Below are 144179 nucleotides of genomic sequence, written 5' to 3' on the forward strand. Positions count from 1 at the left end.
GTTTTTCAGCCTTCCTTACCTTGGCCATGTCCCTGAGTATCGCACACCTTGTGCTTTTTGATACTCCAGTAACGTTGCAGCTCTGAAATATGGCAAAACTCGTGGCGAATGGCATCTTGTCAGCTTCACGCTTGATTTTCCTCAATTCATGGGCAGTTATTTTGCGCCTTTTTTGGCCAACACGCTTCTTGCGACCCTGTTGGCTATTTGCCATGAAACGCTTGATCGTTCGGTGATCACGCTTCAAAAGTTTGGACATTTCAAAACTGCTGCATCCCTCTGCAAGACATCTCAAAATTTTGGACTTTTCAGAGCCCGTCAAATCTCTCTTCTGACCCATTTTGCCAAAGGATAGGAAGTTGCCTAATAATTAAGCACACCTTATATAGGGTGTTGATGTCATTAGTCAACACCCCTCCTCATTACAGAGATGCACATCACCAGATTTACTTAATTGGTAGTTGGCTCTCAAGCCTATGCAGCTTGGAGTAGGACAACATGTATAAAAAGTATCATGTCATCAAAATACTCATTTGCCTAATAATTCTGCACCGAGTGTATATAAATAAACCAAATACATTTTGGGATTCTGTTCTGTGGAGCAATGAAACAAAATCGGTACTCTTTTTGGGGCTATGGATCAGTGACATTTCTGTAGGAAGAAAATGAAGAATGCGGCGAAAAGAACACCCTTCCTACAGTGAAGCATGGCGGTGGGTCAGTGGTGCTCTGGGGCTGCTTTGCTTCCTCTGGCATTGGAAATCTTCCACATGTGCAGGACAAAATGGATTCAAGCATAAGGAAATTTTATGAGAAAACACCCTGCCTTCTTTGAGAAAGCCAAAGCTTGGTTGTCATTGGACCATCCAACAGGACAATGATCCTAAGTATACCTTAAAGTTCACCGAGGCTTGATTTCCAAAGAAGTCCTGGAATATTTTACAGTGCCTGTCACAGTTGGCTAACATTACCCCCACAGAAAATCTTTTGATCCAGTTGGATGAACACATAAGTGTGCAGCGCTGCTGGAGTAATTAAATTCTTCAGAGATGATGATGAGGAAAAGGCTTTGCAATTACAACGCGTTTCAACGCCGTACTGGCGTCTTTTTCAAGTAAAAAAAAAAAAACAGAAAATCTTTGAAGGGATTTGAAGGAGATAGTTGCAACATACAAACTCAAGAGTATTAATGACCTGAAGGCCACTTGCCATGAAGAATGGACTAAGATTCCTCAGTAACTCTGCCAAAAGTTGGTGTTAGCTTATGCATCATGTTTTCAGCAGATCATAACAGCCATTGGGTGCTCTACTTAATTCTGAGACTGCAGTAGTCAGTAAAAGTGGAATTTTATTTTGATTCTGGAGAAACTATTTGTTATATTAGTTGTGTTGAGGTATTTAAATTTCTCTTGTTTGATTTTTTGTCTTGCAAACAGTAGTTAGTTTGTAAATTTTGCCTATGAATCTAATTTGTAATGGGGGATTGAATATTTTTTAGTGCAGCCGTATTTCTTTTTCAGCCCACAGTAGTCATTAGAACATCCCACTTTAAGTTCTCATATTATTAGTGATACACACCTGTCCCCGGTCTGGACACTGCTCCATCTGCCCCAGTCCGTTGAACTTTCTGGGGCTCCACGTCGGGCTTTGCAGGTGGCCTGGCATGCTTCCATTTGATGAACAGTCTGGGCCTATTTAAGGGCTTCTTAGACACACACCTGAGCCATGGAATTGAATCTGAGACTATCCTGTGCTTGCCTGCGGTTTCCTGACATCCTCTGCTTGCCTGCGGTTTCTTGACGTCCTATGCCTGGCTGTGATTTCCTGCACTCCACCTGCATGTCTGCGGTTTCCTGACGTCCACCTGTCTACCTTTACAGTTTCCAGTCCCTCTTCTCCCCAACCTGCTGCACTGATGTCCGTGGCCCATGTGCCCACCTGGATCTTGGGCTTAGAGAAACCACCTCACCTGGTAAATCTAACAATTAGTATGCCCTCACTCTCTAAAATGAATTAGCAAAGTAATGCTATTATGATGGCTTCATTATTTATCCAATCAAATAATATATGCTGATACATTTATTAACTTTAAATTCTAGGTTAATCTGTAAACCTAAAGGTATTTGAGGTTGCATTATATCTACATAAAGTCAGATTCTATGAATAATTATAATTTTAATTTAGCGATTGTCCATGACCTAAAAAAAATTCTAACTCCAGGCAATATGCTAAAATAAACCAATAACCACTTCTTTATCTCCCCGCGGCTCCACTAAAGTGCTTCCCACCAGTCTGTGTGTTTTGACTGCAGTGGTCACATGCTATACAGTACATCCAAATGACCACTGCTTCCAATCAACAGCCTCAACATCTCCCTCCCAAGTGCAACATCATTGATTAAGTTCCAACACCAAATTCAGAGACCCCAGAAGGTACATCATCATTTCCAGGAGAAATTTCAGCCGTTGAGCACCACATGACCAAGTCCAAGAAAAGGTAAAAGCAGCAAAATTTAATAAGCAAAATATTTAGATAGTATATAATTAGATGTTTTGTAGCAAGGAGTAAAAAGGAACCACACGACCTCTCTAAAATCTGTTAAAATTTCCTATTTCTGTCCTAAAGTTAGACAGGGAAACTAGACAAGACAGGCAGAAACTGTGCCAAATCTTTCGCACTGGCATACGCTGCATGATAAATTTGTTGTATTTTGCTTGACACGTTACAGGTTTCTCTTTCTTACGCTACATTATGCTGACTTATTTACACCAACAATTTGTGCTAAAATAATAACAGACTAATAATAAACCTAGGATTCGTGTGTACAGGGAGTTGGTAATGATTAGAGATTAGCGGTGTTCGACTCGAACTGTTCGCCAATCTCAAATTCGAGCTGTTTTGGGCGGTGTTTGAGCCGTTCGGCGAACACGAAAGATTTGAAAAAAATTCGGCTGTTCGAGGTTATGTTCGATAACTGTTCGTGCACCAAAATCATAACTGGATTTTTTCTCAGTAATGATGAAAATTAATGTTAATACGCAGTTTGAGTGTACAGCGGGGCGGGGGGAGGGGCAGGGGATGGATCTCTGCAGGAATAATGAAGATCTCCATTTTTTTTTCTCTTTCCCGCATTTACAGTGGGGAGGTGCAATCTGTCAGCCTATCAGCAGCGCACACACGGAGCGAACTGCTTTTTTTCACACAAGCAAGGGCATATGTCATTGGCAGTGTATGTCACATGTCCTTGCCCTATAAGTCCCAGCCATTTTCCCCGTCGCCACCATTTTCTCACTGCTGCAGCTGCATGTTAGACGGCACCGCTGTTGCTGTGTGCGCTATACCTTGCTAATTTCAAGCCAATTTTCGCACAAATCTACAGATAGCTTGGGAGTAGGGAAGAGTTGTGATTGCAGTCCTTTTAAGGACTAGGTTACAGCATTTCCTACGACTTTTATCAGGCAGGTCTGTGCTCTTAAATAGATAGGTTGGGAGTAAAGACTAATTGTAATTGCAGTCCTTTTCAGGACTAAGTTACATCAGTTCCTATCAGTTTTTGCCAGGCAGGTCTGTGCCAGTGCTGTGCAAGTTTTTTTTCACAGCATTTGGCTAAATCTAGCAAAGCAAATCCTTTTTGGCCTATTGCAGAGTGTGTTAGTCAGTGGAGTAGCCTATCTGTGTTGCAAGCTACACCACCTGTGTATAGAATACCAATTTTTTTACTGCACCTAGTAAAGTAAAACCTTTTGGGCATAGCATCATTCTATTAGTCCATCTATACTGACCTCCATCAGGTTGCAAATTGAATATAATTTTTTTCTGCATCTAGCTCTGAAAAAATATTTGGGCTTCTAGCAGTGTGTGGGACTTGGTCTATTAGTCCATCTATACTGACCTCCATCAGGTTGCAAATTAAAAATAATTTTTATCTGCATCTAGCTCTGAAAAAATATTTGGGCTTCTAGCAGTGTGTGGGACTTGTTCTATTAGTCCATCTATACTGACCTCCATCAGGTTGCAAATTCAATATAATTTTTTTGTGCATCTAGCTCTGAAAAATATTTGGGCTTCTAGCAGTGTGTGGGACTTGGTCTATTAGTCCATCTATACTGACCTCCATCAGGTTGCAAATTAAAAATAATTTTTATCTGCATCTAGCTCTGAAAAAATATTTGTGCTTCTAGCAGTGTGTGGGACTTGTTCTATTAGTCCATCTATACTGACCTCCATCAGGTTGCAAATTCAATATCATTTTTATCTGCATCTAGCTCTGAAAAAATATTTCGGCTTGTAGCAGTGTGTGGGACTTGTTCTATTAGTCCATCTATACTAACCTCCACCAGGTTGCAAATTAAAAATAATTTTTATCTGCATCTAGCTCTGAAAAAAATATTTGGGCTTGCAGCAGTAGTTTTGGCCTAATACCACAGTTTGGCCACTCAACTCTGCTCGGTTCCCATCCATTGTTTTTTTGTGCAAACAACTCTAGAGTTGTGAATTAGTTAACCACCAAAATGAGTGGAAAAAGGCCTGCTGCTGGTGGAAAGGGGAATAGGCGTGTTGGGAAGGGGAAAAAAGGTTGTGTCCGTAGGGTAGGTGTTAAAGCAACAGTAACATCTGCAGAAGAAAGACCATCTTCCAGCCAAACTAAAATGTCTACTTCTTTTAGCGGACAATGTGATAAGATCCCTTTCTTACAGCCACGCTAATCACTACAAATTCCAGATGAGGCACAAAAACAGCAGGTGCTTCAATGGATATCAAGTGCTCCTTTAAGCGGGCTCTCCTCCACCTCAACTTCAACATCACAAATACTCCAGTCCTCAGAGGTGTCACCCCAATCGCACTTGCTTCCTTACAGCTCCCAAATCTCCAGCTGCCCGTCTGAGTATGGGGTGGAACAGATGGTTGAGTCTGCAGAGCTGTTTACTCATGCTATACCCTGGGAATCAGAGGTCGGCTCCAGAGCTTCTGTGAATCCAGACGAGGAAATGATCTGCACTGATGCCCAGAATCTTTATGAGTCGGATCCAGGACCAGACACAGTAGGTTCGGACCATAATGTAGACCCTCATTCCCAAACTGTAACTCCTGTTGGTGGAGACAATGAGGAAGACGATGATGAGACTCAAATACCTGATTGGAGCGACAACTTTAGTTTTTTGTCAGGGCAGGAACAGGTTGGCTCTGAGGACGACGGGTGTGATAACACACATGGTGATGATGATGAGGTTGGAGATCCCACTTACTGTCAACCAACAGTCAGCCAAGAGATGAGGTCAGCAGAGGAGGTGGAGGAGGATGCTAGTGACGACGAGGTCAGGTTGCGCCTTCCTGGACAGAGACGTAGTACTGGAAGCACGTCAACAACTGCATCCTCAAACACAACTCTGCCTCTGACCACAAGTCGTGGTGGCTCTTCAGGTCGCATGGGTGCTAAGCCTTGCATAGCCTGGGCATTTTTTCAGATCGATAAAGATGACCCAACTCGTGTTATCTGTAACATTTGTCAGCAAAAGCTAAGTAGAGGCCAAAAAATACATAGTTTGAATACTTCATGCATGAACCGGCACATGGAGATGAAGCATAAGTTGCAGTGGGAAGCTCACTGTGCTACAATGCGGCCTAGCCGGCCGGGCCAAGCACCGTCTGCCACATCTTGTGCATCCGCGGCCTCGTCATCCTCTGTGACTGGGGGGACAGCAGTCACACCTGTTTTGGGACGCAGACCTGCCACCTCTTTACCCGCAACAGCCAGCGTGATTGGCAGGTCATCATTTTCTTTGGAGGTGGTAACACCAGCTGGTGTTGAGCGCTGTCCGACATCGATAGCACCACATTTGGATCAAGGCAACCTAACATGTCCGCCTGCATCTTCCTCACAGACCGGCAGTTTGCCGGGGACACCCTTATCAACCCCGTCTAAGCACAACAGCCAGCCTTCGGTCCCTCAGATGTGGACAAGTAAAAGACCATTTCCTCCTAGCCATGAGAAAGCTAAGAGGTTGAATTTCACCATCTGCAAGCTCTTGGCTACAGAAATGCTGCCTTTCCGCCTGGTGGACACAGAGGATTTTCGAGATCTTATGTCCGTCGCAGTGCCCCAGTACCAGATGACCAGTCGGCACTACTTCTCAAAGAAAGGTGTGCCTGCACTCCACCAGCATGTCGCACACAACATCACCGCTTCTTTGAGAAACTCTGTGTGTGACAGGGTGCATTTCACCACAGACACTTGGACGAGTAGGCATGGACAGGGGCGTTACATGTCGCTGACTGGGCACTGGGTAACTATGGTGACAGCAGGACAAGGGGCTGCTGTCCAAGTCTTGCCGTCCCCACGAGTTGTGCGTCAATCCTCTTTATCTCAAAGTTCCTCCACTGCTCCTGTCTCCTCAACCTCCTCTCGGTCCTCCACCTGCACCCAAAGCCTGTCTGGTCATGCCACAAGCTTTCTAACTGCGCAGAAGGGATCCTGCACACCTCCTTACTATGCTGGCAGTAGGGCTCAACGTCATCAGGCGGTTTTTACTTTGAAATGTCTGGGAAATGTGAGTCACACAGCTGAGGAGTTGTGGTCAGCTCTGGAGAACCAATTTCATGAATGGTTGTCTCCACTGGACCTGAAACCAGGGAAGGCCGTGTGCGACAATTCTGCAAACCTGGGTGCGGCCCTTCGCCGGGGCAATGTCACACACGTGCCTTGTATGGCTCACGTGTTGAACCTGGTTGTCCAGCAATTTTTAGCCCACTATCCCGGACTAGATGGCCTTCTGCAGAGGGCACGGTCGCTGTGTGCTCACTTCCGCCGTTCGCATCCCGCAGCTCAGCGACTTATATCTCTACAGAAGTCGTTGGGCCTGCCACTTCACCGGCTAAAATGCGATGTGCCTACCCGGTGGCATTCAACTCTGCACATGTTCCAGCGACTGTGGCAGCACCGACAAGCCCTGGTGCAATACGTTCTGACGTATAGCCAGGGCCAACGAGATCCAGAGGTGGGGCAAATCACGGTGGAGGAGTGGTCTCAGATCAGGGACCTATGCACCCTTCTGCACAGTTTTGAAATGGCGACGAAGTTGTTTAGTGCTGACGATGCCATTATCAGCATGACTATTCCGGTGATTTACATGCTGGAGCACATGTTAAACAGAATTCGGAGTCAGGTGGTGGCACAAAAGGAGGTGGAGGAAGTAGAGGAGGAGGAGTTGTATGCGGAAGGGCTAACATCTGCAAGGTCCAGACGGTCGGCAGCACCAAGGCGGCAGGCATGTGAAGGTGGGGGAGATGGTTTTACCAGGGCGCATGGTAGCAGCCAAACTGGTGAGGAAGGTGCAGGAGCCCAGAAAGAAGTGGAGGACGAACTGATGGAAGACTCATCAGATGAGGGAGACCTTGATCACATTTCTGTTGTGCGAGGTTGGGGGGAGAGGACAGAGGAAGGAAGCATGATTGTTACCTCGCCACCAACACAACAGGGACTTGGTGCTCCTGGATGCGCAACACACATGAGTGCCTTCTTGCTGCACTACCTGCAACATGATCCTCGAATTGTGAGAATTAGAAATAATCCTGACTACTGGGTTGCCACACTGTTAGATCCCCGGTACAAAAGTAAATTTGCAGAAATTATTCCTGCCATAGAAAGGGATGCACGCATGCAGGAGTATCAGCAGAGACTGTTGCAGAATCTTACATGTGCTTTTCCACAAAACACCAGTGGTGCACGTAGTGAATCTCACAGTTCCAACTTGCCAACCGTGGGACCGTCAAGTGTTCAGCACTCAAACCGTAACAGAAACACAGTATCTGCTGATAACATCAATTTTGCGGAATCATTTCACCACTTTTTTAGCCCATCCTTTGCAAGGCCACAGGAGACAAGAAGTCTGACACATAGTCAGCACCTAGAGACGATGGTACAGGAATATCTCCAAGTAAACATTGAAGCCATGACTGTGTCACTGGACCCTTGCTCTTTTTGGGCTTCCAATCTGGATAAATGGCCGGAGCTCGCCACTTACGCCTTGGAGATCTTGTCATGCCCCGCAGCCAGCGTTCTGTCTGAACGTGTGTTCAGCGCTGCTGGTGGTGTGCTGACAGATAAGCGCACGCGGCTCTCCACTGATAATGTAGACAGACTCACGTTCATAAAGATGAACAAATCATGGATCCGAAACGACTTTTCTACCCCTGTGTCATCCTGGGGAGAGTAAAAGCTTGATGATTGGTTAAAATCACCTTACCAACAATTTTAAGCTTTCAAATTACTAATCATGTTTATCTGTATCTTGGCTGGAAAATAATTTGGGCTTTGTAGCAGTGTGCAGTACTGATTCTATTAGGCCATCTATACTAAGCTCCACCAGATTTAAAATTACTAATCATGTTTATCTGTATCTTGGCTGGAAAATAATTTGGGCTTTGTAGCAGTGTGCAGTACTGATTCTATTAGGCCATCTATACTAAGCTCCACCAGATTTAAAATTAATAATAATTTTTAGCTGCATCTAGCCCGGAAAATAATTTTGGGGCTCCTAGATGCGCAAGACACATGAGTGCCTTCTTGCTGCATTACCTGCAACATGACCCTCAGATTGTCAGAATTCGAAGTAATCCTGACTACTGGGTTGCCACACTCTTAGATCCCCCACACTCTTCGATCAACCTTTTCATTTTAATAAAGAACAAAAAATGGTCATTTTTGAAATTATAAGCATTAGCAGGTTATTAGAAACTGAAATCAAACAGTTTTCAACTCAAAACTTTATTCTAGGTGATGTTACATTTGCACATAGGACCCCTTGTTCGAAAGGAGCTTCTGAACTCTCTCGTTCATTGAATTTGTCAGGTTTTGGATGGTTTCTGCTTCAATTGTTTTGCATGAGGACAGAATACCCTCCCAGAGCTGTTGCTTAGATGTGAACTGCCTCCCGCCATCATAGACACTCCTTTTGATGATGCTCCAGAGGTTCTGAATGGGGTAGAGGTCAGGGGAGCATGGGGGTCACACCATAAGTTTGTCCCCTTTTATGCCCATATCAGCCAGAGATGCAGATGTGTTATGTGCAGCATGAGACGGTGCATTATCATGCATGAAAATGATCTTGCTGTGGAATACACGGTTCTTCTTCTTGAACCATGGCAGGAAGTGCTGTTTGAGAAACTCCACATACATTATGGAGTTCATCTTTACCCCTTCAGGGATCCTAAAGGGGCCGACAATCTCTCTCCCCATGATTCCAGCCCAAAATATTAGTCCGCCTCCACCTTGTTGGCGCTGTAGTCGTGTTTGCGTGGGGTGTCCATCAACCAGCCATCCTCCACTCCATCCATCTGGACCATCGAGCGTTGCACGGCACTCATCCGTGAACAAAACAGTTTTGAAGTCAGTCTTCATGTATTGTTTGGCCCACTGGAGCCGTTTCTGCTTGTGTGCAGTGGATAGAGGAGGTCGACAGGATGGCTTACGCACAGCTGCAAACCTCTGAAGGACCCTGCATCTTGTTTTTTGGGGGACGTTGGAGGCACCAGCAGCTTCAAAAACTTGTCTGCTGCTATGACAAGGCTTTTTTGCCGCAGCTCTTTTAACCTGACGTAATTGCCTGTAGGAAAGAGTCCTCAATTTGCCCTTATCAGCACGCACACGTGTGTACTGTGAATCAGCTACATACTTCTTGATTGCCAAGACACTTCATCCTGATCATCGCACAATGTTGATTGTAGTTATGCCTTGACCTAAACACTCCACAATTTGTTGCTTCTCAGCAGCCGACACATCCTTTTTCTTTCCCATTTTGGCAGAAAATGTAGGCTGCTTAATAATGTGGGACAGCCTTCTTAAGTAGTCTTGCCTTTCATTGGACACACCTGCCAAACTAATTAGCACAGGTGTCTGCAATTGCTTACAGTGATATAAAGAGCCCTGACACACATCACCATCAATGAGTTTAACTGACAAACAAACAAATTCTTCCCTTATCACTCCTAAACACTTTTTGCATAATAATTTGGAACACAGTGCACATGTGCTTTTCCACAAAACACCAGTGGTTCACATAGTGAATCTTACAGTTCTAACTTGCCAACCGTGGTCTGTATGGAGTTGTTCAATAAAGGGCCCAAAATTAAGATAACATAGACGGGAGAGGTCTCTATGAATAGGAATTTCTAAGTATTTGATACCCTGTGAGGGCCAGGCAAAGGGAAAGTTGGACTGGATGGAATCCTGTACGGATTTGGGGAGGGAGACATCGAGGGCCTCAGACTTCGCTGCATTGATTTTAAATTTTGACCATGTAACAAAGTGATCTATTTCAGCCATAACAGCAGGGATGGATATATGTGATTGAGTGATATATACTAGGACATCATCAGCAAATAGAGAGCACTTGTACTCGGTGCCTCCCACCTCAATCCACCTAATATTGGGGTTATGGCGAATTGATGAGAGCAGGTGCTCCGTCACTAGGATGTATAAGAGAGGGGACAGAGGACATCCCTGCCTTGTCCCATTGGTGATTATGAAAGGTGATGAAAATGTTCTGACGCGCCCCCTGGGCCTTGGGACACCCGGCGCCGGACCCTTTTTGGTGGATGCTGGGGGTTGTAGTCTCCGTGGCGGCGACCCGGTTCCGTGGCTCAGGGCGGTCAAACCAGTGGCGTAACTATTTATGTGGTTTTGATGTTTAAATGTCCGACTACGCCACCCGTGGATTGCGGTCAGAGTGAACCGCCGCTGCAGGGCAGACCGCTGAGGCTGGTGTTGTGGGTGCAGCAGAGCGTAGTATAACTCCCCACGGGAGGAGTATAGCCTCAGGGCAGTGTATGCGGAGGATGGGGGTGATGGTGCAGGGCAGCAGCAGTAACGACACAGAGTCAGTGATGCAGTCCAGGGCCTTTACTCACAGTTCTTATTATCCAGACCACTTCTGCAGGTAACGGCTGCCCATGTCGTACTGTGCTCACTAGGTGAGGGGCTCAGACAACTCCCAGATAACTTTGGAGCGCTTCACAGGACCCCCTTTGTGTGTCCTTTGTCTGGCCTTTCTTACCAACGCTTCTGTCCGGCTGTCTCGGGCCTCCTCTTGGTAAACTTGGCGCCAGTTTCCCTGACCCTATGTGGTGCCTTCCTAGCGGGTGTAGCGAGGGGCTGCGCCTCATAAAATGTCACAGCCTCCGGTTTCTAGCTGAGGGTCTTTTCCCGCCTCCACTAGTTTCGGGGACCGGTCTCCCCCTTTGGCCTGACCCCTCCACGCAGGTGGATTCGGGCGTGCGGTGTCGACTCGCCCGTCCGCACCCCTGGGATCCCTTCGTTCCTCGTTCCTGGAGCCTTCTCCGCTCCTCTTCCTTCCTTCTCCCTCTTCCAGGCCTGGGCCTCTGTTACTAGGCCCGCCTCCGGAGCAGAGCTCATGCAGAGCCCCTGCTCCCTGTCACTTCTGCTCAGACTTCTCTGCACTGAACTAAGATGGTGCCATCCTTTTATACTTCCTTCTCAATACACCCAGGAACTGCTTCCTCCCTGTTCCTGCACTACAGGGTTCCCCTTCCTCAGTGTTCCCTCCGCCCACTCCAGCCAGGGACAGGGACTGTCGTGCCCATCTCAGGGGCATATTGGTCGCCCTGCCCCACGGCAATGTGGTGTAATGCATGCAGGTGTCGGGGTCCTGATCCCCACTCCATCCTTACCTGAGAGTGAGATATCACACCTCTGGGTGAGGTGCAATACCTCTGTAGCAACCAAGCCCTCGGGGTGCTACAGTTCCATTTATCTTCAGCCTAGGTGAAGTATTGCGATACAGGGCCATGATTTTGGCTATAAAAGGGTGCCCTAGACCCCTACCCCAAGCTTTTTAAGAGAATAATATATGGCGTGCCAGGAGACTCTATGGAATGCTTTCTCAGCATCCAACGAGAGTATCTAATTACAAATTTTTAACTGCATCTAGCCCAGGAAATACTTTGTGCCTAGTAGCAGTGTCTGCTAGTCAGCGGATTATCCCAGCTGTTAAGCAAGCTACACCACCTGTAGTTTGGACACTTAATTTTTTAAAAGGAAAAGCTTCGGGACCCCGGGATACTCAGTGAAGAGCATCAGGAGGCACCCCAAGGCATAGGGGCTGGGACTGGAGGTAGGACGCCTTGCGGTGGACCGCCGAGCTCGATCCTTATAAAAGCTTTTTAACTGCAGCAGCTTTAGTGGACACTACTGGAGCCGGAATTACGCGGCTGCTGGCATGAGACTTGCCCTCCAATAGATCCTTGTAAAAGGATTTAAAGTGTATTCATTCAAATTAGAGAGACAATTTAAATTAAAAAGCTTAGACCAGCCTCCACCACAGGGGGGCTCGCTCGACCCACCAGCGGACAGGTACCAGTATTGGGAGAGGGGGGCTGGCCGTCAGGGTCCACCGCGGCTCTGGCACAAACCCGGCGACACGGAGGTGGCACGGGCAGGAACGGACTAGCCATGTCGGCTTCTCACTTTTTGGATTTTAGAAGGGCATGGCATGCCTATATCTGTGTCTCCCCCTCCTTTTACTCCTCCACCTCTTTTCTTTTCGCATGACTATATGTACTTGTCACTTTTCCATGTGTTAGTTATGTCTTCTGAGCAGTTTGTCAGCTTTTGGACACCTTTGAAGGTGTTTTCTATGTGTTTCTATGTGTTTTTGTTTGCCTGCCATTGGTTTTAACGGTGTTCGAAGGTGTTCGACGAACAGTTCAACGAAAACTTCGGCGAACACAAGGGTGTTCAACGAACCGAACCGAACTCGAACACTACGGGGGTGGCTCAACACTAGTAATGATAGCTGTGGGTCCAACAAGCTTGTTCAGTTAATACAGATCTAAGGTGAATGGGCACCATTTCAAAAGTACACCGAAGGTGGTCATACACATTAGACTAAAGTTGATGAAAATTGCCAATTTTAACCACTAGAAATGTTTGTTGGGTGACATTTAATAACAAAGCAATAGTTTTAGCCAACTGATCTTATACCACCATATTCTGAAAAGAAGCCAGTTGTGTTTAGAATTTTCATTTAGCACCTAGATAAAAGATATTTGTCCACAACTAATCTTTTCTTCAAAAGAATGGAAGAACATTTAGATAGTTTTTCCACCACCCTTGTAGTCATTCGACGTCTATGGCTAAATTGAATAACAAAAAATAACAACAACTACCACGCGGTTGTTGTTGTTCTTTACTATTACTACTTTTTGCAGGCAGACATACACACAGGGCCTGCCTACTACCAGCAGCTCTCCCATCAATATCGTGTGAAGCGCCAGTGTGGTTTCTTTTTTTTAGATTGAATAACAATTACAGCCAAAATTGAGTAATATGTGCATGGCTGTGTCTGTGAAACAAATTATTTGTCAGACCATCTATCGTTCAATGGCTGCTCAGTCATCAACTAACTTCTCTCCAAAGTCTATGGCCAGCTTTACTTAGCACATCTAAAGACCATGATGTGATACTTAAGGTTGCAATAATTTGTATTCACGTCTTAAAGAGGCACAGTGTGGTAGTATTTTTTTCTGCACAGAGCACAGTGAGGCGCAATTAATTATTCAGGAGCATAGCATATGGCTTATTTAGGGAACAGCATGCGTGGATATTTTTATTCAGGGGGCATAATAATGACACTATTATTTTTAAGGTCACCGTGTCAGGATGTGCAGCAGAAGACCGTAGAGGAGGTAAGATTGCAGAAACGAGATGTGGATGTGAATGGTCACCCCGTTGTCAGGGTCAAATTAAGAAGTAAGGGAAGGGAACAACTACAATTAGAAAAGATGTTACCTAAAAGGTACCTAGATCTAAAGGTGCATTTACACTTTATAATCGTTGCCGTTAAATGACCGCATCTAAATAAAACTGATCGGTATTGGTTTAATAGCCTGTTTACACTGTGTGCAGAATTATTAGGCAAGTTGTATTTTAGAGGATTATTTTTATTATTGATCAACAACTATGTTCTCAATCAACCCAAAAGACTCATAAATATCCAAGCTTAATATTTTTGGAAGTTGGAGTGGTTTTTTTTTAGATTTGGCTATTTTAGGAGAATATTTGTTTGTGCAGGTAACTATTACTGTGCAGAATTATTAGGCAACTTAATAAAAACCAAATATAATCCCATCTCACTTGTTTATTTTCACCAAGTAAACCAATATCAGTGCACAACATTTAGAAATAAACATTTCTGACATGCAAAAACAAAAACTAAAAAAATTAGTGATCAGTATAGCTACCTTTCTTTATGATGACACTCAACCGCCTTCCATCCATAAATTCTGTCAGTTGATTGATCGGTTTTCGAACAACATTGCATGCAGCAGCCATCCAGCCTCCCAGACACTGTTCCGAGAGGTGTACTGTTTTCCCTCCCTGTAGATCTCACATTTTATGATGGACCACAGGTTCTCTATGGGGTTCAGATCAGGTGAACAAGGGGGCCATGTCATTATTTTTTCTTCTTTTAGACCTTTACTGGCCAACCACGCTGTGGAGTAGTTGGATGCATGTGATGGAGCATTGTCCTGCATGAAAATCATGTTTTTCTTGAACGATACTGACTTCTTCCTGTACCACTGCTTGAAGAAGTTGTCTTCCAGAAACTGGCAGTAGGTCTGGGAGTTGAGCTTCACTCCATCCTCAACCCGAAAATGTCCCACAAGTTCATCTTTGATGATACCAGCCCATACCAGTACCCCACCTCCACCTTGCTGGCGTCTGAGTCGGAGTGGAGCTCTCTGCCCTTTATTCATCCAGCCTCTGGCCCATCCATCTGGCCCATCAAGAGTCACCCTCATTTCATCAGTCCATAAAACCTTTGAAAAATCAGTCTTAAGATATTTCTTGGCCCATTCTTGACGTTTTATCTTATGTTTCTTGTTCAAAGGTGGTCGTTTTTCAGCCTTCCTTACCTTGGCCATGTTCCTGAGTATCGCACACCTTGTGCTTTATGATACTCCAGTAACGTTGCAGCTCTGATATATGGCAAAACTGGTGGCGAATGGCATCTTGGCAGCTTCACGCTTGATTTTCCTCAATTCATGGGCAGTTATTTTGCGCCTTTTTTGGCCAACACGCTTCTTGCGACCCTGTTGGCTATTTGCCATGAAACGCTTGATTGTTCGGTGATCACGCTTCAAAAGTTTGGAAATTTCAAGACTGCTGCATCCCTCTGCAAGACATCTCACAATTTTGGACTTTTTAGAGCTCGTCAAATCTCTCTTCTGACCCATTTTGCCAAAGGAAAGGAAGTTGCCTAATAATTAAGCACACCTTATATAGGGTGTTGATGTCATTAGACAACACCCCTCCTCATTACAGAGATGCACATCACCAGATTTACTTAATTGGTAGTTGGCTCTCAAGCCTATGCAGCTTGGAGTAGGACAACATGTATAAAAAGTATCGAAGTGATCAAAATAGGCATTTGCCTAATAATTCTGCACGCGGTGTAGACAGGCCATCCGAACTTTCATGTATACAGAATGATTGTTAGCATGATAGTTTTGTGCAGATAGAATAGCATTGCTCTCGGCAGCACATGACCTCTTTTCACGAGGCAATCTGTTGCTAAGAATGATTGTATTTAAGCAAATTTGAATATAATTTTACCTGATAAACAAATGTTTTGCTCGTGCATCTGCTGATTGACAGCCTGTTTAGATATATTTCTGATTAAATTTTGAGTAGATCACTCAGGGCCCAGATCCTGAATCTCCCATGGATTGTTCAAAAGACCTCTTAGTAGTCCACAGCTCAGGAGACAGGAGCACAAACAGTAGTGTACGGATGTAGTTGAAAGTCAAAATCTTTCTCTGCATTCCTGTTTCCTGAGTTGGGCACTTCGAAGCATCTCTTAAAAGTTAACATACTCTTTAAATCTTTAATGTTGCTACTTCCTGCATCTAAGCAGTACTGTGCTTCCTGTGTGGTTCACAATCAGATGATAGCTGATAACAACAACAACATACTGTGAGTTGCAGGTTCATACCATAACATCGTATATGTTGGGGGCTGACCTGAAATTGATTGCTGTACTAAGCATGGTGTTGTATTTTTGTACTGATAGTGGTTCTGATGCAGCATTCCTGTACTGATGCTGGTTTTGGTGCTGTATTCATGTACTGATTATGGTTTTAATGCTATATTTATAAACTAAAGATGCTTCTTGTGCTGTATTCATATTCTGATGATGGTTCTGATTATGTATTTGTTACATAACGTGGGTCCACTGGGTGAGGTGGATCCTCTAAGCCCAAGGTCCTGGTGGGCACATGGGCGTTGATGCATCAATTGGGTGAGGCACGCAGGACACAGATAGCAGACAGAAGACGGGGTAAAAGAAGTATAGAAGGCTGCAGACATATAAATCAGGGACTGGAAGCTGCAGACAGACAGGTGATGTCCTGAAGACTGTAGACATTTAGCAGAGTTACTGAATACCTCAGACAGATGTCAGAGTTACTAGAAACCGCAAGCAGATTGTACAGTTAGTGAAGACCTCAAACAGATTGCAGAGTTACTGAAGACTGCAGGCAGATTGCAGAGTTACTAAAGACTGCAAGCAGATTGGAGAGTTACTAGAAACTGCAGATAGATTTCAGAGTTACTGAAGACCTCTGCAAAACGCCAACAGCAAACAGCTCACCTCTGAAAAGGCATTTATGAGAGTAATGAACAACTCAGAGCACCTCTGGATAGGCTACAAGCTCAGATGCCTTGTGATTAGTGATGAGCCAGCACTTAAATGCTAGAGTACTCGTTCGAGTCGAGCAAATTGGAATGCTCGAGTGCTCGATCCAAGCAACGAACCCAATGTAAGTCTATGGGAAACTCGAACATTTTTCCGGCGCCCCCCAACCCCCAGAGGTCTGCAGAGGGCCTAAAAATTGCCCAAATCGATGGGAACAGTGATCAAATTACATGGGAATAGCATGGGGAAGACCTCTGCAAGCATCTCTAACTCCCAGGTCACAGCTGTCAACAATGTTGTCAGAGTATTACGCCACTTTTACGGACACACAGTAAAACATACAAAAACGAAACCAAAATGGATTTTCCTAGAAAAAAGTTACGGAACATCCTTTCCAGGGTAATGACTTGTGTATAAGGCAAAATAAATAATCAAAAACAAAAATGCTCCTCCACACCTTGGGATATGTTCACACGTAGCGTTTTTGATGCGTTTTTGCAATTTTGCATTGCTTTCAATGGTGAAAAATACATTCACTAATAAATGTCATTTTAACATTTTACTACCTTATCTGGCCATGTTGTGTGTGAGACATGATCAGACACATCCTGTTTCATTTATGAAGGAGGGACTCTGAAAGTCACAAAGCCTATTTTTATAGGGCCATCATGTGGCCCTTACTATTCTTAAAGGGCCAACAGTCTGCCCTCGCTATTGTTAGAGAGCCATCAGCCGGCTATGCTTTGTTGTTCCCATTATTAACGAGTGGGTCTCCTATACTGTTATTGCGTATGCAGTGACTGCAAGGGCTGCCAAAAATTTGGACGCACCCCAATACCCCTTTGAAGAGACATAGAGGAAGGCCTCAGTAAAAAAAAAATTCCATTACAAAGGAGTGGGTCTCCTGTAGTGGTAATGCCCATGCAGTGAGTACAACGGCTGCCTTAATTTTGTGAAAAACCCCAATGCCAATTTAAAGACACATAGAGGTGGGCCTCAGTAACGACATGTTCCCATTAGAAAGGAGCAGTTCTGCTATACAGTTATAGCGTATGCAGTGAGTACAACGGCTGCCTAAATTTGTTAAAAACCCCAATACCAATTTAAAGACACATAGAGGTGGGCCTCAGTAACGACATGTTCCCATTAGAAAGGAGCGGTTCTACTATACAGTTATAGCGTATGCAGTGAGTACAACGGCTGCCTAAATTTGGGAAAAACCCCAATACCAATTTAAAGACACATAGAGGTGGGCCTCAGTAAAAATGTTTTCCATTAAAAAGGAGTGGTTCTGCTATACAGTTATAGCGTATGCAGTGAGTACAACGGCTGCCTAAATTTGGAAAAAACCCCAATACCAATTTAAAGAATAAGACACAGAGGTGGGCCTCAGTAACGACATGTTCCCATTAGAGAGGAGCGGGTTTCCCATACTGTTATTGCCTATGCAGTGAATGCAAGGGCTGCCAAAAATTTGGACGCACTCCAATGTCCCTTGGAAGAGACGTAGAGGAGAGCTTTATGAAAAAATTGTTCCCATTATTAGGAAGTGGGTTTCACATACTGTTATTGCCTATTCAGTGAATGCAAGGGCTGCCAAAAATTTGGACGCACTCCAATGCCCCTTGGAAAAGACGTAGATATGGTGATATGGTGGCTATGGTGGTGATATGGTGGTGGAGGATGAGGAGAAGGAGGAGGACGAGAGCAATAGACAAAATCAGGAAGCGTATACCCATGTCTGGGTGTGAAGAGGTACATGGGAATAGACCTCCCAAAAAAAAGACACTGGAATTGAGTTTATGTTATGCTATTATCATTCGGTGGTGTTGAGAAGTCTGGCCCAATCCAGCCCTTGTTCATTTTTATAAGAGTCAGCCTGTCAGCATTTTCAGTTGACAGGATGCGCCTATCAATTCCCCCTGCGGCACTAAAAACCCGCTCTGACAAAACGCTAGCAGCAGGGCAGGCCAGGACCTCCAAGGCGTAGAGAGCCAGTTCATGCCACGTGTCCAGCTTGGATACCCAATAATTATAAGGCAACTCTTTGGTTGTCCAACGAATTGTGACCTCTGCCGCAAGCATTTTCAGATGGTAATCTTTTTAATAATTCCGCAACACGGGCCTTCTGGTACTGCCCCATTTTAGCAGACCTGTCCGCCAGAGGAATAAGAGATAGAAAGTTCTTCTTGTAGCGTGGAAAGGAAAACCTGACACATTTGGGCAATATTAACATGGCGACCTTTTTATGCATATTGGATTACATCTTAGAAAGGCTGCCCATAAGGACTATTACATAGGATCATCATATAAATTATACAAGGGGGAAAAAGAGCAAAGCTCAGAATAGATGATACCGTCACAAGTCGTAGTAAATAGCATAAATTTTATTAGAACAATTGTATTAAAAGATACAAAAATGGGGGTGAGAATACATACGTGAAAGACTCACAATGAATTAAAATGGCACGCACAGTGGAAAAGAAGGCTCCATATAAAACATAATAACCATGGTATATATAACCTCCTGGGGTAAATTGGAATGGCAAATATCTAGTATATATATCATGTATGGAGACAGCAAGGGGAGTGTAGATCAATTATGATCAATCATAAGGGGAAGCTATTGCTTCCATAGTAATTACCTGAGATAGCTGAAATAGCTGTCCACGTGCGTGCCAGCCCCGACGCGCGTTTCGGCAATGCGCCTTTGTCAAGGGGTGTGAGGATGGACTGGAGGGGTGCGAGCGTGTTAGCAGGTAGGCCACAGAGGAGGATGTTGCAGTAGTCGAGGCGGGAGATGATGAGAGCATGCAAAAGCAGTTTAGTAGATGGAGGGTTGAAGAAAGGACGGATTCTGGAAATATTTTTGAGCTAGAGGGGACAGAAGGTGGCGAGAGCTTTGATGTTTGAAGGAGAGGGCAGAGTCAAGGGTTACTTCGAGGCAGCGGATTGCCGGTACAGGGGAAAGTGTGATGTCATTTATTGTGATAGAAAGATCAGGTGGGGATAATATGTGAGATGTTCAGTTTTGTCCACATTGAACTTGAGGAAGTGGGAGGAGAAGAAGGAGGATATGGCTGCTAGACATGTTGGGATTCTGGACAGCAGAGAGGTGACGTCTGGGCCAGGCCAGGCCCATGACAAAGGCGCATTGCCGAAACGCGCGTCGGGGCTGGCACGCACGTGGACAGCTATTTCAGCTATCTCAGGTAATTACTATGGAAGCAATAGCTTCCCCTTATGATTGATTATAATTGATCTACACTCCCCTTGCGGTCTCCATACATGATATATATATACTAGATATTTGCCATTCCAATTTACCCCAGGAGGTTATATATACCATGGTTATTATGTTTTATATGGAGCCTTCTTTTCCACTGTGCGTGCCATTTTAATTCATTGTGAGTCTTTCACGTATGTATTGTTACCCCCATTTTTGTATCCTTTCATACAATTGTTCTAATAAAATTTATGCTATTTACTACGACTTGTGACGGTATCATCTATTCTGAGCTTTGCTTTTTTTCCCCCTTCTTGTAGCGTGGGTCTAGAAATGTCACCAACCAGTAATGACTGTCACCCAAAATTTGGAGAACGCGAGAGTCACGGGAAAGGCAGCGTAACATAAACTCAGCCATGTGTGCCAGACAAGCAAGACTTCCGTGTCCTCCCCAAGAGGATGACTGACCATGCTCTCCTCCTCATCCTCCTCTTTCTTCTCAGCCCATACACGCTGAACAGACGGTATGACAGTTGTGTGGGTAGTACCATCTATAGCGCAGGAAACTAGCTACTGTTCTTTCTCCTCCTCTTCTTCCTCATTTTCACCAAATCCATGTTGGGATGAGATGAGGCTGTGCTGTATGGAATCACCCTGTATGGTTCCTTGCTCCATCTCATCATGCTTCGCCTGCAGTGCCTCCTCTTTAATTGTGAGCAGCGAGCATTTCAGAAGACAGAGAAGATGGTGATGCTAATTATGGTGTCACCGCCACTCACCTTCTTGGTGGAGTCCTCAAAGTTTTGGAGGATGGCACAGATGGCTAACATCAATGCCCACTCCAGGTCATATGTGTGGAGGCTGACCTGAATATCGACGGCCGTGTTGATGCTGGTAGTCAATAACGGCCCTCTGCTGCTCACAAATGCTTCCCAACATCTGCAACTTTGAGTTCCAATGAGTGGGGATATCGCACACCAGTCGGTGAGCTGGAAGCCGCAAACGCTGCTGAAGAACGACAAGGGCGGCGGAAGCTGTAGCTGACTGTCTAAAATGGGCACACACATGGCGTACTTTGACAAGCAGATTCGGCAGATCCAGGTAGGTTTTGAGAAACCGCTGAATCCACGAGGTTAAGCACATGGGCCAGGCATCTGTGAGCTCTCCTCGCTTCAGAGCCGCCACCAGGTTCCGGCCCTTGTCACACACGACCATGCCTGGGTGCAGATTCAGCGGTGTCAGACACAGATTTCACAACTATTCAGAGGTGTGCGGTTTGTCATTTAAGCATATTAGCTTCAGCACAGCCTGTTACCGCTTTGCCGAGGCAGTGCTGCAGTGCTTCCAGCTTGTGACTGATGTGGTCATTTCAGACATGGAGGCTGAAGAGGAAGAGGAGGTGCAGGAGCTGTAGAATGTGGGGGTAACTCTGATTGACCCAGGGCCTGCAATCCTCGGAGTCTGGAGGACGTGTTGCATCCCAAGGTCCGACTGGGTCCCGGCTTCCACTATATTAACCCAGTGTGCCGTCAGTAAGATGTACCGTCCCTGCCCACAATCACTTGTCCACGTGTCCGTGGTTAGGTGGACCTTCCCAGTAACTGTGTTGTTGATGGCACGTTTAATGTTCTGGGACACGTGCTTGTGTAATGCAGGGACGGCACACCGGGAGAAATAGTGGTGGCTGGGGACCGAGTACCGAGGGACGGCAGCCACCATCAGGTTGTGGAAAGCTTCCGTCTCCACGAGCCTAAAAGGCAACATTTCAAGCGCAAGCATTCGCGAAATGTGTGAGTTTAGTAGTGTGGCCTGTGGGGCGTTGGCTGCGTATTTGCACTTGCGCTCCAAGAACTGGGGTAGGGACAACTGAATGCTATGCTGGGACAAGGACGTGGTTGCTGATGGTGCTAGTTGAGAGTGTACAACAACAGGTGCAGGACGGGAGACATCTTCGCATGCGCCATGGACAGGGAATTGGCGTGCACGCACAACAGCGGAACAAGCAGTGGTGTCACCTGCAGACAGTGTTTCTGGACCGTGGCATTCGGCCCACTTAGTCGGGTGCTTTGCTTTTATGTGCCTGATCATGCTGGTGGTGGTCAGACTGCTAGTTTTGTTACCCCTGTTGATGCTGGCCTGGTAGAAGGTGCAAATGGCCTTTTTGGGGTTATCTGCAGAGTCTTTAAAAAATAACCAGACTTAGGAAGACCTAACAATTGTACTGGCAACTTCCGTCGTGTCTGTGTTCCGGGGAGCGTTTGCCCACCTTGTGTCTGTGGCCACCACACTCCTTGCTCCTGCCTGTTGTGGTGCTATGCTTCCCTCCCCCTATGTGCTGCTGTCCTTGCTCTGCATGTCACCTTGCGAGGTTGGGTCAGTGACTTCATCGTCTTCCACTTTCGCACCCTGGTCCTTCTCCTGATTTTTAGGCAATTGTGTCTCATCATCATCATCCACCTCTTGCGACAGTAATTGCACTTTCCCACCATCGCCTTCGTGTGACCGTGGCTGCTCAAATATTTGGGCATCGCTACACGCATTGGGCATCGCTACACGCAAGAGGCCCGAATTTATAAATGGAAAAGTGAACAGCTCTTCGGAGTGTCCAAGTTTGGAATCAGTTGTCTCCGGGCATTTTGCATGGTGGGAGGAAGGAGGATCAGGGTGAGGAATGTGCAGTCAAGACTCACGGCTACTGAGACTTGACTGTGTGGAAGACAGGGTGGTGGTGGTAGTGGCAAAGTGACTGGAAGCATTATCTGCTATCCAACCAACAACCTTTTGACACTGTCACTGACACTTATCGCTGTGATGATGGAAAAGATCTGAATGTATTCTGCAGTGATAAAAAGCAAATGGAGCACTAAAATTGTGTACTCTAGATTGCTTTTTAAGCAAATAATCAGGATTAAGATAAAAAAAAAATAGCCCTAGCCACTAATATCTGGGACTATGTCTACGGATATCTGTAACAGCAGCAGCAGACAGAACGTGCAATGGACCCTCTTGTGCTGTATACACTGCCACAAACCCTGCCTGCCTGCCTAGCTCCTGCTATCACCACTGAATATATGCAGCTGGATTAGTCCTTAGAAGGACTGTTAGTTCAGATGGATATAGATATATGTTGTGGAATACCTATACTAACTAATAAACAAGCAAATCTCTCCCTCACTCAGCAGCAGCTCTCCCTACACTGCCTGATTACGGGGTAGACTGTGACAAGCATAGGGGCACCAGATCTTATATAGACCCATTGATGCTGTGCAGCCAGCCAATCACTGTAAGGCCACAACCAACATGGCTACAGCATTACATTGTGTGGCAAGCTATCTCTGCATGTTCATTGGCTCTCTAAAGAGCTCCAAACATGCAGAGAGGGGACCCGAGCTCCCACCCAAGCAACCGGGAAATACTCGCCGAGTGCCGAGCACCGTGATGCTCGGGCGAGTACCGAGCAGTGGCAGCACGCTCGCTCATCACTACTTGTGACACTTCTATGGGTAAATATAACACCGATGCAAAAACTGATCACAATGCACAGGGGAGAAAGACTGTGAAACCGAATAGCAAACAGACATTCAAAATCAAACCGTAGAGCTAGAAAAAATATATATAAACTCGCTCCATACAGAGCCCTCTTTTACTGGACGGCCTGAAAGGACATTAATGTTGTGGAGCAGTTAACCCTTCCAACAGTGAAATGCTGTGAAGGGAGAATGGAAACCCACCTGACTGACATGGACATGTCCAACAGAACATGCAACATAAGAAAAGAAAAATTAGGTGAAAAAAGAAAGAAGAGACTCTCCTGCCAAGTGAGTGCAGAAGAAAAAAATGTGGTTGTGTGTTAATAGTTTAGTTTCCATTTTGTACTTGTTTTCTTGCTCTGTTACTTTGGCTCTTCTGCCATTTGCAAGGTTGTAGGATATTCCTGCAGACAATAAGGACCAGTGGCCATTATGTGACAGCAGGCTGACTGAAGCGTTACTGTACAGCTGCTCCTGCCACATATCAGCTCCCCTCCTGAGTAGTGACAGGGGCCGGCATTGTGGGGACACACCTCTGCTGGCAGGCACGCCTTCTCCAGAGGTTTACCCTTAAAAAACATGGGACCTGGAGCCAGTGAACAGGCAGTAGCTGTGTCCGAGCTGACAGAAGCCAGGACTTGCCAGAGAGCAGGGGAGCTGCCGCTAAGGAAGCCCATGATCCCATGCACAGCCACGGCTGGGACTGCCAGTGTCTGCGCCCAGGAGCCGGCAGTCATATAGCCCATCAGAGCAAGTTCTCAGAAGACGGAGTCCAAGTCCTGTCCGGCTGCAGAAGGCGGACTGCTCTCAGGAAGAGAAGCTAAATAAGAACCGGCTAGCACAGTACCAAAACCTTGATATCCTTTGCACTATAAGAAGTGACAGTGGCCAAAGTCCTTCCTGGAGATAGCACAGAAAGCCTCTTCCTGTTGTGGCAGCTGTCTGTGCCCAGGCTATTGCCGAGATGACAGACGACAGATCCCATGGCGAGGAAGAGCTGGGGACAGAGGAGCTGCCTAGTCATGTCACCGCTGAAGAACCGAGCTCAGCAATGGACGAGAGCTCACCTCTCAATGTGGAAGAGAAGAAAGAGAATGGAGAGTGGAGCTCCGGGCCAGGGGATGAAGCCAAGAAGCTGGAAGCCACTGAGGCCACCACCATCAGCACAGCAGAGAAGACAGAGCTCACTCCCCCGGAGGGAGGCTGGGGCTGGATTGTCATGCTGTCTGCCATGTGGTGCAATGGCTCAGTGTTTGGCATCCAGAACGCATGTGGCATCATCTTCGTGGTTCTGGTAGAAGAGTTTGGCAGCGTGGATGATAAACAGCTCATGTTCAAGACAGGTGACTAGTGTGGCCACTAGGGGCAGAGCACGTGGGGGGTTGTGGATGGAGGGCAGAAGTTAGTTTTCTCTTTGTTCTTACTCTGAAATCACATCTGCTCTTCTTTCTCTTAAAGTCACAAGTTTTAGACCCTAGTTTTACCTCAGACATAGAGCTGTGTGCTGCAGAAATAACTGCTATAGACTGGCAGATTAATAGGAGAACTGCTCTTTATCAATATCATGTATTTATAAGAAAACATTAGAAAAAATGATAGAAGCCATAATACACTCTGCTCACTGACATCCTTATCACAAATATACTAGCCCTGGCATGTTTAGCATAGAAAAGCACAACTCGTGTGTATTGGCATGTCATGGGCTATGTGTATCAGTGTCCCATATCTGTGCTATAGAAATGAGTTATCTGTCAGTGTTACTGCATATTATTTATATCTAATAACTATATGGGTCTCATCTACTTATCTATCACATCTACCTGTTTAACTACTTGATATCTATCTCATATCTATATTTCTCTATATCATATTTATTAATCTAATAGCTATCATCTATCGATATAGCTATTTATCTATCTATCCAATTAAGGATGAACATAGACTGAAGGGGGACCCTGTGCAAGAACTGTATATGGGCCCGTTGGAGTCCACTAGTTAATTATAATTAACCCATGTATGTGTCTGTGACAGAAGCTGCTTGCCGCTATTGGGGTGGAAATGGACCCTTTTACTATCGGGGCCCCTGCGCTACTGCACAGGTTGTAGCAATGCCCATTCCTGTATCTCATTCATCCTAGCCTATCTATATAATCTATCCATCCCATATCTATCTATCTATCTATCTATCTATCTATCTATCTATCTATCTATCTATCTATCTATCTCTCTATCTATCTGTCTATCTTATTTATTCTGTGATTGTATTGCCTGCTTTTAAACCCTCTTATTGTTTCCCAGAGTGAGGCCACTATGATTTTGGCTGCTTTTATTTCAGGTCTTCTTTACATACTGGCAGTGTTAGGATTTACCATATGCCTAGGCTCTGTCAGCATTAGTATTGAGTGCACAGGAGGGAGATGCATTGACCCCCATCAGGGGATAAGAGCAGATAGCTCTCTTACATGGCTCTTTTGTTTTGTGGAATGCCAGTAGTGTCTTCCTATTCCTCTGCTGTATTGATCTGCTTCCTTTGCTCCAGGCCTCTGAGGCATGTGTTCAGCTCTTCAGCCATAAATACTTCTAGCACAAATGGTCTGAGAGCCAAAATAGAACAGCACAGATTGCTCCTAGTTGTAAAGCAGTGACTAGTGATGCTATAAGCTGTCTTATACATGAATATAAGAAAAAAAGCCCGCATATGGCTTTGTCAATGGAAAAATAAAAAAGTTATAGCTCTTGGAAGAAGGGGAGAAAAAAAACGAAAAATCACTTGAAAATGAGTTCTTCAGGGTTTGAACTACGTTGATATCAATGACTTATCCTTAGGATCAAAATCAGATTGTGGATGTCAGCGCCGGAACCCAGATCACCATTTTTAGCTCTGGCAATGGCTGGATGTAAATAGTGGGCAGAGCTGGAGTAGCACAGTACACTATGTGATGTCCATTCCTGTGAACTCCAACCCTGCTCCTATTTCAATAGGAGCTGAGCAGCGGTACCCATGATCGGACATTAAACAGTGTGCAGAGCCTTGGTGTTCCAACTCTGTTCACCATTTACATCGGGCCACCACTGGAGCTGGTAACATCTGATCAATGGGCGTGCTGTGTGTCAATGCACACCAATCTGATATTGATGACCTATCCTAAGGATTGGTCATCTGTGTCATAGTAGTGGATCTCCCCTTTAATTGTATTCTTCACATTTCTGGAGCAGTTTTGACATTTCTGACTAAAGTTCTATATCTGATACACAATATGGAAAGCAGTGAAAACCTCTGTATGATGCATAAATTTTAGGAAAAGAATTACAGAATATGTACAGCTCGTACATTGGTAACTGATTTCATGAGTGACACATATAAACATAAAATGTTAAATAATTTTGTGTACACTACAGTTCAGCAAAAAAGATTTGCCAAACCCTGGTACAGTGACCACATTGCTGACCCGTGTCTGCTGAGCCACAGCCATGTGAACCTCCTACTTGCTGATTAGTAGGCCGTCATAGTTACGAAGTCATGCCCTCATGGCATAGTGTTGGGCTTAATAATCAGTAGAGGTTCCTTGGATGCTGGAAAGTAGGAGGAGGTTCGCATGGCTCTGGTCCAGCGGTCATGGACTACCAACAAGGCCACTGGACCAAGGTCCTGCCAATCTTTTTGCTTAACTCTAGTGTACACTTTTCTAGTCAATCATTTTTAGTGCAGTAAATTTCACTCCCTACGTTCAAGTCATACCTTCAGAGACATTGGTTTTTGCATGAAGGGGCTAACCTTAGAAAACCCTGTGAAGCCATTCATTTGAAAGATAGTCTGTGTTGATTTTTTGGACTCACATTATTTTTTTTGTTATTAGCTGCCCGTCCCCCAATTTTGACTTAAACACATATTAATGTATTTCTTATTTCACTTGCTGAGATTCTTAGCGGAAATCTGTCAGCCAAATCATATCGCCCGAACTACCAGCATATATATAAGGTGAAAGGTTTTATTTAAGCACAAGGATCAAATGTCCAATACTAGATTTATAAAAGTAGCTTCAGCATTGCAGACTGCAAGCAATGGCGTTTTTAGAGAAAGCAGATGAAAGCTGTCCCATACATTCATTGTTTAGAAAGAATGTTCCATATGAATATTACATCATCCACAAAATAAAGGAAACCACATGCAACAATGTGTGGCATGGTTAGTCATTTAGTTAAGTACACATTTATGGAAGTTTATTTAAATTGACCGTGTTATTATTTGTAAACTGATTTACTGTACTTTGTTGTGGATGTAAGTCTTGTGGGGGCTGCGTTAGTTCATGTAAGGTCAATGCTGCACTGATCAAATACACATTTAAAAAAAAAAAAAGTATTATAAATTCAGAAGTGCTTATAAAAAAATGAACATTGCACTCTAGGATCTGCTTACACCTACGTTTCCTATTCTGTTATTTTGTTCAGAACAGCAAAATGAGTGGAAGTGACAAACACCATACATGCCTGACTGACACCTTTGACAATATTGGGGTCTGTCTGGTTTTCCTTAAGGTGCTAAGAATTTTACTGAAAAACAATTTGCTGTATTTGGAAAGGAGGCATCAAACTGATCCTCCAATACATTTGTAAACGGAGCTTAACGGGATCGTCTTAAGCTCATAAATGCATAAATTGCAAAGTACTTGTAAAAACAGGCAACTTTACAATTTACCCCTTATTAAAAATCTTCGTTCTCAAGAATGGAGGGCATTTTAATTTTATAGTGTACAACTCTTTGCCTAGTTTACTGGACACTCTGCAGTCTCAGCCTAGACACAGGAACAGACCCGAGGCTGGCAGCCCAACACATGAGACACGGGACCATACCCAAGGCGGGCGATCCAACAGACGAGACAAAGGGCCAGACCAGAGACGGGCAGCCCAACACACCAGACACAGGGCCAGAGCCGAGGAGGGCTGCCCAATAAACCAAACATGTGGTCAGATCCGAGGCAGCTGGCCCTACACATGAGACACGGGGCAAGATCTGAGGCGGGCGGCCCAACACACGAGTCACAGGGCCAGACCCGAGGTGGGTGGCCCAGCAGACAAGACAAGGGGCTAGACTTGAGACGGAAAGCCCAACACTCCAGATACGGGGCCAGACCCGAGGCAGCGGCCCAACACACCAGACACGAGGCCAGACTGAGGCAGGCGGCCAAACTCACCAGACACAGGGCCAGACCCAATTCAGGCAGCCCAACAGATGAGACACGGGGTCAGACCTGAGGTGGGGGGCTCAATAGACGAAACACCGGGCCAGACCCGAGGCGAGCGACCCAACACATGAGACAAGGGGCCAGACCCGAGTCAGGAGGCCTAACACACGAGACATGGGGCTAGACCCGAGGAGGGCGTCCTAACATATGAGACACTGGGTCAGTCGTTGAGGCGGGCAGCCCAACAGACGAGACATGGGGCCAGTCCGAGGTGAGCGGACCAACACACCAGACATGGTCCAGACCTGAGGCGGATGGTGCAACACATGAGACACAGGGTCAGATCGTAAGGCAGGCGGCTCAGCAGACGAGACACAGACCAGACCCGATTCGGGCGACTCAACACATGAGACACGGGGTCAGATCTCAAGGCGGGCGGCTCAGCAGACTAGACACAGACCAGACCTGAGGCGGGCGACCCAACACATGAGACATGGGGTCAGATCTCAAGGCGGGCGGCTCAGCAGACGAGACACGAGCCAGTCCCGAGGCGGGCAGCCCAAGACACCAGACATGGGCCAGACGCGAGTCGGATGGCGCGACACACAAGACACAGGATCAGGCCCTAGGTAACGAGTGCGCTGCGCAACCAGGCTCTGTGCATTACAAACTGCTTGCGATGCTCTGAAGCAGGCTGGATCACTGGATCCAACTAGTTTCCATTTCCCTACGCTACTCCAATGCTTCAGAGGCATCACTGCCACTGCTAGGTGCCTGGGAGATAGTAAAGCATGATCATGCCGCTGGCCCAACCTTCAGGAGTGCTCTGCCCCTGGCAAAGTAGGAAGCAGGGGCCATTGGCAGTGCAACTTAAGAAAACCCCTCTATCAGCAACAGAATATGTATGTATATTGTACTATCTGGAATATTAGTAAACTACTAGACTAAATGCATGTTCATAATGTCAAAGCATGGAGCCCCAAAACTGGCTTAAGGGGGTCCTCAAAATTGTCCCTGTTTCATTATGTGATTGTAGTGCCTACTTTTCGATCCTTTCTTCTAGAGTAGAAACCAATCTTAATTTAGGCTGCTTTTTTGAGTTTATGACACCATGAGATATTGACATTCTTTGAATTTTTTTCTTAAAAGGGACATTGCAAAAGTGGAGTATTGCTTATTAGTCTGTTGTCTGATATAGTCGTCAAATTAAAACGACAAAAAAGGGTATTATAAAAGTATATAAATGTGTTATTGACTTGGCACAAAACTTTACACTTTTTTTTATTTTTAGAATTGTCCACTACCTGGACAACCCCTTCTTGAATACGATATTCCCCATTGTAAAATAAAAAAAAATAAAAATACCAGATACTCACCTCCAGCACCAATGCCGCTCTAGCTATGTCGGCGGGTTTCACAAGGCTTAGAATAAGTAAAGCAATGCACTTCTGGTGGTAGGGTCTCCCAGGGTTGGCATAAAATTGTGTGAAATTGAAGTGTGAAAGAAGTGTAAGAAATGCAGCTCATTAGCCGATTGGCTGCAGTTGATACGAGGCATGACAATGATACGTGAGCCCTGTAAGATCCAGTGCACGAGTTGAGTATCTGATATTTTTATTTTACACTGATGAAAATCATATTTTAGAAAGAGTTTATCCCCTTTTAGAGTCTGTAGGGTAGAGGTGTAAGGTGATTGTTCTTCTGCTTCCTCCAGTGGTCTGCACAGGTGTAGGACTAGTGAAGTATGATATGGTGCCGAATGAATAGGTACTTGTCTATTGAAAAGTTGGCCTGAGTCTTTCAGAATGAAAGGATTTGTACTGTCTGTGTCTCTCTGCTTTGACTCTTCTCTTAATTTCTCCCTAGAAGGGCATATGGAAAAAAGCTATCACTTTTCTTAAATCATGTTGCAATCAATAGCTAAAACAAACATGGAAACAAATTGTTGGCCAAATTGACCAGATGAGAACAGGTATCCTACTACAATACACAAATGCTTTGTATGCCATTTTGCATTTTTGGAAATCAGGCAGAGAGGTGCTGTTCATGACCCCAAGCAGAATTCTGGTTGAGTATCAGTTTACTTATGACGCGCCCAGGGGATGGGGACGACTCGGCGCCCAGGCCTTGTTGTTGCCTGACCTTGGAGGATGTCGCAGTGGTTGGCTCCCGGGCTCGTACTCTGGGGTCACTCTTAAAAGAAAAAGGGGGGTAGTTATATGGGATAGGGGAATGTTCGTGACGCCACCTGTGGTGTCTGGTGAAGATCACCAGCGCTGCGACAGTCCTCTGAGGCCGGTGTTCAGGCAGCTTAGTTGGTGCGGCTCCCCACAGGTGGAGCGGGGCCTCAGGGCAGCATAAGTGTAGGAGAAGGGATGCAGGACAGAGGGGACCCAGCCGGGTCAGAGTAAGGATAGAAGAATAGGCACGCACACCGGAGTTCACTTCACTACCTTTACTGGTGGTGTTTAAGGCACGATCCAGGGCACTGTAGGGTGAAGGGTGCATATCAGGACTCTCCCCAGTGAGCGGGTGTGAGGCCTCCTGTTCCTTGCCTTTCCTTGATAAGTTTATGACCTGCTTGGAACTAGACCAAACTTGGTCTCTGTCTTGCATCGGCTGACCTGGTGGTAGGGCGTTCTGCTGGAGATCACACTCCCTGGTCTCTTGGGCCTCCGTGACTCCTGACCCTGGTATAACAGTCAGCTTTTGGTGTTCCTGGGACATATAGTTCGCCAGGGGTTCCGGTTGTTTCTGCTGGATGTAAGGAATCCCTGCAGACGCGGACCCGGTGTACGGTAAATGGTTTTGGGGTGTGCTGGTTAAGCTCCTCTGCCCCCTATGTTACTCTCTTTCCACTCGCCTTTGGCCACGCTCGGGGCCCTCACTAGGCTTCACACTGCAGCAGGCACACTGCGCTTCACCGCTCTTTTGGCGTCGGCACGCCCTAGGCTTACTAATCTGAGCTCACTGAGTCTGGACTGACCTGACAACCTCTCTGGCTGCAGCAGACTTCACACAGACTTCACTCTCTGTGGACTCCAGACTGTAGACTCCAGACTGCATACTCCAGACTGCATATTCCCGACTGAGCTGCCTAGCTCCACCTTCCCTTTTTATATCCATAACGGGCTCCCTCTGCTGGTCTGAGGTGGAAGGTGGAGGTGTGTGAATGCTATGAGGGCCTCTTGTGGAGGAATCCGTCCATGCACCCCTCTGGGATCTGTGGCACCAATGCGCAGTAGGGCGCCACACTTACTTGTCTGTTAGGTTGACTTGACTTGACTTTGCAAAACTATATTTGACCACAATGGTGAACCCATAGTGGCTTCCCATATGTGATTTGTTTTGAGACTTTCCCTTTGTACATCTATAGATTTTACTGTCTTTATCTTCACTCTTCTTTTCCAAACGAGTGGGTAGAAACATTGATCTGTGCTGTTGGAAGGTAGTTCATCCAGATGTACAGATTCAAACAGTAGGGCTTCACCTGTCTAGATTGGGGTCCAACGCTTTGTACTTTTCGATATGAATTCTACGTAACATTGTGTGCAAAGCTAAGACAGCATGTTTTAATTACTGAAACAAGGGACATTAGAAACAACGGCGGTTCTGATCTGGAATCTTGGGATTGCAGGATTGTAGACATTGGCTTTGTTCCCATCTGATGTCATTATCTGAAATAAAATGCACGGGCTTTATCACATGCACAAGGATTTTCTGCACATCTGTCTTTATGTCCTGACTCCTGAGCACAGCACAAATGCTGTAGTTAGAAATCCTATCTCTGCGGTTCATTTCTGCAGAGTTCAGAGTACATTGTGACTCATCTAGTCACTATTCCTCAGCCTAAGTATTTAGGTTTTTCCTTTTATATTGAGTATGATCAAAAGGGCACACAGAGTATTATACTTGGGAGGAGGCAGATAAGAAATGCTGATATTTATGTAAAGTAATCCCATGCAAATAATGTTGGAGGCTGATATATAAACCATAGCCAATAAAGTACACTTACCAATGTTTGACTCAACAGCTGTCTTGGCCTATATCTGTCACCAATATGTTGGTAGTTATAGCGTTTCCTTTACTTTACCCTTACACCTTGGTTAACTATTTATTATTAAGCTTTCGCTTATAAAACGCCATCATATTCTGCAGCACTTTACAGAAATTGTCATCACTGTCCCCATTGCGGCTCAATCTAAATTCCCTATCAGTATGTCTTTGGAGTGTGAGAGGAAACTGGAGAACCAGGAAGAAACTCACACAAACACCGGGAGAACATACAAACTCCTTGCAGATGTTGTCCTTGGTGGGATTTGAACCCAGGACCCCAATTCTGCAAGGCTGCAGTGCTAACCACGAACTCTCATTTGGCCAACAGCTATTTCTCTGAATTCCTCCATACACATGAATCCCCACCAAGCGACAAGTGTTCTTTATGTGGGGAGTGGAGTTTCTGCCAGAGACTGAGATACAGCGGTTTAGGCTGTGAAAGCAGTTGTCACTTGATTAGTTATTAGCTGTCCTGTCATTTCATAGGCACAACATGACAGCCAAGAAAAGGCTGCTTATAGGTGTGATATGAGCTTTTGCACCAGGCAGCATTAAGGCCCATGTGCAACATTTTCTGTGCTAAAGTTCCTTGATGTTAAACGCACTTTCCACTCTTTATTATAAGTAACCAATGGGAAGTCATCCTGATAAAAGAAGCCATACTGATCACTGTAATCCACCCACTACTTCACTACTGTAACTCCAATGGTCTTTGCTGAAATGGAAGTTGTAACTTCCCGACCCTAAGGCAATCAATGAACTCAGTGGCCCAGTTGGTGGTAATCGTGACAACATCTCTTGCAGTTTTCTGGGGTAAATATAGCTTATATTATTCTTTTATCAGTAACTTTTAAAAAAGAGCACAAAACCCCTTTATTTATTTATTTTACTCACTTATATAGCACCATTAATTCCACAGTGCTTTACATTATGGGCACTGTCCCCATTGGGGCTCATAATCTAAATTCCCTATCAGTATGTCTTTGGAATGTGGGAGGAAACCCACACAAATATAGGGAGAACATACAAACTCCTTACAGATGTTGTCCTTGGTGGGATTTGAACCCAGGACTGCAAAGCAACAGTGCTAACCACTGAGCCACTGTGCAGCCCTTTAAAGTACTTCCTTCAACAATGGTACCATATACAATATTTATTGCCATGTTCATTCTTCTCTCTAAGGCTATGATCACATGACAGTATAAAAAATCGTTCAGAGTTGCATCCAGAAAAGTGGGACTCTTTTTTTTCTCACTTGCCATCCGTGTGTTGTCCGTATGCCATCTGTGTTTTTACAGCAGCAGTTATTAATCATTTAAAAAAACATTTACAGTTTCACATGTTACAGAATTACACTGTATCCATAAAAATTGGATGCCATACTGTGTCTCTGTATGGCATCTGATTATTTTTGCGCTCCCGTAGACTTGAATGGCTGAGTCTCATCCAATTTACAGAAGAAACTAGTGTATGCTGCAAATTTTTTTCACATGCAGATTCGATCAGTGAAAAAACATTGTTCATCTGCACTGCCTCATTGAATAGCATTGGTCAGAGTGATGTCCGTTTTATTATTGGATAGCACTCGGACCGAAAATACGGTTGTGTGCACAAGCCCTAAAGGTAACATTGATTTCACACACAGCCCTATAACCCCATTGTGCATATATTTATTTTTCTTCACTGTGAATTTTCCGACAGCTGTTTTTGTCTTGTCTATAACCGAACAGCTGCAGAAGTAGAAATCTTTACACAGAAAACCCTTTTTTTAATTCAGTCAAGTGTGTTGAATTGAATTTATTACCTTATCGTATATCTTACAGTTCCTGTCTCTCGGATTACGTTGTTCAGCTGTGGATTTTAAAGAGGCAGTTTTGCAATGTATGAAAGTTACGAAACATATTTCGAGGGATGATATGTGGAGGCCACGAACAGCTTCACTTCCCTCCCTTAGGGATCACCATTTAGCGCATCAGAAATTCCTTTCCACAGGAACCTGACTCTTGTTATTATGTGTTCGTTCTATGATGATTCATTTATAATTTTTTTTACATTTGATAGACTTTTATATTTTTGTGCTGTCTTTTATCTCTGTTGTTCAGGAATAAGTATCATATCAAGGCTCAGTATAGATTTTTCTTGCCAGTGTTTAAGGAACCAACTGATGTCTGGTAGAAGAGAGGAAGAACCTGGAGACGCCCTAATATGAGCAATTATAAAGAAAACTTCCTAGTTTTATTACAGATACAGGTCTAAGGGGTAACGATTCTCCTTGTGGAGAGTGACATACCGGCTCTGGCATGTCAAGGTAAGGAGGCTTATTCACCGTGCAATGCTCCTATATGCAAATTGCCTCTTCAGAGAAAAAGAGGACTTGAACTCTATAGCGCTACCTATTGGAACTACAGATATAGAATCCCTAATTAAATGGAATTGATGGTGAATAAAAAAGCAAAAAGCCTATCAACTAGCAAGGTGCTAAAGACTAGGTGGGGAGATATAGTGAGCTTGTGGCTCAGGGCAGCACGGTGGCTCAGTGGTTAGCACTGCAGGCTTGCAGCACTAGGGTCCTTGCCTCAAATCCCACCAAGGGCAACATCTGCAAGGAGTTTGTATGTTCTCCCTGTGTTTGTGCGGGTTTCCTCCCACACTCAAAAGACATACTGATAGGGAATTTAGATTGTGAGCCTCATTGGGGACAGCTATAATAATAATAAGTATGTAAAGCTCTGCAGAATATGATAGCGCTATGTATGCAATGCATAATAAATAAAATGTGCAGAAAGTTCTGTTTTCTAACTGACCCCCTCAACAGCGATGTTGAGAGCATTTATGTACACATCTTTTTTTTTCTACATATTGCTACATGGGATTTTTCTAGATCCTCAAACAGTTGCTCAACTTTTTTACTTCTTTTTTTCTCCGTTATATAAAAACAAAAAAATAGACCATGCACATGGCAGTATGACAGATTTATCTTGAATGTACGTATGCCTAAAGTGGAGCCTGTAGTCTGCTTAAGGCCTATACTATCTCTATGTGTGCCTTCTATTGTATACAGAGACACACAGCAGTTCTTACAGATGTATTCAAATGGATTAAACAGGAAAAAATAGGGAAATTTCAACCCATGGCATACTGTGGAAATATTCTGCTGAAACAATGATTTTAGGGAAGAGTACATGAGTCAGGAATACCTATGGTATGGATGGACCCTGAAGTTGTACAGAAGACACCACAGATTTTGATCAGGGTCATTTGGATGTTTTTGGTTGTCATTAAGATTTAAAAAGAGAAAACACAGTAGTTTGACCATAAATGGCTTCACCCAACCAATAACCATGCGTGGAGAAAAAGTTTTTTGTTATCATTTATATTCTCTGAAACAAGACCAAGAAAAGAAAAATTCTGCTGGGTTATGTAAACTTTTGAGCACAACTGTATATACTGTATATCCAAGGAAAAATAGAGGCAGCACTCCAAAGGATCCAATATATTGTGCTTTCATTGACCCATCATGTCAAAGTGGCAACGTTTCGTCCCTAGTGAGGAACTTTTTCAAGCTTGATGGGTCAATAAAAGCACAATATATTGGATCCTTTGGAGTGCTGCCTCTATTTTACCTTGGATTTATCAGAAGGTTTTTAGTATTGCCTGTGAGGCTGTGCACCCCCCTTCAACCTCTTTGCTGTATTGCTAGTGCTGCACCTCTATTTTTATATACATATATACACATATACATATACAGTCCTGCTCATCCTTATTGGCACCCATGAAGTTTAAGTACATAATGTGGAATTTCTCCTGAAAAAAATGAATCAAGTGAAACAGTTTTTTTGTATAAAGCACTTGTGTTAAATACAAAAGAGCAAATGATAAACAATAATTTAAAACAAAAACCAATGGGAGGGAAAAATAGAAAAACCTAAAGCTTGCTGTGACACTGGTATTGGCACCCTTTACATTAATTTAGTATGGAAACATATTTTGACTCACTTGTGGTAAATAACAAAAGAGATTCTCCTGTGATTAATTGTCGGTGCCCATGTGACATGAATTAGCCAATGAATGATGACTTCAGTGTTTTAAAAAGCCACATGGTAGGCCCTGTTCCTTTATTACAATGGTGGAGAGAAAGGAGCTGTCTGAGGACATCAGAACTGTTATTATTAGAAAAAAACAAGACTTCCTAAGGGTATCAGGCCATCTCCAAAGACCTTGGTATCCCAGTTTCAGCAGTGCACAATGTTATTAAGAAGTTTGCCAAGCATAGAACCGTCAAGAGAAAAATTGACAAGAGATGTCTTTGAAGGTTGGTGTGAATGGTGGAAAAAACACCACGTCAAACATACAAAGACCTGAAGACCAACCTGTAACAGTCTGGGGTCATGGTTTCAACAAGTACCATACGCCACACACTAAACCAAGCAGAGCTTTATGGGCGAAGTCCAAGGAAGAAACCATTGCTGAAGAAAAGACATAAAAAGGAATGACTGATCTTTGCCAAAGAGTACCTTGACAAACCACAATCCTTCTGGGACTATGCTCTGTGGACAGATGAAACAAAAATAGAGCTTTTTGGCAATGCAAAGCAACAGTTTGTTTACAGACGGCGCAATGAAGCTTTTAAGGAAAAGAACACCTTACCAACAATTAATCATGGTGGAGGATCCATAATGCTGTTTCTTTGCTGCGTCTGGTACTGGAGGCCTTGACTGTATCACAGGAATCATGAAATCACAGAATTATCAAGAGATTTTTAAAGCGAAATGTCCTACCCAGTTTGAGAAAACTTGATTTGAGTCGAAGATCATGGGTCCTTCATCAAGACAATGACCCAAAGCACACATCCAAAAGTACACAGGAATGGTTGAAAAAGAAAAAATGGACTGTTTTAAAATGGCCAGCAATGAGTCCTGGCCTCAATCCCATTGAAAATCTTTGGGATGAGCTGAAATCTGCCATTGGGAAAAAGAACCCTGCTAACATTGAAGAGCTTGAACAAGCTGCAAAGGAAGAGTGGGAGAAAATTCCAGCTGAGAAGTGCACGAAGCTTATAAATGGCTACAAGAAACCTTTGGAGGCTGTCAGCAATGCCAAAGGGTTTGCAACCAAGTATTAATTAGGGGGCCTTTTTTACTGCACATGCTGTGTATTCTGTTTCTTCTTTGAAACTGCAACATGGAAGTTGAAAAACAATGTTTTATTGTTGTATTACTTTGCCCACTAATTAAAAAATCCTGAGGATATAACTTTGGTACATTTCCATTTATTTCTGAAGATATTGTATAGTCTATGATAAAATGAAGGGGTGCCAATAATTGTTCCAGAAAATGAAGTATTTCTCCCAGAAAATTATTGCAATTGCACATGTTTTGTTATGCACATGTTTATTCATTTTGTGTGTATTGGAACAACACAAAACAAAACAAATTGTACATAATTTCATACAAAACCCTTAAAATGACAAGACAAAATGGTTGGCACCTATCCAAAATTGTGGGTAAACAATTTTGTTTCAAGCATGTGATGCTCATTCAAGCTCACCTGTGACAAGAAACTGGTGTGGACAATATGAAAATCGCACCAGAAAACAGATAAAAAGGGGAGACGTTGACTCAATCTTTGCATTGTGTGTCTGTGTGTGTCACACTAAGCATGGAGAACAGAAAGAGGAGAAGAGAACTGTCTGAGGACTAGAGAACCAAAATTGTTGAACAATATCAATAATCTCAAGGATACAAGTCCATCTCCAGAGATCTTGATGTTACTTTGTCTTTGGTGCACAACATAATCAAGAAGTTTACAACCCATAGCAGGATAGTCCAGATGGTGGATAAGCAGCCCCAATCAGGTTCCAAAGAAATTCAAGCTGTTCTGCAGGCCAGGGTGCATCAGTGTCAGTGTGGACTATCCTTGGACATTTGAATGAAATTAAATGCTATGGCAGGAGACCCAGGAGGACCCCACTTCTGACACAGAGACATAAAAAAGCTAGACTGCAGCTTGGCAAAATGTACATGAGTAAGCCAAAATCCTTCTGGGAAAGTGTCTTGTGGACAGAGGCGACCAAGGTAGAACTTTTTGGTGAAACACATCATTTTACTGCATACCAAAAACAGAATCAGGCCTACAAAAAAAGAACACAGTACCTACAGTCAAATATAGTGGAAGTTTAAAGATATTTGGGGTTGTTTTGCTGCCTCTGCGACTGGGTACCTTGACTGTGTGCAAGGCATCATGAAATCTGAAGATCACCAAAGGATTTTGGGTCGCAATGTAGTGCCCAGTATCAGAAAGCTGGGTTTTCCAGCAGGAAAATGACCCCAAACATAATTCAAGAAGCACCCAGAAATGGATGGAAAGAAAGCGCTGGTGAGTTCTGAAGTGGCCAGCAATGAGTCTGAATCTAAATCCCATTGAACACCTGTGGAGAGATCTTAAAATAGCTGGTTGGGAGAAGGCACCCTTCAAATATGAGAGACCTGGAACAGTTTGCAAAAGAACAGTAGTCAAATATTCCAGTTGAGAGGTGTTAGAAGCTTGTTGATGGTTATAGGAAGCGATTAATTGCAGTTATTTATTCCAAAGGGTGTGCAACCGAATTTTAAGTTGAGGATACCAACAATTTAGTCCGGCCAATATTGGTGGTTTTGTGTGAAATTATGTCCAATTTGCCTTTTTTTCAGTTTTTTTGTGTTGTTCCAATACACACAAAGGAAATAAACATGTATATAACAAAACATGTGTAATTGCAATAATTTTCTGATAGAAATACGGTACTTCGTTTTCTTGAACAATTTCAAAGGTGCCAACACTTTCGGCCATGACTGTGTATATATAAGCTTTTATTTAAGAAAGTGTCAGTAGTAGGTACTAGGGCAGGCCACAATTCAGTCTTTTAAAACAGGACATAAGCATGGTGTTTTTTATAGTTTTCATTTCTCTGGCAAAATTTTTTTGAGACCTGTTGGTCAGTGATGCATTACAACCAATAGCTTTTATAGCAACACAATGTACTCCCCATTCAGTGTAATTTTCTGGCAAACTGACTAAAGACATTGGATATTGCAGCTACAACATTACATGTGCTCCATATGGATGAATTCAGTACTAAAGGGAACTGGTAGGGAAACATGCGGGACAATCCAGGGGCAACATGCATCAGGCACTGGCTGTATGATTTCAGCCAGGTATGTTTGACTCTGAAGTACTGTTGGGTTTCAAAGAAAAACATATTTTATTAGGCGCTGGGGACAGAGCCGCACGGGAGACTAGTAGGACTGGTGGGTTCCCGGTGGCTTCTGCCCGCCCACTGCCAGTGACTGACAGGTCTCTCCCTATACATACACGTTGAGACCTATCCAGAGCAACGGGCGGGGAGAAGCTGCCGGGGACCTGCCTGCCCGACTAGTCTCCTGTGTGGCTCGGTTGCCAGAGACTAATAAACTATGTTTTTCTCTGAAACGCCGTAGCATTTCTGAATTAAACATAAATGGCTGGGGTCATACAGCAAGTGTCTGATACATGCTGCCCATGAATCGGGCAGCATGCATCACCTGTTAAGTTCCTTTTAATATTAGACCAGGTCCGGACTAATACACTGTGTTCTCAAATTGTATTATTGCCTATTTACTTTTTGTAGTCATTTCAAGTTATACCATTGTGATAGAATTTTAAAGATGCTGTCCACCCGGCTGTAGTTTGACATTTTATGTTTTTTTCAAGCTAGAGATATTCTATATAACTACAGATATTTGAGGAGAAGCATATTCTAAATGGAGGTTTTCATACTTCCACCAAAGGATTAATAAACTTCATAAAGGGCAGGAAGGAAACAGCAATGAGCATTAATGTTTTAATCTATGTATTCTCTGTGTCTTAATACTTCAATTAACCTTCATTCTCCAAAGCTTGCTTTCTATTACAGTTCTAATTTAATTTTCTTTAATAATCCCATCAGGCACATATAATTCATTCTGGGGTTATGTACAACCCTTGACATGAACCTTTCTTTGCTCTTTTGCTTTTAAGCTGCACAGCTGATTGCAGCATAGAAAAGTCATATTAATTGAAAGCTCGGCTGAAGTGAACATAGATCACCTTAGAACCTGAAGACAGCTTAAAGAGTATTGGCCTTTCACAAAACCTTTGACATGTCATAAAGACATCTGAGTCATTTTTATCAGTGGGACCCAGGTGCTGAAACCCCACCAATTGCTAAACCAAAGAAGCTGCTACATTCTTTTCCACAACTGAACGAGGACTCGTACTTTTTAATTACTTTATTTTCATTTTCCAAGGAAAGACCAGAACATTTCGGACTTTCCATTTTAGCAATTGGTGGGGATTCAGCACCTGGACTGATAAAAGCTTTCGACTTGTTGACATAGTATATCAAGTTTTCAAAAGAGCAGTATCCCTTTAAGTTTGGTTCTGTTGATGTCTGTGTATTACAAAATCTGAATTTGGCATAAGTGCAAGTACCATCAGTAAAAGAGACAGCTTGTAGCTGTCCTTTGTCAGTGTAGTAGGAAACTACATCCAATCAGGTTACTTACTTTTTGTAACCTGCATCGGATAAAAAAAAAAATGTTGATGAAATCAGCTCTTATATTTTTTAGACGTGTCCTTCCCTATTTAAATGATCACTGTTGTTTCATTAAACATTATATAAATCAGTAGAACAGATGAATATAACAAACTTTGTAATATATCATATCAGAGAAATCTGCTTTGTTCTCCATGTATGAACTACTTCATCCCATCCCTGGCCTACTGAACACATCATCCACTCTTTAAAAAAAAACATATTGGTCAAAGTAAGACAGGCTGCCAACTCAGTTAAATATCAGGTTACAAAGTATATAGAAGACTATGGATTAGGAGAGGGGAGCACTCAACACAGTGAGACACCAAGCAGACACAGGCAGATCAAGCTGCAGGTTCTAGCAAATATATTTCACTTTAGTGCTATATTCACAGCCACACAGCTCAGTACCAGTGTATTCCAGTTTGTTACAGAAAAAGAAGAGCAGGAATCCCTTATTTGTGTGTGTTTTGTATGTTAGACATCATAGCTGCTAGTTTCTACCCACTAGGACACGCTTGGTGCTGGATTTACAGCTACACAGCTCAGTACTTCTGTATACTGTCTTCCATGCTGCTACTGCTCTGTATACTGTTTTCCATTCTGCTACTGCTTCTGTCTCTTTGCTATACACAAAGAAGGGAAGTGATCCCTCATCTTTCCGTGTGTGTGTTGTGAATGGGAGACATTATAGCTTCAGGCCTCCATCCACTAGCTAAGAGAGGACTGAAAATTAAAGACATAGCCTGCGGATTAGGGAACTGTTGAGAAATACAGTAATCAAGTCATATGATGACCAGAAGTGTTATTCCAAATGTATATACACATGACCATTTTCTTCTGAAAAGTTACCTGAAACAATCAGAGCAGTGATACTTTGCATTGTGCATATTATACTGCACTTTACTGTACTGTAGTTTTATTCCTGGGTTGTCTGGCATCTGCCATTCTTTGAGATGACTTCACAGTCTGTGAGCTGCTACAGAAAATATTCTCATCCGTATACTTCTTATTATATCATTTAAGTTAACATGTCAGGACACAGTGAGCCGGTTACTGTTTTGGTCTGTTTCTGTAAAGCAATGCAAATAATTGTATTTCCCAATAGCCTTATGCACTTTAAGAAGATGGCTCTGCAGTGACTGAAGCATTTGTGACTTTTATTGCACAAATTCTTTGTATCCAGTGCAGTGACAAGTGTGTTAAGTTGAATGAAAAACTGCAAAATATAAGGCATCCTGGGATCTAATGACAGCCATATTTGCTGGCACTCAGAAGCGTATATAACCAAGAAACAGATGGCTACAATTTGAAACGATATGGCCCAAAAGTTTATTTTATTTGCAAACATGTTTTTTGGGGGCTTTTTTGTTAGCAAGACATCAAGATAATTTCAGAAACCAGTGTACTATATTTTTTGCAATGCTATCATCTAAAGCATGAGTATTACCCTATGGCCAATCTAATGGAAATATGCAGAATAGTTTAGTTTAGCCCCAAATGGTTCTTCAAAATGCCCAATCTTCTCATCTATGTCTAATGGGAACCTGTCACGTCTAAAACCGGTATTTCTGTGCAGATATAGGGGTAATCTGCAGGTAAATAGCATTTAAATTCCATCTAGCCAACATAATGGAGCAGTGACTACAGGGAGATAGTAAAGTTATATTCCCCCTGTAGCCCCTTCTTTCCAGCCATGGAGACAGTTACAGTCACCTCTCATTATACAGTAAGAGCGGCTGTAATCGCTCCCCAGCACTTTGATTGACAGCTTGTGATGCAGCTTATGCGTGCAGTGTGTGTGTGCAGAGAAGGCTGTAAATCAAAGTGCCGGGGAGTGATTACAACACGCTCACTGTGTAGTGAGTATTACAGCTCCCTGCACCAACCAAATAGTGGGAATATAAATAAATGCTGTTTTTGTAAATTGACCTTTTTCTTATCAAGTATATTAGTAATAAACATAATACGCTTTAAGTTTCCATTTTCTTAAAAAATATGAGTGATTAAGGAGGCACAGGCGTAGTGTTAAAAAGAGCACAAGGTAGATATTCTTAGACGGAAAATTTGAAAACAAAATAGCAGTGTGATTACTAGCAGGGCAGAGCACATGTCCCGAACTTTTGTTTTTGGCCGGCTGCCCTGGATCTCCAAGTGCCACTTTGAACTGTATCAATATCAACATGACATAGATCACCACTCATTGTGGTAGAGCAGTGAGCCATAAGCTCCCTGCCCCACCAGTCTCCATCTTTGTGACAGCTGGATGCTGTAGGTCTACAGCCTACAAAATGTCAGTGTCCCATCGAAGTTGGCACAATGGTGTCACTGCATTGAACCGCCTGTGCCAGCCTGTGTCTTCTCCCTCTGTGTGCAGAGGACAACAGGGCTTAGTCGCTTGGATTTGGTCAGTATAAACTTTATATTTTTGTGGGCCATGGAACAAAAGTAGAATTATTACTTTTGTAGGAACACTCAGGAGGCATCATTACTTTTAAAGAGGGGCATAAATACTTTCTAAAGGGGCACTTAGGGGACATATTTTTTTTAAGCGGGTACTCATTGGGAATTATGACTAGGTTAGGGGGCACAATATGTGATTTGTGCCAGGATTTGCCAAATTACGCTATGCCACTGTAAGGAGATGTAATGTTGTGACATTTTTCACCCAGTATGTATAGTCTATAAAATTGAGTTTCCAAATTGCAGTGACTTTTTATGAACAGTATATATATTTCTTTACACAATTCACTCGTAGATTTTGAAGAATTTTAAATGATGATTTTAATGATGACATTGAACTTGACATGTAATCCGGCTTTGTGACTGCTACAGGAATGGTGTGTGTCGGACATGAAGTGTGAACACAGAAATAAAATGGCTGTAGCTAATCTCTATTATGTTAGCTCAGTGGTGAGGATAAAGGAATCATTGTGGACTAATCTATAGGTAATTGCTTGAATTTGCCATGGAAGATTAGTTTGCCCAGTGGATAGTTCCCTGAGACTTGTCAAGTTGTCAGAAGCAGTGCTTATTGTGAAGAAGTTAATTGTGTATGAGCTAATACAATAAGCCCCCATCTTTGCCGCATGTCATTGCACCCAAAAGCACACAAATCCAAAAGTAAACCAGGCTGAATGAAGACCTCTGAAAAGTTTTCAACCGTCTGTTTCATTCACTAAACAAAGACCCTCATCAGTATTATGTGATACTATAGTAGTGACTGCTCCTCTCCAGCCATTCGCATTACCGCCAAGAGGTTCACATCTCATTTTACTATAGACAAAAAAAAGTATCTGGACTCTAGTCACGTACTGTACCAATAAAATTGTATGGGTCACACAATGGCAAAAAATGTCTCTTTGTATACTATAGCAGGTTTACATTGGGGTCGATTGAATATCATCAACTACAAAAAACGTCTGACTGCTATGCTTGCCAACAAGAGTTTTGCCACCAAGTATTAAATCTTGTTTGCCAGAGGGATCAAATACTTATTTCTCATTGCAAAAAAAAGTATCTAATTTATACAATTTGATTTTCTTGATTTTTTGGGGATATTCTATCTCTCAATGTTAAAATTAACCTACCCTTAAAATTATAGACTGTTCATGTCTTTGTCAGTGGGCAAACTTACAAAAACAGCAAGGGATCTCAGGCTACCAATATGCAATAGCCTCTTTAGAGAGGAAGATGACTTAATTCTGGTACCACCTATTGGATATAGCAATCATAAAAGTCAATGGGGCCTACTCATCAAAGCTTTTACGCCACTTTGTGGCGTAAAAACTTTAAGAAGTCGCAACGTTACTGGGCAATGCGAAGTTGAGTAAAAATTTGCGACTTTTCATGCCACTTTGGATCAGCTACGTCCCCCATCAAATTCATAAAATCTGTTTTCTATGTCATTCCGTGACCGGAGTAGCATTTCTGGCGCAACGCTAGGAGGCACACGCCACTTACTAGAGTCACCAATTTATTTAAGTGGAATACACCTCTTAATAAATTCGGTACTGTGTACTCTGTCACGACTGGCACAGCATGAGCTTGCGTTATGCCAGTCTTGATGAATCAACCCAGATGTCAACCGTTTAGCGAGCCTTGTCACATGACTTAGGATAAGAAGCCAAACCAGGCACTCCAAAGTAAAATGTATGCAAAGTCTAGCCTGAGACTTTCCCCCTTGCTCTAGGTTCAGTCTGTTGAGAGCTGGTCTCAGAACACATTTACTTGAAGGAGTTAAAATATTACAGACGACTATTGTGCATTCACACATCTACCAAAATGCTTAACATTTTATGGATTAAAAAAATATATGGAAAGGAATCCCAGAAATGAATGACTTCTTTATGTAAGTCTAAGTCTAGGAGATTACAATAATTGACATTTTCAATATTCCAAAATGATTTAATTGCCCTATGTATAAATGTAAATGCAGTAACGTTATATTCCACTCATGTCGTAAAACCAATGCAGACGTCTGTGTATATTGTCTATTTATACACTATAAGGGATGTTTTTATATTCCACCTCCGGACGTGTTATGTAAACCTGTGACAGAGTAAGCGGGAAAATGCAGAATTCCACCCTTATCTGGATCTCAGAGAACATTGACCTTTAGTTTGTACTATAGTACTATAGTGGATTACGAGGCATTGTTGCATTACCCTCTTCTGAAATTCCTACACCGTATTCTTATCGGACGCTGTCAGATTACTGTCCTATTGAAGTATTTTGCCTTCTAAAGTTTGGGTATTCACTTAGTTACATATTGGATTTATAATCTGCTTTTCTGTGTTCTTTACTGTACTCTGTATCACATGTAGAATATACTATATCTTGTGAGCAAAGTGTCACATTTATAAACCAATTATGCAATAAAAGATGTTGTCAAAGGTAGACGCATAGTTAAAGAGCAATCAAGATGCAGCTATGGAGCTGCCGCTGCAGGACAGTCCGCTGAGGCCGGTGGATGGATGGTGCAGCGTAGATGGTATAACCCCCAACGGGAGGGGTATGGCCTCAGGGCAGCAGATGTGGATGATGGGGGTAGCAGGAACCACTCAGAGACGGTGCGGTGTAATTCAGGGTCTTTACTGGTAACAACGATAGACCCTCCCGGAGTACTTGCTAGTGAACGGGGCTTGGTCAGTCCTTGAGCAGATGGGATCTCCCCTGGCCAGGCGGAGTTGTAGGCCTCCCAAACTGACTGTACTCTTCTGGCTACCTTGCTAGAAGCGGATATAAGTAGCCCACGTCCCTGAGTGTACCGTGTGGTGCTCACCCGTAAGTCCGGTGACTCGGGGCCTTCTAATGGCTTCCGCTCCACGATGGCGGTGCTGGTCCCACGCGTTTGACCGTGCCTTCGGGTTTCTGGGCCTGAGGACCTGAAATCCCCTGCCGGTCGGCTTCTGCTGCTGGGTAAGAGTTAGTCCCCACAGCCTCGGACGCCGGGTCCGGTAAGAAAGCTTCTCAGTCAGGGCGAGCTCTGCAGCTGCCAGCCCCTGACTCGTAGTAGTATTGCTTCTGCTGTTTCTTGTCTCTACTCTCCTTGACTGCTAACCCTGCTTCAGCCCCGGGTTTATATAGGGGAAGTTCTTCCCCTCCCAAGACTGGGCAGGAGGTGTGGCATGCACAGGATCCCTGACCAAAGGACCTCCCACCTGCTCTCAGACATAACATCTCTATCACTGTGGCAACCAGACCCCTGGGGTGTCACATTCCCCCCTAGTGAAATTTAGTACTCCGGGACTAAACATATTTTAGAAAAACATAACAAGATAAAAACAATAATAATACAATAAGAAAAACATATAAAGTTGGTTACGGCATGTCCGTAACCGGGTGCAGTCTTTGAAGAAAAGCAAGGTGTCCATTTCACCAAAACAGGGAGACGTAACCAGGTAGGGGTTTGTCCTACCCCGAGTCCTTAACAGTCTTTAGTCCGTCCTGGGTTACGCTCCAACTATGTACAAGGATTCCCGGTAAATCCACCAAGGATTCCTAAAAATAACTGGAAACACAAAATTATACACAAGCAACAATACACAGATAAACATAAATAAAACCATTTATACACTTCAAATCCTCCAGCGTGCGGGTAACTGGCCTCTAGTGGCCCTAGTGGACCTACGGAGCTGACTGTCTGGCCCTGAACTACAGGGTGTAGGAGCTGTCAAGGGTAAACTGGGCAGCTGTCTACCGGCTCTTTGTCTCACTAGGGGTACGGCAGGCTCACTATAAGCAGAGGGTTGATCCTCCTGTTCTGCTTGTGTGGAGTCTTCTGCCTCCTAGACCGGCTGTTCTTCCAGCTCTACCTGTTGCTCCGTAGGTGCTTGGGATGCTGGTTGGAGGAAGGTGAGTACGGGTACCACAACTGCACCATTGACTTGAGTCCAAGACCGAGGGAAGTCCCCGAGCACAGTACTAACCATATCTTCCCTTTCCTCTACGGGTCGATGGTCTTCTTGTTCCTCTTCAGGGTTCCTCAGTTGTTCGGGACACTTCTTCAGGTGGTCCCGGGATACAATGGCTGTGGTTTCCCCTCCGTCTTTACTGATGGTACAAACCTTCGGGTTCTCGTGGCTTGAGGGCAGTACGGTGTACGGGTCCTTCTCCCACTGGTCATCCAACTTGTGGAGCCGTCTCTTCCTCTTCAAGACCTGCTCTCCGGGTACCAGGGGAACAGCGGGAGCATACTGGTTGTAAGTTTTCTCTTGTCTTTCCCTAGCCTGACAGAGACTTCGCCCCACGCTCTCCTGTACTCTCCGGTACTGCTGCTGCCTCTCTGTGTCCCAGTCTGTTTCTGGTGAAGTGTCCTCGGGTGTCAGGACTCCCATTTCCAGGTCAACAGGTAACTTACCAGGTCTTGCCCTCATTAGGTAAGCCGGGGTACAGTTGGTGGAACCTACCGGGATGTGGTTGTATAGGTCCACCAGATCGGGCAACTTCTCAGGCCACAGACTGCGTTCTTCCAGGGGCAACGTTTTTAGAAGATCCATTACCACCTGGTTCATTTCCTCACAAAGTCCATTAGTTTGCGGATGGTAGGGTGTCGTCCTTATTTTCCGGCAGCCATACAGATTGCAGAATTCCTGGAAGACCTCCGCTTCAAAGGCAGGTCCCTGGTCCGTCAGCACTTGGTCCGGGTACCCGTGTGGACGGCAAAAGTGCTGCTGGAAGGCTCTAGCTGCTGTTTGAGCCGTTAAGTCCTTGACGGGGACGACAACCAGAAACCGGGAGTAATGATCCACGATGGTTAACGCGTAGACGTAGCCACTTCTGCTTGGGGTCAGTTTTACATGATCCAAGGCTACCAGTTCCAACGGTTGCCGGGTGACGATGGACTGCAGGGGAGTCTTCTGGCTGGCACGGTCCTTCCTTCTCAGGTTGCACGGGCCACAGTCTCTGCACCACTTCTCGATGGTTCCCCTCATGCCTACCCAGTGGAACCGCTCGCGCAGCAGGAACTCCAGCTTCTTCCACCCGAAGTGTCCAGCTCCGTCGTGGTATGCCTCCATCACCATGGCTGCGTCTCTTCGTGGCACCACTACTTGCCAGAGTAATTCATGCGTCCGGGAGTTAACCATTCTGCGGCACAACTTCCCTTTGTAAAGGAACAGTCGACTCTTCTCTGCCCATAGTTGTTTGGCTTCCTCCGGAGCGTCTGGTTCAAGGCGAGCCTCCGGCCGAGTCAGCATCTCCTTCACCAGTCGGACGGCAGGGTCGCTGTCTTGCGTTTCCGCCCAGTTGTAGTGGGGTAAGGGGTTCAACGTAGCAGCCTGCTTACTCCTTACCCGGTGGGAATACTGGATAGTCCCATGACAGTGGAACGCAGGGAGTTCAACTTCTTCCAGTCCCTCCGGATCTTCTCCTCCGTCCGGCAGGTTGGGCATCCTGGACAGGGCGTCCGCGTTGGTATTGGAGCGTCCTGCCCGGTATTTGATTGTGAACTCGTAGTTGGACAGACGGGCCATCCACCTCTGCTCCAGGGCACCGAGTCTTGCCGTGTCCAGGTGTGTCAACGGGTTGTTATCCGTGTACACGGTGAACCGGGAAGAAGCGAGGTAATGCTTAAAGCGCTCGGTGACTGCCCATACTACGGCCAGGAACTCTAACTTAAATGAGCTGTAATTCTCGGGGTTCCTTTCGGTGTGTCGCAGTTTTCGGCTGGCGTAGGCAATTACTCGTTCCTTCCCCTGCTGGATCTGGGACAGTACGGCTCCTAGCCCGATGTTACTGGCGTCGTTGTAGAGGATAAAGGGCTGGCTATAATCCGGGTACGCCAGGATTTCGTCCCCCGTGAGGGCCATCTTCAGCTGGCGGAAGGACTCTTCTTCCAGCTCCTCCCATTTGAAGGGCGGCTTCTGGTTCTTGGCCTTCCGGGACTGGCCTATCAGGAGGTCCTGCATAGGTGCTGCCTTTTTGGTGAAACCGGGAATAAACCTTCGGTAGTAGCCTACCAACCCGAGGAACTGCCGCACTTCTTTTACGCTGGAGGGGCTTGGCCATTCCTTAATTGCGGTGATCTTATCAGGGTCGGGAGCCACTCCGTCAGCGCTCACCACGTGTCCCAGGTACTGCACCTTTGGTTTCAGGAGGTGACACTTGGAGGGTTTCACCTTTAGGCCGTAACTTGCCAGAGCTTCGAACACTTCCGCCAGGTGTTTCAGGTGGTCCTCATACGTCTTGGAATATACGATGACATCGTCCAGGTACAACAGGACCGTCTCGAAGTTTCTGTGGCCCAGACAACACTCCATTAGTCGTTGGAAGGTTCCCGGTGCGTTGCAGAGTCCGAACGGCATGCAGGTGAACTCGCTAAGTCCCATCGGGGTGGTGAATGCGGTCTTCTCCCGGTCCGCCTCTGCTACAGGAACCTGCCAGTACCCGCTAGTGAGATCCAAGGTAGAGAAGAAGTTAGCAGATCTTAAAGCAGCCAATGACTCCTCTATCCTTGGTAAGGGGTACGCATCCTTGTGTGTGATACGATTGATTTTCCGGTAATCTACACACATCCTCATGGTGTTGTCTTTCTTTCGGACTAAGACTAGTGGAGCTGCCCAGGGGCTACAGCTATCCCTGATCACCCCAGCCTCCTTCATGTCTCTAAGCATCCCCTTGGCGTGTTGGTAGTGGGCAGGGGGTACGGGTCGATACCTCTCTTTTATAGGAGGATGGTCTCCCGTGGGGATGTGGTGTTCTACCCCCTTGACTCGCCCGAAGTCTAACGGGTGTTTACTGAACACTCTCTCGTACTCCTGAACCACCCGATAGACTCCTTGTTTTTGGTGTGCGGGAGTGGAGTCAGTACCCAGATGTAGTTGCTGACACCAGTCCTCCATGTTTTTCTTAGATCCGTTACCTTCCTCCGGGTGAGATGGAGGCAAGGGTTCCACAGATTGTATAGAATTTTGGTTAATGGTATATAATTTGGCTAGCGTGGCATACCGGGACAGGTACACTTCCCTCTCCCCGATATTTATTATGCGAACGGGCACCCTCCCATGGCGTACATCAACCACCCCCCGTGCTGTCAAAATGGTGGGCCTACTGTCCGAGTAAACTGGTTCTACCATTGCCTGGTAATCTCTACCTCTCAGACCAATAGCTGCCCGGCACCAAATCATCATTTCACTTTTTGGGGGCATGGCAATAGGAAAAGGGTCACACATTCTTACGCTACCAATCTCACCGCCGGAGAGTTCCACCTGTTGCCGTCGCATCAGTGCCCGGATCTCTTTCTGGAGCACCCGCTGCTCGCCGGAGCTGGCGTTCTTGGCAACCTGCTGTAAAAGGAAAATCACCTCTGCAAGACAATTTTCAATTACATTAGTTCCTAGAGTTATTTTTGGGTGACTCTCATGTTTGTCAATATCTACAATGATCAGTCCCTGTGCTGCCAGTTCGACTCTACCGATTTTGATGGTCACCTCTTTAAATCCGATCTGTGGCACGGGCTGGCCATTGCTGGCGATGATACTCAAGTCGTCGTCAGGGTAGCGGGTAATATCCGAGTCATTCCAGTACTGCTTAAAGAGCACGTACGGGATGGTGGTGACCTGTGACCCGGTGTCCAGTAGGGCACTCATGGGAATGCCATCCAGTACCACAGGCAAGACTGGACGTCCTCCCACATATCTGTCGCGCCAGTTCGATGGGCCTGGTGATCTTTTTCCTGGGGGTTGGCCCTCTACCCCAGGTTGTGCCCGTTTAAAGAACAGTACCTTGCCATATGTCCAGGTTGATTGCAGCGGCGGCAGATGGGTCGTCCGTCCTCGCTGTATCGGTCACTGGGTCTTCGTCTGGCCGGTGGGGTCCTCCTTGGTCGACGCCACGGGATGTCCTCCGGTCCGGATGCCAGCTGGATCTTCCCTGGGGTGGAAGCCTGTAAAGACTGCACAGTTCGGGTTAGCGCAGCAACGCTCTTAGCTAGCTCTTGGACCTGATGGTGTAGGTCTGGAGCCGGGTCATTGTCCAAAGCCTGCGCATCAGCTCCCACAGGCCCTGCCGACAAGGGCGCCGCCTCCTGGTGGTAAGTGATAGCAGGGCGCTTGTGGGTCACAACGCCACCCGGTGCCGGTTCTCGGAGCACCCGGATGGCTCTGTCCTTGAACTGTGCAAAGCCCAGATGGGGATCCTGTAAGGCCATTGCCCGCAACTGGGTTCGGTGGGTATTACAATACAGTCCCTCTATAAACTGTTCGGTCAACAGCCTGTCCTCGTTTCCCACTCCATCAGGGTCGGTCTGCTTAATGGCCCTCAGGGCCTCTTGTAGGTTTAGTGCATAGTCCCTTATACTCTCATGCGCTCGCTGCTTGCACCCGTAGAATCTAAGCTTAATCTCGGCTGAGGTGCGGGTATCAAAGGTGTCCTTCAGCCGGGTTAGTATCCCTGCGACAGTCTTCCTCCCAGGTGGCCAGGATTTTACTTCCCTTTTGGCTGCCCCGGTTAGTTGGGCCACCAGGATGCTCACTTTTTGCTCTTCTGTGAGGGGGTACACCTGGAAGAGGCTATCCAGCTTTTCTCTAAAGTCATGCAGGGTATGTGACTCCCCTGAGTACTGGGGTAGCCAAGCTGCTCCCGGGATATAGGGCATGGTGAAGGGCATAACTGCAGCAGCGGTAGCGCTGGCGGGGGTTGAGGCAGTGAAGCTCTCCTCCGTATCCGACATCTTCCTCCCCCCTAGTGGACCGTGGCCTACCTTGCGATGATCCTGTTCCGTAGGCCGCGGCTCCGCAGTGGATCGTCAGGGTTGAGGACCTTCCGTCGCGCTCCTGTGACGTCGGCGTCTGCTGGGCTCCTTCCAGGATCTTACGCAACGTCCGGACGTGAGGCGGGGCTTCAGTTCTCGCGCGCTTTCGGAGTCCACGCCCCTCTTCTTCCCGCGCGGCGTCCTCAAGATGGCGTCCAATGGCGGGAAAACTCCACGGATGGCGGGAAGAAGGCAGAAGATGGCGCCGGATGGCGGGAAACTTCACCGATGGCGGGACGAAGGCTGAAGATGGCGCCGGATGGCGGGAATCTTCACCACAGGTAAGTTTGAAAAGTCTCTTTTTCAGGCACGCAGTACCCGGTGGTTGCGGGCACGAAATCCTGCCGACTACGCCAAAGTTGACGCGCCCCTGGGCCTGTGTCGCGCTGCGTTGCGTACGCGGGAGCTTACCCGGAGCCGGATCTCTTGAGGGTTGTAGTCTCGTGGCGGTGACCCGGTCCGTGCCCAGGGAGTCAAACTGAGCGGCGATGTAACAGCGGTAGATCCTGCCGACTACGCCAAAGTTGACGCGCCCCTGGGCCTGTGTCGCGCTGCGTTGCGCACGCGGGAGCTTACCCGGAGCCGGATCTCTTGAGGGTTGTAGTCTCGTGGCGGTGACCCGGTCCGTGCCCAGGGAGTCAAACTGAGCGGCGATGTAACAGCGGTAGATGCAGGACGACTACGCCACCCGTTGAATGCAGCTATGGAGCTGCCGCTGCAGGACAGTCCGCTGAGGCCGGTGGATGGATGGTGCAGCGTAGATGGTATAACCCCCAACGGGAGGGGTATGGCCTCAGGGCAGCAGATGTGGATGATGGGGGTAGCAGGAACCACTCAGAGACGGTGCGGTGTAATTCAGGGTCTTTACTGGTAACAACGATAGACCCTCCCGGTGTACTTGCTAGTGAACGGGGCCTGGTCAGTCCTTGAGCAGATGGGATCTCCCCTGGCCAGGCGGAGTTGTAGGCCTCCCAAACTGACTGTACTCTTCTGGCTACCTTGCTAGAAGCGGATATAAGTAGCCCACGTCCCTGAGTGTACCGTGTGGTGCTCACCCGTATGGCCGGTGACTCGGGGCCTTCTAATGGCTTCCGCTCCACGATGGCGGTGCTGGTCCCATGCGTGTGACCGTGCCTTCGGGTTTCTGGGCCTGAGGACCTGAAATCCCCTGCCGGTCGGCTTCTGCTGCTGGGTAAGAGTTAGTCCCCACAGCCTCGGACGCCGGGTCCGGTAAGAAAGCTTCTCAGTCAGGGCGAGCTCTGCAGCTGCCAGCCCCTGACTCGTAGTAGTATTGCTTCTGCTGTTTCTTGTCTCTACTCTCCTTGACTGCTAACCCTGCTTCAGCCCCGGGTTTATATAGGGGAAGTTGTTCCCCTCCCAAGACTGGGCAGGAGGTGTGGCATGCACAGGATCCCTGACCAAAGGACCTCCCACCTGCTCTCAGACATAACATCTCTATCACTGTGGCAACCAGACCCCTGGGGTGTCACATTAACACATGTTAAAAGCGTGACAATAACATGTACCAAACCTTCCAACTTTTAAAATTATATTATGAGACAACGGGAAAAAAGTCGTCAGTATTGTTGTAGTATTTTTTTTATAAAAAATGCTACAACAAAATGTAGGAACCATGTAGCTCACCATTGCAATGTGTAAACATATCTTACCACTTTTGGGAGTGTCATACTGTATACCTGAAAATAAAAAAAACACAGAAAAGTATCCAAATATATACAGAGCGCTGCCTATATGTCTCTATTAGGCACAAGTATGCTAGAAAGGTGTCATTTTGACATATGTTTGATACGTTTTTGCACAGTAGTGTGAAGTGTTGACTTCTATGCTTTTAGGCTTCATTCACACCTTCATATTTGTTGTACATATGCTATTGAGGTTTTTAAACAGCATCTGTGTGCTGCCCTTTTAAATCATAGACATGAGTGCAAGGCTTAAGAACCAAAATAAAAGGTTTAAGGGAAAATATTTATACATTTTTTAACCCCTTCACACCCGGGCCATTTTTTTTATTTTTTTTTTTTCGTTTTTGCACTTTTGTTTTTTTGCTCCCCTTGTTCCCAGAGCCATAATTTTTTTTATTTTTCTGTCAATATGGCCATGTGAGGGCTTATTTTTTGCAGGACAAGTTGTACTTTTGAACAACACCATTGGTTTTACCATATCATATACTGGAAAACGGGAAAAAAAATTACAAGTTTTTTTTACCACGTTTACAATAGAGTAAAACGGATCTGACATTAAGACTGATTCTTCAGGTCATTACGAGTTTATAAATACCAAACATGTATAGGTTCTTTTTTATTTAAGTGGTGGAAAAAAAATCCAAAATTTGTTAAAAAAAAAAGTTCCCATTTTCTGAGACTCGTAGCATCCCTATTTTTCGGGATCTGGAGCCGGGTCATCACTTATTTTTTGTGTGCCGAGCTTACGTTTTTATTGATACCATTTTGGGGTAGATACGATGCCTTGATCGCCAGTTATTGCATTTTATTTAAATGTTGTAGCGACAAAAAAAAGCTTAGTTCTGGCGTTTTTATTTTTTTTCTCGTTACACCGCTTACTAATCCGATTAATTCTTTTTTATATATTGATCGGGCGAAAGGGGGGTGATTTAAACATTTATATTTTTTTAATTTTTAAAATATTTTAAAAAATATTATTTTTTTAATTTTCAAATGCTTCAATAGTCGCCTGTGCTACACACAGGTGTTCATTAGATCGCCTGTTTGTAGCAGAAATGCTCACTTGCTATGAGCGCTGACTACTGGCGGCAGTCATAGCAATCTGGCAATGACAACCGGGATGGGCATCTCGGCAATGTCCAATGCGTGTCGCCACTAAACTGTGGCTTCCTAAAGAGACCCTAAGGAAGCCACAGTTTAGTGGCGACACACGTTGGGCATTTTTGTGCCACAGCTCCCATTGACTTACTTTGTGAACCTTGGACCTAACTTCTTTTAGCTCCTGCCTTTCTATTTTTTAAGTGGTATATTATGTTGACATCTGTATTTGTGAGTATTACCAGCCCTGTGGTGCACTTTACACCCTGTGGCTTTGCATGGTGTTACCTTGCAACCATAGAGCCCATCTCACAATTCATCATCTTGCAATAAGGTTGCCACTTTATCTCTCTTTTGGAGACATAAGGAATAGGAGCCCTCTATAATATTTCAATGGGCTTATTTGCCCTGTCATTGGTGTAGCATGATACCTTTATTTCCCTGTTTACTGGGTTTTGTGATATTATGGTCCTGACTCCTGACACATATATTTTATGTATGTACTCAGTCTGATTCTTCTATTTATTGTGTTTTTTGGTGCTGGCCGTATATATTTTGGCTGTACTATTAGGTCCCAGGTTTCACGTATACATTGATATTGCATTTATATGAATATATTTATTTATAATTCTTAATATATATTGTTGTATATATTAACTGTGGCTAACACAACTCTATTGTGGCTTGTTGGATTTGTATGTCATTGTATGACTTTTTAAATGTTTTTAATTGTTTTTAATTGTTTTGTGTCTTAATAAAATTGATATATTTGTGTGATCCCTGCAATCCATGGCATGTTTCTTTTCCTCTTCTATTTATTTGTTCTCTTTTTGACATGCCGCAGAAGGATCCCCTTGATTAGATGATGCCCTCCATTGTTTGTTAGTGATTTAACATGTTAACAGCCGTGGGTGGATCGCGATTCCATCTGCCGCTGTTAGGGGCATATGACAGCTGTACAGATCAGCTGTCATGTCCCTGGAAAGGTTTGGGCTCATCGCCAGAGCCCGCGCCAAATGGAGAGACATGACATGTGCCGTACACGTACAGCACATGTCAGAAAGGGGTTAAGGGACGTCATTGGTCAATATTAAGGTTTGGGTACAGATTTTTTCTATGTATGCTTGGATCTCTTTGAAGAGAAATGGGAAAAAACTTCACTGAAAAAAGTGGATGTTTTAAATTTAGCTAACTCAAACCTGTTTGTGACTGATTTGTTAGCAGGATCCAAATAAATAGAAACAGGTAGTTTCATCCATTTCATAGTTTCATAATTTTAAAGTTGAAAGAAGACACAAGTCCATGAGTTCAACCCATAACCTATCATGTTGATCCAGAAGAAGGCAACTCCACACGAGGCATATGCTAATTGCCCCAGATTAAGCTCTGCCCCTTAAATTCCACTTCACCAACTTGCACACTGTCATTCATCTTTCTTCTAGAAATAGTCCTAACTCGAAATACAGTAGCCTCGCCACCTCAAATACCACCACTAAAATTAAAAATAACCGAGAACTCCATTATGAAATATTTAATTCTCCTACATACAATAAATGCTTGCTAATAATGAAAGACGGATTAACGGTAAAAGAGGGGACGTGGAGAAAGAACTAAATGAAGATACAAGTTCACTTAAAAAAAGAAATCCAAACAGTGAAAATCTTCAACTTATCTGATTATTCATTAAGCTTGAAGATAAACTGCTTTTAACGGGCTTGAATTTTTGACCTTCCTAGTGTTATAATTTGTTCCTTGATTTTTAATTTGCTCATAAGGAAATTACAACTTCAAAGATATTTTGTTATTGCTAGTAATAGAGGGCCTGGAAAATCTATAGAAAATGGAACAATTAATGATTTTTTTTTTACATCAAGAGGTTAGATCTAGGTCCAGTTTTTACCTCATACATCCAGGTCATTGTTTGGAGATTTTTTATTCATTATTTGCACAAGAATTTAAGGGATGTTCGAACTAAGCAAAAAGAGAAAACTGATTTGTCAGGAAAGGAAAAAAGTCCTAAATCTATTGAGAGATTAAACAAAAATTGTAATAAGGCATGCCGACAAAGGAGGTCATATTGTTACACAAAATAGAACTGATTATCTAGTAGAAGCATTTAATGTTTTGTCTAATCAAAAATATTATAAAAGAATAGCGAAAGATCCTACAATAGAACATGAAATTATATATACGAAGTATTAAAGACAATTCCTTTCAGTACCACCAAATTTGTAGTTTTTTTAATCTCTTGCTAAAAATTCATAATGACGAGAGAAGACCTCAAAGACCCCATGAGTTTGATTAGGGATCTCAGGGAAGTTCAATGGGAAAATACTTTTTATTCATGACCTTTAATATTTCTTCCTTGTGTTCAAACATCAGCCATGAATTAGGGCTGAAGGCTTATTTTTTTCCTGGAGAGGGAGTGCAGCATACCCGATTAACAGAGGAAGTTCTTGGTGGATGGTTTACAGTTTGTTCTGGAACATATTTTTTGTTTGCAGGATGGGGTGTATCACTAGCATCATGGGACTGCAATGGGGACCTGGGATACCCCAAGTTATGCTAATTTGTCTATGGGGCGATATATGTGTCCCACTATTACAAATAAATCTAAAATATTATCGTTTTGTAGCTGATTTGATTTTTATTTGGCAAAATACAGTGGAAGAGGCAGTCTTCTTTGTGGAATACGTTAATAAGAATGATTGGGGCATCTATTATACAGTACATTGATGTTAATGAACAAATTGTTACGTAGACATATTTAAAACCTGTGGATGGGAATAGTTATTTAGAATGTAAAAGTTCTAAAATGTAAAACTACTCATTATAGTAAATGGAAGTAAATTTTCTGTTTAGCCATTTTAGTGGATCAGAAAAAAAATGTGCTAGATTTGGGTATTATGTAGCCCAGTCTGACATAAGAAATTTTTTTTTAATGAAAAGGTTTATATGAAAACAATATCGACTGAGCATTTAGGAAAAATTTGGAGGTAACCCAACTTTGATGTTTGAATGGAAAAAAGAGGCCTGTAAATACAGCAACCAACATAAATTATGGAAATATAACCTTATTACTACTTATGATAAAGGGAGATATTTTTTTAGAATTATTTTAAATAAATCTTGGTATATTTTGAAAAGGGATATCTTTTTAAAGAAACTGATTCCAGCACTACTAGGGATTATGTTTCGAAGAGGGGTTACTGTAAAAAATATTGTTTCACTTAGCAAATGAGAATAGTAGTAATCTTAGTGAGATGGAGACCTATCTGTGTCAATAGATGTGGTATAAAAATCTTGTTGCTGCATTATTAATAATATTATTAATGCAAAAGGAATACAATTCTACAACAGTGATGTGTTTTTTGAGCGAAAGCAAAATCTATCATGTAATTCAGATTTTTAATTTATGGAGGGAATTGTGTTTGTGGTCTTCAATATGTGGGCCACACGAGACAGATGTTTTGGTTCCGCATGAATGGCCATAGGCACAACACAATTAACTTTTTTTTACAGCAGAGTTTGTCCCGACATTTATATATTAAACATGAAAGGAACTCTGAGTTCATCAGAGTCACATCGTTAGAACAAGTTTCAATTAAAAATACTCATATAGGCAAAGCACTTTAAGGGAATGTAGATATGGTCCAACGTTTTGACTGAAAGCAGTCTTTGTCAAGGACACCTGAATCTTAGCAAGAGCCGGGTATGGGGAAATGTGGAAACGTACACGGCCTGCACATTGCCAGATGTCGTACCCCATCCAATCTGATATTGATGATCTATGCTACACAGTAGCAGAGAGTTTGAAAAAAAAAATTATATATATATAAATATAAATGTATATATATGTATATATATATATATATATATATATATATACATATATATATATATATATGTATATATATACATACATATAAATATATATATATTTTTATCATAGGTTAAATCAACCCACTTTTCCCAAATATAAAAATAAAGGAATAGAAAAAAAATAATAAACATAGTTAGAATATTCGCGTCTCTAAAGTTTTTTTCCAGATATTCCAAAGATATGAATAAATATATGAAATCATTTGAAAGAGTTAAAAGAAAGCAAGTGAAGTTTATAAACAAGCATTATTTCAAATCATGATGTATCAGGAAATATTGTAAACTGGGCATTTTGGAAAAAAAGTTTCACCATGACATAAATGGAATCACAACCTTATGTTAGGCCTCTAACCACAACTTTCAGTAGCAATCGTTCAATAAAAACAAGTCGTTTGCCGTTTCCATATTCTGGTTAATAGGAGCAGCTTTGCTTGGAAAAGTGTAGATTAGATTTCTTACAGTATCTGGAATAGACTCATAAAAACACAAGTATGGATAATTAAATATTTGTTGCTTCATTAGAACGAATGCAGCGCTATTCCTGTACACTCTTAAAATGAACAGTAGCTTATTGGCAGGAACCCATTAGAACATAAATGTTGAATAGTGAGGGTGCTGTTTGTCAGTGCCCACCGATCTTATATTGAGGACCTAACCTAAGGATCAATATCATAGTAGTGTTCAACTCCTTTAAACACTTAACAACCACCGATATGCATTAAAATGGCGGTCGTAAGGGACCTTATTCCCTCATCGCCATTTTAAAATAGCGAACAGGAATAAGGGAGTAGCGCCAGTCGGCGGTGGCAATTCCTGTGGGTGTCAGCTGTACATGACAGCTGACACCCTGCAGTATCAGCCCCAGCCAGTTTTGCGACCGATCGAGGCCAATTACCCCCTTAAATATTGCTGTCAAACATGACAGTGGTATTTACGTTGTTACAAGGGGGTCGCAAGACCCCCTTGGTAACAATCGGACCCCCGCGATGAGAATGGCTACCATGGTACCCTGAGGTCATCTGATTATGATCCGATGATCTCAGGGTATGGAGGCCTGTGAGAACCAGCTATAAGCTGGGTCTCACATGCTGAGTCACTGACTCACTAACTGATCTCATGCACTGCAGTACATGAGTACTGCAGTGTATGAGACCAGCAATCAAAGTAAAAATTATACATGTCCCACAGTAGGACTTAGTGAAAAAGTAAAAGAAAGTGAAATAAAATATGTAAAAAAAATGAAAAAACATAAAAAAGTGCACAGAAATCACTAAAATCCGTTTTTCCACTCAAAACGCAGCGTTTGTGATAAAACAAAAATTAAAAAATGTACACATAATTGGTATCAACGCAACCTGCTCTATAAAACTGGCATGTCATTTATTCCGTTCAGCGAACGCCCTAAAAAAAAAAAAAAACGGCAAAAGTGTGGCACTTTCATCATAATGACTCATAAAAAAAGGAAATGAAAAGACATCAAAAAGTCACATGCAAAAAAAATTGGTATAATGAAAACGCCAAACCGCCCCGCAAAAAACAATCCCTAATATAGCTCATTCAGCAAAAAAAATAAAAAGTTACAGCTCTCAGAATATCATGATGCAAAAACAAATTCATTTTTGTAAAATATTGTTTTTTGTCTGTAAAAATAGCAAATCATAAAAAAATAAAATAAATCTGGTATCGCTGTAATCGCACCGACCCAACAAACAAATAGGTCTTATCACTTTTACCACACAGTGAACTGCGCAAAAAATAAAAAAAATAACTGAATTGCTGGTTTTTGTTCATTCTGAACAGAAAGCAATAAAAAAATGCAATGTACCCCAAAATGTTACCAACAAAACCCTAACTTATCCCACTCAAAACCAGCCCCTACTCAGGTCTTTCATCTGTCAGTGCAGCTATAGCGGGTTCCCACGTTACTGGTAGAACAAAGACTGGAAAAGCGACATGGCTTCTGCCCCTGAAATAAAATCCAGTGAATTCTGCAATCCCAAAACCTAATGCCCCTTCCTTCTGAGCCCCAGTGTGCCTAAACCGCAGTAAGCAGCCACATGTTTGGCATTATTGTAGTGGGGAGAGAGCACTTAACTTCCGGGGTGTGTAACGCTAGAAGCACAAGCAGGGCACAATGTGTGAGGGCGCTACAATATATGGGGGCTCTACACTGTATGGTGACACAATGTATGAGGTCGCTACACTATATGGGGGCTCTACACTGTATGGGGGCACAATGTATGGGCAGTAAACTGGCACATTTGCATTCTCCAGAATAAAGCGTGGCGTGGATGTTACAAAATAGTCACTACAGCCATAGATTCATTTATTGAGTGGTGCAATTTCTACAATGGGGTCACTTTTGGGGCTTTTTCTGCTGTTCTGGCACCTTAGGGGCCCGCAAACTATTCTACCAAAATCTGTGCTTCAAAAGCCAAATAGCACTCCTTCCTTCTCAGTCCTGACGTGTGTCCTAACAGTAATTTCTGTCGATATACAGTACAGACCAAAAGTTTGGACACACCTTCTCATTTAAATATTTTTCTGTATTTTCATGACTGTGAAAATTGTACATTCACACTGAAGGCATCAAAACTATGAATTAACACATGTGGAATTATATACTTAACAAAAAAGTGTGAAACAACTGAAAATATGTCTTATATTCTAGGTTCTTCAGGGTAGCCACCTTTTGCTTTGATAACTGCTTTGCAGACTCTTGGCATTCTCTTGATGAGCTTCAAGAGGTAGTCACCGGAAATGGTTTTCACTTCACAGGTTTGCCCTGTCAGGTTTAATAATTGGGATTTCTTGCCTTATAAATGGGGTTGGGACCATCAGTTGTGTTGTGCAGAAGTCTGGTGGATGCACAGCTGATAGTCCTACTGAATAGACTGTTAGAATTTGTATTATGGCAAGAAAAAAGCAGCTAAGTAAAGAAAAATGAGTGGCCATCATTACTTTAAAAAATGAAGGTCAGTCAGTGCGAAAAATTTGGAAAACTTTGAAAGTGTCCCCAAGTGCAGTTGCAAAAACCATCAAGCGCTACAAAGAAACTGGCTCACATGAGGACTGCCACAGGAAAGGAAGACCAAGAGTTACCTCTGCTTCTGAGGATAAGTTTATCCGAGTCACCAGCCTCAGAAATTGCTGGTTAACAGCTGCTCAGATTAGAGACCAGGTCAATGCCACACAAAGTTATACCAGCAGACACATCTCTTCAACAACTGTTAAGAGGAGATTTTGTGCAGCAGGCCTTCATGGTAAAATAGCTGCTAGGAAACCACTGCTAAGGACAGGCAACAAGCAGAAGAGACTTGTTTGGGCTAAAGAACACAAAGAATGGACATTAGACTAGTGGAAATCTGTGCTTTGGTCTGATGAGTCCAAATTTGAGATCTTTGGTTCCAACCACCGTGTCTTTGTGCGACGCAGAAAAGGTGAACGGATGGACTCTACATGCCTGGTTCCCATCGTGAAGCATGGAGGAGGAGGTGTGATGATGTGGGGGTGCTTTGCTGGTGACACTGTTGGGGATTTATTCAAAATTGAAGGCATACTGAACCAGCATGGCTACCACAGCATCTTGCAGCGGCATACTATTCCATCCGGTTTGCGTTTAGTTGGACCATCATTTATTTTTCAACAGGACAATGACCCCAAACACACCTCCAGGCTATGTAATGGCTATTTGACCAAGAAGGAGAGTGATGGGGTGCTACGCCAGATGACCTGGCCTCCACAAGCACCAGACCTGATCCCAATCGAGATGGTTTGGTGTGAGCTGGACCGCAGAGTGAAGGCAACAAGTGCTAAGCATCTCTGGGAACTCCTTCAAGATTGTTGGAAGACCATTTCCGGTGACTACCTCTTGAAGCTTGGAAGAACCTAGAATATAAGACATATTTTAAGTTGTTTCACACTTTTTTGTTAACTATATAATTCCACATGTGTTAATTCATAGTTTTGATGCCTTCAGTGTGAATGTACAATTTTCATAGTCATGAAAATACAGAAAAATATTTAAATGAGAAGGTGTGTCCAAACTTTTGGTCTGTACTGTATGTGGCATCACCGCATTCGTGAGAAATTGAGCAATAAATTATGGGGTCCAGTTTTACCTAATAACCCTTGTGTACCTGAAAAATTTGCAGCAAATACAATAATTATATTTTAACACTAAAATGTCATATTTCCATGTCTCAATGTTATAAAATTCTGTGAGGCACCTATGGGTTCAAAATGCTCACTACACCCCTAGATGAATTCTTTAGGCAGTGAAGTTTCCAATATAGGTTCACCTGGTGGGGTTTCTGGTGTTCTGGCACCTCAGGGGCTCAGCTAATGGAGCCCATAATCTATTCAAACGGAATTTTCATTCTAAAAGCCCAGTATCGCTCCTTCTCATCTGATCCCTGCCGTGTGCTCAAACAGTAGTGTACATCCACATATGGGGTACTGCCACATTCGGGAGAAATTGCATAACAAATTGTTGAGTCCAATTTCTCCCATTACCCCTCGTGTAAATTATAAATTTAGTGCTAAAACAGTATTTTAGTGGAAAAAAATGTATTTTTTGTTTTCACACATGTTGGGTTTCTGCAGCGTCACAAATCTGCAGGAAAATCCAACCCTGTCAGGAAATCAGCCGCATCAAAAACGCAGGTTTTGTTACGTTTTGTGCATTTTTTCAGCGGTTTTTTTCACTGTCTTTTTGTCTCTTTATGCATGTACATAAAGTTCAGTGAAAAAAAAAAATCTCATTCTGGTTTTGGCATAGTGGGGGAGGTGAATTGCTCAGGAATAGTTTAGACACTGGCAATGCATTGAGTTTGTATGACACCATTTACTTTCACACTATGGGGTCTGCCATTCAGTTGCACAGGCATTGTTCAATGAATTTCACATCTCACTGGCCCATAAGTATTGTTCAATCTCACAGGTAGCTCAGCTAATGTTTATACTGTACACATCACTAATTTAATTAAACTCTCCTAATACAAACAACCATCTCAGTGACCAAGACAAGATGGTAAAATCACAAAAATAAATGAGTTTCACATACTGCTGTACATGCTTATTTTCACTAAAAACACAGCAGAATCTGATAGCTATGTTCACACATCATGTTTTTTTCAGCGTTTTTTCACTACCCATTACTTGCAATGGGTGAAAAACGCTGAAAAAGGGACATGCTCTATTTTCCAAAAACCCAACCAAGGCACAAAATACAAAACAAAAAAAAACAAAAAATGTGTGAACAGAGAATTCTGGTTTCTCATGGACTTTGCTAGTGCTGCAAAACACAGCTGAAAATTTGCATAAAAATCTATAGCAAAAAACACTGAAAAACCCAACATGTGTGAACATAGCTTTAATGTTATAAAGTTTTGTGATTCACCTGTAGGTTAAAAATGCTCAGTACACTCCTAGATGAATTCCTTGAGGGGTTTAGTTTCAAAAATGGGGTCATTTGTGTTTTTTTTTTACTGTTTAAGCACATAAGGGGCTCTCCAAACACGACATGGTATCCGCTCTAGATTCCAGCCATTTTTGCGTTCAAAAAGTCAAACGTCACTCCTTCCCTTCCGAGCCCTGCCGTGTGCCCACACAATATTTTTCCCCTATAGGTGTACTCACGAGAAATTGCACAACAAATTTTCTGGTCCATTTTCTCCTGTTGCCCTTGTGAAAATAAAGCATTTGGGGCTAAAAGTACATTTTTTGTGGGAAAAATGTGATTTTCTTATTTTCATGGCTCTACGTTATAAACTTCTGTGAAGCACTTGGGGGTTCAATGTTCTCACCACACATCTAGATACATTCCTCAAGGGGTCTAGTTTCCAAAATGTGGTCACTTATTGGGGATTTACACTGTTTAGACACATCAGGGGCTCTCCAAGCACGACATGGCACCCCCTCTCTATTACAGCCATTTTTGCTTTCAAAAAGTCAAAACGGTGCTCCTTTCCTTCCGAGCCCTGCCGTGCGCCCAAACAATAGTTTTCCCTCACATATGGCATATCGGTATGCTCAAAAGAGATTGTACACCGCATTTTGTGGTCCATTTTCTCCTGTTACCCTTGTGAAAATTAAAAAATTTGGGGATAAAGTAAACTTTTTATGAAAAGTAAAATGTTAATTTTTTCCTTCCACAGTGCTTTAGTTCCTGTGAAGCCCCTGAAGGGTTAATAAACTTCTTGAATGTGGTTTTGGGGGATTTAAGGGATGCTGTTTTTAGAATGATGTCACTTTTGGGCATTTTCTGTCAGATAGGCCCCACAAAGTCACTTCAGACGTGATGTGGTCCCTAAAAAAATGGTTTTGTAAATTTTGTTGGAAAAATGAGAAATCGCCGGTCAAAATCTGCAACAAAATATTAGGATATAACAAAACGTGTCTTAATATGCTGACATACTGTATTTTAAAGAATGTGCTGACTTACAATGATTCAAGGTCATCCATAATAGTCTGTATATTGGAACGTTCTGCTATGGACCACTACAACAAATTGTATCCTATATTGCAGTTGATACGCTGATTTGAAAATCATTGAACTACATTTTTCTGTTGCCTTCTGTACAGAACCAAGCTGATAACGTTTTCTCATTTTTTTAAACATTGTGTTTTGGTTTTAACTAAAGTGCAGGGTCAGTCTGAAAAGATAAGCCTGTAGAGCTCTATGTATCCCTGCATTTATCTGCCTTAACAGTTGTATGTCATGGCTACCAAATGTTAGACATTGCTGCTAATAGATTGTTAACTATGTCGTTTGCTGTAGCTAACTTCTTATTGACACCTGTCTGTGAACATGGCATGTGTGTGTGTTGTAGGATCATAAAGTACATTGTACTGCATAAGTCTAAGGACTCTTTTACACACATTATGTGTTTCTTTTTTATTTGCTTCTATTAAATGACCACATACAGTGGCTTGCGAAAGTATTTGAAAATAATGTATTACTTAGAGTATATGAAAATAAAGTATTCATAGCGAAAGGGGTGAATACATATGCACATTTGGTTTAGTTATTTGATTCCATAAATTTACTATATGCCTATTTTTTTCTCACTTCACCAACTTATTTAGTGCTGATTCATCACACACAAATCAGATTACAAAAATATTTAAAACGCAGGGTGTAGTGTAAGAAAGTAGGTAAAAAGCCAAGGGGGTTGAATACTTTCGCAAGCCACTGTATTTTAACAGTTTTTTTTATATCATTTTTACAAGCGATTGTGGTATTCTTTAGATAAAAGCTATAGGTAAGGCCATGTTCAGATGGCTGTATTTCACAGCTCGTACATGGACCGTAAAGCCCAAACTACAGCACAAATGGAGCTGTAAATCATGATAGGGAAACTCGAAGTCAGTCTGGGCATTGTGATCCGTATATGGACTATGAAGTACAGCTGCCTGAACCTGGCCAAGGGAAGAAAAACACACCTAGTAATGTTATATTTAGAAAAAAAACGAAAAAAAAAAACACGACTGACCCTAAACATGCCATCAAAATTCTTAATACTGCATTACTGCATAAAAAACTCAATGAAATAAAGCATTGTTTTTCTACAAAAAAACACTATGTTTGAACCTCTGTGTCTTCACACACAGTTTTTTTTTTAATTCTGCAGTTTTTCATGCATAGTGGGAAATATAATGGAATGAAAAAGATAAATGAAGAACTTGTATTACTCTTTCCTGCTGAATCCATTTTTCTTTTGGTCTAAATAACAACCTATGGAAAAAAACTGCAGTATATTTTTCTTATACTGTATCTTCTAAAAGTCCCATATCCTGGGTTTGGTAAGCTGTCTTGCTGTACAGATAGGTCAGCGGTATCTCATGACTTCAACTGTATAGGCATCCTAAAGACAACGATACAGTAAAGTGGTAGAGTAGGGAGCCCGGAGCTCCCTGCTGCACCATTAAGCCTGAACTGGCACAGACTGCACAACCTGAAGCCGCTCAATGCGGGAAATGGCTGGGTGAATATTTTTTTTTACCCAGTGCAATGATAAAATAGGGTGGAGGGGCACCAAACTAAGAGGGAGGCATTATGGGAGCATTATAGTGTGTAGGGGGGTGCTGTGGGTGCATCAGTGTGTGTGTGGTGAACTGTGAGGGCACGGCAGAATGTGTGGGGTCACTGTGGATGCATCATACTGTGTGAGGTATCAGTGTGAAGGGGAATTATTGTGTGGAAGCCACAGTAGAGGCATCATACTGTGTGTATGGGGCTCAGTGGGGGCATCATATTGCATAGAGGACCATTTGTGGGGGTATTATTCTATGCAGGTTAGGAAAGACAGAAGACTGCCTGCCAATGATATTTGTTTTATTAAGATATCTCAAGTACATATCAGAGCCTTCATTTATACTGTATGCTTCTATCCAAAATTTGAGAAGGCTGAGAAACAACTGCTAGTGAGCATGAGCAGCTCCCATAGATGTTCTTCCTTCTGGATTGTTGAATCACAGAACTATGCACATTTTCCCTGTGGGAGATGTAGCGGCTGCCATGCTGGTTGTTTTCCAGCTTTCTTAGGATCAGCTAAGTTTCTGATCAACATCTAATGATGTAAATATGATTACAGCTGCACATTTGAAACATTCAGCCTGTACAATTATTTTTGATATATATTTATATATTCATCTGGAATTGTATTGTTCCTTTACATTGGTGGGGGTGGGGATAGTCACAGAAAGCGCAGAGGCTTTGCCAAACATACCTAAAAGAAACAAGATTATTTCCACATGTTCTTTTTTAGCTGTTTCTTTTATATCCTATTAGTAGCTGCTCTGGGGAAGGTGAATTCTTGTATGTGGCAAAATGCTTTCCAGATGTACCTAATAGAATTTAGTTCTGCCTCCTGTATTTAATGGTTAGCTGTAAACCATTTCATGGAAGAAGCGGGTAGTAATATATTTTTGAATTTTTTGGCTTTGTTACAGTTTTGGCATAATGTTCACGGACGGGTCATGGATTTACTCAACATAATAAACGCATTAAAGCAGTTGCCCACCCCCTTGAAATGTTACCATTAACTTAGAATGCATGTACTGTAAATAACTGGATAGTAATCACCTTACCATTGCTATGCTACTTCCTTACCACGCTTTATCGGTCTCCAACGGCCTCCAGCTATGACAATTGGACCTAGACAGCCCGCTGCCGCCAGTAGTTTATTGTTATATATTTTTAGTGCTCTTCTATTGTTGAGAAGCAATAAATTCTACAGGCAAGTAAAATCTTTTAATGCAGTATTCTAAAGGAGTATGTATTTAGTATACAGTCTGATCAAATTGTGTGAGCCCATGTTCCTGCAACCTCTAGGTCAGTGTTTCCCAAACCCCATCCTCACGGCCCCCCACAGGTCATGTTTTCAGGATCTCCTTAGTATTGCACAGGTGAGAGAATTCCTGATGCCTTGATAATACTTCAATCACCTGTGTAATGCTAAGGAGATCCTGAAAACATGACCTGTGGGGGGCCGTGAGGATGGGGTTTGGGAAACACTGCTCTAGGTGAACTTACACTAACATATTCACTTCTCCTGTGCCTTGGGCAGGTAGGACCTAGATCTAAATAAAACAGTTCAGGCAGATGATAGGCGTGCTCATCTCAGCCAATATTGAGGCAAGTCACTCTCCTCAAAATATATACTGCAAAAGGTGAAACTAGCAATCACCTCCTAGCAAAAAGAAATAGATATACAGGTTGCTCTGACTGCATTGCAGTAGCACACATACAAATGCATACCTCCCAACTTTTGAAGAAGCGAAAGAGAGACAGATCATGCTGCAAATTTTGGCCATGCCCCTGGTCACACCCCAATCCACGCCTATTTACCATTTCTTTCTCTCCTGGCAGGAGGAGTTGTCAGAAAGGCGCTGGTAATGAGGGGCATTCAGAAGACGGCCCTCACCCCCAATCCTGGTATGCATGGCCCTCTCACCCCCAATCCTGGTATGCATGGCCCCCTCATCCCCAATCCTGGTATGCATGGCCCCCTCATCCCCAATCCTGGTATGCATGACCCCTTCACCCCCAATCCTGGTATGCATGACCCCCTTATCCCCAATCCTGGTATGCATGGCCTCCTCAGACCCTATCTTGGTATACATGGCCCCCTCAGACCCGATCCTGGTATGCATGGCCCCCCTCAGACCCAATCCTGGTATTCATGGCCCCCTCAGACCCAATCCTGGTATGCATGGCCCCCTTATACCCAGTTCTCCTTAATAGCGCACAGAGCAGTGGCTGCGCTCCTGCTGCTGCTCTGCGATCCTCTGTGCCTGCAACTAAAGAGAATGTTTATTCACTCTTCTCTACGCCCATGGGAGTGGAGAAGAGTGAATATTCATTCTCTCTAATAGCGGGCACACAGGATCGCGGAGCCGCAGCAGGAAGCCGGGAGATGCAATTGACAGTGTGCGCTATTAAGGAGAATGAATATTCACTCCTCTCCACTCCCATGGGCTTGGAGAGTAGTGAATATTCATTTTCTTTAGCAACGGGCACACGTGGTAGCTGAGATGTACTCCAGTCTTTGACGTCATTACATAGCGGCAGCTGTGCCTCAGTACACAGCATTGACCAAAGCAGCAGGGGAATGAGGAGAGGTGAGTAGCTGTTTTTTTTAATGCTTTACAGTACATTGTGGTAAATTGTAGAGACATCATGCTGTGTCTTAAAAGGCATGTTTAGGACCATCATGCTGTGCCCAAAGGGGCATGTTTAGGACCAGCATGCTGTGTCCTATGGGGCATGTATAGGGATATCATGCTGTGGCCTAAGGGGCATGTTTAGGGACATCATGCTGTGCCCTAAGGGGCATATTTAGGAACATCATGCTGTGCCATAAGGGGCATGTTTAGGGACATCATGCTGTGCCCTATGGGTTGCGCTAGAATCAGACGTTTCTGATTCATGAACAGGTGCATGCCGCGCTTCATGAATTTGGAGTATTTGACTATTGGCGCGTGCCCCCATAAGCCACGCCAGAAATATTATTTCAGGCCCTGACTGGAGTAAAATTTCTGTTTGAGAAAAAGCACGGCACTTCTGGATCCAAGGAGCACAAGTAGGATCCTAATGTTTGAATTGCAAAAGACACTTGGCACTCATGAAATGTGTTCAGAATGAATTAATTTATTGTGGAAAATGCAGAAAATAATAAGAGATGTTTCAGTCAAAACAAGACCTTCATCTATCAAAAAATAATAAAGTGCATAATATGTGAAAAACAGAATAGAACAAAATTGACACTTACATCGGTCATATAATAGTCATCACGAAAGATGAATCAAAAAAATATCAGTTTGCCCAGTTTTCTAAAGGATACAATACTCCCAAATCATGTTATTTCTAGTCTTACCGGGTAAATGGAGGGACAAAGAAGTGAGGAGAAAAAAAATAAAAAATTCATTGAGGAAACGAGATAAGGGTCTAGAAAAAAAGGGAAGCAGATAGTCAAGCCAAATAGGAGAAAATAAAAAATTTCTGGCATAAGGAACACCACAGCTTGTCATGAATAAGACGAGCTGTGGTGTCGCACCCCGTCCTGCCCATTTTGGCGGATCTGTGATAAACTGATGTGAAAATGCCAAAAGTCGCAAAATTTTTGCGCAATTCAGAGTTGTGCCAGAATTTTGCAGTTTTTCAAAACAATTTACACCCGAATTCTGGTGAAATTGCTTTTATGAATCAGGGACATTGACAGAGTGCAGATAAACTTTTAACAACATATTAAAATGTTGTCAGCCGGTATTGCAATATGATTCTGATTTTCCAATGCAAATCTGCTTGGAAAATGTGTAACAAATATGCAATGTGTTAATACACGCTTAGGCTATGTTCCCACAATGAGTATTTGGTGAGTTATTGATGGTAAATACACCAAGAAGGGAGGGCTTTGAACAATGACTATATATAAAAATAATTTTTATTTATAAAGTGTTAAAAACATCAATGGATGTATTAAAAAACAGTGAGCAGCCACAGAAAAAACAGTTGGTGGGTATACCTGGATAATAATATATACACAATGGTAAAGATATATATAAGATAATGGTTACAATTAGTGTTGAGCGAATTTGTTCAGCATTTCAAATTCGGGTTCGGGGTTCCGGCTTGTTCGCGCCAAAAAATCGTCTCCGTCCATGAACATCCCTGATTTGCCAGATGTTATCTGCATTACAGCGTGGCAAATCAGAGATGTTCGTGGGCGGAGCCGATTTTTTGGCGCGAGCAAGCCAGAACCCCGAACCCGAATTTAAAATGCCGAACAAATTCTCTCAACACTAGTTACAATGATCAATCAGATAGTTTAGAAGCACAAGATGAATACACCATTAAAAAACTTTATGTGTGTCTAAATAAGGTGCAGATATTTTAATTGTGCAACAAAAAAAATATATATATATTTTTTATATATACAGTATTATATGAATCTTCAGGCGTGCTGAGAGCTTAAATATGCAAGTACATAAGAACATTCATGTATATCAAAATAAAGTGCATATAGTTCAATTGTACAGCAGCAAAGAAAAAAAAGGATCAGGTACTAAGAGTCCACATATGTGTTGAGAAAATAATGGCATGTATACGAACGCTTCAAATGCATATCTGGTCATATTTAAATGCACCAACTGTGTGTCCCAGTAAATAAGGTAAGTATTAGGGACTAAAGTGTCATAATGACAGTGTATCACCTGTATTTATAACCAACAATACATAAATGCATAGTGCAAAGTACAAATCACACACAGTCTATTCAATATGCATATGACAAAACCAAAAATATTTATATAGGGTTTAGTAACTAAAGCACATATTTACCTTCAAATAACCCAGGAACCCAGCACACCCAACACACGTTTCGCCAAGAAATGCTTTGTCTTGGGGTGCAAATGTTACAGATTTTCTGTAGCATTTCTGCACCTGTTGGGTAAATTAGGTTACTTGCATTTTCCATTGCGTTTTTGAGTGCATTTTTTACATGTGTTTTTAACGCTGTGTTTTTTACTCTTTTCGGTATGTCATGTTTTACATAGAGCTGCTTTGTTTTTGTTACTTACTGGTATTTGGCTTTGGGAAAACCTTATTGATACAGTCATGTGTGGATTACATGCATTTTGAGTGAGTTTCCACAGTCTAAACGCACTAAAAATGCATGTGCGTTTTTTTACCTGCAGATATTCCGCATCTAATTTATGCAATTTTCCGCATAAAATGTGTAATATGCATATGCGCATATGTGTGGTAAAAATCCACACATATAACTCAGCGTACTCGCAAGAGAAATTGACGTTGTGGATTTTAAACATCCACCGCAGGTCAGTTTACGCAGCATAAGATATCTATAGATCCCTTTCCCTTTGCTAGAACTGAAAAACGCTGCATTTTTTGAGCAACGAAAAAACTCACCCCAAACTCATTGTAGGAACTTAACCTACCACTTTCACACAGCAGTATTTGCTAAGTATTTGACATCAGTATTTTTAAGCCAAAACCAGGAGTGGAACGTTCATAGAAAAAGTATATTAGAAACACTTGCAATTGTCTGCATTTGGGATCTACTCCAGATTTGCAGCCTGCTCGGTTATAATTGCTTCAACCTTCACTTTTCGATGCATTTATTTGAGAAAAGAACGTAATAAAAATTCAGAAATTTCTGTTGCAAATTATATTTTAAACTGCATCAATATGTCATAAACTATGAACTCTTTTATCAGACTTTTGACCACTGAGCCAAGTCTCGTATAAATACACCCTAAAATTTTTCAGCACATGGCAGTTTTAAATACTGCAAAGAGTAACAGACAAATGAGAAATTATTGGCTGAAAATGCACGAAGTATCAGATGATTTGACTTTCAGTGTAGGGTCCCATGAAGCCCATGATCAAGGTGTGTCCCTTAGTAGTAGTCACCACACCACGGCTGCCAAATTATGTGGAAATGCATGGAAATGTATTATTTTTTCCTAATAACCACGCAGTTGTTCAAAAAATAGGTGGACAAGACATAATCAATTTATTTGCATTTGCCTATGTTTGCCAGCCACAGTGACTGTCAGGAAGGTGGCGCACATTGGTTGCACGTTAGTCGCACACTGATCTGTTCATCTGATCCTACCCACAGATGTCTAAGAGTAGTTAATCGGTTGATCTCTCCTTTCTATGTTGCAGTTTGGCAGTTTATTTGGCAAGTGCATTCATTTTAGTAGAATGAGAACTAAGAGTATATATATTTATTTCTTCTTGTACTTTGTTTCCTCTTTTGTCATTGCGTAACAGCGACAAATCTTGACACTGCATATTCTGTAGTCAGGACCCAATGACAGGAAAGCTGACTTTATATTTTTTACACTACAGTGTCAGCATCACAGGACTGGGAAGTATACTTGCCACATTTCTGAATCATTACATGGTTTTGAAGATTTTACAGTTATTGGCTGGATAACTGCTGGATTCAGATCAGCAACTTGCAATGACCTTTGCTAATTTTTCATTTTATTTCACGGCACACAGAGATACTGTATATAGTGCTCAGCATAAATGAGTACACATCAACACATTTGTCAGAAAACCTTTAATTTCCTTTCAGCATCAACATTACAACCAAACTACAAAATACTCCCACAAATGTGGACCATTGATTGCAAACTAGATTTATTATTTTGTACACCCCAAAAAGTAATTCCCATAACAAATCCATTAAAGACCATATTGACAAAAACGAGTATACCCCAATGAAAGTCTTAAGAGCAAAGCTAAAGTTCAGTTATTCAGTAAACCGGTGTCCTGTAGACAATTGACTATAATAAAACATTACTTAACAATGAAAAATCCTTACCATTTCATGCTGTCAGTAATGGCACCACATGGAAGAGAAATGTCACAAGATCTGTGAAAGAAATAATTTCTTTACATGAGAAAGTGAAGGCTACAAAACGATCAGCAAAGCTTTAATTATCAGTCAGAATACTGTAGCAAAAGTGATACAAAAATGTAATAAAGATAGAACTGCACTACAGGGACTCTATACTCAGGAGTGAAGAGACCAAGATAGATGTTTTTGCAACTGATGGCTTTAACTCCTTAATGACCTTGGACGTATAGGTACAGTGGGTAGGGAAAGTATTCAGACCCCTTTAAATTTTTCACTCTTTGTTTCATTGCAGCCATTTGGTAAATTCTAAAAAGTTATTATTTTTTCTCATTAAAGTACACTCTAAAAAAAAAAAACAGAAATGTAGAAATTTTTGCAAATTTATTAAAAAAGAAAAACTGAAATATCACATGGTCATAAGTACTCAGACCCTTTGCTAACATCACTGCCCTTAGTAGAAGTGCACTTTTTCAACATAACAATGGTCCAAAACACACATCTAAGTTAACTGTTGCATTTCTGAGGAAGAAGAACAAGGTGAAAGTGATTCAGTGGCCAAGTACTGTATGTCTCCTGATCTGAACTCAATCGAATGCCTATGGAGAATTCTGAAGAGAAAAGTTGAGCATCAGGCCGGGGTCACACATGCTTCTGTCATGTGATAAAATTGGCTCGATCACGCTAATGACACTCACTTACGAGTGAAATTCAATTTCTCCATTTTCTCCATTGTCTGAGTCCGCAGATGTCGGACTGCTCTCAGATGACATCTGAGTGCAGTCTGATGTTTTACACGTAGCCATAGACTTGTATGGGTGCATGTGAGCTGGATTCTGGAGCTACTCGCAGCATGCAGCGATTTTTTCCACAGACCGATTTGCTGTGTAGGAAAAATTGCAGATCTGCACTTCCTCATGGCACAACATTGGACCGAGTGCTGTCCAATAAAGCATCTAACAGCACTCGGCCATGTTATATGGTCATGCGAGCGAGCCTTCACACTACATCCAGCATCCAGGCTTGAAAAGAGGTCATTCTTGAAGAATGGAAAAAGATGTGACAATATGTCACCAACTTGTTCATTCCTTGCCTAGAAGACTTGGTGCTGTCCTTAAAAGGGTATTGCCACCTCCAATATGTCATAGGTGTAACAATAATAATATTAGTAAATACCTCCAATTAAAAATGTAGCATAGTTCTTCTGATTCGCTGTGTTGCTTACCCCATGTGCAGGGCATTGCAGTAGCTTAGGTATCCATGGTTATGACCATTCATATAGTGACAGTTAGAACTTTAACTCAGGGGTCTCTATTAGGGTATTTCAAAATTGGTCTGTATAACCCACCCACACCAATGATCAACAGCTTTCTGTTTACACAGGCTGATGAATATGAAAGACTACATAGCAGCAAGTTTACTAGTCCTTTAGTGATAATCTCCCACTGACAAAACAGTGATGTTATCAAAACTAGAGCAAGCAGCCCAGTAAATGCCACGTTGCTGGAATCAGAGTCTCTGTCTCTACATTGTGCTGCTCTCAGATTAGGTGGCAAAAATCTGCTGACAGATTCCTTTTAATACGTTTCTCCAATTCACTCTATGTGCAATTGATGTCCTGAAAATTACAGTTGTGGTACATGGCTCTATGGAGGTGTTGTATATAAAATGTAGAAACAATCAATACTGTGATAACTTCTTGATAAGTACTTTTAAGTTTTGGCACTTTTAAAACAAATAAATATGCGATATGCATTTGAAAAATGACTAAACTGCCTCGATCAGCTTTTAAGTATACATAACTTGTAGTGATATTACATAAAGCTCCCACAGACTCAGCCTTCAGCTGTTTGTAGTTCATTCTCATATGTGGTTTATCAGCAGAACATCGACCAGTGTGAAAGTTCATTGGTGGAGAGGTGGGTGGAACAGAGCTGTGATCATGACTGGCAGTGCCGCCTCATAGATTGTGTTTCAAAGCAAATAACATCTAGTACTGAGCACCTATACGCTTGTAATATGTCAATAAAACATGCGGCTCCTTTCATTTAGCTAACAGGTTTTTTGTAAGGCTGTGTTCATATGTCCGCTCGGACATGCAACACACAAATGGAATAAGTGATCCATTGCATTAGGAAGCAGAGGGGCCCCACTGATTATTTGAGTTGGTTTGGTGTCTGTTTCTTAACATGTAAAAACAGTCTTGTTCTGAAAAACAGAACTCAGGCAGAGATCATAATAATCAATGGGGCTCTCTTGCTTTCCTTTCAATAACTAATGCAACAAATCACTGATCCTGTTTGTCTGTTCCTAAAACAAAACAGGCAAACGGAATGTCTGAGGACATGTGAACAGAGCCTTAGTGTCATGAGCATATCTGTCAGTAGACGTCCTGTCTGCCAGCATCTCACCTCGGCATCTGAGCAGCGCATGACATCACTGCCATACACCCTTAGACGCCAAGGTGAGCTGCGGGAATATTCACTCCTCTCCGCGCCAGGACTATGCACGTGGAGAGGAGAGAATTTTCCTTAATAGCGCAGTGTAAGTCGCAGCTGCCACTTCCTGCGGCAGCTCTGCTATCACATGTGCCCTCTACTAAAGAGAATGAATATTCACTCTTCTGCATGCCCTTGGGCGTGGAGAAGAATGAATATTCATTCTCTCTAATATCGGGCACACAGGATCGCTGAGCCGCAGTAGGAAACGGCAGCTGCTACTCACAATGCACTATTAAGGAGAATGAATATTCACCCCTCTCCACTCCCATGGGCGTGGAGAGGGGTGAATATTTATTTTCTTTAGCAGCGGGAACACGTGGTAGCTGCAGCAGCGGCTACTGCCTTTGCCCGCTCCTCCATCGCCGCAACCCCCCCCCCCACACACACCACCAGTATATACTCTATATAGAAGTATATATAAGTATGTATAAGCCGAGGGTGGCTTTTTCAGCATAAAAAATGTGCTGAAAAAGTCGGTTTATACTCGAGTATATACAGTATTTGGTTCAGAAATTTCTGCATCATTTCTGCATCTCTTGGCAGGAATAACGCTGTGTAAAATACGTGTGTTTTTGCAGCATTTTTGATGAAAGAATTGACATGCTGCAGATTTAAATCTGCACCAAGTCTGCTAGTCAAAAATAAGCAACGTGTGCATAACGCTTTAGGATTCTCATTCATTGCTGCCATCAGTAAACCCTCTAGGTTTTGTGACAAATGTGTACAGAAAAAAAAACATGTAAAAAATGCAGCGCTGTGTACATGGACCTTTAGAAAAGTACTAGTTTTAATAAGAATGATGACATTGACATTAATAATAATTCACAGTGACGTAAGAACACAGCTTTTCAAGCACAACTGTCATTTGACAAAGGTTATTTAAGGAGCTCAGTTCAGTGAGTGCAGTAGAATTTACATTCTGTAATTGTATTAGTTTATCCTAAATTACTGTTGTAATTGATGGCTTCAAACACTCACGGGTGAGTTACCAGTTAACCAGAGATGCCTAACTCAGCAGGTAGACCGGGCTTTCATGTTCCCATAATAAGCAGTTAATATTTGACATAGGCAGCAGGTAGCCACTAATGCCTTACTTGTAAATATTCTTGACTTGAATAATTGGTTACTGGAGGGCGGCTGTTCGTTCAGATATCTATGCTATCGGAAATATTACACTGTAACATCTGGCTCACCTCTTTTTCAACTCCCTTTTGGGTGCCCAGAAAATGTTAGCTCACTTTGTTAAGCATTTGAGATAGTGCGTTTATCTATTTGTGTAGGTTTGGTTATCGCTGATACACTTTTATTCTCTTTAAGTTTTTAGAAGATTACTTTGTTGCAAAAACTACTTTTATTATCGTATCAAGGAAAATACCAAAGTTATGATAGTAATGAATATTGTCAAAGATATTTCAATCAATGTCAAATAAAAAAATTGGCTGTAAAAAAAATTTGTGGCAACAATCTCTTCCAAATTTATGGAAACGCTAGAGAACCAATTGCAAGTATTAGGCCTCATTCACATGTTCAGTATTTGATCAGTATTTTACCTCAGTATTTGTAAGCCAAAACCTGGAGTGGAAAAATCAGAGGAAAAGTATAATAGAAACACGTCACCTCTTCTGTACTTTTTTTTTCCACAAAGTTATTTTATTGGAAACCGCTTGTCTAGAAATGCTTTTAATATCCTGCTAATAATTCACAGATCTTTAAAGAGGGATGAGAGCAGGGGTGCACCTATAATGGGTGTAGGGGTTGCAGTGGAACTGGGGCTCTGAAGTACAAGAGGCTAAAATGTCCGCTTGACACATACAAAAGGCCATAATATTAAAGGCCTGATAGTTGTGAGAGTTGTGAGAGTTGTGATAGTTGTGGGTCCTGTTGGAGATTTTTCATTGGGGCCTTCCAGCTTCAAACTACTCCACTGGATGGAAGGGTCAACTCAAAAGCTAAAATTTGGACTAAGTATCAAATATGTTAATATCATTGAATGTTAGAGTTGGAAGGGACCTCCAGGGTCATCTGATCCAACCCCTGCTCAATGCTGGATTCACTAAACCATCTCAGACAGATGTCTGTCCAGCCTCTGTTTGAAGACGTCCATTGAAGGAGAACTCACCACCTCTCGTCGCAGCCTGTTTCACTCATTGATCACCCTCACTGTCAAAAAGTTTCTTCTAATATCTAATCTGTATCTTCTCCCATTCAGTTTCATCCCGTTGCCTCTAGTCTTTCTTTGGGTAAATGAGAATAAAGCTGATCCCTCTACAGTGTGACAGCCCTTGAGATATTTGTAGACAGCTATTAAGTATCCTCTCAGTCTTCTCTTTTGCAAGTAAACATTCCCAAATCCTCTAATATAATCACTTCTATATTTTTCACTGACTCCTGGTTTTGGCTTACAAATACTGAGGTAAAATACTGACCAAATACTGAATGTGAGAACGTGGCCTTGGGGATCGCTCACACTTACGCGTACCAGTCCCATTCTCATCCAGGATAGTGGGATGATTTTTTTCTCACTTGTCATCAGTGTGCCATTCGTATGCAATCCATTTTTTTTCCTCAGCAGCCATTAATCGTTTCCAGGACCATTTACAGTTTCTTATCTTACAGAATTGGAATGTATCCATAAAAATTGGATGCCATTCTGATGGCCCGTATGCCATGTGATTTTTTTTCTCACACTATCTGATTTCGGAGTGAAATCACAGTATTTTTTTCTCATGTTGAATACAACTGAGAAAATACACGCAGATCTGCACTGCCTCATTGAATAACATTGGTCTGAGTGCAATTTGATTTTTTATTGGACTGCACTTGCCCGATTTATACCCAAGTGTGAGCGAACCCAAAATATCGCTTTAAGTGCAATAAAGAAAAAAATATTGCGAAAGTGCACACATACTTTACATTTCTTAATGAATATCTGAGTCAGGCAGGGATGTTAGTACTCAGTGTATATGAGGTCAGCGTCAGTAGTTAGTAGAACAAAAAGATCACTGATTGCATTAGCGGAATAGTCACCCTTACATCAGTGGAAACTGACGTCTACCAGAGGATATAGATGCCAGACTGGAAAATTGATTGGGAAAGATAAATGAAATCTGCAGATAATCAGTACAGAAATATGACTCGGTTCCCCTTTAGAACAAAGACTTAATCCATACACAAATATGGAAACACAAACACTGCTGGTTACAGTTTCTGTTCAGAAGAATTACATTTACTATAGTTCTAGGTTGAGAACAACAGAAATAATTGAGCTTGTCAGGAAACAAATCAAGTGGTCAACGGTGCAATTTACATTTGCCTTCTATTTCTTAGAAAGCTAAACTTTGAGGATTTAAAAAATGTATCAGCACATTGCAATATCTGGTTTCTGAGAAGAGTATGATTTTGCATGCACGCAGAGCATTTCACATGTTATGGCTATTTCTTAGAAGGAGAGCTAAAACTGTCGAGAAACTAAGACTGTCTTGAAACTACCTTCAAGGCAATTTTATGGTGGAGTTTACAGTATACTCTTTTTTTACAAGGAACTGAAGAATAAAATTATATTATTCTCCAGAATCTACCATAAAGAAACAAGTTCAGCAAGGCGTGCATATTAATTCCAGGGAGGAGAGAATACATTGGAGAAAACACCAATGGTAGTAGCCTGTTTCCTACAGAGATCCAATATGCCGACTCCTTCCATGTCCTTGAACATCTGCAGTCAGGAGGGAGTCGGGAAACTATTTACAAATGGAATCCGGATTATCAGCCTATTTCACTGAAGCCCACAGTTTCTACATTATTTTACCTCTGAGTATATGACCAGGTTGTGAGATGCAGTCTACTGAACTAAGACACTCTAGTGTCGAAACTTTAATCATTGTTATTTTTATTCCCAATTTTATAACCTCTGTTCTAGACAAAATACTAGCTGAATAAGCATGTGGGCTTATGTAGTGCTGATCTAAGCGCAATGGGAACCTCATACCAGGACATAAGCAGTCTTCAAGTGTTGTGAATGGACCATTAGCTACGGTTGGTTATCAATTAGTCCCCCTGCACTGCCCTGTGTTTACAGGTCTTATGAATTACCAAAGGTTGATCTGGATTTGTCTACTTTGTGGATATTTCAAGGTTAATAATTAAGATACTATATGCTCTAATAAGCTTAAAAGACTTGCATTAATAGTTAATATTGTTTGTGCCAAACTCATGAGCGCTTTAGATAACAGAAAGCAAGTCAGACCAGTCATTATCACTACAACCAGCCTTCAATTACTCGTGAAAGCGGCCATCTGTTGCTGTTGTATCTTGTTGGGTCACACTGTGTTTTTAGGACTGTGTGCAGTGCTTTTAGCTACTGCTTTCTTAAGTGGAAATATACTTGGAAGATAAACAACAGTGGAATTAACCTTATGGTTGTTTGTTTTCATTTCTTTTTTCATTAATTAATTCATCAGAATTAGTTCATTATTTCATTCATGTCATATACAGGAAATTCATTTTGTAATTTAACCATTAACCGCAAATCAAAAGTACTTCAAAGCCTCCAATTGCCCTGAAAAAAGGTGTATGATTCTATTCTGTTTTCAACTTCTTCTTCACTGCAGTGCTGTCACACACTAATTGGACAGTTTTTTTAGTGTTTTATGGTTTTCAGTACCTATCGCTTTGGCTAAGCTGTGAGCTGTGATGTCTTCACACTAAGATGTATTCTAAAATGACTGCTGCATTCCCTGCCTTTGCTTTTATTCAAGCTATGATAGTGCCACCTAAATGACTGTGCTTATGGGGGAGCCTGGACACGCCCTAGATCATGCGATCCTTCTTTGGCTGATGCAATCATGTACAATTTGTAAAATGGCAGTAGCTATTTTAGACGCCTTGCAAAAAGCCAATGGCATTTTGTTCAAATTTGCTAAGTTTAATTCCTAAAAATTTGTCAAAAATTCAATTCACATTGAATTGATTAGCTCATCTGCTGTTTAAACCCTTCAACCCTGGTCCATTTTCCATTTTTTCATTTTTCTTCCCCTTCTTCCAAGAGCCATAACTTTTTTATATTTTCATCAATATAGCCATATGACGGCTTGTTTTTCTAGTTGGATTTTTGAATGGCCCCATTTATTTTACCATAAAGTGAGTTGGAAAATGGGGAAAAAAAAGTGCGGTACAATTGCAAAAAAAGTGCAATTCTACTGTTGTTTTTTTTTTTTATTTATCATATTCACTATATGGTTAATCTGACCTAGCAATATGATTCTTCAGGTCAGTATAAGTATGTGGCTATGTGCCTACGTTGCGGAAATGAAGCAGAAAATTTCTGCTTCATTTCCGCATGTCCTCTCCTGGAAAAACGCATGCGGAATTCCGCAAGCGTTTATCGCACGTTTTTCACGCGTTTTCGACATGCGGAATTGCCTTGCATTTTTTATTGCATTGTATAAGGCAATTCCGCTTGCGGAAACGCAAAATTAATGAACATGCTGCGGATTTTTGAACGCAGCATAAACGCTGCGGAAAAATCCGCAGCATGGGCATAGAACTTGCGGATTCTCATTGGGGACCATGGGATGCGGATTACCGCAGCAAATACGCTTGTAATCCGCAACGTGGGCACGCAGCCTGTGGATGCCAAACATGTATAGTTTATTTTTTATTTAAGTAATGAAAAAAAATCTAAAATTTGTCCAAAAAAAGTTTTTGCCTGTGTTGCCATTTTCCGAGACTCGTAACATTTAAATTTTTGAGTTCTGGGGCTGGGTGATGGCTTATTAATTGCAACCTGGGCTGACATTTTTATTGATACCATTTTGGGGTAGATACAAATGTGGGTGATTTGAACTTTTGTAGTTTTTTTTCCTATTTTTTAAAAATCTTTTTTTTTTTACTAGTCCGCTTAGGAGACCTGAAGCTGCGATCATCCGACTGCCTGTGCTGTACATAGCAGTACTTGAACACTGTTAAATCAGCTGTCATGTGCTGTCAGCATCGAAATGGATTTACTGACTTCATCTTTTACTTTAACAAAATACTGTTATTGAAACTCATTTGTATCTCCACGATACGTCCTATTCTGTCAAGATCAAGGTTGTAAATAATATATAAGCCTTTGGTTCAACATTTACAATGAAGAATGGCAAGCTGCTTCTTTTTGGATAAAATTGTCCTAGAATAGCATTATGGGTGCTCAAACAAAATCTTAATTACGGTAGCTATGCCATAGTGAGAAAAGCAATATAATGGCCACAATATCATGGCCGAGACAGCACTGTAAGAACTTTACTCAGAGAAGTAGCTTGATGTTCATGTGCCATGTTGCCCACATCTTGAAGATGACATGATAATCTAATGGTTTTCTCTTTTAGAAACTACAGTACTATGCAACAGTTTTATGCAGGTGTGGGGAAAAATACTGTCAAAAGTGTTAATAGTTTTTTTTATCAATTAACAAAATATTAAGTGGATGAACAAAAGAGGAATCTAAATCAATATTCAGTGTGACCACCTTTAGCCTTCAAAAAAGCATCAATTCTTCTAGTTTGACTTTCACACCGTTTTTGAAGGAACTCGGCAGGGAGTTTGTTCCAAACATCTTGAAGAACTAACCACAGATCTTCCGTGGATGTAAACTTGCAAAAATCTTTGTTTCTTCATGTAATACCAGTCAGACTCGATGATGTTGAGATCCCGATTCAGTGGAGGCCATAGCATCACTTCTAGGACACCTTGATCTTCTTTATGCTGAAGATAGTTATTAATGACATTGGCTCCAAATTTATACTGCAACTGGACATAGACACCAAACATACAGCCAATTAGATGCCTCCCTAAAGGTATTGCATGATGGATAAATATCTACCTGTATTTCCCAGCATTGAGGACACCATTAATCCTGACCAAATCCCCAACTCCATTTGCTGAAATGTGGCCCCAAAATTGCAAGGCACCTCCATCATGCTTCACTGTTGCCTGCAGACAGTCATTATTGTACTGCTCTTCAGCCAGCAAAGTTTTGTACAGAACTGTATACACCATAAAAACTGATCTGTAATATAATTTTGTCTACTGTGATTAGATTGTGCAGAATTTCCTCCACCACTGTTGGTTACATCAAAGTTTGAGAGCCCGGCATCCCATATGAGTAATTAATGTTGAGCTGAGCTTGAGATATTGCATCTGGCAGGAATGACTTTTCACCATATGAAATGCTATGAGCTCAGCAGGAGAAAAGGAACAGAGGAACAAGCCCCTTAAAGACATCTGGGCGTCAAATGCTCAGTGGGATGCAAATAGGCAGTTATTGGAATACAAGAATGCTGTTTTTGTACATTTCTAGACAAAATACAAGATCATCAGCGTACACAGTGTTAATAATGCTTGCTCCAAGTGCAGGAAGGAATGCAATTATTTATACAAGTATAGCCGAGTGTAATACTCAGCTTTTACATACTTCAAATTTCTTATTACTATGTTTATTCTTTCACACGCATTTATCTTAAACTGGATTTAGAAATTAGATTTTAGTAGGCAAATCAAACAGATTTGGATGTGAGATCTCCCAATATTCTAATATCTATGGGGTCTATAAGACCCAGCAGACAATTGTCTGTTCTCAAGAAAAATGGGATAACCTGAATTTGATCACTTTCACATGGCAGTATTTTTTTGTACTTTATTTCACCCACTTCTACTGTATATCTCACAGCCTGAGTATTTGACCTGCCAGAATAAACTTTGGGCTTTAAGCTCCCAGTACAAAAAATATTTTTACTTTAGGAATTATGATAATGACCTTTGCAAAATAAATATATTATACATCCAATGTACATTAACAGCCGTTCTAAATGGGCAAACCACATTAAATCAGCAGGTTATCAGAGCAACGCCTCTTATATTTTCTCCACACCCTCATTAATCCCATCGGCTGTTTTCATTCACATTTTTGCTCTGTGATATGTGTAGGGGTCAGGATCTTGCGATACACGCCATAGCTTAGTAAAATTCCATTTTCAAGCAACTAGCCTTAGGGCAAAAGACATGAAAGATACTATTACCATTCATTTAAGCACGAGACACAGTGCCTTACAATAAAGTGTATTTGTGGATTTACATTCATAAAACTTTAAGACAAAGTCTAACATTGACCCCTAGAATGTGTAGCATTCTTTATTCTCTGTAGCACAATGCTTAATAAAGAAATGGTCATCACCCTTCATCTCAGTCATATGATGAGAGGAAGTCAGCAAATGCTCCCAGATTGCCCCTGCAGTCCTATAGGAATGGTTTATACCAGGGGTGGGTGGACAATTAATTTTCCCAGGGGACATGTCAAAGACTGACGGTCGTGAAGGGCTGATTCAACTGGCCATACTTAATTCTGCTCATTGTTTTATATCAATTTTTAGCACTTAATATTGAGCTGAATTACGTTTGGTGACTTGCATCTACTGTTAATACATGTAAAATGTTTTTCCCTCTAGCAGCTAATAAAAAAACATAATTTACTGCTTTTTTAAAGTTTATATATAGCAGCATATTATTCTGCTCCTGTTATTCAGTCTTTGTACCTTAATCAACAGCTCACAACACAATATGATGCCCCCACAGTCCTCAACACACAGTATGATGTCCCCACAGAGCTCCCCTCATAGTATGATGCCCCAACACAGCCCCTCAAACTGTATGATGTCACCACAAACCCTCTCACACTGTATAATGTACCCTCACACAGTATGATGTCCCCACAAAGCCTTCCATGCAGTATGATGTCCCCACAGAGCTCCACACACAGCCTCCTAAACAGTAAGTACCCACAAAGCCTCCCTACACAGTATGATATCCCTACAGAGCCCCCCACACTCGATTTCCCCACACCGTATAATGTCCCCTGACATGGCAAGATGTCCCCACAAAGCTCCCAGCATTGTATGTCCCTACAGAGCCTACACTGTATGATGTCTCCACATATTGTGATGTCCCCAGAGAGGCCCCAACGGAGTATGATATTCCCACAGAGCTCCCTACACAGTATGTTCTCACAAAGCCCCCCTACACAGTATGATGTCCCTACAAAGCCCCTCATATTAGATGTCCCCACACAGTATGATGTCCCTCCCCTCACACAATATGTCAACACAAAGCACCCCTCACCACCACGCATTATAATGTCCTCACACAGCCCCCTTATATAGTATAAAATCCCCACTCAGCCTCCCATGCAGAAATATGTCCCCACACCCATCACTTAGAGCACAGCATTATCTCCCTAAACATGCCCCATACAGCACAGTATCTTCTCCCTAAACATGACCCTTAATGCACAGCTTGATGTCCCTAAACATGCCTCATAGGGCACAGCATGATGTCCCTAAACATGCCCCATAGCGCACAGCATGATGTCCCTAAACATGTCTAATAGGGCACAGCATGATGTCCCTAAACATGCCCCATAGGGCACAGCGTGATATCCCTAAACATGCCCCATAGGGCACAGCATGATGTCCCTTAACATGCCCCATAGGGCACAGCGTAATGTCCCTAAACATGTCCCATAGGGCACAGCATGATGTCCCTAAACATACCCCATAAGGCACAGCATGATGTCCCTAAACATCTAAACATACCCCATAGGGCACAGCATGATGTCCCTAAACATACCCCATAAGGCACAGCATGATGTTCCTAAACCCCTAAACATACCCCATAGGACACAGAATGATGTCCCTAAACATAACCCATAGGGCACACCATGATGTCCCTAAACATGCACCTTAGGGTACAGCGTGATGTTCCTACAATTTCCCACAATGTACTGTGAATAAGAAAAAAAACAGTTACTCACTTCGCCTCGTTTACCCGCTTCTACGGCCTGCGCTCTGTACTAACACCATGTAATGACATCATCGCACCTGCTGTGCTCTTAGATGCAGAGGCTCAGTGATGGAAGTAGGAACTGACGGTTCCCTGTTCCATCATTATGTTCACCGGTATCTGCATTCCGAGAATGCAGATACCAGGGAAAGTGAGACATTGGGCAGGGGGACAGTAAGCCACTGAATCCAGCCCTTTGGCTGTCCAGGTCTGTGGGCCACATTAAAACTTTTCCCAGGTCTGGTCAATAATAATTTCTATTTCTCAAATGTTATTGTATTGGAATAAAGCAATTACAAAAATCTTTAGAGGCTGCTGCTTATGGTCTCATTGTAGAGTTCTTTTTAACCCCTTCACGACATGCATCGTATATATATGGCACATGCCATGTCTCCCCCTTTGATGCGGGCTCCGGCGCTAAGTTTGCATCTTTCCCGGCACATGCCAGCTGATATGATCAGCTGCCATGTGCCCTTAACAGCCACGGGTGGAATCGCGATCCACCCGCGGCTGTTAACATGTTAAATGCCGCTGTCAATCTCCAACAGCTGCATTTAACATGGCCACTGAGGAAGTGTGTCACTAATCCTGCCCATCGGCGCGCTGGTCGCCGATGGGTTCGCATGACAACCAGGGGTTTGCAGGAGACTTCTGCGGTTGTCATTGCTGGGATACTATGAGCACCGCTCATAGCAAGTGAACATTTTTCCTACACGCAGCAGGGCTGGAGCCCTGCAGTGTGTAGCACAGGTGATTGGATGATCGCAGCTTTTAGTCAACCATGGAGATTATAGAAATGTGTGAAAAGTAAAAAAAAGTTTTAAAAAATATTTAAAAAAATGAAAAAATACAAAAGTTCAAATCACCCCCCTTTCAAAATAAAACAATAAAAAAATAAATATATACATATATTTGACATCACCGAGTTCACAATAGCCGGATCTATCAATATAAAAATATAATTAATCCGATCAGTAAACAACGTACCAAGAAAAAAAATCAAAATGGCAGAATTACATTTTTTTGGTCGCCGCAACATTGGAATAAAATGCAATAACAGGCGATCAAAACATCGTATCTACCCCAAAATAGTATAAATAAAAACAGCTCTCACCCAGCCCCAGATCACGAAAAATGGAGACGCTACGGGTCTCAGAAAATGGTGACTACTTTTTTTTTTTTTTTTTGACAAACTTAAGATTTTTTTTCACCACTTACCTAAAAAAGAACCTATACATGTTTGGTATCTCATAATGACCTGGAGAATCATAACGGCATGTCAGTTTTAGCACCTTTTTTGCAATTTCACCGCACTTGCAATTTTTTTTCCCATTTTCCAGTACACAATATGGTAAAATCAATGGCGTCATTCAAAAGTACAACTTGTCCCGCAAAAAACAAGCCCTCATATGGCCATATTGACCGAAAAATAAAAAAAAGTTATGGCTCTGGGAAGAAGAGGAGCAAAAAACGAAAGCGCAAAAATGGAAAAGGGCCTCGGCGTAAAGTGAACCCATCAAATCCTTTATGGTGCTTACTCTAATGATGGCATGAAGTAGTGACAGACACTTTGATTTCAGCTGTCTGCCTGTGCTTCACAGTCCGTGTATGGCCGAGGGTCTCCTGCCATAAACAGGGACCTATTGTTTCATTGCTCCATAAATCATCCGTTCTAATAACGGATCTGTGTCTCCGGTCCTTGAGACTCAAAGCATGTCTGATTCTCATCCGTTCTGTGGATCAGACATGCCATAAAAGTCTATGGGGATCAATATAAAACATGAAACGCTGAAGATCAACTTTGTATTTCAGTTTTCCATCTGAGTTTCATCTGTTTTTAACTGATCCATTGTTAAGAGTCAATGGATAAAAAAAAGTTTAACAGTCTAGGTTTCAGTGAAGAAAAATGTATAAGAAAAAAAACTGAAGCAACTAGGAAAACACCTGAGAAAAAAAGCTTACCATTTCTCTCAGATGGTAACACTCACAGGTGTGTGAATGCAGCCTTAGGGTATGTATATGCAGGAATAGCAGCGTTTTGGACTCAACGTATTTTTGCTGCGTCCAAAACACGCATTCTAAATTACAAACACAGAAGATGGGATTTATAGAAGTCCCATGCCCACTGTGCTTCTTTTTAAGTAAACTTGCCAGTGGTGCAGGTTTCCGAGCCACAGCATGTAAATTTCTATAGCAGAGACGCTAGTCCCCTGTATGTATTTTCCCCAATAGACTGTCATTACATGCGGTAAATCTGCATAGTTCCAAAACACATGGTTTTTAAAGTGCGTAATGTAGAATGCAGCGTTTTGGATGCAGTGAAAATAAGCTGGGTCCAAAATGCTACTATTCCTGATCGTGGACACGTACCCTTAAAACCTGATGTCCGGCTTTAAGGCCACGTTCATACGTCGAGTATTTGGTCAGTATTTTACATTAGTATTTGTAAGCCAAAACCAGGAGTGGGTGATAAATACAGAAGTGGTGACGTGTTTCTATTCTACTTTTCCTCTGATTGTTCCACTCCTGGATGTGGTTTACAAATACTGATGTAAAATACTGACAAAATACTGGCCATTAGTGATGAGCGAGTATGTTTTGTTAACCCTTTCGCCGAGTATGCTCGGCTGAGCACTGAGTATTTATAGAGTGCTCGGGCTTAGTTTTCGTGGTTCCGTGAACATGATTTGCGACTATTTGACAGATTTAATACATATGAGGAATGCCTGTTTTTCCAGCATTCCTCACATGTATTAAATCTGTCAAACAGTCACAAATCATGTTCACGAGCGACGAAAACTTAAAGCCCGAGCACGCTATAAATACTCAGTGCTCAGCCGAGCATACTCGGCGAAAGGGTTAACAAAACATACTCACTCATCACTACTGCATACGCATATAAATAATTTGGAAGTTATAATCCTGCTGACAGATTCTTTTACGGCTATACAACCCCATGTAAGGCTTTATTCACACATCAGTATTTTGATCAGTATCTCATCAGTATTTGTATGCCAAAGTCAGGAGTGTCTCCAAACACAGATCAGGTGTCAATATTTCAATTATAGTTTTTCTCTGTAAGTTCCACTCCTGATTTTGGCATACAAACATTGATGCAAAATACTGACCAAATACTGAAGTGTGAATAAGCCCTAAGGCAGTAAACATGAAAACTCTGCAATAACCATTCATAATGGAAGAGCAGCGGGATGTGATTATAAGGGTGGCTTCACACGTCCGTAGATATCCGTGTCCCATGTGTCCGTGTGTGTCACGTTTGACAACCGTGTGCTGCCCGTGTGCCGCATCAGGATCACACATACCGGCGCCTGGGAATCAGCGCTACAGTTCGTGCTGTTCCCAAGCGCCGGGTGCTGAACGCGTCCCTCATCATTGTTCCTTACTCGTGCTGTAATCAGCATGAGCAAGGGACAATGTTGGGAGTAGTAGTAGTCTGCTACCGCAGTGTCCCTGTGTAAAAATAAGAATAAAATAATAAAATCCTTATACTCACCTTTCCGGAGATGTCCCCCCCTGAGCCAGGGAGAATGAGCCCCTCCAGCGCTGGTACGTGTCACACTGATGACACACGGATGTCATCCGTGTGTGTTCAGCGTAAGACATTTTGTGGACCGTGCACCCGGAAAAAAGCGGACATGTCAGCATGTGGAGCACACGGACACACGATCCGTGGAAACACACTGACATGTGCTCAGACCCATAGATTTGAATGGGTCTGCGTGTGTTAGTGTCTTCAGTGCGTGTGGAAACTGTCACTACACGTACCGGACACACTGACGTGTGAAAGAGCCCTAATATGAACGATAAAATTAACTGCTAACTGAAAATATTCATTGAATTGCAAATATGAACTGAGGAGTGAATGAAACATGTAATAAAGGTGTAATTTTGCAGGGTGCAATAATTGTGCACAATATCACGGTGTCTGGACTCATTGAGGTACTAGAGGTTGCCTATTTACTTTTGATGCTGCTGGGAGTTATATGTTATGGTACCAGCAGCTCTGCAGTTAGTGTGCCACCTTCTGGCCAGGAGAAGCACAGACCCTGGCATTCTTACACCACAGTGAATTGTGGATGTTGAGAATCACCCAGGTTTTCCACTCTACAATAATCAGGCATTGTTCACACATTTCTTTTTTTCTTGTTCTACAGCTAAAATAGACAGGTGACTGAACTGAATTAAATTAATTCACTTTGGAATAAGATTAATATGAACCTTCAAACAACCAGTTATGATTATTCTGCTTATTTTATTTACTCCCATATGTAATATTATTGGTTAGGTATGTTTCTAATGTTAAAACTAAAAATAATAGAAATCTTAGTTTAGCATTAAATTGGCTGACTCATGAAGAGAACTCATTGATTTATTTCTTTTTTTTTATTGGGTTTCTTTAACCCCTGACATTGCATGCTATGTGCACAGAGCGATTGTATAATCAGTTGAAATAAAATATTCTCATTATTGACAACATATCTCCTTTTACATAGGTTGGTATCCTACCTATAATAATGATCTTAATGTCAGCATGAGCGAACGACTTGGCTGACAAATGATTGCCATTGTGTTTACACAAGCCAATTATCGGCTCGACTAAATGGTTCTTTAAAGGAGTTTTTCGATTTTAGAAAATACCTTCCCCGGCTGTAGCTTGCTTAGAACAGACAAGAAAAAAAATCTTCGCTTAACTCACCCTCCCCAGGTTCAGCGCTGAGTCTCTGCTGCTGCTCCTGGTATCTCTTGTCGCTTGTCGGCAGCACTGCAGCCAATCAGTGAGCTCATTGGCTCTTGCGTCTACTAAGTCAAAGCCACTGATCTCAGTGATTAGCGGCAGCACTGTTGACACGACGTCAGGCCTGAAGACAATAAGACACCGGGAGCAGTGTCGGAGATTCAGTGCTGGACCTGGGGAAGGTGAGTACACCTAGAGCAGAGATTTTATAAAATCGGAAAACCCTTTTAAGGAATATGCTGGAGAATTGTGGGTCTATATTTCATTTTGTGAAATGTTTTACTTTAAAGAATGTCTAACTTCATTCATAATTCATTTTGAACTTTTGTGCTGATCACAAGTTTAATATTCTCTTTTCATCTTTTTGGCATCCTTGAGTCACCAAAGTTGAAACCCTGTAAGACGCCGTTCAGGCTAAACTTCTTTATTTCAAGAGCTCAGTGTGCTTGGGAAAAAGATTGCGCTCAACCAACAACAAAAAAAATGCCTTTTTTTTAATAGAACTAGAGATTAGATACCAGACAGTTGCCTAAACCACAAAAGATTCAATTGCCTGTAGTAAAATATAGAGGCTGCAGAAAAGGCAATTTTACGTGATCATTTTTAGTTGATCTAACCCCAGAAGTCTTGCTGGTTCTTATTCCGAAGCTGGTATAGAGGTATATTTCCTAAACAGAGATACACATTTGCTCATAGTTGTAATAAATGTACTAACTTGTTGTACATCACTATTAATACTTAGCACAATTTGCATATATCATTTGTTTCTAATTGTTTTTTTCTTCTGCAGCATGGGTGAGCTCCTTATCAATGGGTATGATATTCTTCTGCTCCCCTGTGGTCAGCGTATTTACAGACATGTTTGGATGCCGAAAGACTGCAGTTATTGGTGCCGCAGTGGGAACTATTGGCCTTTTTTCGAGTTCTTTTGTCAAGTAAGATCTTTATCAATAATTATTAGCCGTCATGTTGTAGTGCACAGTACATTAGAAAATCAGTAACTTGATTGGCAAAACATCAATATTTTATTTACATTTTTTTATGAGAAAGAATGAGTTATCGCACTTGCTGCAAAGTGACATAAATAATAAGATATAGCAAAAAATAGGGGAGCGGAGACAATCCTATCTCTACACTCCAACCGACTCCTAATTTACTCACTTGAAAGTGACATAATTACCTTTTTTTTCAATATTAATAGAAGCAGATTCAATAAAACTGACAAACTTTTAGACTTTGCAAACTTAGACTATACACAGTCTTAAACTTTGACAAAATTTATCAAGAACTTCTGGACCATTGGTATGAGAAAAAGTTTATGGAGAGGACTCCAAAGAATACATCTATCTCTTATCAAGGAGGAAGTCAACAAAAACTCCAAAATTCATTAAAACTAAGAATATGTATTCATTATTAGAAGTCACACAAGAGTAAAAAAAAGCTAGCTAGCTACAATCTCTGCTTTTTTACCATTTACATGCCGCTGACAGCAATTGACATTTAAATGGCGTCTACTGGCATTGCCGCCATCTTGATGTATACACTATATATTTTCCTCAACCAGAGTGAGTTTGGTAACCAAACTTTATAGCTTTGTGTATCTATTTCTGTTGTTGTTAGTTGAGGTTTGGCTTCTTAAAAGACCCTAGTAGCTCATTTTTTATTGTCTATGTAAAATGTTATGTTAAATATTTTCTCCATAGGTTTTAATTTACTTGTTTTTATTTTTCTGTAGGAGCTTGGAGCCTCTTTATTTTACATATGGAATTTTATTTGCTTGTGGCTGCTCATTTGCTTACCAACCTTCCTTAGTAATCTTGGGACACTACTTTAAGAAACGCTTGGGCCTAGTAAATGGTATTGTCACAGCAGGCAGCAGCATATTTACTGTGTCACTGCCTTTTCTTCTCAAATATTTGCTTGAAGCCATACAACTTTACAATACCCTGCGTGTCTTATGTATCTTCCTGTTTATACTATTTTTGGCTGGATTCACCTATAAGCCACTATTGCCTAGGAACAGCAACAGGCGTAAAAAGGCCTTTAACTTCTCCATCTTCAAAATCAAGAGTTATTGCATATGGGCATTTGGGATTCCAGCAGCACTTTTCGGCTATTTTGTGCCTTATGTTCATTTGGTAAGTGATGGCTTATAAAATTGCTTTATGTTTAACCACTTGTCTGGGACACATTAAAGGCAGGGACACTTAAAGACAAATGGCAATTAACTCTGGGACTAGTTTCTACTCTTCTCTGGACCAAATATACATGATCATGGTACAATTAAAGTGTAACTAAACCTTGGTAATTTTTTAATATTTTGTACTACTTTAATTTTCCTGCAGATCAATGGGGCTCAGGGTCCTACTATCCTCATCGAAAAGATCTTCAGAAGTGCACAGCTCAGGAGGCAGAAGGTCCCATCTCCTGCCAGATTGCACACGTACCAAAGTACGGATTCGTGCCTCCTGAGCTGTGCACTTCTTACCAGTCTTTTCAGTGATAGGTGGGGGTCTCAGGACATTTATATTGTACATCTTGGACAAATTGGTTTTCTTAGAAGGGTTTCCAAACAATAAACTTATTACAAGGTAACTCATTACTGGGATCTTAAAGAGAATTTTGTAAGGACGTGATTGGACGATGGTTACTTCTTCGTTCTATACAGATGTACCCGGGTATGTGCACATGTGTTTGCTTGAACTGCTGTCACTCTCAGACTGCATAGAGCAAAGTGGAAACCTTTGTTGTCATGAAGAACGAGCCGGGCATTAGTAAAAAAAATAAACTCTTGTTTACTTGGGCTTGGACTTATGTACAATAGGTAGTAGGTAAAACACTTGAAATATTCATCTGCATTACATGGCCGAGACACAAACATTGAATGACACCATTGGTTTTACCACATAGTGTACTGGAAAACAGGAAAAAAAATTCCAAGTGCAATGAAATTGCAAAAAAGTGCAATTCCACAGTTGTCTTGTTTGTTTGTTTTTTTACAATGTTCACTAGATGGTAAAACTGACCTAGCAATACGATTCCCCAGGTCAGTACAAGGACGCAAATACCAAATATGTATAGGTTCTTTTTTTTTTAAAGGGAACCAGTCATGTCCTATCTACTATCTACACTGTCCCCATTGGTTTGTTAGTGATGCAATGTGCATCACTAACAAGCTATTTTCATTAAAATTGGTGCAAATATAATGATTCTATAACATTTTGTTACTTATATCCTACCTGCTCATTTTCAGTCATAGGGGTGTGTTCCTCATATTCAGTCAGGAGCGGGCCCCGCATTCAGTCACTGCTGGTGCCGCCCACCTATTTGAATTTGCTCCCGGCGAGCGCTGATATTTGTGGAGCGCATATGCACAGTTTTACATGTCCAGCTTCAGGTCCCAGTCTCACTGCGCACGCACGAGGAGCAGCAGGTCATAGCGCATGCGCAGTGAAGTTGCGAAGTACACAGCCTCACTGCGCACGCGCAGGGACCCAAAGTCGGTCATGTAAAACTGCGCATGCGCCCCACAAATATAAGCACTGGCCGGGAGCAAATTTCAAATACGTGGGCGGCGCCAGCAGTGACTGAATGCGGGGCCCACTCCTGACTGAATATGAGGATCAAACCCTTATGACTGAAAACGAGCAGGTAGGATATAAGTAATAAAATGTTATAGAATCATTATAATACCACAAATCACGATCTCCTATGAACGCCGGCCACAGTCCGGCATTCACAGGAGGATCATAATGACAGACACGGGGGTTCCCTGGCTGTCATGACAACCAATCAACGCTCTGTGATCACGTGACAGGGGCGCCAATGGAATGGATCAATGACACACTTCCGCCCGGTGCATGTTAAATGCCGCTGTCAGTGATTGACATTGGTCAATAAAGGGGTTAAAAAAATGTTCCTGCGCTGAGATAATCTTATAAATGTGCTCCTTCAATGTTCTGTATAATGGCTGTGTCTGACCATTCAGAGTTGCTCTAGTTTATAATCTGAACATACCACAGTTCCTGGACACGGGAGGAATCAAAATATAGTGTACAGACAAGACAGCATGGGATCGCAGCTGTGAGGTAAAACATGTGTTAAGACAGGTAAACTGGTTTCTGTAAAGTGCTTTACTTTACAGAAACCAGCTGTTGTTTCCTGTCTGTACACTCTTTTGCTTCTTCCCCTGCCCAGATGTAGTATGATCAGTCCATGTTTCTACATGGTCAGACACAGCCATTACACAGTACACAGCAGGGGAACATTTATAAGATTATCTCAGCACAGGAACATTTTATTTAAACACATCCAATTGTGGAACTTATTATTATTCAAAGATCAATTGATTAAAATGTAGTTTTGTCATGAGACAACCCCTTTAAGTAAACGTTTATTATACTGTATTCCTACTAATACATATGTTGGACATTGGATAATTGGAAAATTATATATAGCTAATCCAATAAAACAAACAAAATGTAGAAATACATGATTTTATGTAGCAAACAAAATTTGGAGATGCACGGTTTTATGGTAATCACATGCTTGTTTGTTTGTGTTTTTAACCATAGTAAGCATTTTGATTGTACAGAAAATAAAGAATGTTTAAGTATTTTTAGATTCTCACTTATTACTCTTTTCTCTTACCAGATGAATCATGTTAGGGAGCGTCTGGGACCTGACGTCCAGGAAGAAGTTTTGTTGCTTTGTATTGGTGTTACATCTGGGGTTGGAAGGCTTATTTGTGGCAGAATTGCAGATTACATTCCAGGTGTCAAGAAAGTCTATTTACAGGTACTAAAAAACGTATACTGTAGAACTACAGTACAGACCAAAAGTTTGGACACACCTTCTCATTTAAAGATTTTTCTGTATTTTCATGATTTTGAAAATTGTACTTTCACACTGATGGCATCAAAACTATGAATTAACACATGTGGAATTATATACTTAACAAAAAAGTGTGAAACAACTGAAAATATGTCTTATATTCTAGGTTCTTCAAAGTAGCCACCTTTTGCTTTGATGACTGCTTTGCATACTCTTGGCATTCTCTTGATTAATTCCACATGTGTTAATTCATAGTTTTGATGCCTTCAGTGTGAATGTACAATTTTCATAGTCATGAAAATACAGAAAAATCTTTAAATGAGAAGGTGTGTCCAAACGTTCGGTCTGTACTGTATATGAATAATATGTAAATATATACCGTACTTATTTTACAATACCTCCCTTTACAAGTGGTAGCTTTCATATACAGTCTAGTATGGTAGCATTACAAAATAAAAATTCCATGGAACTGCCTTGTTAACATGTTTTACAACAGGTTGTGTCCGCTGCACCAAATCTGCAGCCATCTGTGGCTGATCCCATTGCTAGACAGTGGCAAGGAATAAGGCCCTATGATCGTACATCATGTTTTTACTTACAGGTGTTGGAAGTATATTTGCAACTATACAGTCATATAGAGAAGCAAAGACAACCCATGTAAAGCTTTTGTTTTTTTTATTTAAAAAAAAAAAAAAACACCAACAAATTAACTTAAATTGCCCTTCTGATATTCTCCCAAAGCATCTTGATGGGATTTTGACCTAGGATATGACGTGGCCATAAAGTACCATAAATACGTTTATTTCCTGCAATTCCACATTGGACTTGTTGGTATGTGTAAGCTCAGGGGCTGGCTGGCATATTTTAGCCTATGAGGCAATCACAAAGCACTGACCTACGTGTTGCGGCGGTCCAACTTTAGCCTACTAATCTCTGGTCACTGCATTAAAGCACCAAAGGTAATAGGCTTTAAACTTAACAGTGGTTGGTACATAGATACCGGAATAGAACCATGTTACTGCATAGATATGGGAACAGTACAAAGCTTACTATACCGATACTGGAACAGAACCAAGTTTACTATAAAGATACGGGAATAGAAGCATGCACGGTGGCTCAGTGGTCAGCACTGTAGCCTTGCAGCGCTGGGGTCCTTGGTTGAAATCCCACCAAGGACAACATCTGCAAGGAGTTTGTATGTTCTCCCTGTCTTTGCGTGGGTTTCCTCCGTGTTCTCCGGTTTCCTCCCACACTCCAAAGACATATTGATAGGGAATGTAGATTGTGAGCCCCATTGGGGACAGCCATGATAATGTATGTAAAGCGCTGTGGAATACGTTGGCGCTATATAAAAATAAAGATTATTATTGTTATGTACATTATTTAGATATGGGAGCTGAACCAAGCTTGCCATATAGATACAGGAACAAAACCAGGCTTACCACACAGATACAAGAACAGAGCCAAGTTTACTACATAGATACAGAACCAAGATAGCTACACAGATATTGAGACAGAACCAAGATTACTGCATAGATACAGGAATAGACCTAAGCTAACTACATAGATACAGGAACAGAAACAAGCTCACCACATAAATATGAGAACCTTACCAGGCTTACTACATAGATACAGGAACAGAACCAACCTCACTGCACAGATGCAGAAAAAGAACCAAGCTTTCTACATAGATCCAGTAATAGTTCCGAGCTTACTATGCAAATATGGGAACAGAATCAAAGTTACTACATAAGTACTGGAACAGAACCTAGGTTACTACATAGATATGGGACCGGAATCAAGCTTACTACATAGATACAGAAACAGAACTGAATTTACTGCACAGATACAGGAAAAGCACCAAACTTACTACATAGATCCATTAACATAACCAGGCTCACTACATAGATATGAGAACACAACTAAGCTTACCAACCTAGCTCACAGATACAGGGAAAAAAAAGCAAGCTTACTGCATAGATGTCCACCTTTGTCACATCAAAGCTCTATATGCAATTTGCATACTTACAGTCACATGCTAATCTCTTTCTCTTCTGCTTCCCTCAATTGAATCCAAGCAGACGAGAAAGCAATTAACATGTGATCATCTCTATGCAAATTGCATATGGTGCGGACATATGAGGAGCATGGAAAATATGAGAACAGTGAAATCCTAACAATACATCACACAATGTTAGGATTGCGCATGTTAGGAGTCAGTGTGAATACAATAAATATTCCGGACAACCCCTTTAAGGGATAACGTTGTGAAGTCAGAAGAAAAATATATCCACCACCATTGTAAAACAAAACACAAACAAATCCATATAAACAGCTTATTATTTACAGACAGTACAAACCTGATACATATATAAATGTAGAACGAACCTAGAATAAGAGGTTCTCAATCTCTACATTACAATCTAGGCATCAGCCAAGTTAATACATGTGAAAAAAAAAACAAAGAATGTATTCACAGATAGCGCTCTGCACAGCAATAGACTGTAATAATTACATGTAGTATAATTATGCTTACGTTCAACCATCTCTACGCCAGGTATATGTTTTTAGAAGTGTGGTATATATATGTAGTTTATTATACTATTAAAAATAAATTTGTACCTGGCATTAAATAATGGTGTACTATTGTCTGACCAGACCACTACAGTCTGTGTCTCAGCGGTGTGGTACTTTTGATACCTTATATTTGGTTTTCCAAATGTGCATCATCAGCCAATGCGAGATCGTAACGTAAGTAGCAAGGCTGGCTTACATTGTAAAATTTGCGATGTTAAACGACCACTGATTAGCTACATACAAGCCGGCCTTTTAACTCGTTTACCCCCGAGGTTGTTTGCACGTTAATGACCAGACCAATTTTTACAATTCTGACCAGTGTCCCTTTATGAGGTAATAACTCTGAAACGCTTCAACGGATCCCACTGATTCTGAGATTTTTTTGTGTGACATATTGTACTTCATGATAGTGGTAAAATTTATTTGATATGACTTGCGTTTATTTGTGAAAAAATTGGAAATTTGGCGAAAATTTTGAAAATTTCGCAATTTTCAAACTTTGATGCCCTTAAATCATAGAGATATGTCACATAAAATAGTTAGTAAATAACATCTCCACATGTCTACTTTACATCAGCACAATTTTGGAACCAATTTTTTTTTCATTAGGAAGTTATAAGGGTTAAAAGTTGACCAGTGATTTCTCATTTTTCAAACAAAATTTACAAAACCATTTTTTTAGGGACCACATCACAATTGAAGTGACTTTGAGGGGCCTTTATGACAGAAAATACCCAAAAGTGACACCATTCTAAAAACTGCACCCCTCAAGGTGATCAAAACCACATTCAAGAAGTTTATTAACCCTTCAGGTGCTTCACAGAAATTTTTAGATTGTGGAAGTGAACAATGAACATTTAACTTTTTTTCACAAAAATTTTACTTTAGACCCATTTTTTTATTTTTGCAAGGCTAACAGGAAAAAATGGACCCCAAAATTTGTTGTGCAATTTCTCCTGAGCACGCCTATACCCCATATGACTTTTTGAATGTAAAATTTGTTTGAAAAATTAGCGGACGCAATGTTGCGTTTGGGGGGCCCCTAATGTGCCTAAACAGTAGAAACCCCCCACAAGTGACACCATTTTGAAAACTAGACCCCTCAGGGAATTTATCTAGATGTGTGGTGAGCACCGTGAACTCCAGGTGCTTCACAGAAGTTTATAACATTGAGCCGTAAAAATAAAATTGTCACAATTTTCCCTCAAAAATGTTTTTTTTAGCCCCCAATTTTGCGTTTTCATAAGGGTAACAGGAGAAATTGCACCATACCATTTCTGTGCAATTTCTCCTGAGTAAGCCGATACTCCATATGTGGGGAAAAATCACTGTTTGGGCGCACAGCAGGGCTCAGAAGGGAAGGAGTGCCATTTGACTTTTTGAATGTAAAATTTGTTGAATAATTAGCGGACACCATGTCCAGCTTGGGGAGCCCCTGATGTGCATAAACAGTGGAAACCCCCCACAAGTGACACCATTTTGGAAACTAGACCCCCTCAAAGAACTTATCTAGATGTGTGGTGAGCACCTTGAACCCCCAGGTGCTTCACAGAAGTTTATAACGTAGAGCTGTGAAAATAAAAATATCAAACTTTTTCAACAAAAATTATCTTTTAGCCACAAATTTTTCATTTTCACAAGGGTAAGTGGAGAAAATGGACCCCAAAAATTGTTGTACAATTTCTCCTGAGTACGCCGACACCCCATATGTGGGGAAAAAACACTGTTTGGATGCACGGCAGAGTTCAGAAGGAAAGGAGCACTGTGTGACTTTTTGAACGCAAAATTGTCTGGAATTGAGAGCGGACGCCATGTCTCGTTTGGAGAGCCCTGATGTGCCTAAATAGTGGAAACCCCCCACAAGTGACCCCATTTTGGAAACTAGACCCCTCAAGGAGTTTATTAAGGGGTATAGGGAACATTTTGAACCCAGAGGTATGACACAGAATTTGATAACATTAGGTCATCATATTGAATATGTTGTCATTAGTCTTGAGCGCAAGTGTTCGCTACTTGAGTTTGCATCGGGTACTCTGGGTTTTGCTGTATAACAGCCACGAAACATGCGGGGCAGGAACTCGAGCAAGTCACTCGAGTACTTGTGATACTCGGTGCATACCTGAGTACCTGATGCAAACTCAACTAGTGAGCATTCGCACTCAACACTAGTCACCATGTCGTCATAATTTTTTTTTCTTTACTTTTGAAAAAGTCCCAACCATAACTCTAACACAACCCTAACCCTAACACAACCCTAACTGCAAACGTGACATGGTGTCTGCTTTCTATTCTAGCCAATTTTGCGCTGGAATGGAATGGTGCTCCTTCCCTTCCGAGCCTTACCGTGCATCCAAACAGTAGTTTTCCACCACATATGGGGTATCGGTGTACTCTGGACTGTACAATTTGTTGTGCAGTTTCTCCATTTTCTCGTGTTACCCTTTTGAAAATGCAACATTTGGGGCTAAAGCAATATTTTTGTGGGAAAAGTATGATTTTCATTTTTTCCTCCCACATTGCTTTAATTCCTGTGAAGCCCCTAAATGGTTAATAAACATCTTGAATGTTGTTTTGAACACTTTGAGGGGTATTTTCTGTCACATAGGTCCCTCAAAGTCACTTCAAATGGGATGTGGCCCACAAAAAAATTGGTTTTGTAAATTTTGTTGTAAAAATTAGAAATTGCTGATAAACGTTTAATCATTGTAACTTCCTAACAAAAAAATTTTTGCTGGTGTAAAGTAGACGTGTGGTAAATGTTATTTATTAACTATTTTGTGTGCTATGATTATCTGGGTTAAGGGCATAAAAATTAAAAAAGTTTGAAAATTGAAAATTTTTCAATTTTTTTGTCAAAGTTTTGATATTTCCATAAATAAGAACAAATCATATCCACTAAAATTTACCATGAACATTGAGCATCACTGGGATATGTTGAAGCATTCCAGAGTTATTACATCATAAAGTGACACTGGTCAGAATTGAAAAAATTGGCCTGGTCAGGAAGGTGAAACCAGGCTTTGGGGTGAACAGGATAATGAAGGTACAATGCATTTAATGCATTAAAAGGCATATGTCACTTAGTGAAATAGGCGCACCTATTGCACCGCCACCAGGAATGCACTCAAATACATTTCTGGAATAATTTACACCACTGAAGTGACAAAACTTTTTCTGAATTTGACAGGTATAATCACGCCACGTCCCGATCATACCCCACAGATGCTACGCCCATATTGGCGCTGCTGGCCGAGACAGGAATATAAATACAAAATGTGGCAATATTTCTGAAACTTCCAAGTTGCACAAAATATTGCAACTTAATAAGGTGTTTTACACTAGAATTTTGGCATAGACACCTTAATGTATCGGGCCCTTAGTCTTTGGGATTGCTCACACTGCCATATAACACAGCCATGTGCTATCCAATGTTTTATCGGATAGCACTCAGCCCAATATTATACTATGGAGCAGTGAAGATCTCCGATTATTTTGTCATGCCAATTCGGCATGAGAAAACAATCGCAGCATGCTGTGTGTGGCTCCAATATTCAGATCACGCGCACCCATACAAGTCTATGTCCGATCTACAGGTGCATCTCATTAACCCCTTTCTCCCCGAGGGTGGTTTGCACGTTAATGACCAGGCCAATTTTTACAATTCTGACCACTGTCACTTTATGAGGTAATTACTCTGGAACGCTTCAACGGATCCCCCTGATTCTGAGATTGTTTTTTCGTGACATATTGTACTTCATGATTGTGGTAAAATTTCTTCGATATCACTTGCGTTTATTTGTGAAAAAAACGGAAATTTGGCGAAAATTTTGAACATTTTGCAATTTTCAAAATTTGAATTTTTATGCCCTTAAATCAGAGAGATACAGTACAGACCAAAAGTTTGGACACACCTTCTCATTTAAAGATTTTTCTGTATTTTCATGACTATGAAAATTGTACATTCACACTGAAGGCATCAAAACTATGAATTAACACATGTGGAATTATATACTTAGCAAAAAAGTGTGAAACAACTGAAAATATATCTTATATTCTAGGTTCTTCATAGTAACCACCTTTTGCTTGGATGACTGCTTTGCACACTCTTGGCATTCTCTTGATGAGCTTCAAGAGGTAGTCACTGGAAATGGTCTTCCAACAATCTTGAAGGAGTTCCCAGAGATGCTTAGCACTTGTTGGCCCTTTTGCCTTCACTCTGCGGTCCAGCTCACCCCAAACCATCTCGATTAGGTTCAGGTCTGGTGACTGTGGAGGCCAGGTCATCTGGCGTAGCACCCCATCACTCTCCTTCTTGGTCAAATAGCCCTTACACAGTCTGGAGGTGTGTTTCGGGTTATTGTCCTGTTGAAAAATAAATGATGGTCCAACTAAACGCAAACCGGATGGAATAGCATGCCGCTGCAAGATGCTGTGATAGCCATGCTGGTTCAGTATGCCTTCAATTTTGAATACATCTCCAACAGTGTCACCAGCAAAGCACCCCCACACCATCACACCTCCTCCTCCATGCTTCTCAGTGGGAACCAGGCATGTAGAGTCCATCCGTTCACCTTTTCTGTGTCGCACAAAGACACAGTGGTTGGAACCAAAGATCTCAAATTTGGACTCATCAGACCAAAGCACAGATTTCCACTGGTCTAATGTCCATTCCTTGTGTTCTTTAGCCCAAACAAGTCTCTTCTGCTTGTTGCCTGTCCTTAGCAGTGGTTTCCTAGCAGCTGTTTTACCATGAAGGCCTGCTGCACAAAGTCTCCTCTTAACAGTTGTTGAAGAGATGTGTCTGCTGCTAGAACTCTGTGTGGCATTGACCTGGTCTCTAATCTGAGCTGCTGTTAAACTGCGATTTCTGTGGCTGGTGACTCGGATAAACTTATATTCAGAAGCAGAGGTGACTCTTGGTCTTCCTTTCCTGGGGCGGTCCTCATGTGAGCCAGTTTCTTTGTAGCACTTGATGGTTTTTGCAACTGCACTTGGGGACACTTTCAAAGTTTTTCCAATTTTTCGGACTGACTGACCTTCATTTCTTAAAGTAATGATGGGCACTCGTTTTTCTTTACTTAGCTGCTTTTTTCTTGCCATAATACAAATTCTAACAGTCTATTCAGTAGGACTATCAGCTGTGTATCCACCAGTCTTCTGCACAACACAACTGATGGTCCCAACCCCATTTATAAGGCAAGAAATCCCATTTATTAAACCTGATAGGGCACACCTGTGAAGTGAAAACCATTTCCGGTGACTACCTCTTGAAGCTCATCAAGAGAATGCCAAGAGTGTGCAAAGCAGTCACCAAAGCAAAAGGTGGCTACTTTGAAGAACCTAGAATATAAGACGTATTTTCAGTTGTTTCACACTTTTTTGTTAAGTATAGAATTCCACATGTGTTAATTCATAGTTTTGATGCCTTCAGTGTGAATGTACAATTTTCATAGTCATTAAAATACAGAAAAATCTTTAAATGAGAAGGTGTGTCCAAACTTTTGGTCTGTACTGTATGTCACACAAAATACTTAATAAATAACATTTCCCACATGTCTACTTTACATCAGCACAATTTTGGAACCAAAATTTTTTTTTGTTAGGGAGCTATAAGGGTTAAAAGTTGACCAGCGATTTCTCATTTTTCCAACAAAATTTACAAAACCATTTTTTTAGGGACCACATCACATTTGAAGTCACTTTGAGAGGTCTTTATGACAGAAAATACCCAAAAGTGACACCATTCTAAAATCTGCACCCCTCAAGGTGCTCAAAACCACATTCAAGAACTTTATTAACCCAATTTTTTTATTTTCACAGGGATAACAAGAAAAAATGGACCCCAAAATTTCTTGTGCAATTTCCCCTGGGCACGCATATACCCCATATGTGGGGAAAAAACACTGTTTGGGCGCACGACAGGGCTCGGAAGGGAAGGAGCACCATTTGACTTTTTGATTGTAAAATTTGCTTGAATAATTAGCGGACGCCATGTTGCGTTTGGAGAGCTCCTGTGTGCCTAAACATTGGAGCTCCCCCACAAGTGACCCCATTTTGGAAACTAGACCACCCAAGGCACCTATCTAGATGCATAGTGAGCACTTGGAACCCCTAGGTGCTTCACAAATTGATTTGTAAAAATGAAAAAGTATTTTTTTTTCCACTTTTTCACTTTATGACACTTTTTACACTTTTTTACTTTGTCCCACTATGGGACTTTCACTTTTTTTGCTCTGATCGCCTGCATGGCACAGGAATGCAGCACCATCCCTGTGCCATGCAGGCTGTCAGCGCTGGACAGGGAGAAGATAGTTTGGAGATGCACTGCGCATGTCCAAAAAATCTTCCTGCTGTCTGGTGACCTGGATGTTGTCATGACGACATTGGGTTGTCATGGCAACATCCTGGAAGCCGCTGCAGACAGCGCTGGAGGCCGGAAGAGGAGGTGACTATCGGCGATCACCTCCCCTTGCCACTGCAATGCTGCGATCGACTGCGATCGACTTCAATCGCAGCATTGTGGGGGTTAATGTGCCGGGAACGGTGCGGGACCGCTCCCTGCACACAGCCTGTGTGCGGGCGAAATCGCCAGGGCGTATAAATACGTATCTGGTCCATAAGTCCCAGGGCACAGATACGTACTAATATGCCCTATGTCGTAAAGGGGTTAAATTAGAATATCATCAAAAAGTTAATTTATTTCAGTTCTTCAATACTAAAAGTGAAACTCATATATTTTATAGACTCATTACAAACAGAGTGATCTATTTCAAGTGTTTATTTCTGTTAATGTTGATGATTATGGCTTACAGCCAATGAAAACACAAAACTCATTATCTCAGTAAATTAAGATAATTAAAAAAAACACCTGCAAAGGCTTCCTAAGCGTTTAAAAAGGTCCCTTAGTCTGTTTCAATAGGCTCCACAATCATGGGGAAGACTGCTGACTTGACAGATGTCCAGAAGACAGTCATTGACACACTCCACAAGGTCCCAGAGTTCCAATTTTCATTTGGAAATCAAGGTCCCAGAGTCTGGAGGAAGAGTGGAGAGGCACACAATCCAAGCTGCTTGAGGTCTAGTGTGAAGTTTCCACAATCAGTGATGATTTGGGGAGCCATGTCATCTGCTGGTGTAGGTCCACTGTGTTCTATCAAGACCAAAGTCAGTGCAGCCGTCTACCAGGAAATTTTACAGCACTTCATGTGACGCTCCCCCTGGGCCATGGGGTACTCGGTAGCCGGGCCAGTTGATGCTGGGGATGTTACGGTGGCAGTGACCCGGTCCGTGACCCAGGGCGGTCAATTAAAGTAAAAGGGAATAAAGTTTTTAGAGATAATGTTCGTGACGCCACCTGTGGTACGCGGCTATATGGGGCCGCCGCTGCGGTGCAAATCCACTGAAGCTGATGGTGACGCAGCAGAGTTGGTTCAGCTCTCCACAGGCAGAGCTAAGCTCCAGGGCAGTGTAGATGATTTGAAGAGTAGATGTTGTCGGCAGGGACAGTGTCGTGCAGGGCTGAGGCTGAGGGCACAGGTAATGAACAGACAACACATTAATGGAGTTTCCTGTACCTTTACTTGCGGTTTGACAGAGCAGACTGGGGCACGGGTACTAGCTGATAGTGGATGTCCGGGCGGCCTGGAAGCAAGTTGGGGATCCACCTCGCCAGGTGGAGTTGTAGGCCTTCCCTCTGCACTATTCTCTTTGGCCCTGCTGCTTGAAGCTATGCTGCGGCCCTCATCCCTGAGTAAAACATCTTTTTTCTCACCCGTATGGCAGGCAGCTCAGGCCTTCCTCAAGCGGCGCTCCCACGTGGCAGTGCTGGGCCCTATGATGCTGCTGAGCCGCCGGGCGTCTGGTGGGTCCAGGAGACCTGCGGTCTCCTGCCCTCCGGATTTAGCTGCTGGGCCTTCAGTGCCTGCACAACCACGGACTCCGGTGTCCGGTTCCTTTGCGATTCTCTCTGGGGTGAACTTGTCTACAGCTCCCTTCCCCAGGTCCTTCCTCGTCGCTGTCCTGTCTTCAACTCCTCTCCACAAACTCTTCCGAACCCCGCCTCCAGATTCCAGTTGTCAAGGGGAGGAGCTCCCCTTTCTGGTCTGGAGCCAGGAAAGTGTTGTATGCTGGTAAACCTGATTAGGGGACCCCTCCTTGCTTCCAGGCATGGCATCACCCCTTGTGAGGAAGGCAATGCCACTGTGGCAACCGGACCCCTGGGGTGCCACACATGCTTCCCTCTGCCGACAAGCTTTTTGGAGTTGGAAATTTAATTCTCCAGCAGAACTTGGCACTTGTCCACACTGCCAAAAGTACCAATACCTGGTTAAAAACAACAGTATCACTGTGCTTGATTAGCCAGAAAACTCGCCTGACCTTAACCCCATAGATAATCTATGGGGTATTGTCAAGAGGAAGATGAGAGACACCAGACCCAACAATGCAGACGAGCTGAAGGCTGCTATCAAAGCAACCTGGGCTTCCATAACACCTCAACAGTGCCACAGGCTGATCGTCTCCATGCCACTCCTCATTGAAGCAGTAATTGATGCAAAAGGAGTTCAGTGTATTTACTGAACATACATTTCAGTAAGCCAACATATCGGATTTTAAAAACATTTTTCAAGCTGTTGTTATAAAGTATTCTAATTTACTGAGATAATGACTTTTGTGTTTTCATTGGCTGTAAGCCATAATCATCAACATTAACAGAAATAAAAACTTGAAATAGATCACTCTGTTTGTAATGACTCTATATAATATGAGTTTCACTTTTTATATTGAAGAACTGAAATAAATTAACCTTTTCATGATATTCTAATTTAGTGAGATGCACCTGTACTTGCACAGAGTTAATGGAGAAATTAAGTTCTCCACAAACTGTATAATGCCCCCCTCATTAGCTCCCACACTGTATAATGGCCCCCACAGTAGTATTCACACTGTATAATTGCCCCCATATTAGCTCCCATGCTGTACAATAGCCCCACACTTCATGAAGACCCCCACAGATGTCCCTAAAATGTATGAGAACTCCCCAGATTGTATGATTGCCCCCACATTAGACCCCAACCTGTATAATGGCTGTCACATTAGCCCCTAAACTGTCTAATGGCCCCCGCATTAGTCTCCAAACTGTATAATGGCCCCTACATTAGCCCCAAACTGTACAATGGTCCCTACATTAGCCCCAACATGTATAAGGGTCCCAGAATTTGCCTCCAAACTGGACAATTGCCCCTGCATTAGCCCCTAAACTTTATAATGGTCCCCGCATTAGCCCTGAAACTGTATAATGGCCCCCAAATTAGCCCCCAAACTGTATAATGGCTCCCACACTGTATAATGGCCCTCATATTTTTTAAGGGCTCCCACGGTAGTCCCTATAATGTATGAGCCCCCCCCCACACTGTTTCAGGGTCTCCCACATTAACCCCCCACACTGTATGAGGGTCCCTTATTGTTTATGATGTCCCCCACAAGTTGTAATTAAAATAAAAAACATCATATATCTTAGAACCCTCCTGTTTGTTTTTTCCATCTTGTGTTTTGCGGTCACGTGACTATCTGCCTTTATATTCCAGCTCCGCCTTTTTAGCTGTGCTGGACTTCAGTGGTGTTTGACTGTTTTGCTAGCCAAGTGCTTCGGTGCCTATATCTCTCAGTTCGCTTGGTCCTTTGGGACCTCTAGTACCTTTTTGTCAGTTTATCTTTTGTTTTCTGCAACAAATTTCTCTGTTCAGGAGGTGTCCCATTTCTGTTCCAGTCCTTAGTTCTTTTAGGGACCCCTTCCCTTTATTCTATAGGTCTTCGTTAGGTGTTCGCTAGGAACAGGCAGCCCACTACATCATAGAGATTCAGCTTAGTCTTACTGTAGGGAAAGCTTTCCCCTTCTTTCCTTAGTTCTTGTTTGCAGATCATAACAATATACTCACCTAATCTAGGATCCTGATGAGTCCATTGGCAAGGTCCGGGAAGATCAAAGCACTGTCATCGCACCGGCGCCTCGGTTGTTCTATAGTCCTCAGGCTTAAAGCAACCTGCATTCTAGAGAACGGAGAGCGGTAGTGCAGGACTACGCCAATACAGTTAAGGGTAGTATAGCTCTGGGTCGGCCCCTCTGAACGCGGGGCCTGGGGGGACCGCATTCTCTGCCCTCCCTCAACAGCTATGCTACTGGTGTCACCATATTTTGCATACTACACAAAGGTTTCTTCTTTCACATCTGGCTGCTTTTTCTATAAACAGCGCTACGCTTGTCTATGAATAACTGTTGGCTATGAAGCTCTGCTTCATTGAAGTAAATGAGGCTGATGGCACTCATAACAACTGGACAGGTGTGACACAAACGTGGGGAGTAGAGATGAGCAGACTGATCTGTAGAGGATTGAAATTGAGTCAAATATCCTGAGATTCAGAAGTCCTCACAAATTCAAACACTCTGCGAGTTGATTCGCGAGGATCAAACCCCCAAGGAATGCAGGCGCCATTTCACATACTGCTGAAGACTCAGAGAGCGGACTAATGGGTTCAGGCAAGGCTGTGTGGGCTTCCCCATAATGCCCTGCATCTATCACATCACACGATCTAGTGCTGCCAATCAGGGGGGCTTTCACAGCCAGTATAAAATATGGGAGCTGACCAAGGAACACCATTTTATGCTTGTCGGGATAGGAGATCAGAGCGCACTTCTCATTCCACCTAGATATAGAAAAAGGCCTAATCTGATTGTGATGTACTAATTTTAGTGCTCAAGTAGATTGAAAATGGGAGTGGTAATCTCAGTCTGTGAATCCAAAGACTCAAGTGATATATAAGCAAGTGTTGTAGGCAGCTGTGTAGTCACTCATCGTGACTGAATTAGGGCAATATTAAACCCCTCAGTCCTAGTTTGTTCTCTCTCTCTCTAAATTTATTCAACGCAGATACAATTTTGGGGAAAATTCAGCAAACCGTATGAATTCTAATATCAAAATATCAAGTCATCTCTAGTGGGGTAGAAAAAATTATTTTATGCAGCTATAGTTTTAGAACATCATGAAACACAAAATGTCAGGTTTTGCACATTTCCCAATTGCCTTTATGCCAGATGCTATTAATTGAGTCATTAATGTGCAGCAGTAACTGATTTGGATTTTTTCCTGCAGGCGGTATCTTTTTTTTTCATTGGATTGATGTCTATGATGATTCCACTGTGCTACAATTTTGGAGGATTGATTGCTGTCTGTCTCTTCATGGGGTTGTTTGATGGCTGCTTCATATGTATTATGGCTCCCATTGCATTTGAGCTTGTTGGTCCAGAGAATGTTTCTCAAGCCATTGGATTTTTGCTTGGATTTATGTCCATTCCTATGACTGTTGGCCCTCCTGTTGCAGGTAAATCTGAATGTTTTGTCATATATTACTCTACTAGTAAATAGCATGATTGTTTTGCATTAAGTTAGTTTTTAAGTAAATTTAATGATATTGGTTGTATGTACATTGTGAACGTATGTCAATAAACTTCTACCGTAAAAGAACAACTATGCAATGGTTGACATAGAATAGCTGTATTATAATGAACATTTATGAAACTACATTTGATGTTGGTTGACTGACAATTTAATGTCTTCTGCAGGTTTTTTGCGCGACAGTCTTGGGTCTTATGATGTCGCATTTTATTTGGCGGGTGTCCCTCCCATCCTTGGTGGAATTATCCTATGTCTTATCCCTTGGGTCCATGAAAGGACTTTAATGAAGAAGGAAAAAGCACAAAATAAAGAGGCTGGGGAGAAAATTATGGATAACATTGCCAGTGCATTCACGCCTGGCACAGCTGAGGATTATAAAAAGGAAGATGTCTCTGTTATATAATTTCCATTATTTTACAAAAACAAGTTTTACAAGACTTTTGTATAATAGTGACTGAATTTTGTAACTGGTGCTACAAAACCAAAGCTGTATGATCATACTCGGGTGTTCACTTGCATATTTGACTAAGCCTTCCATGTCAGAATTCTTTATTCCTGCGTATTGAAACTCGGTGCCCATGTGTGAGTATCTTCCTAGGACTATTGAGAAACCTCATGAATGCCAGAAAAAAGTAACACATCTCCAGATCTAGCTTTACAGCAATGCAGGGTTTTGTTTTCTAGCGCCTGCTTTACTGATGTTCAGTCTTAGTGACTTTATTTACTAGCTTTCTGTTCCCAAAAGTGGCCTGATCTCCAATCACATTAGATTGCTGGAGTGATAGCACTTGAAGCCTTCACAGTATGAATTTCAATGCATTTTATTTTACAACCTACTACAGTTCGTTTTTTTCCAATCAATACTGGATATTCATGAATTTCGGCTGCAGGGTCATAACTGTTCACAATGTTGAAATAACATCAAACTGTCAATGATTAACATACAAGCAAACTTGTCCCCAATCAGTATAACTGAACTGGGCTGTATTCACATATGCCGTTTTTACAGTGACCATTTTCTTCTAGGTAAAGGGGCATACTTTTCCTTGAAATGACTAAGGTTTTTTTTTTTTTTTTTAAAGCTTGCAGTATACTATACACATTTTTAGCGCATAAGAATGATGAATCTTTTGTTTTCATGTAATTCAGCCACACAGAAACATTTCTTTCTGCAGATTAGCTATGTCAGTTCTGTTTTGATCTACTCCAGAAGAAAAATGCCTCTCTAGTGCCACCTACAGGTAGCGTACTATGTAAGAGTCAGTGTCTGAGTTGTTAAAGAACCTTGCAACAAGACTAGAAATATTGGCCAAACCAGAGATACCAACCTGTAGACCGTGGCTACAGAGTTCTTACTTGTCAGTGTAGGTACTAGAGTTGGCTAAAAGATTCACAGTGCCCACATCTTGTTGGTACCCTATGAGTCAGTGTGCAGTGTTTCTAGGTTCTTTAACGGTTGTTGATTGACTTAAAGGTTAGTTGCCTATATGTAGCACTAGAAAGACAGTTTTCATTCTTCTGGATGATAGCTCATTTGCATATGATTTCCCGGGAAGAAGGGTCTCTGGATCGCCCTACACCAACTGCATTGGTGCCTCCAAGAGATGCATAGGAAGAAATTAGCAAATTGCATTCTTCCCCCCAAAAGACCAGGGATTATACCACCGAGATGAATCACATTTTTTTTAAGGTGGTTGTCCAGTGTAGGTGATAACTTGCCGATCATTGAGATTCCCATTGCTGGGACCTGCACCAACTGGCAGAATGGGGAATTTTTATCCCTAATGGGGAACTTTTCTGCCCGTTACAAATAGGTGCAGCAGGACAGGCGCCCAACTGCCACGCCATACATGTTCTATACTGGGCTGCTTGGAAAACCCAAGCGCAGCAATTTGAGTACCATGGAAAATGAATTGAACAGCAATTGAACATGCTGCAGCTTCAATTGTAATGGGAATAAGAGTTCTCTGTTCTTTTGATCGGTGGGGTCCCAGCAGTCAGACCCACACCGATCAACAAGTTATCACCATCCTGCAGATAGATGTTTTAATCTGACAACCCCTTTAACTATACATCCCTGTAAGCACAATGACTTGGAGGATTACCATTGCATATGTAGTATGTAGTATTTTTACATTTTGGTACATATATATATATATATATATATATAGACATATATATATATATATATATATATATATACTGTACATTCACTGTATATATATATTCTGCATTACTAATGTGCAACTCAGTGTTTGCACTTTACGCATACACTTTATGCACTTTATGATTTAATTCTTTACTGGTAATCACCCATTACCATTAGTAACTCCTTGAATGAACCAAAGATTTTACGGACGTCCATGCTGTCCAGGTATAAGGATGCTTCATGAATATGTGCCTTATGAGTATTGCATCTATTTTGATAACAATGCTTGAACTATTGCTGAAGAGGGTCTGTTTACTTCAGGATTGCAATGTATCATAATGCTTGATTTATAAAGATTAAGAAACAATGCAGACAAAACATATACATTTTAGTATGTCTAATGTAGGGCCTGAGGTGGACGAAAATTATAGTATTTCTCTCTTTGATAGTTCTTGAATGCCTGTGTCCTGAACCCCACCTCAGGCCCTGCGCTTGTCTTAAAGGGATTATCTGGGATTATTTTATTTTGTTACTATGGACCTAAAAATGAACAGGCAGCAGTAGTTGCTAACTACCAACCTGTTCTGCCTGTTGCCGATCTCTGCCGGCTCAGAACGTTCTTGCCGACGACTCTGCGATTTCACGTCAATAGAGCAGCTGCTTCTCTTTTGCTCTGCTCTGTTGACCGTGCATGTCTGCTAGAGTCATACTGATTGACAGCCAGATCCCCATTGCCCAACTGTGGGAAGTCAGCTGTCAATCAGAGCAGCCCAGAAGAGGAAGAGCTGCTCTGTTGACGTGAAGCAGCAAAGTCACCAACAGGAGCAGTCCGTGGGTAGAAATTAGTTAGTTAGATCTTAGCCCCACAGCAAATAAAATAAAATAGACCTAGAAAAACTATTTAAGATGTTTTGCCTGCAGTATTTCTCTAGTAGTAACTTGAAAGGAATATATATGCCAAAGATTTATTATACATAGCAACTTGACCAGCTTAGTTTTCTATATTTCATTATCTTTAGTTTATGTGATGTTATACAGTTACATAGTACAGGGAATATAAATCAGAAATAAGTGCTGGAAGACGTGTGCCACAGGGTAACATACCAAATAAGCTATACATATCCAAGTCCATTTCTCTTTATTACCAAGAATCATATATTTGGTTTTAAAGAGGTTTACAACAGCTCATCAACATCATATGTAAAGCAAGATCATTGTTATTACTAAGCACGTAGCATAAAATCAATGTGCACCCCTCCGTGATGGTAGATACAAGTTGCAGCCAAGTCCCAGATATAAATAGAGTGTGAATAAATATATAACTCCCTAAATGTCATCCAACGTCACCAGTACTTTTAATAGCTGGCTTACAAAACCTCCATTGACTAGCTTGCTGCTCCTGGTTACTATATTAGCTGCTGTTCGTGAATATGCAATGTCTGCAAAGTTAAAGGGGTATTCCAGTTGTAGTTAATAAAGTACATTCATTGCATAAAGAAAAGTTTTGTAATTTTTTAAGATACTTTGTGTATCAATTTGTTTCATTTTTAAAAATCTCTACAGTGAAATAAAAGGTTCATATTCGATACCTGTGTCGAGAAGATGATGCCAGCCTGTCCTTGTCATATGGTGGTAAATACACAGGTTTACTGATTGTTAGGCTAGCCATACACATTACATAGCTGTCAGCTTGGCTTCCCCATATACAGCAACATTAGGCTCGACCAAGCATTACTCTTCTATCAGCATCATATCTCTACGCCCAACAAAAGGATCTGCCTTTGACATTCTTGGACCGATGATTGTCAGAGGAGTTATGGATCCGGCATGTCCTATTGCAGGACATCAACCTGAGATAAGCCACCGCCAGACATGTCTGACAGTTACTCTCCCATAGAGAACACAGGAGTGATCGATTGAGTGTGAACTACTGTTTTATGAGGAAGACAGTAGACCTAGCTGTTGGCCGAATGACTGGCTGAACCATTGTTCTACGGACAGCCATCTAATGTGTATGGCGGGCTTAATGGGCAGTACTAGAGGTAATCCAATGCCTTCAGCCACATACTGTAGCAGAGCCTTTGAAGCACTTAAATCAAGGTGGGTCATGATGACTTCTGTGCAGGCAGCTTCACTATTGAATCAGATGTTTACTTTCAATAGTATTTTGGTGGAAGACCCAAAATAATAGGAAAATTACAATTCCCATTTATTTTTTGCAAATCTGGTGGAAGCTATGTACATCACCAATTTATCTTGTCTAACTTTGTCCATTCCGTGGCTGACCTTGTAAACAGCAACTTATGAGGCAATAGACCATAACAGAAGTCAGCTTCATGCACATGTTCAGTTACATACAGGTAAGGAAAACTGTTTTTTATTACTTGTGTAGCTTATTCTGGTAGAATAAAAAATGTATATATATGTATACATTTCAGATTACTAGTGGTTGCATATGGCGGTATTGCAGCTTAATTCGAGTTCTGTTATACAGAGTTGTAACATGGAAGGGACCCATAGATATCTATGTTTTTTTCTCAAGTTCAAATGGAATCCAAGAGGAAAGAAAAGTGCCATATTTCATTAAATGCTGTGTTACATGCGTAACAGCATTGCTGTAGCTGGAGTGAGAATAAATCAGCAAGAAGAATTCATATATATTACATGCTCTCTAGTTTAGGATAGCAAAAACAAAACTCTACCAGTGAAATTACTTGTAAGCAGTCCAAGTAACCCTGTGGGTATACATTCCTGCCACATTCTTCAGTAATGCAATAGTATATTTGAAAAATTGGTCCAGACATTTTTACATATTTACACTGGTTTGACACTTGCAACAGTCACAGTCAAAGTTGTACAATTTCTGGAGCAGCCACCAGGTCAGAAGATCGTCAACCGGTCCGTCCCTCACGGTCCATACTTGTAGGAAGTGTGAAACCCGTCTTACTCATCATGAGCCTTTCAAAGACATAAATAGATGAAGTGGAGACCAATAAGACAGTTGAGTATAGCTGAAATATATGGTAACAAATGACTGTTAATAGACCTGTCATATACATTCATTACATATCTGAATTGGTCTTGTTCTTCTGTGTTTGCATAAAATGTATTAAGATCTTCTATAGCAGTCACATTTCTTATTGCCATAGCTTAGCATCTGTATTGGCGCAATATATTACTTATAATAATGCTGATATGTTCAGATCAACCTACTTGTTCATAGAACTGTGAGGTACAAAGTCTTATGTTGTTTTCATAGTCATACAATGTCAGTGACTATTATTGCCGTGTTAGAAGTGCAAGCTTCGAAACAGTCGTGTAAGTCTTTTACAGTTGGACCAGGACTTTGTTTCAAAGTACTCAGTTTAGTTTTGGATTCTGTCCAGATTAGTTCTGAATATCCTAGTTTATTTTAGTCAGCAAAATGTTGTAGACATATTTAAGAAGCTTTATCAGAAAGAAGTAAGGGGATTTCCTATATTAACTAATCAGATTTTTAATTTAATTTTCTAAAGGGTTTATGAAAATAAGTTGTGATTGGTTGGCATAGGCAACACCTTTTCTTTATCCTTCTATTTATTTTGATAACTCTCTTTCATGTTGTGCCATTGAAAGGTGAGATGTGTCATATTTAGTTGTTTTGATTGCTAGATTGCAATTTATTGTATGTCTAAAGGGAGCAATTCTAATTCTAAGAATATTAGGGAATTGCCGTTGTCACCCACTAGTCCAACACATGGCCTCTGCAGCCAGTTCTGTAGTCACGTGTCATCTTCAGTCATGGGTCATCCTCATGTAGGCAAAGACCGTCATTGTGCCAGGTTGGTCAGCTTTTGCTTCCTGGGGAATAAGTGTGAAGTTCTAATTTTGCTATTTTACAATATTCCAGCTGTTTTTTAAAGGTTTTATAAATTGGATACTGCCTAATACATTTTGGGTGAAATTAATAATTATGATAGAATATATAATGTTACTTGTCCTCCACGTTGGCCTACCGACACGAAATTGACATTTTCTATTAAATCTGTATAAAGCAATATCAACCTGTGATCAAGTCTAGATAGAGTTTGTCTAGTCAGCTTCTTTAGTCATGTTAATGATAATCACACTAAACTGCACTGTGTATGTCGCCTTAGTATTAATGTTCTGCTTTTTTTATATCAAAACCATCTGGTACAGTAAATATTTAAAAATACAATATAATTTATAGAACATTGCATACAATTTAGCAAAAAAGCAGGTTTATGTTTCCAGAGAACACCTTCACAAATTTGAAATGAAACCCCACACATTAAAGAGGTAGTCCACTGCTTTTACATTGATGGCCTATCCTTAGGCCGGGGTCTGACACCCAGCACACTCGCCTGTTATTGGTGCCAGCAGTAGGTGGCCACCAGCCGGAAGTACTTACTTGCCGAGCTTGGCTGTCTACTTGTAGTGGCTGCCGCGAGACACTGCACATCCACCTCATATTGATTTGAATAGGCTGCTGCCACCGATAACAGTGGTTTGGCAGGGGTGCCGGGTGTCGGACCCTGGCCGATCAGACATTGATGGCCTATCCTAAGGATAGGTCATCAATGTAAAAGTAGTGGACAATCTCTTTAACACAGTGCCATCTTATAGCCCAGTATTTTGTATTTGCAGGGGATTTTGAACTCCGATTAATTTAGAAAAACTAATGTAGAAAACAAAAGAGCCGTCGTTTGTGGTCAACTTTATCTGACAGCCCCAGAGAGAATGAATGGAGTGGCGGTTGGGCGTGCACAATGATTAAGTGCCCCGTTGGGGACAAAAAGTACTCGTTCTGCCGATCAGTGCAGATCCCAGTGATCGGCCTCCCACTGAACAATAAATTATCATCTATCTGATAACTTGTTTTCAATGCGCAACTAGTTTAAAACACCTAAAATGTTGTTCAAGAGTGGATATTCAATGTAAAACTTTTCTTGCTGCCCCTCCACAAAATTCTAAACCTGATTTACTGATTGCCTAAGTGCCTGTGAGGGAGTTATGCTTTATTCATATTGTAATGTCTTACCAAATAAGCCATAGTGATGATAATAAAATTAAAGTTTGAATTACTTATGGATTGTGTAAATTATGCAGCCTTTATTACGATGCTGGTTTATTTACTATGTTCAACTAGTAGGGAATGCAGTTAAAATGTAAAATTGAAATAATTTTTACCTAACATGAAAAACTTTAGTTGAAACATTAGGAGTTTATGTTTCTCTAAAATAATATAAAATGAAATCTTAAAAATTAATTTTATTCCCTAAAGAGTATATCTTTTTCGATACTATTCTACACTGTGCCTCATATTTCAACTTGTAAGTAACTTTGTAAATACATTATACTACTTTTCTTATACTGGCTTTGTCCATTCTCATCCAGAGCTGCGTTTACAATTTTGTAGGATGTTGACCTTAAATCCCCCACAATTATTTAATTTGATTTGTGTTCTATGAGGTGTTATGTTTACAGCAGGTATAATAAATGAATGTAACAACTCTCCCAGCAAACAGTGAGGTGAGCATTTTATTTTGAGATCTTGACTAAGCTGTTAGGGTGCTTGTCGCTAAATTGTTGACTGGGTCTACTAGAAACCAACAATATGTTGAATGTTGCTCTGGACAATTATAAATGATTACTCAACTTTGTATGACTTAAAGACAAGTCCAGCAATACCCTTACATGGCCAGTCCATTCTTTTTTACTGACAAATCAGCATTTGAAGTGATATGCAAATGAGTATGAAGAGATATGTAATGTCTGAAGCCTCTGTCACTCAAGCTCTATTCCCCGCCTAGTGCTGCCTCTTCTCACTTGACTGACAGCTTTTTTGCCTGAAGTCACACAGCATAGAGGCTGCAGGTAAGCAGGAAGAGGTGGAGCTGGGTGGAGAATAGAGCTGGAGTGACAGAGGCTTCAGATCTTAAAATAGCTCTTCAGCTTCTTTTACATATCAATTCAAATGCTGATTTCTCAGTAGTGGAAGAATGGACTCGGACTAGCCATGTAAAGGTATTGCTGGACTTGACTGTGAAAGAGCTACATGCCCATATAAATAGTTTGGGGGTGAAACACTGTTCACAGTTTCCCTTTAACATGATATGTATTTACTTGCTATATTTCCAAAGCTCTATGATTATAGATTTTAGGTGTAGGTTGTAATAGCCTTATTTACTATCCCTTGCACTCTGTATGATTTGACCAGATGTGACTTATGCTGTACTGTTTTTCTAACGTTATACCTTATATTGACCCTTACTGGGTCATTCCAAGTTTTGATTCTTTCAAATATTTTGTGTTAATGTGTATTATATAATTGTCCTCAAAATGAAGAAAATCTTAGCAATTCGTTTATATTCATCTGCTTAATTAACTCTTTTAGTAATTAAACGAAACAAAAACAGTATTTTCTTCTTGCTTTTTTGTTAACTAATGTTGAAGTGTAACTATGCAATGATGTGACGGCAGGAGTGCTGTAACAACTGACAGTATACAAGTACATAATAAATATGGAAGCTATTTTCCAGTATATATACGCCTGTTCTCTTTTTTTCACAAAGGGAGTGTAACATACCTGGCGGCGCCCTTGCATGGTGGTCCATCTCCCACTGTGCAAGAGCGCGCACTTGATCTCCAGTCCAGAATGTCTCTCTGGCTTCCCTCCATGCTGTCTGTTTGTGTCTGTTTCTGCTGCTTAAGGGCGGCGCCCGATCACTTCCTGCTTTTTGTACCTGCTGTGGGTCACACCCCTTGTGCGTCCTCAGCCTATTGCTGTCTGTCACCTGGTATATAACCCAGCTGCTCCAATCAATCCCTGCCTGAGCATTGTGTTTCATTCAGTGTGTGCTTGCACTCTGAAGGTGCCAGGTCCCGTTCTGTGTTCTCTTGTCTGCCTATCCTGGAGGCTGTATTTCCAGGCCTGTCTGAACACGCTCCTAGCCTGTTCCTCCCGCCTTCTAGGGGCCGATTACCTAGACCCGCTCCTGTATCTTGTCTGTCCTGTCTGAACTCGCTCCTAGCCTGTTCCTCCCGCCATCTAGGGGCCAATTACCTAGACCCTCTCCTGTATCTTGTCTGTCCTGTCTGAACTCGCTCCTAGCCTGTTCCTCCCGCCTTCTAGGGGCCGATTACCTAGACCCGCTCCTGTATCTTGTCTGTCCTGTCTGAACACGCTCCTTGCCTGTTCGTCCCGCCTCTCTGGGGGCCGTATTCCCAGACCCGCTCCTGTATCCCGCTGCAGTGTCGGTCTCTTCCGTACACTCAGTTCCAGTCTGAACTCTCTCCTATCCTTTACCTGTTTTGCCTCTATGTCCGTTCCTTTCCTTTTTTCTGCAGAGTCTGAACTCGTACCTAACTCCTGCTTGTTGTCTCTGTACTCCCGTTTGTGTGTTTGTGGTCCACTCGCTACTTCACTGCAAGTACCTTGTGGGTATCTGGCTCTGCCTTTCTCTTCCTGTCTGTTCCGTGTGAACAGAGCCCTGTTCCCCCTGCTCAGTCTCGCTCCGCTCTGACTCCTTTGCTCACTGCTCCGGCAGTCTCGCTCCGCTCTGACTCCTTTGCTCACTGCTCCGGCAGTCTCGTCCTGCTCTGCTCTTGCTCACCGCTCCAGGCGGTCTCGTCCTGCTCTGCTCTTGCTCACCGCTCCAGGCGGTCTCGTCCTGCTCTGCTCTTGCTCACCGCTCCAGGCGGTCTCGTCCTGCTCTGCTCTTGCTCACCGCTCCAGGCGGTCTCGTCCTGCTCTGCTCTTGCTCACCGCTCCAGGCGGTCTCGTCCTGCTCTGCTCTTGCTCACCGCTCCAGGCGGTCTCGTCCTGCTCTGCTCTTGCTCACCGCTCCAGGCGGTCTCGTCCTGCTCTGCTCTTGCTCACCGCTCCAGGCGGTCTCGTCCTGCTCACCGCTCCAGGCGGTCTCGTCCTGCTCTGCTCTTGCTCACCGCTCCAGGCGGTCTCGTCCTGCTCTGCTCTTGCTCACCGCTCCAGGCGGTCTCGTCCTGCTCTGCTCTTGCTCACCGCTCCGGGCGGTCTCGTCCTGCCCTGCTCTCGCTCACCTCTCTGGGCGGCCTCACTCTGCTGTTTGTCTGCCACATCTGTGGTTCTGTTCCAGAGTCCCAGTGTGTACTGGGTCCTATCCCACCTGTGTTCCTACCTGCTAGTGCCTTCCTGTCTGCACTCTAGCCGTGCTTGCCTGTACCCCCCTGCCTGCATACCCGCCTGCCCGCATACCAGTCGTGCCTGCCTATTCCCACCAGTCTGTGTGCCAGCCTAACCAGTCTGTTCCTGTATTCCCCTGTGTGGGTCAACAGCCGTGTCCGGGGTCTGTCCTGGAGTAGCACCTGGTCCCTCTGCTCGGTTCCTCCTGGGTGCACTGGCGTCGTATGCCGTCGTGCGACCTTGGTCGGATCGGGTGAATACCTAGTTACGCCCCTCCAGGCATTCACTCTCCGGCACGGTCCAGTGGAATCACACGCACACGCCGCTCAGCCCGGGCGTGTGCATTACAGGGAGATATAGTTTAGGGAAAGAACCCATGGTAACTAAAGCTACCAGATGGATAACTTGGTTTGGTTGTGAAGCTACAATTGTAATTCTGAACCAAACAACCACATCAGCTATAGAAACATAAACTCCTTTTTTACAAGAAAAAAATATATATAACAGAACAACTCAATAATGATAAAAAGCACCTCACACTATGAGGGATGTCACGATCTGATATACAGCCATAAATGTCTCCTACATAGAAGATATAAATAAGATGGCATAAATTTCAAGTGGTGCAACCATATACAGTGGGGGAAATAAGTATTTGATCCCTTGCTGTTTTTGTAAGTTTGCCCACTGACAAAGACAAGAACAGTCTATAATTTTAAGGGTAGGTTAATTTTAACATTGAGAGATAGAATATCCCCCAAAAAATCAAGAAAATTACATTGTATAAATTAGATAATTAGAGAGAGTGGGCTCCCTCTCTGCTCCGATCGGCACAACATGATTGCGATCGTGTCATGCCTATGGTCTCCATGGTGACCCCATGACGAAAAATGGCCGCTTGGTCACACACATATGGCGGCCTGTAAGGTCCAGCCTTGAACAGGACCTGACTCGCCTCCTGCCTGTGTCTGATTCACAGCTCTAATGCCCTACAATGTAAAAGCATTGTAGAGTATTAGATCAGCGATCAGACCAGGGAAAGTTGATGTCCAATCATGGGACTAAGTTAAAAAATAAATAAAATAAAGTTTCTAAAAATGTGAAAAACAAAAGTGAAAGTACGAGAAAAAACATGGAAAAATGTTTTTCTGTAAAAAACAGAAGTAAAGGAAAAAAAGTACACATATTTGATATTACCAAATCCGAAACTAACCAATCTATAAAACTATAGTATTATTTAACCTATTTTGTGAACACTTTATAAAAAAACAACATGCCAAAAATATAGCTTTTTCATCATACTGACACACAAAACATAATAAACAGTATAAAAAGTAATAAAAATGTCACATACAATTTTTTTTTTTATAAAAAACAAGCTCTTATATAGCTCCATCAGCAAAACAATAAAAAAGTTATAGCTATCAGGGAATGATGATGGAAAAACAAATTATGTTTTGTAAAAAATTGATTTGGCGTGCAAAACATAAAAAACCTATATAAGGCAGTGTGCACACGTTGCATTTTTGCTGTGTTTTTGCTGCCAGCAAAGTGAATGAGAATCCTGAAGTGTCATGCACATGTTGCTTATTTGTAACTTGCAGATTGGGGGCAGATTCAAATCTGCAGCATGTCAGTTCTTTCAGCGTTTTTGCAGTGTTTTTTCACCCATAGACTTCAATGAAGTCACTTAAAAACGCAGGTCTAAAAATGATCACAAAATTGCTGAGTATTTGCTGTGTTTTTGTAACTTTTTTTGCACGTGTTTTTAGACAGCAGTGAATGCTATAGAGATTAAAAATAAATAGAGATAGATAATAGATATATATAGATAGATAGACATATAGACATACAGACGGACATATAGATTTATAGACAGACATATAGGCATATAATTGCACAACCCCCCGACATATTATAAAATTGCACCCTGTGGAGCTTATTGAACATCTTTTTATGATTAAATAAATAAGAAAAAAAAACAACGTGAGGTTCCCCCCAATTTTTGTAACCAGCAAAGGTAAAGCAGACAGCTGAGAGCTTATATCATCAGGCAGGGAAGGTCCATGGTTAATGGGCCCTTCCCAGCTTAAAAATACCAGACCTCAGCCACCCCAGAAGTTGCACCTCACATGAGAAGTGCCAATTATGGCGCCTTTGCCTCGGCTCTTGCCCATAGCCCTGGTGCAGTGGCAATCGGGGTAATGGGGCTTGTGGTTGATGTCAGCTGTGAATTGTCCAAAAACACAGCCGACATCAAACCCTGTTGTTAGTAATGGAAAGGTCTATATCGGACACCCTCATTACTAACCCAGAAAGCAAAAAGAAAAATACGCACACAAAAATACTTTATTGAAATAAACACTCCCCGATAATATCCCTAGTTCACCAATATATTAATAAAAAGTACAGAACAGTGTAAAATGGCGTAAAAGTTAAGACAATTCCTGAATTGCTTTTTATTTGTTCATTCTGTTTCTCAAAAATTGGATTAAAAAGCAAATAAAAAATGCAATGTACTTCTAAGTGGCACCAATAAAAACTTCATCTCATCCCTCAAAAAACAAGCCCCTGCTCAGATCTGTCATCTGTCAACAGAAAAATAGAGATTGTCTATGTTCCTAGTAGTTCAGTGGCGCTGAAAAAGCAACATGGCTCCCAAAAAACAATCCAGTAAAATCCAAGCTCGGAAAGCCAAATGGCCTTATCTTCTGTGTCCTCTAAGGTGCCCAAACCACATTTAACGTCAACATGTATGGCACTGCTGCAGACAGGAGAATGAACTTAAAGAAATTCTCCGGGTCTAATCATTGATTATCAATCCGCTGGATAGTTCTTCAATATGAGATCGGTGGGGTTCGACAGCAGCCCACCCACCTATCAGCTGAAAACTGTTCCGTAAGCAGCTGAACCTAAGTGATATACAGGCGAAACGCAGCAGCCCCACACATTTCTTGGTAGATGAGTACTGAGCTTGATCTTCCATTGAAATGAATGTACTACAGTATTTAGGCAGCGAACACTAAGCAATGTATGGGGTTGCTGTATATAGCCCGTACATCACTTAGACTAGCTGCACTGTGTCCTTGCACTTCTTTTACAACATACACTTTAATGTCACCAACGCTGACCATTCACCAGACGCAGTCTAAAAGTGTGTTCTTTCAGCCTCAGTCTGGCCGGCATGCACTTATGTAACTGTTTAGTAAAACGCAGCAGATTGCAATTTCAGATACATTGGGACACTACAAAGAGACGTATACCATATGAGATACGTCTCTTTACAGTAGATCCCTATGGTGGAAAGATGCTTCGTGATCCATCCTGACAATGCACTCTGATGGATGCATATCTCCCGAATGTGTGGGGCTGCTGCGTTTCGCCTGTATATCACTTAGGTTCAGCTGCTTACGGAACAGTTTTCAGCTGATAGGTGGGTGGGCTGCTGTCGAACCCCACCGATCCCATATTGAAGAACTATCCAGCGGATTGATAATCAATGATTAGACCCGGAGAATTTCTTTAAGTTCATTCTCCTGTCTGCAGCAGTGCCATACTAGCAGTTCACTAGTACAATGCGGACCTACCCTTAGTTTGGGCTTCTGCCAGAGCAGTTTCAGCTGATTGTGAGAGAATCGGACCCACACTAATCTTATATTGAGATGAGTCGTCAATTGTTAGGTCCTGGACAACCCTTTTAACAATCCATGGGGCACATGTCTCCGGAAGCACACGCTGGGCACTATGTATTGGGCATTAAAATGGCATATTTGCAATATTCACTCTCTAACACGCATTGCGCACTAATTACTGGAAAACTCCAGTGGGGTCAAAATAATCACTACACCCCTAGATGATTTACCTCAGTGTAATTTGCAAAATGGGGTCACTTTTTTGGGGAACTCTGCTGTTTTGGAAGCTTAGGGGCTCTGCAAATGGTCCCCACAAACTATTCAAGGAAACTCTGCTCCATAAAAGCCAAATGGCACTCTCTCTCTTCTGAGCCCTGACATATGCCCAAACAGAAGTGTATGACCACATATAGGTTATTGCTGCATTTGCTTTATAAATGTTTGGGTCCATTTACCCCTATTATTATTTGTGAAAATTAAAAATGTGGGGCTAAAACATAATTTTCTTGTAAAAAACATACCGTATATTCCGGCGTATAAGACGACTTTTGAAGACTGAAAAATCTTCTGTCTAGTCTGGGGTCGTCTTATACGCCGGTAATGTTTTTGAACTTTCAGAAATTGACATGCGGGGATACTCTGGGGGTGTTAATAAGCTGCCGTGGCCGTATCCCTGCCATGTGGGAGTTAATATAAGGTGGAGGGAGTTAAAATACGGCGGCGGTAGGTCCAGACAGTCAGCGCTTCTGTGCTGAAACTGACACATCGCTGCGCTGTGTCTTCTCAGGCCTTGGACACAGCGCAGCGTATTCCCAGCAGCGGAGACAGACAGAACCTAGCGAACTTTTCTGACACATCGCAGTGTCTTCCCAGCTCCGGACACAGCGCACGGCTTCTGTGCCGACAGCTTTCACTTGTCACAGAAGCGCTGCGCTGTGTCCGGAGCTGGGAAGTTTTAAACAATCACACAGCCCCATACTGCTTCCCCGCAGCCTCCGCTTCCCTCGCCACCTCCCATCCCAATCGTAAGTTAGGACCGGGCGGGGAGCGCAGCACCAAGGAGCGGGGAGCGAAGGACCCGGGCGGGGAAGCCGGCAGTGAAAAGACTTCACCGCCGGCTTTCCCGTTCTGTGCTGCGCTTTCCCGCCGGTTATTTCAAATGAACAGCTGAGGTATCAGGTGATGCCGATCAGCTGTTCATTTGAAGTAGCCGCGGTGCCCTCAGAGGGTTCATGTGAGTTCATGCTTGACTGCATTGCATGAACTCACATGAACTTTCCCACGGTCTCACAGGTCAGCCTCACCTCCCAGACCCGTCATGATTGGTGTGTGCGGGTGTCTGTGCGTGTGTCTGCGAGTGTGTGTGGGGTGTCTTTGCGATGTCTGCGGGTGTGTGCGGTGTCTGTGAGATGTCTGTGAGATGTCTGCGAGTGTGTGCGGGTGTGCGCGGTTTCTGCGATGTCTGCGAGTGTGTGCGGGGTGTCTGTGCGATGTCTGGGGGGGTGTGCGGTGTCTGTGCGATGTGTGCGGTGTCTGTGCGATGTCTGCGGGTGTGCGCGGTGTCTGTGCGATGTGTGCGGGTGTGTGCGTGCAGGCAGACATAGGCCGATGTGACACTACTACTCCCATCGGCCTATGTCTGTCCCCCGTCCACTCGTGCCAGCAGGATCAGCTCGATGGGAGCAGTAGTTCCCATCAGCCTGATCCTGCTATATAAATTGCCCTACTGTGTCCCCAATAAATGTTAAATACATGTCATTGGTGGCCAGTGGTTACCTACAATAAATTAGTTCATACATTACCTGTCCCCGCCGATCGCCACCTAAAATAAAGTAAAAAATAAAAAACTACACCTATACTCACCTAGACACCTAATTCCCCGAAGCCATCGATCTCCTGTAATAAAATATAAAATAATAAACCACAACCTTATCCTTACCCCTCCGTAGTAGTCCACGAGTGTCCCACGAAGATCTCCAGTTCAGAGCAGCCACATAGAATGTGACCGCTCTGAACCGCTGCCGCCGCTAGAATGACGGGGCCGTAAAGCAGCCCCGTCATTGCATAAGCGGGTTCGCCGGAGTTCAGGCAGCGCTGCTCCGGTTAGCTGCTTTACGGCCCTGCTGTATCGTGAGAAATTCCCACGGTACAGCAGTGCCGTAAAGGAGGTCTCCGGAGCTGCGCTGCCTGAATGCACTCCGGTGACCTCAGTCAGTGGCTCCCGCTGCCGGGAGCGGACGTGTTCCCGGCAGCGTGAGCTTACAGCAGCCATGCACAGCTGTCACCATCTCCAGATGTGACAGCTGTGCATGGGAGATCAGCGCAGGAACGTGGACAGGTAACTATTTTTTTTTTAGTAAACTAAGAATTAAATAAAATGGTGTGGTTTATTTCAAATAAATTATTTTTTTCTTGGTGTAGTGTGTGTTTTTTCTTTTTAACACTTTGTAGGTTAGTAATGGGGGTGTCTTATAGACGCCCATCATTACTAACCTGGGCTTCATGGCAGCTGGCGCTGACATGAACCCCAGCCCTATTACCCCCTGCCACCGCACCAGGGCAGCGTGGAAGAGCGAGGCTAAGTGCCAGAATTGGCACATCCTATGGATGCGCCATTTCTGGGGCGGCTGACGGCTGGTGTTTCTAGCCTGGGAGGGGGCCAATATTCATGGCACCCTTCCTGGGCTATTAATATCAGCCCCCAGCTGTCTGCCTAGCCTTTGCTAGCTATTAAAATAGGGGGGACCCCACGTCATTTTTTTGGGGGGGTCCCCCATTTTAATAGCTAGTAAAGGCTAGGTATTCAGCTGGGGGCTGATATTAGTAGTCTGGGAAGCTCCGTGGGTATTACCCCCTTCCCAGGCTTCAAACATCTGCCCCAGCTGTCTGCTTAACCTCCGCTAGAGACTAAAATTAAGGGGAACCCCACGCCAATTTTTTTTAAAATAAATCCTTTATTTTAACAGTAAATGACAAGTACAGTAATCAACACTGTCACTGTACTTCATATATATGTGACTGACATGTTTCTATCTATCTAATCTATGTATGATTCTCTATTCCTTCTATTCTAAATTGTCGGGTACAGATGCTGAATTGCCGGCCGGCTTTTTTAAAGAGACGGTGCATGAAAACACTATTATTTTTTTAAATAAATCCTTTACACTAAATGACAAGTACAGTAACCAACACTGTCACTGTACTTCATATATATGTGACTGACATGTTTCTATCTATCTAATCTATGTATGATTCTCTATTCCTTCTATTCTAAATTGTCGGGTACCGCTGCTGAATTGCCGGCCGGCTTTTTTAAAGAGACGGTGCATGAAAACACTATTATTTTTTTAAATAAATCCTTTACACTAAATGACAAGTACAGTAACCAACACTGTCACTGTACTTCATATATATGTGACTGACATGTTTCTATCTATCTAATCTATGTATGATTCTCTATTCCTTCTATTCTAAATTGTCAGGTACCGCTGCTGAATTGCCGGCCGGCTTTTTTAAAGAGACGGTGCATGAAAACACTATTATTTTTTTAAATAAATCCTTTACACTAAATGACAAGTACAGTAAGCAACACTGTCACTGTACTTATTATATATGTGACTGACATATTTCTATCTATCTAATCTATGTGTGAAGCTCTATTCTTTCTGTTGTAAATTGTCGGGTACCGGTGTATGCCGCTGATGAAAATGGATGATAGTAATGTTGTTGTTGTATGCCTTATGTTTATGAGTGACAGTTTTCCTGCTATATACCTGCATGTCATAAGAATTTAAATTAAAAAAGGACCATGTTAAATTCAAATCTGTTTTTTTTTTTTTTTTTACCGGTGTTTGGTATGCGTTGGAAAAGGGGTAGTCTTATACGGTGAATATATCCTAAACTCTATATTTTAACAGGAAAGTAGGGGGGTCGTCTTATACACCGGGTCGTCTTATACGCCGGAATATACGGTAATTTTTCATTTTGACATTCCAAAAGTTACAAAATTCTGCGAAGCATCTGTGCATTCAATATGCTCACCACACCCCTAGAAGAATTCCTTGAGGGGTGTAGTTTCCAAAATGGAATCATTTGTTGGGCGTGTGACAGAATCACTGGCAGAATAGTGGAGGGGAGATATGTGTCACTGAGAATGTTAGCGTCAATGATGTGAAACATGGAATTTTCTCCTGCACGGTAGGTGCAGATGGGGTTAATAGCCACGTTTACAAGGGCATGCTTTACAGGTGGATGACTAAGTGCTGGGAGGGAGTCATCCACCCTATCTCATCTCCAGGGCCTGATTTTGGGCTATAAAGAAAAAGCCTTTTGACTCAGGAGGTGTTCAGTATCTGGAGGCCAGCTCCAGAGAGAGGAGCTCCAGTTTGTTTGTGCTAAGCTGAACCATGTGGGTCTCTTTTGCTAATCCTTAGTGGCCGGACCCCAGCTGGTGCAAGGACTTTGCTGGACACTTTCTCAATTTGTGTTGCCATTATGCCAGATGGGCTATGTTTATGTTTCATGAACTTTGCCGCTAAATAAACCAACTGAAAATTTAAAGAGACAGTGTCACTTGTTTTCCTCCGCATACAGCCAAGCAAGTCGCTTTACCACAGGGGTTAATGCTCTTCTGGCAGTACAAGGGCTCTACAAATGCGGTATGGAGCCTGAAAACCATATGAGCAAAGTTTGCTTCCCAAGATGGCACTCCTTTCTTTTGGAGCTCTACTGTGTGCCTGAACAGTAGTTTTTTCCAACATATGGGGCATCAGCATATTCTGGAGAAATTGCACAACAAATTGGGTGGTCTATTTTCCCTTGTTATCCTTGTGAAAATTAAAAATTTAGGGCTAAAACAACATTTTTGGGGAAAAAACATAATTTTTAATTTTCACAGGCCAATGTTTTAAAATTCTGTGAAGCACCTGTGGGTTCAAGCAGGGCCGGACTGGGACAAAAAGCAGCCCTGCCACATAAACCCCACCAGCCCACATACTATAACACTTCCCACCCCCGATCACTGAATTTTGCTATACTTTGTCGTGCCCCTCATCACTCTCTTAAAGGAGTTATTTGAAGAGCCACATGTGAATGTGCCCAGCAGTGCTTATGATCCACCACAGCATCATTTACGTGGTGCTCTTAAGAGCTCCTGTTCATCGGGATCATGGGGGTTCCAATGGTCGGACCCCAGCGATTGGAAAGTTCTCAGGATAGGGGATTACTGGGGATAATCTATTTAAATGAGTTTCCAATATTTAATTTTATTTTTCCCATAGGAACATTGAAAATAATAAACCAATATTCACCCAGTCCAATGTCGTCTCTCCAACAACAGGACTTGAGAGTGGTAGTGTGTAGTGTATATATACAGGACAGGAGGAGTGGTACTGTGCAGTATATATATACAGGACAGGAGAAGTGGTATTGTGCAGTGTGTATATACAGGACAGGAGGAGTGGTACTGTGCATTGTGTATATACAGGATAGAAGGAGTGGTACTGTGAAGTGTATATATACAGGACAGAAGAAGTGGTACTGTGCAGTGCGTATATACAGGAGAGAGGACAGAAGAAGTGGTACTGTGCAGTGCATATATACAGGACAGGAGGAGTGTTACTGTGCAGTGTATATATACAGGACAGAAGAAGTGGTACTGTGCAGTGTATATATACAGGACAGGAGGAGTGTTACTGTGCAGTGTATATATACAGGACAGAAGAAGTGGTACTGTGCAGTGTATATATACAGGACAGGAGAAGTGGTACTGTGCAGTGTATATATACAGGACAGGATAAGTGGTGCTGTGCAGTGTATACATACAGGACAGGATGTGACAGGACAGGACGTGCAGTATATATACAGGACAGAAGAAGTGGTACTGTGCAGTGTGTGTATATACAGGACATGAGAAGTAGTACTGTGCACTGTATATATACAGGACAGGAGGAGTGGTACTGTGCAGTGTATATATATATATATATATAGGACAGGAGGAGTGGTACTGTGCAGTGTATATATACAGGACAGGAGAAGTGGTACTGTGCAGTGTATATAAACAAGACAGGAGAAGTGGTACTGTGCAGTGTATATATACAGGACAAGAGAAGTGGTATTGTGCAGTGTATATATACAGGACAGGAGAAGTGGTACTGCACAGTGTATATAAACAGATACTTAGATTTGCACCACACAGGCCGTATATACAGGTGCATCTCACTAAATTAGAATATCATCAAAAAGTTAATTTATTTCAGTTCTTCAACACAAAAAGTGAAACTCATATATTATATAGAGTCATTACAAACAGAGTGATCTATTTCAAGTGTTTATTTCTGTTAATGATGATGATTATAGCTTGCAGCCAATGAAACATAAAAGTCATTATCTCAGTAAATTAAAATACTTTATAACAACAGCTTGAAAAAAAAATTTTAAATCCGAAATGTTGGCCTACTGAAATGTATGTTCAGTAAATGCACTCAATACTTGGTCTGGGCTCCTTTTGCATCAATTACTGCATCAATGTGGCGTGGCATGGAGGCGATCAGCCTGTGGCACTGCTGAGGTGTTATGGAAGACCAGGTTGCTTTGATAGCAGCCTTCAGCTCGTCTGCCTTGTTGGGTCTGGTGTATCTCATCTTCCTCTTGACAATACCCCATAGATTCTCTATGGTGTTAAGGTCAGGCGAGTTTGCTGGCCAATCAAGCACAGTGATACTGTTGTTTTTAAACCAGGTATTGGTACTTTTAGCAGTGTGTACAGGTGCCAAGTCCTGCTGGAGAATGAAATTTCCATCTCCAAAAAGCTTGTCGGCAGAGGGAAGCATGAAGTGCTCTAAAATTTCCTGGTAGACAGCTGCGCTGACTTTGGTCTTGTTAAAACACAGTGGAGCTACACCAGCAGATGACATGGCTCCCCAAACCATCACTGATTGTGGAAACTTCACACAAGACCTCAAGCAGCTTGGATTGTGGCCTCTCCACTCTTCCTCCAGACTCTGGGACCTTGATCTCCAAATGAAATGCAAAATTTACTTTGCATTTACTTAGCGTCAATGACTGCCTTCTGGACATCTGTCAAGTCAGCAGTCTTCCCCATGATTGTGGAGCCTACTGAAACAGACTAAGGGACCTTTTTAAACGCTTCGGAAGCCTTTGCAGGTGTTTTTTGTTAATTATTCTAATTTATTGCATTAATAACTTTTGTGTTTTTGTGTCGGACGTACAAAGGAGCGGATTCCTGGGATTGGTGAGTAGAGCCCAATGTGCGCGTGCCGCAGCGGCCCTTTCAGACTTCTAAATTAAGGTCCTGTGTGCGAGTGCTCTCATGCTTGCACACATGACAGGGACCAAGGCTGTGGTGCACACAGACAGGGGTCATAGCCATGTACACGCTGACAGGGGCCGCTGCTGCGTTGCGCACTGCCAGGGGCAGCAGCGGCGCGCAAGCTGACAGGAGCAGCAGCAGTGCGCATGCTGACAAGGGCCGCAGCCACGCACTGACAAGGGCTGCAGCCACGCGCTAACAAGGGTCTCCACAGCCATTGTTAGCGCATGCAAGCAAGAGAGTTCGTGCACACAGTGCCTTTTTTGCAACGTTTTAAAGGGCCGGCGGCCCACTTTGTAGTTCAGAGCCGCTGGACCACCGGACATCTGCCCGCCTTGGCAGATTGCCAGTCCGGGCCTGGGTTCAAGATACTCTCCACACCCCTTGATAAATTCCTTGGGGGGTCTAGTTTCCAAAATGTGGTCACTTGTGAGGATTTTCACTGTTTAGACACATCAAAGGCTCTGCAGACACGACATGGCATCCGCTATGTATTCCAGCGAATTTTGCCCTCTAAAAGTCAAATGGAGCCCTGTTCCACAGTTGTTTTCCACATATGGTGTATCTCTAAAGCAACATTTTTGAGGAAAAAATCTAATTTTTCATTTTCACTGCTCAATGTTATAAAATTCTGTGAAGCATCTCTGGGTTCAAGGTGTTCACCACACCTTTTATTTGTTAACTATTTTATATGGTATAGCTATCTGGTTTAAGGGTATAAAAAATTGAAAATTGCTAAATTTTCTAATTTTTTGCCAAATTTTCTGTATTTGTATAAACACAAATCATATTGACCTAAATTTACCACTAACATGAAGTACAATGTGTCACGAAAAGCAACCTTAGAATCACTGGGATATGTTGAAGCATTCCACAGTTATTACCACATAAAAATATATATATCTTTGTACCTGATGAAGAGGCCTGAGTAGTTTCGAAAGCTTGCAATTTGTTACCATCTTTTCAGTTAGCCATTAAAAGGTATCAACCACTGAGGACTCTCAAATCTTAATATATTTCTACCACATGAAGTGACACTGATCAGAATTGAAAAATTTGACCTTGTCAGGAAGGTGGAAACAGGCTTCAGCAGTAAGGGGTTAAAAATGTAATACAGATAGAGGTATTAATGGCATTATTCCATAACTGTCTATTAGGTAGGGGTCCCACCTCTGGACCCTGACTCACGTTTTAAGGTTAAAGTCAGCCACTATGAAAAGTAAATTGCTATGCATTATACAATAAGGAAGTAACAGAAACAGCTGAACAAGTCAAATGTTTCTTTCCTTTATTTGAGTGCAGTGTAAACAGCAGCTTTCTCTGACAATATCAAAGTCTGTAGCATTCAGTAGAGATCTTTGGGACAGGGCAAAAGGAGTCCAACCATAGGGTGAACAAGGTTTGCAGATAAAATGGAGAAAACACATGTACACATGCACAAACATTGTGATTAGATGTACTCAATTGCTTTTATGTAATAGTTATCTACTGTTTGTATTTACTTTGAGGCTGTGTGCCCACGATTTTTAAGCGTTTCCGCAGCGGCAAAAAAGCTGCAGAAACGCTTAAAAAACGCATGGTAGAAGGCAGATGTTCCCCAATGATAATCCGCATGTGCTGTGCACATGCTGCGGAAATTTCCGCTGTGGATTATCATTGCGGAAAAAAACGTAGCACTACTAATTATTTTGCGGAAGCGCTACGTTTTCGCCGCCATTGACTTGCATTAGATCGCATGGATTACGCATCACTGTATATGTAGATGCGCATTCCATGCGTTCTAATGTGTGGATGGTACCCAGGTCTACAGAAGAGGAGACTCTCCGCCGGACCCGGGTACCATAGAAACTGTGGAAAAAAGAATAAAATAAAAAATATACATTATACTCACCTTCTGGCGGCCCGCGGTGCGCTCCTCCTCGCATGCCGGCAGTTCGCGATGGACTGAAGGACCTGCGCTGACGTCATAGTCATGTGACGGGTCACGCGACGCTGACGTCGGCAGGTCCTTCAGTGTACCGCTGCCGGCAAGGGAGAACAGACGGAAGCAAGACACCGGGGGCCATCAGAGGGTAAGTATATATTTATTTTTTTATTTTTTACCATTCTTTCGGTCACAGTATATAAATCCATGCCGTTTGCATGGATTTATATAGTGTGACCAAGTTGTCAAGCACTTTCCAAGTGATGCTAAAATCGCTTGGAAAGCGCTTGTCAACCCGCATGCGGAAATGCATGTGAAGAACGCTTCACATCCGCATGTCCCTGGCAGGAAAAATGCATGTACAATCCGCATATACAATCCGCATGCGTTTTTTCTGCCAGGGAGATGCAGAAACGCTCAGGAAAAATCCGGAGCATTTCTGCATCGTGGGCACATAGCCTTATATGTGTCTTCCTATAATTCCGTGCCCAGTATGGGAGGCATCTTTACATTATTTTATCAGTTTTAAAAAAATGTGTGCAGAACTACAGAATTGTCGATCCTTATTAACATGTAATGAATTGTAATTTGCAGAATATCATATATATAGTAGCAAGATAACAGTATATTGAAAGACATCAATTTAGGGCTATATATTCCATATTTATATATGTAAGAGACAGATGTTTTTTTAAAAACATCCCAGCTCATACTCAATACACTGGCAGTCTACCACAAGCTTGATGTGAATATTACTTTACATAGAAACTTTTCAGCGATGTCAAGTAGGCTGAACATCTTTAAAAGTGCTATACTATTCAAATAAATCTGTATGGAATGGCTATAAACCCTGGCACTCCAGTGAACCATAGTGCAGGCCATTTTCTCCAAATGAAAAGAAATTGGAGTTTAAATCTGTTAGGCTGTGTGCCCACGATGTGTTTTTTAAGCGTTTCCGCAGCGGCAAAAACGCTGCAGAAACGCTTAAAAAAAATGCATGGTAGAAGGCCTGCCATGTTCCCCAATGATAATCCGCATGTGCTGTGCACATGCTGCGGAAGTTTCCGCTGCGGATTATCATTGCCGAAAAAAAGCAGCACTACCAATTATTTTGGGGAAGCGCTGCATTTTCGCCGCCATTGACTTGCATTGAAACGCATGTGTGGCACCCCAGGGTTCTGGTTACCACAGTAATAGCAATATTACGTCTGTGAGCAGGTGGGAGGTCTCCTGGTCAGGAACCCTAAGCATGCCACACCTCCTGCCCAGTCCTGGGAGGGGAAGAACTTCCCCTATATAAACTGGGGCTGAGGTGGGGTTAGGAAAAAAAAAGAAGAGAAGAAGAGGAGTCCCAGACAGAGACACAGTCTGGTCTGGAGTGGAGCAGATGCAGGGAGAGCAAGATCAGGAGCTCTGTGGGAGCAGTGATAAAAGGGGTCCAGGACTGGAAGCTGTAGAGCTCGTCCTGACTGAAGAGATCTCACCGGACACGGAGTCCGAGGCTGTGGGGACTGTTCCATACCCAGCAGCAGAAACCGTCCGGCAGGGGATTTCAGGTCCTCTGGCCAAGAAACCCGAAGGCACGGTCACACGCAAGGGACCAGCACCGCCGTCGTGGAGCGGAGGCTACCAGAAGGCCCCGAGTCACCGGCCATACGGGTGAGCACCACACGGTACACTCAGGGACGTGGGCTACTTTTACCCGCTTCTAGCAAGGTAGCCAGGAAGAGTACAATTAGTTGGGGAGGCCTACAACTCCGCCTGGCCGGGGGAGATCCTATCTGCTCACGGACTGACCAGGCCCCGATCGCTAGCCAGTACTCCCGGGAGGGTCTACCTTTGCCACCAGTAAAGACCCTGAACTACACCGCACCGTCTCTGAGTGGTTCCTGGTGCCTGCGTGCAATTCTGCTATCCCCATCATCCACGTCTGCTGCCCTGAGGCCATACCCCTCCCGTTGGGGGTTATACTACCCACGCTGCACAACTGTACCACCGGCCTCAGCGGTCTGCCCTGCAGCGGCGGCTTCATAACCGCATTCAACGGGTGGCGTAGTCGAATACTATAACATCTTCTGCTAAATTCCGCCACTTAGTTTGACACCCTGGGCACGGACCGGGTCACCGCCACGAGGACTACTAACCCCGACAGATCCGGCTCCGGGTATTCCCCGCGTGCGCAACGCTACACAACACAGGCCCAGGGGGCGCGTCAACTTTGGCGTTGTCGGCAGGATCTCGTGCCCGCAACCACCGGGTACTGCGTGCCTGAAAAAGACTGTTAAACTTACCTGTGGTGAAGATTCCCGCCATCCGACGCCATCTTTTGCCTTCTTCCCGCCATCCGTGGAGTTTTCCCGCCATCCGACGCCATCTTTTGCCTTCTTCCCGCCATCCGTGGAGTTTTCCCGCCATTGGACGCCATCTCGAGGACGCCGCGTGAGAAGAAGAGGGGCGTGGACTCCGAAAGCGCGCGAGAACTGAAGCCCCGCCTCACGTCCGGACGTTGCGTAAGGTCCTGGAAGGAGCCCAGCAGACGCCGACGTCACAGGAGCGCGACGGAAGGTCCTCAACCCGGACGATCCACTGCGGAGCCGCGGCCTACGGAAGAGGATAATCGCAAGGTAGGCCACGGTCCACTAGGGGGGAGGAGGATGTCGGATACGGAGGAGAGCTTCACTGCTACAGCCACCGCCAGCACCACCGCTGCTGCGGTCATGCCTTTCACCATGCCCTACATCCCGGGGGCAGCCTGGCTACCCCAGTACTCAGGGGAGTCCCATACCCTAAATGACTTCAGAGAAAGGCTGGATAGCCTCTTCCAGGTGTACCCCCTCACAGAAGAGCAAAAAGTGAGCATCCTGGTGGCTCAATTAACAGGGGCAGCCCAAAGGGAGGTAAAGTCCTGGCCACTTGGGAGGAGGAGGACTGTCGCAGAGATACTAGCCCGGCTGAAGGACACCTTTGATACCCGTACCTCAGCCGAGATCAAGCTTAGATTCTACGGGTGCAAGCAGCGAGCACATGAGAATATAAGGGACTATGCACTAAACCTACAAGAGGCCCTGAGAGCCAATAAGCAGGCCGACCCTGACGGCGTGGGAAACGAAGACAAGTTGTTGACTGAACAATTTATAGAGGGTCTACATTGTAATGCCCACCGAACCCAGTTGCGAGCAATGGCCTTACAGGACCCTCATCTGGACTTTGCACAGTTCAAGGACAGAGCCATCCGGGTGCTCCGAGAACCGGCACCAGGTGGCGCTGTGACCCACAAACGCCCTGCTACCATTTACCACCAGGAGACGGCGCCCTTGTCGGCAGGGCCTGTGGGAGCTGATGCGCAGGCTTTAAACAATGACCCGGCTACAGACCTGCACCGTCAGGTCCAAGAGCTAACTAAAAGCGTTGTCGCGCTAACCCGAACTGTGCAGTCTTTACAGGTTTCTACTCCAGGGAAGATCCAGCTGGCATCCGGACCGGAGGATATCCCGTGGCGCCGACCAAGGAGGACCCCACCGGCCAGAGGAAGACCCAGCGACCGATACAACGAGGACGGACAACCCATCTTCCGCCGCTGCAATCAACCCGGACATATGGCAAGGTACTGTCCTTTAAACTGGCACAACCTGGGGTAGAGGGCCAACCCCTAGGAATAAGATCACCAGGCCCATCGAACTGGCGTGACAAATACGTGGGAGGACGTCCAGTCTTGCCTGTAGTACTGGATGGCATTCCTATGAGTGCCCTACTTGACACCGGGTCACAGGTCACCACCATCCCGTACGTGCTCTTCAAGCAGTACTGGAATGACTCGGATATAACCCGCTACCCAGACGACGACTTGAGTATCATCGCCAGCAATGGTCAGCCCGTGCCACAGATTGGATTTAAAGAGATGACCATTAAAATCGGTAAAGTCGAACTGGCAGCACAGGGACTGATCATTGTAGACATTGACAAGCGCGAGAGTCACCCAAAGATAACTCTAGGAACTAATGTGATTGAAAATTGTCTTGCAGAGGTGATTCTCATTTTACAGCAGGTTGCCAAGAACGCCAGCTCCGGCCAGCAGCGAGTGCTCCAAAAAGAGATCCGGGCACTGATGCGACGGCAACAGGTGGAACTCTCCGGTGGTGAGATTGGTAGCGTGAGAATGTGTGACCCTTTCCCTATTGCCATGCCCCCGAAAAGTGAAATGATGATTTGGTGCCGGGCAGATATTGGTCTGAGAGGTAGAGATTACCAGGCAATGGTAGAACCAGTCTACTCAGATAGTAGGCCCACCATTTTGACGGCACGGGGGGTGGTTGATGTACGCCATGGGAGGGTGCCCGTTCGCATAATAAATATCGGGAAGAGGGAAGTGTACCTGCCCCGGTATGCTACGCTAGCCAAATTGTATACCATCAACCAAAATTCTGTACAGTCCGTGGAACCCTTGCCTCCATCTCATCCAGGGGAAGGTAACGGCTCTAAGCAACAAATGGAGGACTGGTGTCAGCAACTGCATTTGGGTACTGACTCCACACCTGCTCACCAAAAGCAGGGAGTCTACCGGGTGATCCAGGAATACGAGAGAGTGTTCAGTAAACACCCGCTGGACTTCGGGCGAGTAAAGGGAGTGGAACATCACATCCCCACGGGAGATCATCCTCCCATAAAGGAAAGGTATCGTCCCGTACCCCCTGCACACTACCAACACGCCAAGGGGATGCTTAGAGACATGAAGGAGGCTGGGGTAATCAGGGATAGCTGTAGCCCCTGGGCAGCTCCACTAGTCTTGGTTAAAAAGAGAGACAACACCATGAGAATGTGTGTAGATTACCGGAAAATCAACCGTATCACACACAAAGATGCGTACCCCTTACCAAGGATAGAGGAGTCTTTGGCTGCTTTAAAATCTGCTAACTTCTTCTCCACTTTGGATCTCACTAGCGGGTACTGGCAGGTTCCTGTCGCAGAGGCGGACCGGGAGAAGACCGCATTCACCACCCCGATGGGACTTAGCGAGTTTACCTGCATGCCGTTCGGACTCTGCAACGCACCAGGAACCTTCCAACGATTGATGGAATGCTGTCTGGGACACCGGAACTTTGAGACGGTCCTGCTGTACCTGGACGATGTTATAGTTTATTCCAAAACCTACGAGGACCACCTGAAACACCTGGCGGAAGTGTTCGAAGCCCTGGCAAACTACGGTCTGAAGGTGAAACCGTCGAAGTGTCACCTGCTAAAACCAAAAGTGCAGTACCTGGGACACGTGGTGAGTGCTGACGGAGTGGCTCCCGACCCTGATAAGATCACCGCGATTAAGGAATGGCCAAGACCCTCCAGCGTAAAGGAAGTGCGGCAGTTCCTCGGGTTGGTAGGCTACTACCGAAGATTCATTCCCGGTTTCACCAAAAAGGCAGCTCCTATGCAGGACCTCCTGATAGGCCAGTCCAGGAAGGCCAAGAACCAGAAGCCGCCCTTCAGATGGGAGAAGCTGGAAGAAGAGTCCTTCCGCCAGCTGAAGATGGCCCTCACGGGGGATGAAATCCTGGCGTACCCTGATTACAGCCAGCCCTTTATCCTCTACACCGACGCAAGTAACATCGGGCTAGGAGCCGTACTGTCCCAGATCCAGCAGGGGAGAGAACGGGTAATTGCTTACGCCAGCCGAAAACTGCGACCCACCAAAAGAAACCCTGAGAATTACAGCTCATTTAAGCTAGAGTTCCTGGCAGTGGTGTGGGCAGTCACCGAACGCTTTAAGCACTATCCTCGCCTCTTCGCGGTTCACCGTGTACACGGATAACAACCCGTTGACACACCTGGACACTGCAAGACTCGGTGCCCTGGAGCAGAGATGGATGGCCCGCCTGTCCAACTATGAGTTCACGATCAAATACCGGGCAGGACGCTCCAATACCAACGCGGATGCCTTGTCCAGAATGCCAAACCTACCGGACGTAGGGGAAGATCCAGAGGAACTGGAAGAAGTTGAACTCCCCGCGTTTCACCGTCATGGGACTACCCAGTATTCCCACCGTGTAAGGGGTAAGCAATCCGCTACGTTCAACCCCTTACCTCATTACAACTGGGCGGAAACACAAGACAGTGACCCCGCCGTCCGACTAGTGAAGGAGATGCTGACTCGGCCAGATGCCCGCCTTGACCCAGACGCTCCGGAGGAGACCAAGCAACTGTGGGCTGAGAAGAGTCGAATGTTTCTTTACAAGGGGAAGTTGTGCCGCAGAATGGTTAACTCCCGGACGCATGAACTGATCTGGCAAGTAGTGGTGCCAAGAAGAGACGCGGCTATGGTACTGGAGGCATACCACGACGGAGCTGGGCACTTCGGATGGAAGAAGCTGGAGTTCCTGCTGCGCGGGCGGTTCCACTGGGTAGGCATGAGAGGGACCATCGAGAAGTGGTGCAGAGACTGTGGCCCATGCAACCTAAGAAGGAAAGACCGTGCCAGCCAGAAGACTCCCCTGCAGTCCATCGTCACCAGGCAGCCGTTGGAACTGGTAGCCTTGGACCATGTAAAACTGACCCCCAGCAGAAGTGGCTACGTCTATGCGTTAACCATCGTGGATCACTACTCCCGGTTCTTGGCTGTAGTCCCCGTCAAGGACTTAACGGCTCAAACAGCAGCTAGAGCCTTCCAGCAGCACTTCTGTCGTCCACACGGATACCCAGAGCAGGTGCTGACGGACCAAGGACCTGCCTTTGAAGCGGAAGTCTTCCAGGAGTTCTGCACTCTGTATGGCTGCCGGAAGATAAGAACAACACCCTATCATCCGCAAACCAATGGACTTTGCGAGAAGATGAACCAGGTGGTGATAGACCTTCTGAAAACATTGCCCCTGGAAGAACGCAGTCTGTGGCCTGAGAAACTGCCTGATCTGGTGGACCTATACAACCACATCCCTGTAGGTTCTACCAACTGTACCCCGGCTTACCTAATGAGAGCAAGACCTGGTAAGCTGCCTGTTGATCTGGATATGGGAGTCCTGACACCCGAGGACACTTCACCAGAAGCAGACTGGGACACAGAGAGGCAGCAGCAGTACCGGAAAGTACAGGAGAGCGTTGAGCGAAGTCTCCGTCAAGCAAGAGAAAGACAGGAGAAGACTTACAACCAGTGTGCTCCCGCTGTTCCCCTGGTACCTGGAGAGCAGGTCTTGAAGAGGAAAAGACGGCTCCACAAGTTGGACGACCAGTGGGAGAAGGACCCGTACACCGTACTGCCATCAAGCCATGAAAACCCAAAAATCTGCACAATCAGTAAGGATGGAGGAGAAACCACAGCCATTGTCTCCCGAGATCACCTGAAGAAGTGTCCCGAGCAGCTACGAAACCCTGAAGAAGATCAAGAAAACCCTCGACCCGCAGAGGAAAGGGAAGAGATGGTCAGTACTGTACTCGGAGACTTCCCTCGGTCTTGGACACAGGTAAATGGCGCTGTTGTGGTACCCGTCCTCACCTTCCTCCAGCCAGCATCCCAAGTGCCTACGGAAAAACAGGTAGAGCTGGAAGAGCAGCCGGTCCAGGAGGCAGAAGACCCCACACAAGCAGACCAGGAGAATCGACCCTCTGCTTATAGTGAGCCTGCCGTGCCCCTAGTGAGCCAAAGAGTCCGTAGACAGCTGCCCAGCTTACCTTTGACAGCTCCTACACCCTGTAGCTCAGGACCGGTCAGTAAGCTCCGTAGGTCTACTAGGGCCAATAGAGGCCAGTTGCCCGTACGTTGGAGGATCTAAAGTGTTCAGACTGTCTTATTGGTATTTACCTGTTTACTGTTTCTTGTAAATAATTATGTTTTTCCAGTTATTTTATAGGTGTCTTTTGTGGATTAACCGGAACTCTGTTGTATATATGTTTGGAGCGTAACCCAGGAACGGACTATAGACTGTTAAAGACTCGGGGCAGGACAGACCCCTACCTGGTTACGGCTCCCCGTTCTTTGGTGAAATGGACACCCTTTTTGCTTCAAAAATTGCACCCGGTTGCGGACACTCCGTGACCACCCTAACGTGTTTTTCCTTATTGTATTGTTCCTGTTTATACCCTGTTATGTTTTCAAAAATATGTTTAGTCCCGGAGTACTAAATTTTACTAGGGGGGAATGTGGCACCCCAGGGTTCTGGTTACCACAGTAATAGCAATATTACGTCTGTGAGCAGGTGGGAAGTCTCCTGGTCAGGAACCCTAAGCATGCCACACCTCCTGCCCAGTCCTGGGAGGGGAAGAACTTCCCCTATATAAACTGGGGCTGAGGTGGGGTTAGGAAAAAAAAAGAAGAGAAGAAGAGGAGTCCCAGACAGAGACACAGTCTGGTCTGGAGTGGAGCAGATGCAGGGAGAGCAAGATCAGGAGCTCTGTGGGAGCAGTGATAAAAGGGGTCCAGGACTGGAAGCTGTAGAGCTCGTCCTGACTGAAGAGATCTCACCGGACACGGAGTCCGAGGCTGTGGGGACTGTTCCATACCCAGCAGCAGAAACCGTCCGGCAGGGGATTTCAGGTCCTCTGGCCAAGAAACCCGAAGGCACGGTCACACGCAAGGGACCAGCACCGCCATCGTGGAGCAGAGGCTACCAGAAGGCCCCGAGTCACCGGCCATACGGGTGAGCACCACACGGTACACTCAGGGACGTGGGCTACTTTTACCCGCTTCTAGCAAGGTAGCCAGGAAGAGTACAATTAGTTGGGGAGGCCTACAACTCCGCCTGGCCGGGGGAGATCCTATCTGCTCACGGACTGACCAGGCCCCGATCGCTAGCCAGTACTCCCGGGAGGGTCTACCTTTGCCACCAGTAAAGACCCTGAACTACACCGCACCGTCTCTGAGTGGTTCCTGGTGCCTGCGTGCAATTCTGCTATCCCCATCATCCACGTCTGCTGCCCTGAGGCCATACCCCTCCCGTTGGGGGTTATACTACCCACGCTGCACAACTGTACCACCGGCCTCAGCGGTCTGCCCTGCAGCGGCGGCTTCATAACCGCATTCAACGGGTGGCGTAGTCGAACACTATAACATCTTCTGCTAAATTCCGCCACTTAGTTTGACACCCTGGGCACGGACCGGGTCACCGCCACGAGGACTACTAACCCCGACAGATCCGGCTCCGGGTATTCCCCGCGTGCACAACGCTACACAACACAGGCCCAGGGGGCGCGTCACATGGATTACGCATCACTGCATCTGTACATGTGGAATCCATGCGTTTCAATGTGCGGATGGTACCCGGGTCTGGAGGACAGGAGATTCTCCTCTGGACCCGGGTACCATAGAACCTGTGAAAAAAAGAATAAAATAAAAAATAAATATTATATTTACCTTCTGACGGCCCCCGCTGCGCTTGTCCTCCCTTGCCGGCAGAACGCGGTGGACTGAAGGACCTGCGCTGACGTCATAGTCATGCGACGGCAGGTCCTTCAGTGCAGTGTACCGCGAGCTGCCGACAAGGGAGAACGGAGCGAAGCAAGATTCCGGGGGCCATCAGAAGTTAAGTATAGATTCATTTTTTTATTTTTTAACATTCTTTGGGTCACACTATATAAATCCATGCCGTTTGCATGGATTTATATAGTGTGACCAAGTTGACAAGCACTTGGAAAGCGCTTGTCAACCTGCGTGCAGAAATGCATGTGAAGAACACTTCACATCTGCTTGTTCCTGGCAGGAAAAACGCATGTACAATCCGTATGTACAATCCGCATGCGTTTTTTTCTGCCAGGGAGATACAGAAAAGCTCAGGAAAAATCCGGAGCATTTCTGCATCGTGGGCACATAGCCTTAAAGGGAACCTGTCAATAGATTCATGCTGCACAAACCACAGGCAGCTTGAATCAGAGCTCCAGTTAATTGGCATCTCTCTCTCTGAACACAAATGTGAGACATGTCAATTACCTAAAGTTGTACAGGGAGAAGCAGGTTGCGGGCGGCACCGGACTAGTCAGGTCTCTCGCTATAGCCCTCGGCCGCATGTCCAAACTATGTTTTCTTTGAAACACAACAAGTGTACTGAATATATAACAGAGAATACACTGAGACTCTGCTATATATCTCACATAGGATACACTCAGACTGTTGTATACACATGACAAAGGATACACTAAGACTGCTGTATCCACATGACATAAGATACACAGATACACAGACTGCTTTATATACATGACATAGGATACATTGATACTCTGCTGTATACAACACATAGGATACACTGAGACTGTTGTATACACATGACAAAGGATACACTAAGACTGCTGTATCCACATGACATAGGATACACAGACTGCTTTATATACATGACATAGGATACACTGAGACTGTTGTATACACATGACATAGGATACACCAAGACTGCTGTATTTATATCACATATACACAAACTGTTGTATATACATCACATAGGATACACTGAGACTGATGTATATACAGTACATGACATAAGATACACAGACTGTTGTATATACTGTACATCACATATAATACAGACTTGTATACAGTATACACTGCTCAAAAAAATAAAGGGAACACTCAAATAACACATCCTAGATCTGAATGAATGAAATATTCTCATTGAATACTTTGTTCTGTACGAAGTTGAATGTGCTGACAACAAAATCACACAAAAATCATCAATGAAAATCAAATTTATTAACCAATGGAGGCCTGGATTTGGAGTCACCCCCAAAATTAAAGTGGAAAAACACACTACAGGCTGATCCGACTTTGATGTAATGTCCTTAAAACAAGTCAAAATGAGACTAAGTATTGTGTGTGGCCTCCACGTGCCTGTATGACCTCCCTACAACGCATGGGAATGCTCCTGAGGTTGCGGATGGTCTCCTGTGGGATCTCCTCCCAGACC

The 144179-nt window shown here is 43.0% G+C and overlaps 1 protein-coding gene across 1 annotated transcript; it reads left to right on the forward strand.

The window, feature by feature from the left end:
* The first annotated feature begins 23973 nt into the window (after positions 1-23973).
* Positions 23974-117943, forward strand: SLC16A10 (solute carrier family 16 member 10). The gene is made up of 6 exons (XM_073675861.1): positions 23974-24811; positions 92046-92190; positions 92991-93393; positions 95909-96052; positions 109813-110041; positions 110283-117943. Exons 1-6 carry the CDS (start codon positions 24433-24435, stop codon positions 110516-110518), a joined length of 1536 nt encoding a protein of 511 aa, XP_073531962.1. The 5' UTR covers positions 23974-24432; the 3' UTR covers positions 110519-117943.
* Positions 117944-144179: the final 26236 nt, after the last annotated feature.

This window comes from Phyllobates terribilis, unplaced genomic scaffold (genome assembly GCF_046119375.1).
Source record: "Phyllobates terribilis strain yellow unplaced genomic scaffold, ASM4611937v1 Scaffold_3__8_contigs__length_932513732, whole genome shotgun sequence".
Lineage (NCBI taxonomy): Eukaryota > Metazoa > Chordata > Amphibia > Anura > Dendrobatidae > Phyllobates > Phyllobates terribilis.

Excerpts from the sequence above, each read along its gene's own strand:
- SLC16A10 (XM_073675861.1), top strand. The coding sequence starts at position 24,433 with ATGACAGACGACAGATCCCATGGCGAGGAAGAGCTGGGGACAGAGGAG. Across the intron at positions 92,191-92,990 it reads TTTTCGAGTTCTTTTGTCAA|GAGCTTGGAGCCTCTTTATT; the intron begins GTAAGATCTTTA and ends ATTTTTCTGTAG. Across the intron at positions 110,042-110,282 it reads TGTTGGCCCTCCTGTTGCAG|GTTTTTTGCGCGACAGTCTT; the intron begins GTAAATCTGAAT and ends TGTCTTCTGCAG.